Source organism: Rhinolophus hipposideros (assembly GCF_964194185.1).
Source record: "Rhinolophus hipposideros genome assembly, chromosome: 8".
In the NCBI taxonomy this organism is placed as follows: domain Eukaryota; kingdom Metazoa; phylum Chordata; class Mammalia; order Chiroptera; family Rhinolophidae; genus Rhinolophus; species Rhinolophus hipposideros.
The window spans coordinates 53480631-53624809 of NC_138054.1; the positions used below are offsets into that span (position 1 = coordinate 53480631).

The window sequence follows — 144179 nt, forward strand, 5'->3', positions numbered from 1 at the left end:
ACCTTGGAGTGCCGTGCTCCTAACACTGATGAGGTCACTGGTTTGATTCCCACATGGGCTGGTGAGCTGCTCCCTCTGCAGCTAAGATTGTTCAAGCTACCTATATGACATATCCTTGGAGGTAATGGAAAGTGTTATTAAGAGAAGAAAAGTTGGGTGAAGGAATAGAGAGTGACACGGGGGCAGAGCTCTATTTTGTTTAGGAGAGTCAAGCAAGCACTCTGAGGAGGAAGCATTTTAGTAGGAACCTGATGAAGTGAGGAAGTGGGCCATGTAAAGATCAGGCAGAATACCATTCTTAGCAGAGGGGGCGGAATATGTGCAAATGCCCTGAGGTATAGGCAAGCTTGATGTGTTCTAGAAATAGAAAAAGAAGACCAATGTGCCTGGAATGAGGTGAATAAGGGGAGGAATCAGGAGATGGTTTTAAGGGGGAGGCATAGGCCAAGATCGTGTGAGAAAAAGAGAGATATTAAGAATGGCTGCATGACTTTTGGTCTCAGCAACAGAGAAAATGGTGTGCCACCTGCTGGGTGGGAAGACTTGGGAAGAATGTGGATGGATGAAACTTTTAAGGCTTCTTTTTCCATCTGTTTTGATAGGTTTATTAGAAAGCCAAGTGCACATATCAAGTAAGATGTTGGATAAATATGCCTGAAGCTCAAGGGAGAAGTGTGGGCTGGAGACGTGACTCTGGAGTTATCGGCTGTTACTTAAAGTCAGGGGGCTAGAAATGGTGTACTTGAGATGGAGGAGATGGGAGGATTGACCACGGGGAAACTAAAATAATCCAAGAACTGGAGGAGGACAGGCACCCAGAGAAGGAGCAGCTAGTGAGGTGGGAGGAATACCAGGAGAGGGTGGGTGTGGGAGCTAAGACAAGAAAGAATTTTAAGAAAGTGAAAATGGCCACTGTGTCAAGTGCTGCTTCTTTTAATAGAGGATGTAAATCCATTTACATTTCTTTGAATACTGAGGTATTTAGACATCTTTCTTACATCTTTTTTTTTTTTTGGCATTCCTATTTACAGTGCTTTTTCTTCTTTGCTTTATGTCTCTTCTGTTAGAAATTTAATTTGTAACTAGTTTATAGAGAGTCTCAAATTTTGGGGTCTAAACATGAAATGGTTTTACTTTTTCCAAGTGTTGCTTCCACCCTATGCCATGTTGATTCCCTTCTCCCTTTGGGTCATGGCTTCCCTTCATGGGATGTTGGCCAGATTACTTAATTTTCTATAACTTTGGACTAATAACACAATTGAATTCTGTGTTTAAAAACTCAATTCTGTTTATTTCAAAACAAAATTTGTTCAAAAGGCATACCTTTTATTGTTAAAAACTTTAATGGGAATTTTCAAGCATGTACAAAAGCAGAGAAATTCTATTCACGATTACCTCCATGTTCTGTTACGTTCCTCCTCTGGAGGCTGGATGAGGAAGTGCGGGACCTCTGGTGCCCTGCTGTTGAGTTATCCTTTCAGGACAATTGTGCTCCCTTTGGAGATTTAATCATGCCTTCCGGGGGGGCCCCTCTTCACGTTGGTGATATCATGCATTCGTCTGATGCCTGGGACTCCCTCTTCATCCTTCACTCTTAGCCCGTCCCAATACTACTATCCTCAGTTATCTCCAGTTCTCTCCCCCTGCTCCCCTTACCCAGCCCCCTCTGATTTCTAATCTCACTTTATCTTGTTCATTTATTGATTTATTGATTTATTTATTCAGTGGATATGTACTATAGTACTGACCACTATAGCACACTGACCACTATCAGTAGGCACTTGGCTCAAAGTGATGAACAGGCAGCCATGCTTCTGCTTTTATGGAGCTCAGAGTCCAGCAGGGAAAACAGACATTAGGTTCATAAGATACTAAATGAGGATGCTATATTATATGTTTTGCACACATGAATACTCATCTTTTGAACTCAGTTTAGGAGACGTCACTTCCTCCAAGTAGTCTCTCCAGATATTTCAGGCTGAGCTAGACGCTCTCCTATGTGCTCTGCTGGCATTCTATAAATGTCTCTCCCATAACACTTCACACAGTGCTGTCACTGTGGACATGCCAGCCTTCCCCATGATAAATGGTGGGCTTCTGAAGGGCAGGTATTGTCTCGTTTATATCTTAATCTCTAGTTCCGTTCCCGGTACATAGTAGATTTATTCCAATAAATGCTAAGTAAAAGTTTGACTGAATAAACATTTTTTTTATTGGGTCCTTCCCAAGAGAGGCCCAATAAATAACACTTCTGAACAATTTGAGAAATAAGTTGTAAAACAAAAATTTTAACTTCCAGAGCTGAACGTCTTTTTAAAAGAAAGGATTTATTGGGCCATTGCTAGCAAAGGGAAAAGACCAGCTCCTGGGGCGTGAAGTCTGAACCATCAGCAGCAGTGCCAGGTGTAAAAGGCAACATGTCTGTCATCCTAGAGTTGGCAAGCATTTTTATACATCAAATAGGGGGAGAAAGATATAAATTGTTTTGAAAGAATTTGCACTGGCTACAGATAAGGGGGTGGGAGAAGGCGAGGTGAGGTTAGTTCTGGAATAGGCCCAGAGTCGATAAGGAAGAAGTGTTTATTTCCTTGGATTGGCTGTGGGCCACTGTCCAGAAAGTTCATGTGTAAACAAGAAGTGGAGGTTCCTGGGGTTCGATGGCAACTGGCTATTCTTACTTTTACGTAATAGTGGAAATAATCACCTAGAAGTGAATTCAGAATTTCAACATACACTCAGGAACATGAGCAGTCTTGTTAGCTGGCCCCCAGCGTTTAACAGGCTAACTGTTCTGCCTCTTTCACTCTCTTGCACTCTGTGATGTAATTTTTTCTTTCACGTCAAAGTCAAGAGTAAAGACACAGGCCAAATATCACCTCTAGTACTGCTAGATGCTTTGTTGGAGGATGTAGCTTAGCGTGAGGGCCAACTGGGTCTGATAGACCCAGCATTCGGCACATGCCTACCCAGGTGAGGGGAATTATGGGCCAGGTAGGGGTGGGAGCGGAGAATCACAGCAGAGTGTGTGCTCCCTGTGGGCAGGCTTGTTCCCAGGAGGAAGATGGCAGAGGTGAACTGAGCATGCCCAGTTATTCTCCCAAACTTACCAAGAGAGAAATCACCCACCTTCCCATAGGCTGAGAGAGTGAAATGAGGGAGAGAGGTCTGGAGTATAAAGACTACACTAATTTGGTTCCTTCACAGGAAGGAAAGACCAGATGTCCACAAGTAATGTTCCACATGATCAACTACCTTGTCTCAAGCACTGTGCTAGAGACTTTGGCCTATGTTAGATCGTTCAATCCTTACAAAAGCAGAGAGGTAGGTATCACTCCTATTTTATAGAAGAGGAATAAGACTGCTTAGACTTATCCAAGACTTATCCAAGACTGCTAGTTAAGGAAGTGGTAGAGCCCAGGTTCAATGGCATTACTGATCGTGATGGTTGAGATGTGCTTAGGTAGGCTCTAGGATAAGTGCATTAGACATCTAATCCTCACAGCAGCCCTCTGAGGGAGGTATTGGTTTTTATTCCACTTTGTAGACGAGGTCATTTAGGTGATGGTCACCAGCTCAGGCTGAGAGGCAAACCAGGACCCGTCCTCCAAGGTCTTGGTTTACCTCCAGAGGCTCATATCATTCCTGCCTCAGGTAAAACACGTAAGCAAATCAACAAATTACCTGAACCACAGGACCCATTTTGCATCCTCTAAGACAGAAGGCTCATTTCTGCAGCTGACAGAAAATCTCCAGGGTCTGCGTTTACATCTTGCTACTTGTCAGTGGTGTGATTCTGGGCCATGGCCTCAGTTTACTCACCTGCCAGTAGGGGATGATGCCCCATCACAGAGCTGCAGACACCAGACAAACACGTGTGTTTCCCAATTGGTAAAACACCACACAGGTTAAGGATTTGGGGGACATGCAGGAAGCAGGCTGATGATTTGTTTCACTCTTTTTCAGGGTTGGCACTTCTCTGGGTGTTTTGGCACAGTAAGGCTACTCCTAGCATCTTGCCCCGTCTAAGAAGGGATGCCTATGGTCCCTCTTGGGCGGGTGGCACTGGGGCCCTGTGGAAAACAAACAACAAACCCTAGGCTAGGAGAGGGGCTGGAAAATGGAGCGTTGGGTGGTTTCAGTTGCTTCCAAGACCACCGGATATTTCCCTTAATCCTCTCAACAAACGGAAAGATGAGTATTATCTCTGTTTTCAGGGAAGTGAAGGGAAGATAACGAAAAAACCAGAACTGGCAGTGCGTAGGAGGAACTGAGTGGGTCTGGGGCTGATGGACCAGCAGCAGAGAGAAAGGGTGAGGGATCCCCTGTCCCACTTTGCAGGTGGCCCACTCTACACCAAATGTGTCTACAGGGGGAGCAGCGCGGTGAATTCTGGATGTTGGAAGTCTGGGTACAAAATTGGTAATATTGTGCCCACTTATAAGGTCAGAAGCCTGAAGCTTGCCTGAGGTCCAAGCTGAGGGGTGGTGGAGGAAAGGCTGGAATTCAGGCTAGTCTCACTTCTGCACCAGTTGGATCTCTTTTTCCTGGAACCGTGTTACCACGACCAGCAGCTTCATCATCACCTGGAAGTTTGTTAAAAATAAGTAATCTGAAGGTTCACTCCAGGCCTCCAAGCTGAATCGCCTTTTAGCAAGATCCCCAGTTGACTTGAGTGTCTATTTACATTTGAGAAGCCCTGTCCTACACCTGTCTAGGTTATCCCAAAGTCCCCTCTAACCTCTAGGTTCTCTTCCATCTCTTCTGTCATACGTCCCTGTCACCCCTGGCCTCTCTTCCTTGCCTGAGCTCTGAGATCTCCTGCAACACACACAACTTGCACTGCCCCTCTGGTTCTTTGCCAGGCACCTGGGATTCTTGGCTCTCTTTCTTGTCCTGTCTTGTCCCAGCCAGTGATCCCTCAGGGTACAAGAGTGTGGCATAGCATGCTGGCCATACAGCAAAAAGAGTCCTTACATCTCTCACCTGCTGCCGGCAGACCTTGTCTCCTGATCTTTACAGCAATTCTTCCAATGCTCCAGGGAGAGAGGCCAGTCCTGAGGGAGGCCCTCCTCTCTTGGTGGGCATCTCATCATTCCAGTGGTGGAGCTTGGAGCAGGAAGCCAGCAACTTTGGCCTTCAGCCTCAGCTGTCTGTCACTTGTAGTGAGACGTGGGGACAGTTTTCTCATGTGTGTGAAGCACTTACCTCAGTCCCATACACAAAGGAGAAACTCAGGAAGTGGCAATACCTGTGTCCCCTGGGCCTCACTTTCCCCATCTGGAAAATTAAGATGTTCTACTGGAACTAGTTGTTTTTAAACTGTGGTTCAAGGGCTTCAGGCTGTCAGTCTGAATCTGTACCAGGTTTGGGTGGACACAGGGAAGAGAAAGCAGACAGATCCCAGTGCAGCCAAGTTTTTATCCATTTTACATACAAGCTTCTTCATGAGGTTTTCTGTACATATATATATTTATTTTTTTTTATCTAAAATACTTTTGAAAATATTCTCTGAGGTCCCATTCAGCTAGATGGACAGACTATGATTCCAGGTCTGATTTTCGTAGCTTGGGATTTATTAACAAGGGCACCAAACAAATATTTACTGAGTGTCATCATGTCACTTACTGAATGACATGCCCTGATCACTGTTTCACAATGTTCACTTCGGCTGCTGTAGGGGAAACAGACCATAGGGGTATGTGTGTGACAGGAACCCCAATATCCACTCAATCTTTTCTCTGTAGCAACAAAGCCTGGATTTTGGGGGGACACCTGGTTGCGTAGAACAAAGCCTGCATGCCCCAGTCTCCCAGGTAATGTAGGTGTGGCTGTTTGACGGATGTGTATAAGTGGAATGGTGGGTACAATTTGTGGACCATGCAGTGAAAGAAAAAGGACAAGCCATCCCCTTCTCCATTTTTTCCCTCCCAAATAGACAGAATGCAGACGTGGTAGTGAGCAATGTTGGGTCACATGAACCCCAGGAAGGGTGGGGCCACAAAAACAAGAAGCCCGACACTATAGGGCTGCCACACAAGTCCTGAACTGCTTCCACCCAGGTTGCTACATGAGTGAAAAGCAACCGCTGTCTTATTTAAGCTACTGTTTAGGTCTCTGTTAGAATAACTGAATATACACATATATATACACACACACATACATACACACACTAACTACTACAGTGGGCAAGAGTGGGAGCAGAGAGACCAGTGAGAAGCTTTTGAAACAGTCTAGGTAAAGATGATGGTGGTTTAGGAAAAGGTAGTAACTTTGGGGGTGATGAGATATTGCAAAGATCCAGGTGATAAGATTTTCTGATGGAGTGAATGTGAGGTATGAAAATAGGAGTAGAGTCACGGATGATTCCAAGATGTGGAAGAATGTGTTGCTAGATGGAAGTTAGGAAAGGAGCATGGATGGGACTGGAAATCAGAAGTTCCTGTCTGACATGTTAAGTTTGAAATGCCAAGTAGACATCTAATGTTAATTAAGCATTTGGATTTGGGCATCAAGATTTCAGAGGAAAAGGGAATTGGCTTAAGTATAAAAACAGACCTTTTGGGTAAAAATATAGGGAACAAAATAGAATTCAACAGTGAAAATCTGATCAAGCTGTTGCCTTGTCATTTTCCATAATTGCAATATGGCTTTTAATGAAGTTGCTTTGCAGGCTCCTTGGTACTGGGAAACCCACAGGACAAATTACCACTCTGTGCACCTTGGAAAATGGACCCTCACATCTGAACAACTCAGAATTCCCAAGGCACGCAATTACCCTCTGAGAAAGCTTTCCAGGGTGAATAGCATTTGGGAAAGTTGGGAAGTTGAAGAACTGAATTTTCAATCCAAAAGACACAATGGAAGGAGTGGTCAGAAGATCTGGCTTGGAATTTGGGACTCTCTACATAGGGACCTGATGATATGGGACAAGTCATCTAGTATCTATCCGTCCATTTATCCATCCATTATCTGAATAGACTATCTCTAGTGTCATTTCCTTTCTCTTGAATCTCCCACATCTTTACACGAGATATGATTGGGCTTTGCTGCTTGTTGCCCAAGTAAGAGAAGAGAACATAAAAGGCTATAGAGCACAAAACAAAGAAGATAAGAAATAAAGGGAATCTGTCTAGACAAAAATGGATAGTAGAAAGCTATTCTGGCATCAGAGTTTGGGGCCGTGGACACAGAGGTCTGAAGTCTGCAGCAAGAGCTGCTCTCTATGAGAGGTTTGGGGGCAACAATGCAGAATAGCTTGTTCCTTGCTTCTCAGGGTCTAGCTCTGGGAAATTCCAAGTCCCCGGTTCCGCATGGCGTCCTGTCCAACACAGCATGAATATATTAGTAATAACAGCTAAGACGATATCTAAGGGCAAGGCCACAGAGGCTGTACACCAGCTTGGGGTAGAGAGAGAAACAGAGCATCACTTGAAGCCCCAGGGCTGGGGTCACAAGCTAGAAGCCACAGAAAGCAGGGATCTTACAACTAGAGGGTAAAAGAGGGGTGAAGCCTTCAGCATCAGGGGCCGTGGATGAATGGATGACACACAGAAGACCACCTCAGTAGACATCCACTTAGAGTGCCCAGGAATCAAGCTAAGCCTACCAGCTCTCTGGAGTACCCTGAGAGCTACAGGAGTTCTTGGACCGGGGTCCCTCCCATCTGTACTCCTGATCAGGAGGATGGATAAACTCACACATGCAGCCAGACACCATCTTGGGGAAGAGAGAAAGAGGGAGTTTTTTGAATGAGAAAAGAAAGAGTATGGAGAGCTTGAGTTTAAATTATCACCCCAACATGACTGGCTTTGGCAGAGAGAGACTGCATGAATCCCAAACAAACAAAGTTACTTTAATTGGCAAGGTTAAGGATTATTTTCCACCCTCAGTAGAAATGGGGATGCAAGAGTAAAGTAAAATTGGTCTTTGCCAAAGAAAATGATGTTATTTTGCATACTAGAGTTGTGTGCAAATTTTAACTTTTCTGCTATAATTCTTTTATGTACTCTTTTACTCATCTCACAAACATTTACTAAGCACTTATTTTCTGTCAGGCACTAGAGAGAAAAATAAATAAGATTTTCTGCCCTGAAGAAGTTTAGAGATTAGTGGGAGGCACTACCCACAGTTCCAGTGTGAGGTAGGAAGTGCTGCAACAGAGGCAAAGCAAAGGGCGCTCAGCCCGGCCTGGCAGGCAGTCAGGGAAGACTTGCTGGAGCAGTTGGTGCCTGACCCGAGTCTTTAGGATGAGTGGCAGTTGACCGGGTAGAAAAGGACAGACAGGAATGTTCGCCTTCATTTCTGTGTTTATTTATTTATTCATTAAGTAATATCTCTTGGGTGCCTACTAAATTCAAAACCTGATCTAAGCAATGGGGATATAATAGTGAATGAAACAGATGCAATCCCTACCCTTGTAGAACTTTTGTTCTAGTGGGAGGAAAGAGAGAGTACAAAAGCCACTGAATAAATATGTCATACGATACCAGGTAGTGATAAGAGTAATGAAGAAGATATAAAGTTTGTGTAGAAGGAAGACAGAAGGAGACAATAGGGGATGGTGAAAGAGGGGCCAGTGGTTATTGTAAACAGGGTGAGAGAGAAGACTCTAATGAGGTGAGATTTGAGTGGGGATCCCTTTGAAATGAGAGCCTTAAACATGTGACCATCTAGAGGAACAGCATTTGAAGCAGAGGAAACAGCAAGTGCAAAAGCTCTAAGTCTATAGTTTTCTTGACAAGTGCAAGGAACAGCCAGGACGTCAAAGTGGTGCAGAGGGGAAGAGAGATGGGAAATTCCGTTGTAAAAATATCCAGAGCTGGTTCAGATAGAGCTTTAGAAGCCATGATTAGGAATCTAAATTTTGTTTGAATATAAGGAAAAGCCATTGAGGTTTCAAGGCATGAGATAATAGAGCATACTGGGAGACTCACAGATAAATCAAGATGACTGGACAGTAAAGTACACGTTAGAGATCATAAAGGAATGAGCTGGAGAGGTAAGCTTTAGGCCCAACACAAAAGGCCTAAGCAAAAAAAAAAAAGCTTCACTCAACCAAGAAAGTTGGGGTTTATATTGAGTGCAGGGGAAACACTGAATTAACATGATCAGATTAAAGTTTTAGAAAAACGATTTGTGAGTATTTTGGAGGATGGATTAGAAGAACAGAGAAGTAGTATAAGAGAGAAGGAGCAAAATAAAAACATGGAAAATCAATCCAAGAGGTGATAATCATCTAGGTGAGAGTTGATGACCGAGAGGGTGCAGTAAATCTGGATGAAGAAGAGAAGTGGGGGTCAAAAGACAATGAGGCAGAACCAAAGCTAGATCGAATTTGAAAAGTGAGGGAGAGGGAGGAGACGGGTTCTCTTCTCCCTCCAAGTGATCCTATCCATTTTCCCATGGACTTAAACACCATCCTCATGATAATAACTCCCAAACGTGTATCTCCAGTCCAAATCTCACCTCTGAGCTCTCATCCCCAGCTGCCTCTTGGGCGTCTCTGTTGACCCATGGACATCTCATGTGTTCAAACAAAAGTCTTGGTTGGTGCCCAACTCCCCCTCCCATCAGTCTTTCTCACCTTAGTGACAGTACCATCTGATACCTAGGAGTCAGCCTTGACTGCTCCTTCTGCAGTCACGACCACTCCAACTGCACGTCCTGACATTTAAAAATGCATTTTCTTTCTCTTATTTTAACTGCTAGTATTTCAGCATGTATCTGAGTATTGACGTATGAGGTGTACTTTAAATCCAGGACTAACATATTAGATGCCAATTGGAGCATCCACTCCTGTCTCTCAATCTGTTCTCCACTTCTAGGCAGTGTCTTTAAAAACTAAAAATCTGGTCTTGGGTTAAACTACTTGAAACCCTTCAGTTGCCCTTCAGTAAAGATTTTCAGCCTAATTCATAAGGTACTCCATGATGGAGCTCTTTCTTGCCCCTCCAGTCCTTCTTCCCCTCAATGGTTCTACCCAAGCCACATTGGACATCCTTGGGATGGATGCCACCAGCTTTCTTCCTACTCGTCATTCACGTATGTGGTTCTTATGGCCTGTAAGTTGTTTAGGGCTCATTTGCAGGAATCAGCATCCACTCTAATTAGATTAAGCAGAAGGGGATGTATTACAGCATATTAAATGGATTCAGAAGCAATGGCACGCCTAGAAAATAAGAATCTCAGAACCACCTCGAGTGCTGTGGCAGCTCTGGCCACCAGAGGAACTTCTGCCCCTTTTGCCATCGGGGAGCTGGCAGGCAGACTGGGAAGCTGCCCCTGCAGCTGCTGTCTGCCAGCATCAGAAAACCACCCAAAAAGGCAAAAGGCCGCAGGCTAGAAGCTAAGAGGACCAGGAAGCCACCATAATCAAGAGATGCTTCAGGAAAGCCAGACCTCCTGTTTACTTGCCAGCAGAAGCCACAGTAGCAGGGAAGTGAGGCCCCTTTGTCATGTCCCTCTTTCAAATTCTACATGAATGCATCTGACTGATGGAACCAATTCATGTCTAGAACTTGTACTACCAAGGAAACTGGGAAATCTGGTTTTTAGCGCTCTAGTCTATACGCACTACGGTGTTGGAACAGCTATTGCACGCTAATGGACCACACCTGTCATAGCCTCCGATGCTCTGTCCTCCTCCTTCCTCTGGTCCAGTATTGCCCATCCTTCAAGTCTTGAGTTAGACTTCACTTGCTGAAGAAGGCATTTGCTGACCTCCGGTCTATTCAGATGCCCATCTCATCCCTACTCCTTGCTGGCAATACTCATATCCCTCTGTAATTTTCCACTACAAATTATACCGTACTCCTACTGCAAGAATTTGTCTGTCTTTCCTGCTAATCTCCACGATGGCAGAGACTGTATATGTCTTGTTCATCCTTATACCCTCAATAATAGCTTGCCCAGTGCATTTCATATAATCTCTATATGAAATGAATGACTGTACTGAATGAATAAATAAATAAATGCACAGAGGAGAGAATGGGGGTAAGTATTGTGGAACACTTGTAATAAGGCAAGTACAGATGTCAATTGGAAAACAGTTCCTCTGACCTGAGAGGATATTTCAGTCTCTGTGATTTGTTTTCCAGAAATGGATACACTGGTAAATATAAAGTATGGTAGGGCCTGGATATCACCTGGAAAAATCCATCGCACTCTAAATAATTTTCTTCAGCAGCCTTGAATAGAACCAAATTCTCCTAAGAGAACAGCCTCTCCCATTCACTCGTATCTGTTTCCAATAAAAAAACATTGTTGCCAGAGTACTTGACTACGAGGAGACTGAAGGTGATGGAGGTGCTCAGGAGCCTCAAAGATGCGGGCGTGGTCTGTTCAGAGAATGCCCATTGCCCAGGCCTCAGAACAGACTGAAACTCGGAGAAGAAACGTTTCCCATACTGCTCTCCGACAGGTCTGTTTTGAGCCCAGACTTCCTTCAGGGGTTTGATACGACCCCTTGTTTGAATGTGAGGACTGGATCTGTGCAGAAGCCTCGCCATGACACTGGAAAGTTTTACTTCTGTGAAGGAAACCTAAGGGCAGCTACATGTTTGCCACAGCAATGCTGAAGACCTGGCACAGCAGCAGTCTGTCAGCAGCTCCTTTCGTCTAAGTAGGGGGACAAGTGACAGCCTACAGACCAAAGTCTTGTCTCACAGGAATGCAGAGCCCACCCCGGGATTTCTAGTCTCTCTGACCCTTGCTCCAGACAGCTGACTTCACCCCTGAAATGACTAGCACAGTGAGTTCAGTGACAGCCCAGAGGGAGCAAAGCCCAAGGGAGAAACTGGAGCTGGTCAAGGGGGAGCCAGCTGCTACAGAGCTTAGTTTTGACCCCTGGGGGTCACACTCCCCCCCCCAAAGATACACTATCATGGTTAGGAAAACAAAAGCTTACAAGATGAAGGTCACATGGAAAAGAGGTATTAACAAGAAATTCATAACATGTGTGTATGTATATGGATGTGTGTGTATGTATATGTAAATACGTAATGCAGCTGTTTATAAAACATCAACAAACAGTGATTGTGGGCGTATAAGATTTTTGAGGGTCTGTTGGGACTCATTCTTCCTTGATCTTGTCATTGCTCCATTCACACCAAAATCCACCCCACCCACAAGTCTTCCTTCCTTACTAAAACATCTATAAAATCTTTTATTTACTTATTTTTTCAATGCTATTACTTTCTTTGTTACTACTTCCTTGGTTTAGAATAGTCATTAAGAGCTAGAACTCTTGAGTCAGACTTTCTCAGTTTAAATTCCAAGCCCACCACTTGTTGCTTGTGACTGAGGGAAATTAACCCAATTTTTCCCTGTCTCAGTTTGTCCTCTGTAAAGTGGAGATTAAAATATCTCTAAACACATGGAACTGCTGTGGGAATTAAATGAGGTAATCCATACAGCATTTAAAACAATGCTTGACAGATTGTAACTCCTCGATGATATTCGTTATCCTTCGTATAATTATTGTTATTAATATTCATTTGTGGCACTCTTTTACTGTTTAGAGGCATTACTTCGATGGATTGTATGTAGTTAGTCAAATTTATGGTTTAAATGACAACTGGATCAAAATGATTTCTCTCCCACCTCCATTGTAGAGCTTTAAATACAGCAAGCGAGCATAGGTTGATTTCAGGATGAACTGGAACTGAAGAAATTCAATTTACTGACCAAATCTCCATACTTCAGAGCCAAGAACTATAGCATTAATTACCTTGCCTTGGGCAGCAAGCAAAAAATCATGCACAAACTGGCTTGAGCTAGAAGCAAATGAATTAGTTCACACAGCAGATGTCCAACAGTAGGGTGGGCTTCAGGGTCGGTTGATTCAGAGATTTGATGATCCCATTTTGTTCCGAGATTCTTTCCATCTCTCCCCTCTGGCCTCCAATGTATCATCCTCATCCTAAGTCTGGTTGTCCTTTGTTCATATGGTAGCTGCCGATTGCAGTCAGGACACATGTGTCTTCTTTCCCATCCAGTGAGAGAGAGAAAGAGGCTAGGTGCTCACGAAAGATTCTTTACTGGTGTCTGCAGAAATCTCTCCTCATGACACAGGAGCCTCCCCACATCTACCTGGAGAGGAGGATAATGTTACCATGGTTTGCTTAGACCCATCATTTGGGGGTGGAATGGATGTTGGAGATCAGTCACTATGGCCTTTGTAGGGATCATATTGAAGAAGCTTTCAGGTGAGGCCAGGGCTTACTACTTTTATGTTCCTAGAGTGTCAACAAATGGGGCTGTTCTGTTTATCTATTGCCATATAATAAATGACCCCAAACTTAATGGCTTGAAGATATGATCATTTTATTATAGCTCACAATTTGTGGATCATGAATTCAAGCAGGGTTCAGCTGGGAGATACTTCATGTGGCTTTGACTGCTGTCACTCAATGGTTTTCAGCTGGCAGCGAGGCTGGTCTGAGGGTCCAAGGATGTCATCTTTCACATCATTGGCACTATGGGCTCAGCGGGGTGCCTCTCCCTCTTGGTGTAGTCTCAGGGCCTCTCCATGTGGTCTCTCCAGCAGAGAAGCTGGACCTCTCACACGGTGGCTCAGTTTGCTGCTTAGCTGTAAGTGATAGAGAAATTGTGAAATAAAAGACGAGTCTAAATGATTTAAAATGCTATTTTCAGTACATGTAATAAACATAAAGAGACGAGCATGCAATTTTTAATAATATTCTTTGTTTCTCTCCATGTCCACTGAATAGATGTGTCCATTTTAAAACTATCAGTTTGAAGAGGTGCTGCTTTGTCAGTGGCCAGGGTGCCCGTGTCACTGGCTAGCCCTGTATGACGTGAGCTGTGGGGTTTTCTTTCCTTCTCCTCACCCCTGTGTGATCTAGGGCACCATCGTGGATCTGAGGCACCGTCACAGCTCCCCCATGCTAGGCCAGTAACCTCCATTTTCACTTTCTTGCTGCTGTTCTCACGCCATTCCACTCATCCTCTATATCATTTTCCAGTGTGATTTTTCTGAAACAGAAATCTGATCAGACCATTTCCTTGCCTAAAGTCAATATTAGGTTTTCTTTCAACAACCAGAGAAAATTCAAACTCTTGAGTATAGCTTACAAGTTTTTCCTATTCTGGGTCAAATCCCCCAATTATCACTGGAATGTAAGCACTAAGAGGGCAGGAATCTTCTCTCTCTTGATCATTGCTTTCTTCCTAGCACTGAGACCAAGACTGGCACAGAGTAGGTGCTTCATAAGTATTTGTGGAAGGAAGGGGAAAAGGAAGGGACAGAAGAGAGAAGGAAAGAAGGAAGTTGGTTCCTACAGTACCCTGTACTTCACCCATCATAACATTCGTTTCTATTAAGCTGGGGCAAAAGCAATTGCGGATTAAAAGGTTAAACATAATCGCCCAAAACCGCCAATACTTTTGCACCAACCTAATAGTTCAATGTCTGTCTTCCTCGCTAGATTATAAGGCCCCAGGGGGTATTCCTACCACAGTGGGTGGAGCAAAATTTTTTCTAAAATAAATGAATTAATTAATAATATGATAAGTGCTTGAAATATACACACAGAGAGGTGAAAGCCTGAAGGAAAGGCCCATTGATTCTCTGGAACTTAAGGGAATAGGAAAAGGGCAGGATATGGGTGAGTCCTTAAAAGCTTCTGCCTGGGGTCCCACCCTTACAAGAGTCTGGGGATCTGGTCCCCTTTCAGCCTATGGCTCTGGACGTTGAGTCCTTTGTTTGGTCTTGATATCCCCTTGGTGTAACCAGTTTTCTTATTTGGCACAGGTCTCCAAACCTGCTAGTTTTTTCCAAGAGAGCGAGTCTGTGGACGTCATGCATGGACTACCTTGCCTCAGCCGCCTGGAATGTGACCTCATTCTTTCCCCAGGTCAGTCCCCTCGTTAAAGAGCCTCCCTAGTCCTGCTCCATCAGGCAGCCTGCCAGGTGTGCACTTGGCATAGGCATCCCAGCTCAGGGGCCAAGGCAGACTTTACTGTTTAAGAGCATGGGCTTCAGCGTCACATGGACCAGGGTTTGGATTCTGAACCCATCCCTTACCTGCTGTGTGATCTTGGTCAAGTCACTTTTCTGTCTGAGCCTTAACTTCATCATCTGTAAAGTGGAGCTAATAACAGTGCTTAATTCATAGCATAGAAGGGAGTAAATTAGATAATCCATGAGCCTGCACCACAGCGAGCTTAGTAAATGCTGAGTATTATTTTTCTATTCAAGGACTTCTCTTGCCCTTTGACAAGTCATGAATTTCTCTGGGATGGAGCAGGGGTGGAATGAGAGAAGAGGAAGGGAAATTAGCATGTATTGAGCACGTGTGATGTACCAAGCACTGTGCTGGCATGTCTGGAAGGGTTTTCTCCCCCAAAACACACGACCACCCCATGTCGTCATGTGGAACATTAGCCCCACTTTCCAGTGCAAGGAACACAGATGGTAGAGTAGACAAACCTTGGTTGGAATCTAGGCTCCAAAATTCACTTGCCCTGTGAGTCTGGGTCCCTCTCTGAGCCTGGGTTCCCACTGGCAGTTCCCATCTGATAGGCTTGCTATGCAGATTGTCTGAGCTAACGCTATGTAAAAATAGTCAGCCAAATGACGCTCAGTAAATGTGAGTTCTTCATTCCCAAGGGGACCCCTGGTTTAGAGCAGGGCTTGAATGGAGAAAGGGAGAACATGGAGACATGCTAGGAAGAGGCACCCCAGGGCATCAGGATTCTGGAGGGGACGTACTTCTCTTACTCCCTAGAGAATAGGGCTGCTATAAACATCACGAGTGGACCTCCCCATTGAGCTGGCAAAAAGACTCAGATGGCTGGCCACCTTCATCCCTGACCTTTTTGGCCCCAGGGCATGGAAAGGGATGGTAATACAGCAGGAAAGAATTGAAACAGCAGTTCTAAAGGTCAGCACAGCTGGGTTTGGCTCTGGCTCTGCCACTTATCAGCCATGTGACTTTGACAAGTCCTCCTAATCTCTCTGAGCTTCAATTCTCCATCCCAAATGGGATAATAGCACGTGTTCTCATTATTTATTGTTGTATGACAAACCATCCCAAAACATAATGGCTTGCAGCAACGATTACCTCTCAGGATTCTGAGCTGACTGCATTCAGTTAGGAGACTCCAGATGGGGAGTCATGAAGTTGCAGTCAGATGTTGGCTGGGATTGGACTCATCTGGAGGCTTGACTAGGCTGGATGTCCAAAGTGGCTTTTTCACTCCCATCTCTGGCAGCTGGGCTGGGAGGGCTGGAACAGCTGGGAACTGGTTGGGTTTCTGTCACCATGTGGTCTCTCTACATGGCTAGCTGGGACCTCTTCACAGCATGGTGGTCTTAGGGTAGTCAGGCTTCTCACATGACAGTGGCTTCTCCCAGAGGAAGCATGCTAAGAGACCAATGCAGAAACAGGTTGCTTCTGACCTAGCCTTGGAAGTCCCTCTGTGTCCCTTACGTTGCATTCTGTTAGTTCTAAATGAGACATGTGGCCAGCCTAGATTCAAGGGAAAGACATTGGAGGAGTGTCAAAGATTTACAGCCATTTTTAACCCACCGCACCAAGTAGCCCACGTACCTCAGAGGACTGCTGTGAAGATGAGGAAAGATGGAATGTGTGAAAGCCCTTAGTGTGACTCATTAAAGAGAAAGAAGGTTGTTGTTCCAAATCCATCCCTTCCTCTCGGCCCTAAATCTGGTCCTCATCCTTTCTATCCTGCACTCAGAGCTCTAGTGTCATCTCTCTGACTCCTGTGTCTCCCCATCAAATGCATCTTTCACAAATGCCTGCTTCAGTGACCTTTCTAAGTCAAAAATATATCTATGTCTGTCCCTAGTGGAAAACGGTGACTAGGCCCAAGGCATTTCATGAGGTGGCTTACCTATGTAGCCTGGATTGGCCACATGCTCCCGACACCACAGCCATATGGCTCTGTTTCACCCTGTCGTCCTTCAGTGTCTTTGCCCATACCATTCTTTCTCCCCATGACTCCCCTCTCTTTCCATTTCGGCCCCTAAACTCCCACCTTCCTTGTAACCCTTACTCATATTTCAAGATTCCCTTCTTCTCCAGGAAGTCTGTCTCAACTCTTTCCTTCACGACTGCTCCACATACCTGTTGAATTCAAATACCCCTTCTGTATGCTTCCATAAACCCTGTGCTCATTGAAGACTGGCCTGCTTGCCATTCCCCAAGCAGGGCAAGCTGACTGAAGGCCTTTGCACGTGCTGTTCTCTCTGCCTGGGATGCTCATTTTCTAAACATTCACTAAACAACTGCCTTCCTTAGTTCATTCAGGTCTTTGTTCAAATCTCACCTCCTCAGGAAAGCCTGTCCTGACCAGTCTATCTAAGATAGCACTCTTCTACACTCTCTATCTCCTCAACCTGCTTCTTTCCTCTCAAAGCACTTATCATCAAAGCACTTATCATCTGTCACGGTATCTTTTTTCTTTTTTTTTTGAAGGGGAACAGGACTTTATTGGGGAACAGTGTGTATTTCCAGGACTTTTTTCTTTTTTTCCCAAGTCAAGTTGTTGTCCTTTCAATCTTAGTTGTGGAGGGCACTTGCCGTTGTTAGTTGCAGGGGGCACAGCCCAACATCCCTTGCAGGAGTCGAACCGGCAACTTTGTGATTGAGAGGATGCGCTCCAACCAACTGAGCCAGAGCTCAGCGGCAGCTCAGCTCAAGGTGCCGTGTTCAATTTTGGTTGCAGGGGGCGCAGCCCACCATCCCTTGTGGGACTCGAGGTGTTGAACCGGCAGCCTTGTGGTTGAGAGCCCACTGGCCCATGTGGGAATCGAACCGGCAGCCTTCGGAGTTAGGGAGTTAGGAGCATGGAGCTCTAACCGCCTGAGCCACCGGGCCGGCCCCCTGTCACAGTATCTTTGCAGTGCTGTGCTGAAGTCAGTTCACCCCAGCTTGCGAGAGCTGATCATGTGCATCGCTCCCAAATTGATGTTCAGTGATGCCATGTTGGTAGCCGAAAATTAGCCATGGGGAGAGTATTTACCCCAATAAAATACTAACTTATGGTGTTCCCCTTCCTCTCTCTCTCCCTCCCTCCCTCTGGAGAACCTGTTGTTAGACATCTACCTGTACTCTGCACCTGTATTTGTTTACTGTTTATCTCCCCCACTACATTACAATTTCCACAAAAGCAAAGACTTTAATAATGCTGGATTCCCGGCATCCAATGCAGTTCCTGACACCAAGTGGATGCTCAGGAATGTTTGTTGAATGAATGAACAAATGTGCAAACCCGCCCACGAGTAACAATAATCATACGGAATTGTAAGGTGAGATTCTTGAATTCAGAAATTGAATCTTCTTTTTCTTTCCTCAACTTTTTCATTCAGCACACAGCCTAGCTCATCAAAGCTAAGGAAATGTTGATAAACCAATTTAATGCGCTCTGTCTGCAAAGGCTTGTATCCAGGTCAAATCCAGTTGCATCATGATGAGCGTCAAAAAAATCAGACTGGATGACTCCTCCGGTTTCCATTATGTGCCCAAAACGAAAACCTTCATGAGCGCAGGCAGGAGCCCAGGTTGCCAATCCCAGTGAAGCTATGCTTGTTAGTTGATCTCAGGGAAGTCACTTCGCCAACCTGGACCTTAGTTTTCCTATCTGTACAAAGAAGCAATCGGGAGTAGGTGATGGAGTCCCTTCTAACTCACTGAGGGAGAGTTTGTGTCTGGAGCTGCCCCGGGCAGGGCTGCTCTAAAGTAGGGTAGGTGTGGGCAGAAGGTAGCTCACCTGGCAGAACCGGCCTCCTAGAGGTGCAGGAGTCAGGGTGTTCCCAACACCCCACAGCTGGAAGACAGCTGAGAGCTCCAGGGCCCAGAACACTGGTAGCTGTGGGAAAGGCCCTTTCTCCTTCCTGTGTCTCTGTCTCTGCCCAGAAACCAAGGCCTGTGGGCCCCATTCCAGCTCTTCCCGTCTGTCTCTGCCCCATGATGCTGGCACCTGACTTGAGGCCTCCTGAAAATAATTAGAGCTTTGGCCACTTTGCCTGCTTGAGCTGGATGTGGATGGGAAGGCGTCTCCCATAGAGCAGAGCAGGGATTCTGTACCTTAGTAACCTCAGCTTATTTGTAACAAACAGGTTGGCTGAGTTGGTCAGCCAACACCTTGTTTCCTGTTGTTATTTTGCTACATGGAGGTGTTCTTCGAGGTTGAAAGAGCCTAAGTTTGGCAGCACTTTCTGGGTGCCAGGTACTGCTCTAAGATAAGGGCCCGCAAACTACAAACCCATGGATCAAACCCTGTTTTTGGACGGTTCATAAGCTAAGAATGCCTTTTACATTTTTAGATAATTCTACAAATACTTCCACAGTGGCCTTGAATTTTGTGCTTTGGCCCACAAAGTCTAAAATATTTACTATCTAGCCTTTTACAAAAACAGTTTGCACAAAGGTTTTAACGTGGAGGACTCCCAATCCTCACAATAATCTTATGAAGTAGGTTACTGTTATCTCCATTTTACAGATGAGAAAACAAAGGCACAGAGAACGTAAGTGGTTTAGTGAAAGTCGAGTAGCTGGTACATGATGAAGTCAGGATTTGAACTCAGGCAGCTGGTTTCTGAGTTTCTTCTTAAAACCAAACTGCCTAATGTTTTCACTAACTAGCTGTGTGACCTTGAAAAAGTCATTTTACTGTCTCTGTTAAATAAGGTGAAGGCACTGAACTCTATCAGAGATTCTAAACTGGGGGTAGAATGAATAAACTTCAGGGATATTGTCACTGGAACTGCACAAACTTTAGTGAATGTGTATAGCTGCATTTATCTGAGGAGAAAAATCCATCACTCAGAAATGGATTCCATGACTCAAAACCGATTAGAACTACTGGACTAGCACTCATGGAACTGTCATCTCCAACTATAACTTTCTTTGATGTTATTGATTTGGATTGTCATTTTTATCACTAAAATATTCTCTCTTTAGGTTGTCTTTTATGCCAAATGTTATTTCAGTTTCAGTTGCCTTTTTTTATGCAAATGTTATTCATGGGGTTGGGTTGTTCCCCCACCCCCATCTCCCACCTACCCCTACACCAAGCTCTAGAGACTCATCATTGAGAAAAAAAAGCCAAGATAAAGAGCAAGTTAGGTTTTTCTACTGATGTATTCTGCAACTCTAGGTAAATTATCCGTGTGAGTAGAGAGGATGGGAAGTGTGATTTAGAACTCTTTATTGTAATCATTCATATGTGTATGTTATTTATTCAACAAATATCTATTGAGCCCCCACTAGGTAGTTGTTGCTGCATGGACGGGGAGCTACTCAGAGTCAGGGGTTTGGTGTGATTAGCCTTTTACGCACTCAGCATAGTATAGGGCTGGCACATGAGTGGCAGTCAGAAAGGGTTTGAAATGAATCAACGATGCCCGGCTGGCTGAATAGATGGTGAATGGGTGTATGAGAAATCAGTTGTGTGGGTGGGGAAAGGACGTGAGGGGTCTGAGAGGGTTAGTTCTGTTGATTCCTAGTTGTTTTCTGGTTGGCAGGTTTCCAGGTTCCTGAAGCTTTTGAGGGTAGTCCCGATTTGCCCATTGTTCATGGTTTGAAAGGTGATAGCTGAAGTTTAGCTGACAGAGCCAGGACTTGGCACATGAATCCAAAGAAATGAGTCCAATTTCTTGCATCCCACTGAGGCCAGAGGAACAATGAGGTCTTTCTGGCCTTTCATCTTGGACCCCTACATCCCCGCATTGGAGAACAAGGAAGTCTCTTCTCTTGCGCCTGTTCGTTCTCCCTAGACTTTTGAACTTTTCCTCTCTCCCACTCCTTCTCGCCTCTACTTCCATCCCCAGTGGAGACCAGTGAGTCACGACTGCTGAGAGTAGGAGTGGAGTCCAAGCCCCTTAGCACACTGGGCTCCTGGTCCGATGGGCCTGGAGGCATCTCAAGATGGACAGCCACAGAGGCAGGGAGGAGCAGAAGGGCAAATCAGGGCAGAGGAGATGGCTGGGGTGCTTGTACACACGGGAAGGGCAGCACCAGCGCTCAGGAAAGTGTCTACTGCCGGGAAGACTGAAAACCCCTGCCCTGCCCTCCAGCTTTGGCCACACCACTAAGCTGCACTAGTAGGGACTTTCTTTACCTGTACAATGCTGGTAATACCCCCTCTGCTTCCCTAAAAGGGTGCGTTCAACTAAGACATCTCATCGTAACACTGTAAGCTGTCAGATAAAATCGAAGCCCTGTGGTTACTTGGATTCAGTGAGAGACTATTTTGATGCTCTGATTTGACACATGAAGAAGAAAAAGAGGTTGGGATGTAGTTTGAAGTTGTACATTAGTGAACTTGTACAAAAGTGTGGTGCAGTTTAAAACATTTGGGTTCAGGAAATTCACATAGTCTCTAGTAGCGTGGTGTAAGAGAAAGAGCATAATCTCAGAATCAGACCAAAAAAAATATGAATTCTCGCCCTTCCATTTACTGTCTATGTATTCTTGGGCAAGTACTGTTTTGCCTGAGTTTCCTTATTTATAAAGTGAGAATAACAGGACCTACCTCGTTTAGATGTTGCAAGGGTAAAGATAACCCATGATAGGCTCTCAATAACTTGTAGATATTATAAGTAGATATTAACCAGAAACCATCTGTTGTTAGACAAAAGGAAATTAGTAGCAGGTAAAGGACAGTTTGGGTTCCACCTACCTTCCTAGGCAAAGGAGAAGAGGGAGGTAGGAGAACAGGAGCAGACCCTTCTTTCGCAGCTTCGGGGGGAATCCTCTGCTGGCATCTCCCGAGAGGGCCAGGTTACATAAGGTGACTTGTGAAACTGGGCCACTGGTGGAAACAACGCCACAACCCAGGATGTGAGTTAGGCACAGGAGGATGTGGGAATAGGGATGTTTCACAAACAGAAAAGGCAAAGGAAGAGGCAGGAAGGAGAAAGGAGGAAAACGGGGTGGACAAGAGAGCTGGCTTCAGATAAATACCTGAGGAATCAGTGTGGAAGGTGAAAATCACTTACTCTTTATCATTCCAAGAATGCAAATTTGGATTTGTTTGTGAAAATTACAGAGGCACAGAATTTTCCTAAATACTATGATACACTTTCTGGTAAAGTATTTGGGTCTAGCATGGGCAGTCTTGCAGAGAAGGATGGATGTTTCATTATCCCAGGTGGTGCATAAGCACTTGTTTAGAATTTGGAGAAGGGATTCTTCTCTTTGGGTGGGAGACTAGAATAAATGACCTCTAAGATCCTTTTCAATAATTCTAAGGAGCGGCATTTGACCAGGACTGCCCAGAAAGACTGGTTAATTTGGGGGTGGCAGCAGCGCATTTGAGACCTCTGACCACCTGCCTCACCACCAGAACACTTGGAAGTGCTTGGAAACAGCAAACACCTCCACGCCCCTGTATGGGTGTCACACATCACCTGGCCAGCTCTGGGAAAGGAAGCACCATGACTCATAAACTTGAAGTTTGAGCCTGGCTGCCTGGGAAACGTTGTGACAAGATTTCCCAATCTCTCCTCTTTTGTTGCCAGATCTCTCTGGAAACTGAAGGGCCCAAGAGCCAGAGAGATGAACTACAAAGTAACTATTAATACAAAGTTACTGGGTGTTTTATTGGCTTTTCCCTGAGTGTAAAGCCCTTGGAAAAGAAGCCAACTACCCCCTGGAAGAAGAGACCCGAGTGAGAGGGGAGCCATTTAAAGTTTGTAATTCATGACAGGAAGATCACAAAGAGAAAACTACGGACAGGGGATACTGAAACGAAACCATGACACCCGCTTCTCAGGTGAAATTGGAGTCACCTTTCAAATCCCGATAAACTACAAAAACCAAGCAGAAACACAGATGTCACAACCAAGATCTCCTAAAACACTGAGTCAGGCCCCACCTAAATGAGCAAGCGCAAACAGGGAAACTATTGTCTCCAAAAAAGTGAAAAGATTGTCTGACTCTGTTGCCTAGGCAGCCTGGACCCAAACCACCAAATCATGCCCAGTTTCCATCCCTAAGTCTTTGACCTATTCTCACTCACTTAAAAAAAAAAAAAAAAAAGACTCTTCAGTAAGAGATTGTACTGTCACGGAAAAGTGTAAATGTTCATGTCACCAGACCTGGTTCAAATCCCTCCTCTACTGATTCTTAGCTGTGTGATCCTATGCCTTAGTTCCTCATCAGGGGAAAGGGGACCAGAGGAATTATTCTGTAAAGTTATTGGAAGGATTATGGGGAATTTATTAATTAAGTGTCTGGCACAATGTTGGTGATCAATAAATAGCAGTTTCATATTAATTATAGAAACTATGGAAATGGAAAAAAGACAAGTAGAAGCAAAACCAGAAACTTTACCCAAATACTTCTTCCAAAACTTAATTTGAGGGATTGACTTGATTTAACATTTTTAAAATCTTAAACATTGTAATAATAGTAAACAACAAAATAGTATACCCATCCCCTGGCTCTTTTGAATTCTAATATTTTATAATTCTTGACTCACATTTTTAAAGTAATTAAACACGGAAGATAGAGTTGTATCTTCCCTTATGTATTCCATTCTCTGCACCCCCACTCCCCTAGCCTGGGCTGACGTCCTGTTCTTTCGTGGGGCCTCCTTCCTCCATCGCCACAGCCCACTTCTCTCTCTGCCTTTGCTGCATTCTGGCTGAAGGATCACCTGCTTCCTCTAGGGCTCCCAGCTCACGCTGAGGAGGAAGGGAAACGCTGACTAGTCTCTGGGCACCGCCCATGGTCTCAGTGGCTGCTCCTGATGGAGGCTGAAGCTGACTGTGGTCAGGCCAGACAGAAGAGTGAGGGCTCTCCTCCACCCACGTGGCCCAGGCAGCTTCACAAACATCTCACCACTGAATTCCCGCAATATCTGTAAGAGGTAACCATTGTTCCTGTTCTACCAAAGAGGAAACCAAGGAGAAGGACCTGCCCATAGCCCGGCAGCAGAATTTCAACTGTTTCCCCACAGCAAAGCAGAGACAATGGGCCACTTCCACAAGGCAGGGGATCTGGTGGTTAACGGTTTAAACCCTAAAGTTTTCAGGCGTGGGCTCACTGATGTGCCCTACACAATTAGCTATTTTTTGCTCTTCATAAAACCAAAACTTTCTAAAAAAGATATTTGTGCAATTAAGGAAAAGAAAGAAAAAGTAAAGAAAACACAAGGAACATAAGATGAGACTCTAGCCTCTTCATCCCTTCAATCCTCTTCCATTGTTGTTTATTTAGATGTACACTCGCAGTGGATTCTAGGCCTGGCCCCACCACGTATAAGCATATGACCATGAGCAAGTCCTTCCCTTCTCCTCCCAAGCAAGGCCTGTTTCCACATCTGTAAAATAGGCATAATAGTATCTTCCATCTCTACTCCCCGGGGGTATAGTAGGGATTTCAACAGATAATGAAATGCTAAGGCACTATCTAGATATTCTCCATATTCTTACATCCCGGGGGTCGGATGATGAGGGCTCTCAGGCAGCTCCCCTCCCTAGCTCCTTGGACCTGATCTTCAGTCAATCCCCACAATCACCATCTTTGTGCAGAAACCTTTAATCTCAAAGCACCCTCACATTCCCGAGACAGCTAATAATAATAGCTAAGATTAATTCTACTTAGTATATGCCAAACACTGCGTTAGCTGTTTTCTATTCTTTATCTTGAATCATTAAAGTAATTATGGATGGTAGGTCTTTTTGTTGTTGTTAATCAAACACAGTTTTAGTTTTGTTTTTTGTTTTTGTAAATCACACCCTTAAATATAAAACTGATGTGCTGGTATTGGTCTCATACCAAGGAAAACCAGATAATCGACACCAGTTTAGAAAACAGCACAAGAATAGATGAAGAGTGAAGTCCCTAATCACAAGATGGGAAGTAATCCTGTTCACAGATATTGGGGAAATGTAGGCATTATAACCCCCATTTTACAATAGAGGCTCAGATGCTCAAAACCAGTCCGTGAAGGATGTAAAACCAGAACTTGAGGCAAAGTGTCACGAGATCCAAAGTCCATTTTCTTTCAACCACACTACACTGCTCTCCTGCAGAATGCATGCGTGCTCTTAGCCTCATCAGACCATTTTCTTCCTCCCTACAGCCACAAGGCTGATACAGTTGGGGATCGTGCATAAAAGCAAATATAACATGCAGAGTAATTACCCAGTCTTTCTGGAAGTCGGGTATTTGGAGAGTAGGTTAGCGTGGGCATAGAGGTTTGTGGCTGAGGTAGGAGATGAGAATTGGAGTAGGAGTATAGAAATGACCAACAAGAACATTCCTAGGAAGCATATTGATAGGCAACATTCTGGGTACAAGTTAATGTGAATTAGCCTGATAAACATTACTGAGTGCCTCACATAAGCTGGTGCTGGGCTGTAGTGCGCAGATGTGGTTCCTGCCTGCCCTTGATATATCCTTGACAAGTCTGAGTTCATGGAATGCTTTTGTTAAATATTAGAAAATAAAATTAAAAACATAAAAACACATAAAGCTAACAGTGATGTTTTGCACACCTAGGCAGGAACCAGGCAAAGGGAGAGGGAGAATCAAGAGTGGGGTCTGTCCTTATTAAATAAACTCACCCTTGTGTTTGGGTGCCTATTTGGGGAAAGCCTGGGACAACCACAGAATTGTAAAAGCTTGTAGGATGGGCTGGTGATCTTGGTTCACTTCATCTTCCATTGAGGATATTGAGAACAGGCTCCTTTTATCCTTTTCCTCCCAAAACTTGACAAGGATGGAAAAGGCGGAGGTTTGTAGTCCTCTGAGCTCTAGCCTGAGTAGGACCCAGCCATTCGGGGTTGTCTTAGCTAAGTAGTCAAACACACCACTGTGTACATTCCTCAGCCCTGAGAACCATTGCTCATCAGATTTCCTCTTGCCAGCCTGGGACCCGTTGAAATATCAAGCAGGTGACTTTGCCATTATAGAGGATTGTGACTACCTAGTCATAGCTGGAAAAGTGATAAAATAGGATAAATATCTTTAAAATAAAACTGCAACCTAACATTTTTACAGTGTCTTACAGTTTACCAAGCTTTGCCATCTGCTATCTTATCTATTTAGATTTAATTCTCTGAATGACCTATGAAACAGAGATGCTATTATCTTCATTTTAAATGGGAGGACAGAAGGCCAGAAAAGTTCGTGTTGCCATTATCATATGTTACAGGAATTAGGAAAGTATAGAGAAGGGGCACACCCCTGCATGCAATAGGGAGGACATATCAGGAAAGGCTTCCGGGAGGTGACCCAAGGGCTGAGTAGAATAACACAATTATGTACTAAATAGACGAAAAAGAGGAGACTCCAGGTAGATGACTTTACAAAGGCTTGAAAACATGAGGAAGACGAGAGGCTGGCAGGGAAAAGATGAAGATGATGATGATTATCATGGTAACCATGACAGCAGTTGACACTTTTATTTATGCTTACTAAATACAGATACTGTTAGAACAGGTACTGTTCTAAGCAGGTTATCTACATTAATTCTCACACCTCCCTTGTTAGGTAGGTACTTTCATTATCCCCATTTTACAGATGAGTCAACTAAGACACAGAGAAGTTAAGTAGCTTGCCCAAGGTCATATATGATCGTGTGTGTGTGCGGTAATTTAAGAATAAATTTTATACTAGGAGCCAAGAACACCTTCTATTTTGTGGTTGAAGGGTTCTTTACAGGAAAGAAATGGGCACAGATTTCAGATTTAGGAAAAACTGACACATGTTGGACTGGGGGTTGGAGAGTGGATAAGAAACTGGAACCTGCGTAGGCTAAGAACCTGAACAGAAACAGTGTACGTAGGGAGCCCAAGAGTATTCCCACAATGCCTGGTGCTTGTTTACAAGAAATTTTCCCCCACATGTCTCTGCTTTCTCTACCTGCAGAGGGAGAATAATATATTTCCACCTACCTGCCTCAGGTATTGCTTGAAAAATAATGGGGTAGAGGCCTAGCTGGCTTTCATGTGTTAAACAACACCCTTGTACTACGGCTGGTGTTCTTTAAATTCTGAACATATAAATTGTAGAGGAGCTGGGAATAATTATAGCTTGTTAATCATTGTTAATCTTACCAAAGCTTTGAAACTCTGGACTTTCTCAATGATTTAAAAAGAAGATTGCAACCCCCCCCCCGCCATTACAGCAGCCACACAGTGTCAGACAAGCAATTTCCCACAAGTTCCATTCTTTATTTGCAGTGGTTCAGCTACCTAGTATACGGGACGCAGAAAAAGAAAAACAATGGTTTGTTCTTTTAGAATCAAATTGTACAAAGAACTCCCTATAATCTTGCTGGTTCTCTGAAAAAGAAAAAAAAAGAATTTGTTCCTTTTTTTCTCCCTACACAGAGTACATTCATAAATATTATGTTTGTGTGTGTAGGAGGAAAAAAAGTGGTTAATAGAATTTCTAATACATTGGACAGCAGGACACCTGGTTTTCTCTCATGATACCATAACTGCTCCCTAACCTTTCTTCAGATCTGCACCACTCCGTTTCCATAAACATTTATTTGTGGTCTCCTAACAGCCAGGCAGAGAACCAAAGACCCCTCCCACACATCTGAGGGAAAAGGTAGCTGGCCGACTTTAAGTCTCCAAGCCTCAAGTGCACCAGCTATAAAATGGGTCTGATAGACACCCGCCAGGACGGAGGGGAGGGGAGGCGACAAAAGCGTGACAGTCCCGTGATACTTTTCCATGAAATTCCCGCGAATGCCAGCCCAGGAGAGCGGCCAGGACGCCCCAAGTGCGCAGCTAGAAGCCGCTGCGAAGGCAGGTCCCTCCCGGGTGGGGCCGGCGGGCCGGGGGCGTGTCGCGGGCTGCTCGCAGGTGAGTATCGGTTCTCCCCTCCCGGCTTTCGGCCCAGAGGAGGCGGGAGCAGCCTCCGCTCCCCTGATCCTATCGCGGGGCGGCGTAGGGCGCGCGGTGCCTTCAGTAGGACGCGGGTGCCGGGGTGCCTGGGGGAGGGGGTGCAGGATGTGTCACCCAAATACCAGAGGCTGAGTTGGCGGCGGAACCCGCTGGGCAGGTCCGGCAGAGTATAAGTGCGGCAGGGAGCGGCGGGCGGCAGACGCCTGGAGCCCGCCCCGGACCGCGGAGCCGCAGCCCCGCAGCGCCCCGCGCCCCCCGCCCGCGTCCTGTCTGCGCTCCGGCCCCACCATGGCCGGCGGCCCGGGTCTCCAGCTGCCGTCGCCCTCGCTGCCGCTCCTTCTGCTGCTGCTGCTGGCGGCCGTGACCGGCCCCACGGCCGCGCAGGACAACTGCACGTGCCCCACCAATAAGATGACCACGTGCGGCCAGGACGGCCCGGGGGGCCGCTGCCAGTGCCGTGCCCTCGGCTCGGACTTCCAGGTGGACTGCTCCACGCTGACCTCCAAGTGCCTGCTGCTCAAGGCGCGCGTGAGAGCCCACGGGGCCGGCCGCAAGCTGGTGCGGCCGGGCGAGCGCGCGCTGGTGGACAACGACGGCCTGTACGACCCCGAGTGCGACGGCCAGGGCCGCTTCAAGGCGCGCCAGTGCAACGGGACGGCGGTGTGCTGGTGCGTGAACTCCGTGGGCGTGCGCCGCACCGACCGGGGGGGCCGGAGCCTGCGCTGCGACGAGCTGGTGCGCACCCACCACATCCTCATCGACCTGCGGCACCGCCCGGCCTCCGGCCCCTTCAACCACTCGGACCTGGACGCCGAGCTGCGGCGCCTCTTCCGCGAGCGGTACCGCCTGCAGCCCAGGTGCCTGGCCGCCGTGCACTACGAGCAGCCCACCATCCAGATCGAGCTGCGGCAGAACGCGTCGCAGAAGGCCCCCGGCGACGTGGACATCGCCGACGCCGCCTACTACTTCGAGAGGGACGTCAAGGGCGAGTCGTTGTTCCAGGGCCGCCAGGGCCTGGACGTGACCGTGCGCGGGAAGCCCCTCCTGGTGGAGCGGACGCTCATCTACTACCTGGACGAGAAACCCCCCCAGTTCTCCATGAAGCGCCTCACCGGCGGCCTGGTCGCCGTCATCGTGGTGGTCGTGGCGGCCCTCGTCGCCGGCCTGGTCGTCTTGGTGATCAGCAACCTCAGAAAGACAGGGAAGTACAAGAAGGTGGAAATCAAGGAACTTGGGGAGTTGAGAAAGCAACCGAGCTTGTAGGCACGGGCGGGGTGGAGAACCGGGGTTCAGTCCTGGGTTCCAGACGACAGGGACGACTCTCGTCGTCGCTTCTTGATTCTTGGCCCAAAGGAGACATTTCTCCTCCCAGTTGCCTGCCTCTCCCCACCCCTCCAAGTTTAATAGCGCCTTGTCCCAGGGTCACCCCTTTTTCTGACTTCTGTCTTGAAGGAAGCATTTCTAAAATTCCTTCCCTTTAGGTCCAACAAGAAACCTGACTCAAAGAGTTAAGGAAAGTTTGGCATAGGGTTGATGTAGAAGAATCGAGTACCACAGCCCAGCATTTTTGCAAGTGATGCAATCGTTGTTGAAGGCTTAAATGTGTTTCAATGGGGAACCGCGCTTTTCCTCGCTTGGTTGTAAGTTATTTGATGAGCTCCACTTGTAACGTGGCCTTCCTGATGAGGAGTCGCTAATTGGGCCGGTGTAATATCCTCATTTACCATCGTTTGTGTTACCGACCCCGCAGATGCTTGTCACGGGGGAAGAAGTCTGTTTCAGCTGCCTGAACACATTTTAGATGTCTTTGTTTAAGGGCGGACTCTGCCCCAGAAACTCAGCGTCTAGTCTTCAGCTCGCCCCATGACAACTGATATTAGTAATGATTCTTTTGTAAAATGTTTGTACATATGTTGTCTTTGATAACGCTGCTGTCGTTTTATTTTTTAAAAAAACACGGATTTAATAAAATATGGAAAAGGCACAAACGGAAAGGTGGAGTTGGTGAACATTTGCTCCAGATTTATATCCCTTTGGTCTCCTCTAATTTCCCACGACTCACATTTCTTATTTCAAATTCTAACACTTTTTTGCAGGAGCAGGACTTTCTTACTGCCACTCTGGTAAACACCAGAGATGCTTTAACAGGCTGGTATAAATACTGGTGTTTCAAAATAAGATTATTTGGAAACCTCTCTCAAACTGTAGGAGGATGGGTCTGAGGGAGGAGGCTAGAACTAACTGCTATGGTTGGAAGGGGGGACCAGCCTTAGGTTTCTCTAAACCAGAATTCTCCAGTGGAGAAGGAAAAAATGTTAGTTTCAGAAGCTGTCTCTCTTTTGAATCCTTGCCTTATTTGGAAGTAGGTGGTACTGTTCCCATTGAGCCCTTGGCAATTTACTTAATCTCAAAGTGTGGGGCTGAGAGAGTTTAAAAGATTTTTGCCCTGTAGTTACAGCCAGTCTGTAGTGAACCTATGGCTCTGGCGCTCTCTCAATCTCTCTCTCTCTCTCCCTCCACGCACCCTGAGCTGAGGTTTTCCTAAGATTTTACTGGTAATTTGCTTTAAAAACGTTTACTTCCTATTAGCTGTAAAAACTAGCAGCTTGTCTCTACGCTATCTCCTCATTTTCACTCATTCAAATTCATTTAGGTGAAGTTGAGTGTGCTAGATGTTCTCTGTGGGGTAGCCTACAGGTAAACAAGTTCCTGCAGTTCCTGGGAAATTGCTGAAACAATGGGCATGTAACAAAGGAGGGAGTGGTTGGTATATCCTAGAGCAAATAGCTAGGTCCTGGACTTCAGTTTCTCTCCCTGGCATCCACCCTATGTTTTTTCTCCCACCTCTTCTCTATGGTCTGTGCCTACCCTCTAAGACTGAAACAACAGTAAGAACTGAGAGGAGGTAGCTCTCAGGTGCTGCCTTCACAGCTTGGGGCTGTGGCAGGTGTGCACTGGTCGAGTGGATACTTTATCACCAGAGATCTCTAAGTCTGTAACTATTCCTGCTTGTAGGCTCCAAGGGTTTTCAAAGGCTCAACTGGGGCTGAACAGAGGAGAGTGTGGAGGTGGGCTGGCTTCCCCGCAGTGGGAAGGACTGCGGATGTACTGCAGGTTAGAATGGGAACCAGGACAGTGAGAGTGAGGGGCCACTCTCGGTTCCCTCCATGCTTTCCACTTCCCTGAGTCACTGAAGTGCCTTAGCTAAAGGAAACTTGGCAATATCTCTAACCTAAACCTTTATTTTGCCAAGGAAAGGGTGAGTGCCTTCTCGAGATTAACATTTCTGTGGCATAGCTAGAACGGGAAAGTCTCTTGATTCCTTATCCAGTATTTTCACTCTCAGGCTGCCATTATTTCAAGAGTCCTTTCAAAAAACTTATCACCTGACTGCCTGCAAAATGAGCAGGTTAAGGATGGAGTGGGAGGCTGAACAAAGGAAAAAGCCCTGAAGAAGCCTACTCCTTCATTAGAGTGTTCCTTCTGGATAATTTCTAAATTTCTGCGTCGATTCAGGACTATGAGGCCTTACACTTCAGCTGTTGGTTAATAATTCTCAAAGCGCTTTCACCAGTCTCAAAGCACTTTGAGACATTGGCTTACTGGAAATAACCCAAGTGTTGACAAACCTGAGTTCAAATCCTGCTCCGCTGGGCAAATGCTGCTCCATTTAACTCTCCTCAGTTTCCTTGTCTGTTGAAGGAAACTACAAATTTCTCTATCACTATTGCAAAGATTAAATGAGGTAAATGATAAGAGTGCTTAGAATAATCTGGGCACTTAGAGTTCAGTATATCTTAAATTTTATTCTCTCCTATAGATTATATTCATTTCACATGTCAGAAAACTGAGGTCCAAAGAGGTTGAGTAACTCATAATCACACACCCTCCATGTGCCAAAGCCAGGGTTCCGAACCTTTCTCTTTGGCTTCCTAGCCCAGGTAGCTATCCATGTAGCAGGCAGGTTGAGAGAACTTGCTTATTTCCTTCTTCCGAGGAGGAGCCCCTCATACTTCTGTTTTGAAACTCAGCTTGCTTCTGCTGGGGACAAGACTATCCAGAACTAGCTATCCCGGGGGTGGGGGGTGGGTAAGGGCGTCTCCATGTCCAGGGTTTCCCCTCAAAACTTCCATTCACTGCTTTGTGTGTAGGCCTGTGGCTGCCCTCCAAAGGAATGTGAAGAGCAGGTGTGACAACTGACCCAGCAGGTTGCAGCTTGTCTTCTGAGTTGCAAGGCTTGTCTGATTTCCTTGTTTTGGTCACCGGGACTTTCTCCACTCTTGTTATTTCCTTAATTGGGGAAATTTTTAAAAAATCACGTCGTTTCTTTCTGCTTACATATTTTTGGCTTCACTGTTTTCCAAGTAGAATCGCAGAATGTCAGAGCTGGAAAGAGGATCATTTAATCCACCTACAGAGGAAGAAACAGGCCCAGAGAGGAGAATGGATTTACTCAAATCAGGCAGTGACAGAGCTACCCTAGAGTTCCAATGCCCTGACTTCTAGCTTGTCTAATGTTTGTTCCACTTGTCTCTGTAGTTAGTCTCTCATTTATTTTAATTTTTTCCTTGATCATTTCTGTTTTTAAATTGTAGTGGTTCTTTAGCTTTTTAATACCACTTAAATGGGAGACATACTTTGGTTAAATTTAAATATATGGGCTTTGAAGTCACCTGGCCTTTCAGACTCCCGTTTTCTTATTTGTAATATAGTAGAGGCTTAGCTAATATGCTTAATTTTAAAGATTAGATATAAGATATGAAAAGATCGAGTATATATTTCTTCAATGATCACTCGTCTCAGAATGATAGCAAGGCCCCCCAGAACCTGTAACTAGTAATGTGATGCACTTCCACTCCACTTTCTTTCGCTAGTTCCCCTAGACTTCTGCTATTAGGGGGACAAGAGCAACCTTGGAAGCTACCTGTTTACAAAGGTGGAGCCACAACCCTCCTCCTTTGTATAAAACAACTGCCAAAGCCAAGTAGGACACTTACCTTCAACTGTGATGTGAGAAAGAAATGTCTTTGTTTTCAAATTACATTATTATGGTGTCTCTGTAATAGTCTTTTATTTTAGCATCCTCTTTCACCCTAACGAGTATGAGCAGCTAAATTATTATTCCTGTAACAGATGAAAACATTAAGATGCGGAAAGTTAAATGACTTGCCTGTGGTCAGGCATCTAATAAGTAACACATTTGGGATTAGAACCCAAACAAACTGGCCCTCAAATCCATGTTCTCAACCAGTGTGCTGTACTGCCTCTAATAATTTGTACGTTTGCAAGCCAGAGCATATTAGTTTTTACTAATTGATTATATTAATGCACGTTTATTATCTTACAGTTCCCTAGGTCAGAATTCCCACAGAAGTCTCACTGGGCTAAACTCAAGGCGCCTGCAGGGCTGCATTCCTTTCTGGGAGTGCTAGAGGAAATTGGCTCATTCCGTTGTTGGCAGAATTCAGTTCCTTTTCAGCTGTGGATCCAAGATCTCCACTTCCTTACGGGCTGTGAACTGAGGGCTTCCCCCAGTTTGTAGGGGTGGCTCACCTCCCTCAAGCTCATAGCTCCTTTCCTTCACCTTCGAAGCCAGTTTTGGCACGTTGAGTCTTCACCTTGCATCTCTCTGACTGTTTTTCCATTGTCCCATCTCTTTCTGGCAACAGCTAGGAAAGGTTCCCCACTTGTAAGGACTCATATAATTAAATGAGACCCACATAATTGAGGATAAGATTATCCTGTCTCAAAGTCTCTAACCTTAATCACATCTGTAAAATCCCACTTGCCGTGTAATGTAACATATTCACAAATTAGGGGGATTAGGATGTGGGCACCTTTGGTGGGGAAGGGCATTATGGTGTCTGCCTCACAGAGAATGGCCCCTCAATCCACGCTCCTAACCAATATACTATCCTGCACCTGCAGACTTGTATGCCAGCATGAATTTTGTATTTAGTTTCCAAAGAGCTCTTTCTCCCATGGCTCTCTCCTTTATCCCCCTCCCACCCCATTTTTTATTTTTTATTTTATTTTTTAATTTAGTTTTTAATTTATTTTATTCATTTATTTTTTATTATTTTTTAAGGAGGGCGCGGCTCACAGTGGCCCATGCAGAGGTTGATCCGTCATCCTTCATGTTATTAGCACCACACTCTAACCAACTGAGCTAACCGGTCACTCCCTCCTTTATCTCTTTTTGAACAAAGCCTTTCCAAGGAGGAAAATAGACTCTTGGGAGAATTATTCTTGTATCCCATACAGGGTTATACAGGGTGTCTGGCACCTAATAAGCTCTCAGAAAAATGTGTTGAATTGAACTGATGATACCAATGGCTGCCATTTATTCAGCATGCAGGATGTGGCAAAACAAACACAGTCTTACAAGCTTTATCCTGATTACCTCATTCATTTCACATCGGCATGAACATGAAGTATGTTCTGCTATTCCAGCTTTACTGATGAGGAAACCAAGGCCTAAATAAATAACTTGCCAGAAATCACATAGCTGGTCTGGAGTACAGTTAAAATTCAAATCTAGGACTACCCTCCTCAGAGTCAGAGGTTTTTCCACTCCACGACCCTGCAGGGCAAGGAGCCAGATTCCATGCCAAATACTGATGGGGCCAGTGGGAAGGCTTCTTCTCAGGGACCTACATGGAATCCCTCAAAGGACCATTTGAGAACTTAGCAGATGTCTTTTACAATCAATAGTGAATCCTGGAGCACATCTTCTAGTTGTCATGTCCCTCCTGGAGCCATTCTCTGTCATTTCTAATCCAGAGGTTTCCTTGTTGCTTTTTGTGACGAACTCTGGGAAGGAATTATTGGGAGTTTAGGGGTGAGTACTGAAAGGGGAAGGAATGAACACCATGGCTCAAACTACTCCAGCCCTTCACTCCACCCAGCAAGAGGAGAATGAGCTGGCCAAGGAAACCAAGAAGGGTCAAAACCAGGGATGGAGATGAAAGGACAAGACTGGAACCAGGAGATAAGGCTAAGGCAGAGTCAGGGGCACTGATCAGATTAGGAAGGAGGGCATCGGTGGGAGCAAATTCCCAGACCAAAGGCGATCTGAGTCTCTACCATTTAAGGTTATTGTCTACCTGCTGTCTGCTGTTTGGGGTCTGGGCAAAACGAGAAGGTTGGAGCCGACAGTTCAAATCCATGAGAGTGCTGTGGGAACGTAAATGCCTGAGACTGTCTAGATGCAAATTCTAGCAAAGCTGCTTGTCAGTGTGTGATCTTGGATCAAGTTACTTAACCTCCCTGTGCCTCAGTTTCCTCATTTGTAAAATGGGGACAATATACCTACCTCTTCATAGGGTCGTTGAGAGAAATAAACACACTGGTCAATGCAAAGCATTTAGATGAGTACCGGGCACACAATGAGCCAGGCACTAAAGTTAGCTGATTGTAATAATAGTTATATTAAACTTGAGGATACAATGTCCAATGTAAGCTCCATGAAGGGAAGGGCTGTTTCTTTTTATTTGCTTCTGCATTCCCAAAGTCTAGCACAGTGCATGGAACATAGCAGGTACTCAATAATTAATGCTGATTAAATGGTTAGATAGATGAGATGGGTGTAGATGTCCCCCAGAAGGGCTAGCTCTGGCCTGTAGTTTAAATAGGGCTTAATATGTATCTTCGTCATCCGGGAGTAATTGTTCCAGGAGGTAGATTTCATACATTTCCACCCATATCTCAATGGCCTTAGTTTTTCTTAAAAGGAAGAAAAACTAAGCTACTTATAACTCCAGAATAGTTTCTTAAGAAATAGCAATATGGAACACATGGAAAGGTGTGTTCATACATAAAAACACTTAATGAGTAGCACTAATATAAAACAATAAGCAAAGAAAAACAGTCAGTGCAATATAATATGCAAAAAGTTAATAGCTTTACTATATAAAGACCTGCGACAAATTGATTAAAAAAACAATTATCTAATCAAGGCCTAAGCTAGGTACCTTTGGGCAAAATAGAAAGGGTACCCACTCTGGGCAGATAAATTACAAAAAGACACCCCATCCAGTTGGACCCAGCCTTAAAAGTCAATGCTTGGCAAGTACACAGGTAGGTAAGCAGCTATGTAAGAAGAAAACTATGCACAGGTAAATGATTGGAGGCAGGCTTGATTTTGGCCAGCGTCCCCCCGGGCGTTGGTGTATCACATGTACCTAACAACCTTTTGAGACAGCTCTGACTTCAGTATAAAATGGACAAAGCTCATGAATGGGCAACTCCAGAAGAGGAACTGGAAATGATAACAAATATCTTTAAAATATATATCTAACAATGGCAGTCATCAAGTCAGTTCAAAGCAAAATGGGATAAAATTTTCCTCTGTGAAATCAATAAAACTGGTATTACTCAGGGCTGGTGAGGGAGGTGTTAATTGGTATTACATCTGTAAAGCCACTATTTCCAAATAAGTTCACATTTACTGGAAAACAAGTTGACAATATCTTCCAAGAACCTTACAAGTGTTTATTTTCTTTGACTTCTGAATTCCACGTTAAGAAATTTTTTTTTTTTTTTATGTTAAGGAAATCGACAGTGATGCAGACAGAAGGTCAAATATAAGATCAATTTTATAAGAGCAAAAAGCTGAAAATAATCTAAATATCCAACAACAGGAGGATGGTTATATAGGTTCACAACCACTTGAGAACTGGTACGTTTCAGAATTCAGAATGTTCAGGTTTTAGAAAGATAATTTGGTACATTGTTCTTTTAGCCCTCTCAGTAGGGTCTGTCTGTGGCAAGGTCAACCCATCCAGATTTCTGTCATGAAACTTATTGTCACACTAATTGGTGTGAATAGGCCATAAATAGCCCTAGGCCACATTAGGTTAGCCTTGCAGTCAAATGCATTGGCAAAACAGTTTTCCAAACATTTTATATTTGTGGATAAGGGATTGTGGATCTGTAAAAATTATGGTATAATACTTGAGGACTTTTTAATAGGGAAAAATGCTCACAATATGCTGTTAAGTGAAGTGAGAGAAGTAACAAAATTACATAACGACCCACTCCATTATAAAAATGGGAACAAATTTGTTATTTTAGAAGTAAACTGCTGTTTTAAATCCAAACTGACTATAACCGCTTGTTTTCTCCTTTTTTCGCTTCTTTCTTTTTTTAAATCTTCAGGTAGAATGGAATAATTTTTATCAGTGTAGGAACCAGTCCTTACTGCACTCAGTTTCTTATGCACAGCCTGCTAGGGCAGAAGAAAGGGAACCCCTTCAGAGTCACCCCCTGTTTGGTGCAGCAGAGAATGAGCCATGGATGTGCAAAGTGAGACCTCTCTGGTGAGGAGCTAAGGAACCCAAATTGCTTTGCATAAAGAAGTGGGAGGAAAAATATGCCACTTTGGCATAAGGATTATTTTGAGTTGAAGGCAATTTTGAAAAAGCAGGAAGAACTCTTTGCCCTCTCCCTATCTACCTAAAAGCAGGGCATAAATTCTTCCTGTGAATGTACACCCCTCCAAATAGCCCCCACCCACCGCTGCCCATATAAGAAAGAGGAGAACAACTGGAAATGGAAATGGTACCTAGATGGGTCTATATAAATAAACCTTACTAAAATAACCCTTATCTTCCATTAGTTTCCCCATACGTTTACAGTCCCACAATTTACTCCCCCTAGAAGCCCAACCCCCCTTTCCTTTGCTCACTTCTCCACAATGTATCCCCCTTTGTTAAAATGGTATATAAGCTTCCAAGTCTAAGCACTTCTTTGTGTTTTCACTTCTTTTTGTATATACCCTGTACACATAAAATTAAAAACATCATTCTGTTTAGAAAAAAAAGAAAAGAAGAAGTGGGAGGAAATTTTTTTAAGTTAGGTGAAAGCTGGTGGGGGAGGTGGGGAAGGGGTCGCCGGAAGGAAGGATCACTAGCCAGGGCGTTGGACCCTGTGTTAGTTTCCCAGGGCTACCATAGCAAAGTACCCCATGACTAGTGGCTTAAAATAACAAAAACTAATTTCTCACAGTTCTGGAGGCTGGAAGTCCAAAATCAAGGTGTCTGCAAGGCCATGTTCCCTTTGAAAGCTCTAGGGAAGAATCCTTCCTTGTATCTTACTCCTGGTAGTTGAAGGCAATCCTTGGCATTTCTTGGCTTCTGGCAGCATCGCTCCAATCCATGCCTCCTTCACGTGGCTGTCTTCCCTCTGTGTATATCTAAGTCCAAATTCCCATCTTATAAAGACACCATTCATTGTATTAGGACCCATTCTTAACTCGATTACACCTGCAAAGCCACTATTTCCAGTAAGGTCACATTTACAGGTTCCAAGTGGACATGAGATTTTTTGGGGAATACTTATTATTCAATGGTAAAGACCCCTAGTGTGTGACTTCACTAAGAAAAGGGATTTTTAGTATTCCTTTTATTTTAAAGGTTGTATCTGCTGAATGAATGAATGAATGAATGAATGAAGATTATGGAAATGTGAAATAAATTTCCTTCTTGACTTAACCTTCAAATTTTCAGGATAAGTTGGCTATGCAAGTGTGTTGTATGGGTAGTGTTGTTTGTGTGCAAATCTAAAGGAACACCCATGAGAAGTGAAGTCGAGAAGCCCATTGGAGAAACCCTGAGAAGGTAAGGGCACTAAATGCTGGGGTGCCCCTGGGGACAAGAAACCGGATCAGAGCTGACATTTACTTATATATACACACAGAAATAAAAGACAAAGATCCACTCAAGGGGTTGCTGGGGCTTTCAATAGTCTCCAACTATGCTTTTATGCGTTTTCCAAATTTCCCAAAATGGCTATAATTTGTTTTCACAACAGGAAAAAAACAAAAGTTATTTAAAAGACGGACAGTTCAAGGTGATGTATTATTTATATTTTAAGATCTTCAGGAAATGCTTGAAGAACTAGCAAATTGGGTTCTCCCTTTCTTTAATCTAATCAGACCCTAAACACCATCAAAGCAATAATGTTCTTCCTCCATGAGTATAATTATCCTCTTCAAATTATTTCATTTGATCAGCCTGGGAGTTTAAAAAGTATATTATAATTTCACTAAGAAATTCCTAAGTTAAAGCAATTTCTAGTTTTTATACTAAAAACTAATCAGGGCGTATTACAGTTGTCTAGTAGTTACACAAAAACACTTAAACTTGGTCGTAATTTATTTTACTATGCTTTTGATAAACAAAGATACAGAGCTGTGAAGGAATAGACATTAGCCACCTCCTATGTTTTACCACTATGAGAGAAAAGGGACGGTAGCAATAAGCAGAATTTGTTTCTGCCTTCAAAGATCTCATATTTCAGCCAAGTGGTGATAGTGGGACAGGGGAATAAATTAAACAGCTACTTATAATAATGTGGGGTAAGTGTCACGATAAGGGAACGCAGGGCTACGAGAACATTCAACACAGAGAACTGATGTGATCTGGGGTGGAAGTGGGGATCAGTTCAGGGAAGATTTGCTTGAGCAAGTTATGTTTGAACGGAGACCTTAGGATCTTCAAACAGGGAAGTGTCAGGTGTAAGAGGAGGAAGAGGAAATGGATCGAGGAGGAAAGCAGATGTGCAATATTTGAGCTTATCAGTAAGGACTATTTCAGCAGCGACTCAACTCTACCTAGTTGAAGCAAGAGACATTTGTTGACTGATGTAACTGGAAAATGAAAGGGAGGTGTTAGCTTCAGGCATGGCTGGAGCCAAGGATTTCAAATAATGTACAGTTTCTGTTTTTCTCTTTATATGTTTATCGTGCTCTTCCCTTGGCCTCATTTTCTAGGCTTTCTCCTCATGAGCAAGATAGCCGCCAGCAGCTCCAGTCTCATCTTCTCCAAATTTAAGAGCCACACAGAGGAATTTTATCTCCTTCAAATCCCCAAATATGGGATTGGTCTGTTGATTCCCTAGTTGAAGTGTGTCTCCCCACCCCAAATTCTTACCCACCTGAGATGGAACCTCAGAATGTGACTTTTAGGAACAGTCTTTGTATGTGTTGATTAAGCTAAGGATTTTGAGAGGAGATCATCCTGGACTTAGGGTGGTGCCTTAAATCCAATGACTGATGTCTTTATAAGAAGAGAGGACGCACAGAAATACGGAGAAGATGGCCCTATGAAGACAGTGGCAGAGATGGGAAGATGCATCTGTCAGCCAAGGGGCCCCCTTGGACGGGAGTGTGTTAGTGATCTGGTCCTGGGATGTGGAGCCAGGCCAGCCTGGGTCTCAGGGTCAACACCCACAATCTCAGTGAGAATGACCTAAGCACAAAGTGCCTCAGGTGCACAGAGGCGGGCAACTTACCAGGCCGGGTGCAGATGTATGCGAGACTTGCCAGAGTAGGTGATTTCTGTCTTGTGTTTTATTTTTTGTTTACTTTTTTGTTTTTTTATAATGTATGCTCCCATGGACTTTTCTTTCTTTCTTTCTTTTTTTTTAGATTTTATTGGGGAAGGGGAACAGGACTTTATTGGGGAACAGTGTGTACTTCCAGGATTTTTTTCCAAGTCAAGTTGTCCTTTCAGTCTTAGTTGTGGAGGGTGCCGTTCAGCTTCAAGTTGTTGTCCTTTCAATCTTAGTTGTGGAGGGCGCAGCTCAGCTCCAGGTCCAGTTGCTGTTGCTAGTTGCAGGGGGCACAGCCCACCATCCCTTGCGGGAGTCGAACCGGCAACCTTGTGGTTGAGAAGATGCACTCCAACCAACTGAGCCATCCGGGAGGCAGCTCAGCCTGTCTTGTGTTTTAAAGAATGAATTAGGTGACAGTAGGCAAGGCATTTGTAGCAGATGCTCCTGATGCTCACTCAGCTCCCTGCATGCTGATGTCTGGCCCACATTTCTGCACATGCTGGTCAAACTCGCGACTGCCAGCATTTGAAACCCTTTGCTTTTTCTGGGCCCGCAGAAGCACATGCAGGAGGCTGGAAGTGCCAGAGAATTAATCACCCCCAGGACAATCTTCAACCAATGACTAGCTGGAGCTGGTGGGTAAATGGCCCAGCAACTTCATCCTTCAGGTGGGAAAACTCTGAGGTGTGTGTTTCATAATCTCCCCACATTTATCAAAGGGACTCCATTCCATTTGCCCCCATTTGTAACTTGTTTGTTAACGCATCATTTATTGGCTTCCTTCCCTTCCCTGACTCCCTTGTCTACTCCCCAACCAGTGCTTCTTGGGATCACTTCCCAAATAAATTACTTGCATTTGAATCCTTCCTTAGGGGATCCTTCTGAGCAAACCCCAAATTAGATAACATTCCACACAGAAAGAACAGCATGTGCAAGAGCATGAGAATAAATATAAGCACAAAACTCTCAAAACAATTTGAGGGAGTGTCCAAATGATTTGAGTACCTGATGCCTGATCTATTGGTCTAATGGGTGAAGAATTATCTGGGGCTTAGAAATAAACAGCTACTATCTTGTAATGACCTTTGTTTTATTTTGAGAATTGTTGGAGTTCAGGCAGTAGCAGGGGATTATTAAATTTCCCTGGAGCCCTCGAACGTACCCAGTGCCTGGCACAGAGTGTATGCTCCACAAGTATTTTTGAATTAATGAACTTATTGATTGTATTGAAATTGTGTATTAAAAATGTCCAGTGTTTACTACATAACGCCTGTTCAATAAATGTTTATTGAACAGAACTGAAGGGCACTGTGGAAAGCCAAAGAAAAGCCTTTGTGTGAACAGGCATTCTGCCACCTGGTGGGGATATTGTGGAGGGGGACTTTGCAAGTGGTGGTTTTGTACTCTTGAATTTGGGGGACTTTGATTTCAGTTAGGGTTCAAGGTTGTAAGGTGAGTTATTTATAATAGCAAAACAATAGAAATAGCTAAACTGTCTATGAATAGGGGAATGATAAATTAAATGATGCAATATCCTTTCCATAGAGCACCATGGAGTGATTAAAATGAATTAAGTTGATCTACGAGTATATCCACTGATAAAGAAATTTCTCCGAGACCTGTTGTTCAAGTGATAAACGTGAAGTCACAGAAAATACATCTAGTATGATGTTGTCATGTACCGCATATCTTTGGTTGTTTGAGAGGCAGACTCAGCAACATATTGGGGTAGGATGAGATGATTTTTAAGTTCCTTCCAGTTCTTAGATTCTATAATCCTAAGAAATCAAAGTTTATATGTCCTTTAAAAAATATACTGTTATGAACCATATAAGAAAACTAAAACTTTATGGAGAGATATACAAGAAGACCTGGATAAATGGAGACACATGGTCAGTGTCCTGAATTGATAGATTCAACATAGCAAAGATATAAAATTCCTCAGAATTAATCTGTTTAAAAACAACAGCAATAAAACAAATCAAAACCCCAGTGTATTTTTAGTGGGGAGGACTTAAAAAATAGTTCTAAAGTTCATCTTGAAGGTCAAATGTGTAAGAAGAGCCAGAAAATATTTGAAAATAAAATCTATATTGTAAAGTTAGAGTAATTCGAATCATGTACTAGTGCCAGAATAGACAGACAAATGAACAAAAGAGAGTCCAGAAACAGATGTGGGCATTTATGAGAATTTAGAATTTAGTATATAACAAAAGTGACACTTCAAGTCGGTCAGGAAACAGTATTTCCATCTTATATATTTCCATGCTGTTTAAATTTCTGCAGAATGTATTACTACTTTTGTAAGCTCTAAACCCAGTAGAGGCAACTATTTTGTAATTTCTATCGGTTTCCATTGGTTCCAACGAACTCCTTCATATGGTAGACCAGACCTCCAATTATTTCCCCAGGTACCTTCTCCTTCATCCATCCCTAAGCTCCAGATCCACTGATTTACTTACACTCCTCAGAAAAGAAAAGCTCTCATCTCCGTAACTATGCACATCTCTTTACACTGCTTAGCTCTGCTCATATGCCAGGCAAACTCCTGCTCATCGCTCATGACTTATGTGAAAATTTTAAAAAGTACCCCAGCCCCAGGTCCTGAAGTTGGGAGCCAAGACGATTCAATATGGTGCAGCAAGCCCCAGGCTGGCCCCACAGGGATGGCCACAGCTTGGATGCATTCTAGCTCACTCCTCAGAAATGATTTCTCCAGAGATTCCAGTTGGGGCTTCTCAGTCAATCCCATGAAGACCTCTGGAGCTAGGATGGCCCTGTAGCATGTTCTTCAACTGAAGTACAGGGTCCAGGTCTTTGTACACCCAGATCTTTGTACGCCCAGATTAACTAGTCACTGGTGCATGATGTCACATGTCAAGGCACATGTCTGGGTGAGGCAGGTGTCTCCACGGAGGAAGGCTGCTGAATTGCCCTGGCCAACCGAAGAGAAAGGAAAGAAGGTCCTGAACGAAGTGAGCTTGCTGAAAGAATTTATTGTGTGGAGCCAGAAGACCAGACAGAGGGTTATGTTCCATGGGAGCATCAAAGGACAGACCATAAACACAGGTAACGGGGACGCACTGGTGAGAGGAGAGCCAGCATCACTAAGAAGTACAGAAGGGGCTCAGGCCATGGAGGATGATAAGAGAAGCAATCACAGGACTGGGCTTGATAATATCCAGGGAGTAATAGAAGTAACAGAAGCCAGGTAGCTGTAACTATCAGAAGTCTGGCGACTGGAAACTACGTAATTACTACAACTGCTGGCAAGGTCAGAGGGGCAGCCTCAGGGGCCTGATCTGCAGGGGGCTGTGAAGGTATTTAATAGTACAAGGTGTCCCTAGGGGGTAAATTGATGGGTAGCCTACAATGTGTTGCTTAACATCTACACCAGAAGAAGGGAAAAATGGAGAAGTAGGAGTCTGAGGGTTGTTGTCCCCCACAAAAGGCATGCTCCTTGCTGAATTCTCAGATGGGAGTCAATTTTCAGAACCAGACCAGAGAACCCATTGAGTAAAAGGGTGGCTGGGTCCCTAAGAAGAAGGACCCAATAACACCGAAACAAGTATTTGCTGTAATGATTATTCTATGGTCTATGCCCGTTTTCTCAGCTAACTATATGTTGGGGAGAGAGCAATACCCAGACATTACATAGGATCTGAAAGGATCTTATTACCCAGAAACCCAAAGTGTTATTGTGGCCCCTCTGTAAGAGTGGGGGCTTATGAAGGCCAAGTAACAAGCAGAGTGCTAGACAATACCCAGCTTACAATGTGTCCATAGACCCATCCAGTGGTCATTTCCCCAATCCCTAGGTGCACAATAGGGAATATATATTGGGTAGCTGGAGCAACTCCACATGAGGTCCTTGGCTCTCAGTTCTCCTGGTGAAGATCCAGTGGAAGCCTCTGAAACTTTCCCTTCCTTACCAACGTGGGATCATAAAACAATTCATCCAAATATTTCATCCAAGAGAATGAGGGTGGAGTGATGGTGAAGATTAACGTCACCACTAAACACCGGAAGGATGCAGGAATGGTCGTCCAGTCCTATCTCCATTTAATTTGCTGGTCTGGCCCCTTCCGACACCAGGAGAACGGTCTATAGACTACTGCCGACCTAAGCATTGTAGTAGCCCTGACCACAGCCAGCGTGCCAGCTCTGTGATCTGTCCTCATGTCGTCCAAAAGGATCTGGCTCACCTGGACACCCTGCAGAAAGTCACACCCATCCGTTACATTGATGACATCACGCTAAGCAGACAGGCCTAGCACAAGGTGGCTGGGACACGGGAGGCCTTGGCAAGACGCACGCGCTTCAGAGGGCGGCAGACAAAGTGACGAAGATTCAGGGACCTGCTACTTCAGTGTTTAGGGAACCCGGGGTCAAGGATCAGCGAGGACAGTTCCTTCCAAGTAAAAGGCAAACTATGAAACACAGAGACGCAAGATAAAAGAACAACATCACTTATAAATCCTTTCACAGTGATACCTAAAGTGGTTCGATGGCATATCCTTTAAAATGTTTTTCGCCGTGCACAGAACCTAAGTACAAAGACAACAAGCCCATGTGGAGTCACACCACTATCCCACAGCTTATTTACTTGTTTACTTGCTTAGGGTCCGTCTGTGCTCACTGTGAGGTGAGCTCCTTGCTACTCAGGTCTTTGTCTTGCTCACCGCTGTCGCTGGCGCCAGGAATGCACTCGGAGCTCAATAAATAGGTTTTGGTGGCAGGAATGGAAGCGTAGCGCACACATCGTTTTGCAAGCAGCTGTTTTCAACTGCCTTCCCGATGCTTCAGGTCGTCCTTCGGCTTTCTGAACACGTGCCTGTACAGAAGGGACGTGAAGGCAGAGCTGTCGTTATCCGAGCGACCTCAGCGCCAAGCCACCCCAGGCTGTTGGCAGCCCGCGAGCATCCTCCCTTTCGGCCAGCACTGCCTTAGACTCTGCGGCGGGGACACCCTTGCGGAGAGCATTCTCGAGATCACCAAGATCGGCCAGCAAGTTCCCCGCACACCCTCGCTGAAGCTCTGTTCCCAGGCGAGCCGCCCCGCCCACAGCCACGTCCCTCTCCCGGCCACGCGTGGGCGCCGGAGCGCCGCAGCGCACGCCGGGCCGGGACTCGCCCGGGAGGGCGCCAGGACGGCCCGGAGTGGGCGGAGCACAAGGCGCCCCGGCCCGAGCGGAGGGCAGGAAGTGAGGAGGCGGGGCTTCTGCGGTGGGGCGTGCGCGTGCGCGGGGGCCGGCCGGCGGAGGCTTCCCGTGTGCCCCTGCGGTGTGTGTCCCGGTGGAGACGCCTTTGACCTACTTTTCTGAGTTGGGTCGGGCCGAGGGGTGGGGCAGCGTGCGGTAGTCGGGTTGGGGAGAAGTTAGGAGGGCGCTGGGGTGAGGCGTGGGGGCCCGAGAGGCCCCGGCGGTGCTGGGCGGCGAGGACTGGGTGGGGTGGGGGCAGGGCGGCACGGAGGGGCGCCGGCGCGGGCAGGGGGGAGGCGGGCGGGGACTGGAGGAGGAACGCGGGGAGGCAGCGCCGGTCTTCCGCTCCTTCCGGGGGTGACGCGAAGGGGCGCCAGGCGGCCGCCCTGACGGCCCGCGAGGTGCACCCTGGCAGGTGACTGCCCTTCCCGGGGAGGCAGCCTCCGCCCCTCCGCCTGGCGTCCCCGTGAGCAGCCGCGGTGTAAAAGCGGCGCTTCTCCCCCGCGCAGCGTGACCCTTCCCTGCGGACTCCGCGTCCGGCAGCTGGGGGCCGCCTCAGGGCCGGGCCCCCGCTGACCCCCCACGCGTGAAGGGGGCAGCCTCGCGTTTCCTGCCGGAGGCTGCCCGTGCGAAGGAGAAGCTCGCCCGCCTAAGCGGTTCCGGGGTTCTAATGACTTCGAAAGCAACCCGCCCGCCACAGTCCCGTTATGCCCTCCCTCCCGCGCACGTGGCCGGCGTGCGGTCGGGCACCGGTGTGGAGGGGGCGGTGCGACCCTCCGCGGGCCGTCGGCCAGCGAGATGCACGTGCTCACTTGGGATAAAGGAGTCGAGCGGCCCTCGCGCCTCTGGCCAGTGCCGCGCCCCGTTCACCCCAGGGACTCAGGTCCCCGTCCCTTATTTGCAGCCACGGCGAAGGCGCGCAGCCCGACGACATTGGGGAGCGCAGGAGCCACGTCGGTTGCCATGCAATCTGTTTTTTTTTTTTTTAAAGCCTTCCGTCCTGTGTGGACTTGGCTGGAATGATTATTTGAAAGCACATGTCCTGTTTTTGCCAATCGGACAGCTGTTTCCATAGAAACCAGGGAAGAAACCGTCCTTTTCCGCCGAGTGGTGAAAACTGCCTTCCGGGCTTGGGCTGTGAGAGCCGGCGCGTTGTGCTTGCTCTTTCTGCGACGGTGCTTCGGGCGTTAAGCGGCTGAAATGTCCTTGGAGGCTGACACTCCGCGTGGTTTAATTTTCTCACGTCGTCAGTTTAGGGCTCCGCGACGCCTGCCAGCTCCGTTTTGTTGACCTTAAATTCTTTGAAGTGCTTGTGTCAGCCCTGGTTCTTCTTAGGCTGCGTGTAGTCTAGTGAGGGACTCTCTGAAAATGTATGAGTAGTTTTCTTCTCCCATTCTTTACCCTTTCCTAAGGATACACCAAGGATCACAGGCTATCAGGCGCTATTTCTGTGACACTTGATAGTCAGTGATGTAAATGATAATGTTTTTACTTCTATCCATATGAGTAAAACATAGACCTCTGTGTCAGTGGGGTACTTCTTAAAAATTTCACATAAGCCACGAGCGATGAGCAGGAGTTTGCCTGGCATATGAGCAGAGCTAAGCAGTGTAAAGAGATGTGCATGGTTACGGAGATGAGAGCTTTTCTTTTCTGAGGAGTGTAAGTAAATCAGTGGATCTGGAGCTCAGGGATGGATGAAGGAGAAGGTACCTGGGAAATAATTGGACGTCTGGTCTACCATATATAAGGAGTTTGTTGGAGCCAATGGAAACCAATGGAAATTACAAAATAGTTGCCTCTACTGGGTTTGGAGCTTACAAAAGTAGTAATACATTCTGCAGAAATTTAAACAGCACGGAAATACATAAGATGAAAATACTGTTTCTTATAGCCACCATCCTGCTACCCAGAATAACCACTATGAATAGTTTGAGACACACACACACACACGCACAGTGCCAAACAAAAAAATGTATACACATTTTAAGAAAGGAAAACTATTAAAATTGTAATATACCCATAACAAAAACTCGCGGTACATGCTACATATTCTAGCATTACTATTTTTACATATTGAGTGTGTGTTTACATATTTTTGTGTGTGTTTTGTTTTCTGTGGTATCCATAGCATCCAGTAAGGTACCTGCTATGGCCTATAGTAGGTGCCCATTAAATAGTTAGTGAATGAATGAATAACATAATTCAGAGATCAAAAACTCAATGGAGTTTGGATATGTTTGTTTGGTCAAGGTGGTTAAATTTGTTTAAGTTGGTTGCCAACATCTTTACATTGATAACTTTCACATGAAGTCTGACTTGCTGACTTTCCTTGAAAATATTGAAACATTTGGCAACACTGTGCCCACATTCCATTACTATACTTGTTACATCTCCTTTAGATGGGTATGAATCTGCATTTATGTCAGTGTGGCTTTGCTGATCAGTGTGGCTTTGCTGATACTCACCTGCCGGCACCCTACAAATCTGCACTCATATAGTAGCTGCTAGTCACATATAGCCACTTAGTTTTAAATTAATTAATTAAAAATTCAGTTGTTTAGTTACACCAGCCACATTTCAAGTGCTCCATAGCCACGTGTAGCAGCTACTATAATCGACAGTACACTTACGGAACATTTCCATCACTGCTGAAAGTTCTGTTGTGCGATGCTGCTTTACACTTTTGTTTGCCATCCCTGATATACAGAATTTTTGCAAGTAGCATTTGTTGTTATTTTTAAAATTGTGTACCTCTTAGTCATTACACAAATCTCCTGGTTTTAAATGGCTGCATTGTATTTAGGAATGTAGGACTTTGTCAGTTGTGGGAGTAGGATTTTGTTGTCTGATTTGCACTTTATATTGCTTTAGCTCTCCTGATTTAATGTTGAAAATTGGGAATTTGGCTTTGCAAAGTATAGAAGGAACTCAGTTCCAATAAACAACATATATAATACTAAAGTGTTATCAGCTTGTGTATGAAACAATGTGTCATTGTATGATGCCCTGTAACCTCTAATGTCAGAGATCATTTATTTGCAAGATACAGAAACTCCTTGAAGTGATAGAATTTTGGAAGAAATTAAAAGCTCATGAAGCTCAATTAAATGTAGGAAGTACAAGGTCTCTTGGGAACCAGGAAGGTGTGATTCAATCTCCTTTTCTCCTTCTTCCCCTTCTCTGGCCCCTATCCCCTCTGAAGTCTGAGACTTCATGGTTTTTCTCTTTCCGCACATTAACTCCATTATGCTTTCTGTAGATCCACTTCTTTTGCATTTGCAGTTCTTTGTGTTGCCATAGCACCAACTGTATCCCCAGTTTATACATGGCCTTACATTCCTGTGCCTGATAATGTCTTACCAAAAATCTTTTCAGTGTCAGATATCCACTCCTAGCTCTGGTCAGTGGCAGGGGTCACTTGGGACAAACATGGTAGTTTAGAGCTATCCCCTAAATTGAGGCTGTAGGATGCACTTATAAAATGAAGCTTACCTAGTAGAGTAAAGGAAAGAAATTGGATCTGTGTTGTTTTTGCAGTTTAATTTCTAGTAGAAGACATTTTACATTTAAACCTTAAGTACATCTTCCTATTTGAAACAATTCTTTTTATTTTTTTATTTTTTATTTTTTTTGCATGTGCCTAAATGGCATAGTTGCCTTTCTGAACTATTCTGCCACTCGTGGGTATCCTTATTTATTTTTAAAATTCATACAATATATACCACTTATTGAGGAACTGTATTATTATTATTTTTTTTCTCCTCAACTAGGTTATAACTTCCAAGAGGGCAGGGGCTGAATTTTATGCTGCGTCTGTAACTCACATGCCACCTAGCCAATGAAGAACCTTACTAGCTATTCAGATACTAATTTTGAAATGATTTCCAGGCTTAAATTATTTTACCACTTTTTAGTGTAGTTCCAAAAAGAAAAGAAAAGATCCCTGGAAAGTATGTTATTAATAATGTCAAACTTAAATATCAGCCTGGACTCTACTGATTTAAAATTGGTAGCAATTCAAAAAAGGTTAAGTTGGAGTTAATGTTTGCTTAGCTGACTCTTTATTCACATTAGATATTAATGATGCAAGGGTGGTACGTATAAACTACATACAAAAGTTGAGCAATTTTTAAAAAGTTTGATATGTAGATAACACTATTTATCATAACTAGTGTTCTGAAGCATTTTTCTAGGTAATTTATTAGCTTAGGTTGAGCTGGATATATGTATTTTCCCTAACTTTTATTATGAAGATTTTGAAATATTTAGAAATATTGAAAAAAATTAATGAACATCCATCTCCACTACTTAGATACAATGATTGTTCATATTTTACCATGTCAGCTTTATGTCCTCTGTGTGTGTGTGTGTGTGTGTGTGTGTATGTGTACATTTGCTGTACAATTTAAGTTTTACTCATCATGAAAAGACTTCAGCAAGTACTTCAGGTATAAGATAATCACCTACATAATCACAGTATCATTGTCTCCTAAGAAAATAAGCAATATTTACCTAAAATAACCTAAAAGCAAATCCACAAATTCCCCCAGTAGTCCCAGTTGTCTTCTAAAGCTTATTTTTTTTCTTTCAAACTAGGATCTAATCAAAGTCCACACAATATGTTTTCTTGCTGTCTCTTTAGTGTCTAAAAAAAAACAGCTTCATTGGTGTATAATTGATATACAATAAACGGTGCATATTTATATTGTATAGTGTAAGTTTTGATTTAAGGTGCACACCTGTGAAATCAACACCACAGTCAGTTCCTGAACATACTCATTACTCCCCAGACTTTGTATTCCCTTCCCTTGGCCCTCTACCTCCCTGTCCTCAGGTAATTGCTTATCTCTCTGTAACTATAGTTTGCATTTTCTGCAGTTTACATTATGGAGTTGGGATCACAGAGTATGTACTTTTTGGGGGGAGTAGGGTCTGACTTGTATCACTTGACAATATATTGAAATAAAATTGTTTTTGTATAATGCTCTTGTATCCTGCCATCCTATTAAGCTCATTTTAAAATAGTTGTTTTGTTTGTTTGTTTTTTTTTTTGTAGATTTCTTTGGATTTTCAATATAGATGATCATGTCATTATGTAGGCTTAAGAAAGACGATTTTACTTCTTTATTTCTCGTCCGGATGGCATTTGTTTATTTAGTTAGGTATGTATTTACTTATTTAGTTCTATTGCACTGAACTAGGATCTCCAGTACAATGTTGAATAGATGTGGTGAGAGAAGACATCTTGCGTTGGTCCTGCCTGCTCTTAGGAGGAGAAAGTACAGTCTTTCACTAATCAAGATCGTGTTGGCTAAAGGTTTTCTGTAGGTGTCTTAGTTTACTGAGAGTTTTTATTAGGGATGCATGTTGGATTTTATCAAATGCTTCTGTGTCAATGGACAGGATCATGTCGTGTTTGTTTTTAGTCTTTGAATAGGGTGATTGATTTATTACACATTGATTTATGTGTAATCAGCTTTACATTCCTGGGACAAACCTCAGTTGGTCATGATGTGTTGTCCTTTTTATATGTTATTGAATTAGATTTTTCTAAAATATTGTTAAGAATTTTATATTTTTTCATGAAGGATATTACTCTGTAGTCTTCTAGTAATTTTTTTTCTGGCTTTCGTATGGTAGTACTGGTCTTACGGAGTGCGTTGTGAACTATTCCTTTCTTTTCAATTTCCTGGAAGTGTTTGTATATAATTATTATTAAATCTTTACATATTTTGTAGAATTTCCCAGTGAAGCTATTGGGGCCTGGAACTTTCTTTGTGGGAATGTTTTTAATTACAAATTCAATTTAAAAAATAGATATAGGTTTCTTCAGGTTATCTAATTCTTCTTGAGTGAGCTTTGGTAATTTATATTTTACAAGAACTGTACCCGTTTCATCTAAGATGTCAAAGTAAAGGTTTTCTCTTTCACTGGTTTCAATAAATTTGATTATGATAAACCTTAGAGTTGTTTCCTTTGTGTTTCTTGTGTGTGTGGGTTATTACATTTCTTGGATTTTGTGAGTTTATAGTTGTCATCAACTTTGGAAAATTTTGGCCGTATTTTTTCAAGTATTTTTTTCTGTCTACTGGCCCTCTCTTTTTCTGGGATTCCAGTTACACGTATATTAGGCCCCTTACAGTTATTCCACACCTCATTGATGTTCTATGCAGTTTTTTTGTAGGCTATTTTTTTCTCTGCATTTCATTTGGGGTGGTTTCTATAGATATGTCAAGTTCATAAGTCTTCGTTTCTACAGTGTGTGATCTGCTGTTAGTGTTGTCCGTTGTATTTTTTATCTAACACAGTTTTCTTGTCTAGAAGTTCAGTGTAGTTCTTTCAAAAAAAATATTCCATGTCTCTATATAACATGCTAAAAATTTACTTTAACTTCTTAAACACATGGAATATACTCATAGTTATAATAACTGCTTTAATATCTTTGTCTAAATGTTCTCATTTGTGTTATTCAGGAGTTAGTTTCTATTGGTTGATGTTTCTGCTTATGGATCACATTTCCTGCTTCTCGCATGCTGCCTGGTAATTTTTAATTGTAAATTATACCTTGTTAAGTGCTGGGTATTTTTGTATTCTTATAACTGTTCCTGAGCTTTTTTCTGGTATGTTCTTAAGTGACTTAGAAACAGTTTGATCTTTTGGGGTGGTGCTTTTAATCTTCCTTAGGTAGGGCCAGGGCAGCCTTTTAGTCCAGGACCAATTTTTCGTAACATTGAGGCAAAACCCTTCTGAGTACTCCACCCAGTGCCCCATGATTATAAGGTTTTCCACTTTGAAGGATGGAGACAGGAACTATGTATACTCTACCCATTGTGAGTCCTGATTGTTACATTGTTCCCCTCATTCTTTCTGGTGGTGCTACTCAGCTCTAGGGAATTTTCTCATATGTACACGGAGATCAGGACCTAGTTTGGTACATGAGGGGTTCTCTGCAGACCTCTGGATTTGTTTTCTGTGCACCTGTCTTCTCTTGTACTCTGCTCTGTGAGCTCTAGCTACTGTGGCCTACTTCAACTGCCAGCCTCATCTCTTCAGTTTAGGGGGACCGTTGGAATGTGCCTAGGTTTGTCCTTTCTGCGTATTTCCCTCTCTGCCTAACATCTAGTGTGTTGGAACCCCACACCAACACATTGTTTTATTTATTCTGTTTGTTTCTTTAGTTGTTTTAGGTGGGAGTTTAAGTCTGGTCCCACTTAACTCCATCTTGACCCCAATCAAAAGTGCCACGGTTGTATCTGAAAGGAATAAATTCATATTTTAAAAAAGTACATCTTATATGTTAGGTTTTATATTACATGTTTCTTTCCCCTGTTATGGACAATTGATAAAATTTTACTGCTGTTTTTGTGTAATCCATTTCTTATTCCCCACAAATTTAGCTATTAAAATAAAGGTAGACTTCCCCCAACTAAAAATAAAAAATGAAAAGAAGAAAGACAGGTTTTTAAAGTACATGTTGAAGAGAAAAGTAAAACCTCTTTGATTTGTATTGCTCAAACGCATTGCTGCAGGGATGGCGAATAGAGAAACTCAAGGGAATTTAGTGTGAGATGTGTTAAAGGAAGAACAACTAGCATACCCATGTTGTAAGTGTTATATTCCCAGGATGGTAAAATTTCCAGAGACATTTATAGTTTAATTTTTGTGTTCCAGATAATCAAGCAAAAGAAAGATGAGCTTCATCTATGGATTACAGTCTGCTACTAGAAACTGTATTTTCTTCCGATTTAATTTACTGAACAACTGGAGAAAATGTAACACACTAGCTGTAACCTCACTGGACTGTCATCAAGTACAAATTACCCGTATAGTAACTAAGTATCAGGGTCTGGGAGTAAATCAGTGTGATAAGTTGACTTCTCTGCCTGGAATCTTTCATTTCTATAGGACTTTTAATAACAAAAGTACAGAATGCCTTTCAAATATCAAAAATAAGGAAATTTGGATGATTGCCCAAAAATGTACTGCATGGAATGACTCTTTTTCAAGACAGCAGCTGACAAAAGAAATTGGAGTAGTTCCTGCTCTTTCAGTATTGCGTCCTCTAAACTATTTTCCCATAAGAGACACCAGGAATTTCCATACTTCTCCACGGTTTCAAGCTGCTCCCGTTCCTCTCTTGTTGGTAATTCTTAAACCAGTGCAGAAACTACTTGCAATCATTATAGGCAGGTAAAATGCTTTTTTTAAAAAACAAACTTTGTACTAAAAAATATTAGTAAAACTGCACTTTGAAAGAAAATTTGTTAGATTTCCTTCCCATATTTAGCTCAAAATTAAGTTTCTAAACAGTTGGTTTACCTAGTTTTATGTGTGACTTAATAATCTTGAAATAATTTACTGCATATTAACTTACAGAAATATGATCTTTAAAAATATTCTTATATATTGTATAGAAACTTTAAAAGGTAAACCTTGTATTTATTATACATATGATTACAAAAATAATCGGAACTGTGGGTTATAATCCATGTATACGAACAATACAAGCATTCCTTTTTAGTTTATGGAATTTGAGGCAACAGATAATAAAAGTGAAGAACTTTGCTTATTTAAGAATGGACTCATTCCTAACCAAGTTAACTCTTAAACCATTAATATTTATTTTTCTATTCTGTTTTCAACAAATCTTCATTATTTGCTCCTGGTAGTCCTTTATTATAATTAATATTTTTACAGATAAATGGTACTTTATGTTTGATTTAACTCCCTCTCCCCCCCCTCCATAATTAATCCTGTTTTCTCTTATATGCTCCATGAAGATTGAAGAAAGGGAAAGTTAAGCATTGTCTACTCGTAAAGCTTTCTTAAGTTTGATAATGGGGAAGTCCCTTCTAGCCTTCTAACTTCCATACGAACCAACCTAATTTTCTTTTTATCAAAATTGAGAAGTTGTACTCTGTAATTCATTGTGTTCTTTATGATTTTGCATTGGCATGCAGAAGACATACAGCTATATTAGCTCTCAATTTAAGTAACAACTGTCATAGAAAACCAGAGCTAGGCAATAGTTAAAGCAGTAAAACCATTTTATTCAGGAGTATTGTAGTAGGGGAAAAGAGACCCCGGTGTAGAGCCAGAGTCAATTCTGAATACAGCGTGGGCAAGTAGGAATTTATAGCCAAGGAGTAGGGTAGGGATCGGGGTGGAAAATTAGAGGGAATATTGGGAGTAAGGGGGGGATTCTGCCTAAACAGACCTGACAGGATTCTTGCTGAATTCAGGCAGGTGAGAGCGATCAGCTATCACCTGTGGCTGGTGAAGGATGAGGAACCTGGTTAGATATCAAGGGTGATCAGATATGAAGGATGGGGGATTCTGGCTAAAGAGACTTAGCAAGATTCTTGCTAAAATTAGACAATGCAGAGATGAACACGGAAGTCCAAAAGTCAGGGCCTATTTACAAAATTGTTCAGGAGACCCTGGGTACAGTTTGGTGGAGGAGAGAATCTTTGTCACAAATCAGCCCATGTTCTCGGGCCAATAGCTCTTTTCATACTTTTAAATTATTTATTTTTAAGTTTTTTATTGTTGTTGCTATTGTCAGTTACCTAAAATTTTCTTTTAGAATATGGTTTTATGCATTTTTAAGTGACTTATAATGAGTCATATAAAGTTTTAAATAAGAAATAAGTATACTTCACAGGTTGGTTTGATCTTTTTGGGTTGAAACACTTTAGAAGCAGTTTAGTTTCTTAAGAAAAAAGTTATTTTATAAAATAAATTTTGTCAAGAGAATTATGTATGTGTTTTAAATTTTTGTTGTGATTTCGCAGAAAAATTCACAAGGAACATTTTTTTTATCCCAGTCTTGGAAACCTTGCTTGTTGTTACACTGTCTCTGGACCTTGATAAGCAGCAGAGAGTCTTATTGCCTGGTAGAAATTGAAACTGCTCAGATGTTATCTATAAAATCTCTCATTTTAAAATTTTGTTTGCTTATGCTCTTCTTATTACCTCTCCTTTGTTATGTTTTGGAGGGGATAGAGGTTCTGCTACTGAACAATATTTATTTCTAAAATCAGTGGTGAGGTAGTTTCCCTTGTACCTTGCTAGAAGCACTGGCAGGTTGTGCAGGAAGTCTGATGAGCAGTGGGGACAAAGGTGGTTAAAGGTATAGATTTATTGGATCGTAACCCCTCAGATGTTTATTTGGGCAGTTCATCCCCTATTGAGTGGTTAAATGCTCAGATGCTAGAATCACATTGCCCTCATTGCCTGGTTTTCCTTATTACCTTGGACACATGGCTTCACTTCCCTATGTCTCGTTCTCTTCTGTAACAGGGTTATTATGACGATTCAATGAGATGACATATGTATAATGATTAGAAGAATACCTTCCATGTGGTAAACAGTCAATAAATGTTAACTAGTAATAGTTGTTGTAAAATAGCTCCTCGCTTAATGTTTACCTTTGAAATAACTGAAGAAAATTCAAATGAGATTAGACTTTTTAACTGTACCTCTATAGAGTTGATTCCTTTTTCATCATTTAGCTGAGAATTTTATAAATTGAAAAGCCCATCTCTGTTGAGAAATATGTCATAAAAAATTCAAGTATTTGATGACATAAAATTCTAGCATAAGTGTTGAGTTTTGGTGATATGTACTGATACTGTTAGCAGAACTTTGAATTTTTCTTTTTGTTCTAGGGGCATAAGGAAATGGTGGTATGCACTTCCTCCTAACAAGAAGGAATTATTTAAAGAAAGTGTAAGGAAGAATAAATGGAAGTTATTCCTTGGTTTGAGTAGTTTTGGATGTCTCTTCATAGTGTTTTATTTTACTCACCTGGAAGTGAGTCCAATCACAGGACGGAGGAAGCTACTATTACTGGGGAAAGAACATTTCAGTCTTTTATCAGAACTGGAATATGAAGCAGTAAGTAGTAAGAATTGTTTTGAATTAGATTACTTCATATAATTCCTAAAGATTTTTAAATATGAAAGATGTACCTCTTTTATTTTAATCTTTGATAGGAAATTAGTATTTTCCCCCCAAAGTACCTCAGACTTCTCATACTTAGTATTCCTACTGCCTACATTGCTTTCCTCCCATTCTCCCAGCTAGCTCCTGCTCATTGCATGTCAGCTTCAATGTCACTTTTTTCATGAAAGCATTTCTTGATTATCTAAACATGGGTTAGGCAGGGCGGTTACATTAGGCTCAAGGGGTATCCTTCAGAATGACTGAATTATGAATCAAATCAGCTCCTTTGCCGTTGTGCCCAGTGCTTGGCGATGTTGGGGTTCCACTTTAGTTTCTCTTTGCATATTGTACTTTTCCTTCCAAACATTTATCACAGGGGTAACATCATAGTTATTCACATAAGTATTTACTTGCTGATCTATTGTTTTTGTTAGACTAAGCTCTGTGGGGGCAGTCACCCTGTTAATCATTTTATCTGTAGTGCACAAAGTTATGCCTACTATATATTTTTTGAATTAATAAATCTGTAGTCTGAATTTTTGTACCTTGAAAAGAGAATAGAATAAGATAGTTTTTTTCTTTTTTGTAGCATCAATTTTGTCAATTTATTGTATTTTTTGAATGCAGAGTAAAGTCGAAATTCAGAAGCCTTAACTCCTGGGAGAGTGTAACTCAGGTAGTTAAACATTTGTACCACCAGTGAGCTCCTTGAGGACAGATGGTCCTTCTATCTCCAGTGCCTAGCACATACATAGTATGTGCTCGCTTGATACTTGTTGAAGTCTCCTAGCCTCACCTGACAACTTTGGCATGGTTACATCTTTGTATCTTTTTATTCCAGTTGAGCATCAGTCCGAGTTTCTCAGTGGAAAGTTACCATTAAAAAAGAAATAACAATGTTTTTTTACTAAAAAGCTTGTTCTTAAGATAAGACCAATCTTTTCTAGTAGAGTTTATACCTAGATTTGGGATTTTTCTTAGAATATAGTCTAGTCAGAGGCAAGTTTGAGAAAAGTGTTCTGGAAAGATTGAGACGATCCTAGTGTTAAATTAATACATCTTCTATCATTCACATCACTAAGAAGCCTTAAAAAATTATATATTATTACATACATATATTCTCTTCATTTTGTCTTTTTTTTTTTTTTTAACCTGCAAATGTAATACCTGCTTGATTTGAAAATTCAAACACATGTTCTTGTAGGGCTATTTTAAAGTACTATAACTACAGTAATTTCCCCTCATGTATGGTTTCACTTTCCATGGTTTTACCTGCGGTAAAACTGTGGTCCAGATATATTAAGTGGAAAATGACAAAAATAAACAATTCGTAAGTTTTAAATTGCATGCCATTCTGAGGACCTCACTTCATCTCATCACATAGGAATTTTATCATCTCACATCATCATCATAAGAAGGGTATGTAAAGTAAGATATTTTGAAAGGCTACATTCATATAACTTTTATTACTATCACAGTATGTTGTTACACTTGTTTTATTATTAGTTATTATTAATCTCTTACTGTGCCTGATTTCACACAGATTTATAAATTAAACTTTATTATAGGTATGTCTGTATAGGAGAAAACAGTATAACTAGGGTTTACAGCAGTATACAAATATTTATTTGTTCATACTAGCAGTGGTTTTAGGCATCCATTGGGGGTCTTGAAACGTATCCCCCCATGGATAAGGGGGGACTACTGTACATATAATCCTGTTTGTTTTTATTTATTTCAGAATGGCTACTAATATAGTAGCCAGGGTTTTATGTTTTTTTTTTCTTTTCGGTTTGTTTCAGATAGTTTACATTGGTGACTGTACCTATTAAAAATATTAATTGATATAAATATTAGTTGATATAAAGACTCAGAAATATTAATTGATATAAAGACTTAGAAATTCCTATTCTACCAAATCACCTAATTTTAATGCGTCTTAAGGAAGAAGGTTACAAACTTGTTGATTTATATGTGAAAGAAATTATACATTTTATGGAAATTAAAGTAATATTTTCAGTACATGTTCTCAGTATACTTGAAAGGGTCTTGTCATGAATATAACTTCAGAAAATATCTCTTTATGTGGTGGCTAGTCTTAATCAGTATATTATAGAGAAAATGATATGACTAGTGGTTCTAAAATGTCAGTAATTTCCTTTGAATCTGTGTGAATAAAACAATGAAAAATTTTTTTTTTTTTTTGGTGAAAGTTTAACTTTCTTAAGTATGAAGTATTTTTCTATTCAGGGGTTATGAAAGTAATTTTATTTTGTATTTCAGTTTCTTATATGAAATCTTTATGTTTTCTAGACAGTGTTTTTTTTCCTAAAATATTTAGGAAAGTAGAAATGATGTTTAGGCAATTTATTTGTTTATAGGCTAATAGAGATGAATGAAATTTTTATTTGAACCAGTATACATGAAAAAAATCTTAGTTATTAGAATTTATTACATTTGTAAGAAACCACGTTGCCTTTGCATGAATAATTCAAATTTGAGTGTTTAATAATATGCAAATTTTAATTAAAAATGAAAATGTTCAGTAATAAGTAGCCATTTACCTTTCTATGAAGCAATATAAACATTTTGTAGAGCCAAAGCGCTTAAAGACTAATTTTCTTTCTAATCTTGCAGTGGATGGAAGAATTTAAAAATGATATGTTAACTGAGGAAGACGCTCGCTACCTTACTGCTAAAGAAGTGTTTCATCATTTAACTGAATGCAATAAAGATATTCCAGAGCTCTCTGAGATCAGTTGGGTTATTCATGTGGTTGATTCCCCAGACATAAATGCCTTTGTGCTTCCAGTAAGGAAACGTTCTTAAACCTAATTTTTAATTGTTAAATTTAATGTCCTTGTTTGGACGTGTTGTTGTTGTGGAGTTCTAATTGCTTACATTATTTTCTTTATGGTGCAGAATGGACAAGTGTTTATCTTCACTGGACTTTTAAATAGTGTGACTGATATTCATCAACTTTCCTTCCTTCTGGGCCATGAAATCGCACATGCGGTACTTGGGCATGCTGTAAGTACCTACAATGAATATTCAATTGTTGAAATACTGCTTTGCAGTTAGAAACTTAAATCTTTTAAAGAGCTGAATCTTTTTCAGTAATTTTTTAATGAATTTTAGTTTTTAGTAATTGTCTTATTCTGTTACTGAAAAAATATGATTGGCTAATTTTGGGGTTTTTTATGGTCTTTAGTATTTGATACTGAATAATTAGTGTTTCTCTTAAATACTGTTTTTATCACCTGTCTGTTTTGCTAAAAAGTAATTATTCTCAACCTCTAATTATTTCAAATTAGATTTTAAACTTTCCGTAATTATTAACATGCTTGTAATCTAGTCATTAAATTAACTATGGGAAAGTGATATTACTATTTAAGTGGCTAAATCCGTTTTTTCGCTTTTTTATTCATTCTCCAAGGATAGCTTAGAGCATCTTTGAAAATGTCCAGAATGGTATGCCATAAATAATTAATGCAGAGTAATAATAATGATACTTTGCCATTTTACAGTTTATTGAGCTTTTAATACATACCTTCTCACTCATAATTTTAATACCATCCTCATGAGGTATGTGTGAGTATTTAATATCCCTATATGATATATGAGGAAACTGATGTTTAAAAATTTTAAAAAGGCTCTAAGTAACATCACTAATGTGACAAAGTGGCAGAATTGGGACTTTAACCCAAGCCTTCTGTTTACAAGTTTGCTTTCTTTTACCACAGTTTCCTGGTTGTTGGCAGCACTTTCTTATAGATCATATAAATCAGATTGACTTATGCTCCCGTGAATATACATCTTTTTGACTTGGTATGAGCCCATAAAAGTAATATATTTGTTTACTCATTTTTATTCATTAAAAATATAAGTGGTCTTTTTTTATCCATTCGTCTACCGATGTGCAGCACAGGGAATATAGTCAATAATATCATAATAATTGCACAGTGACAGGTGGTTATTACAAGACTTATTGTGATCACATTGTAAGGTACGTAAATGTTGAATCACTGTGTTGTACACTTGAAACTGATATAATACTGTATGCTAACTTCCCATTAATAAAATTAAAAAATATGCATGGTTCTTTTATACACATAATTAGGGAGAGGTATATTTTTCTTCTGAGTTACAGGAAAATTTTTAAAATGTTTTCTTTAAACAAATATATACTAGAATAAATCTGAGCAGTTGAAGTAGATTCTATCTTTCAAGAAATAGCTTCATATCTGCAAAATCAAGCAATTTTGGCCATTTTTAGCATTTAAAAGGTGTTAATATTTAGTACATTTGTTTTTCTGGCATATCATTCAGTGCCTCGGCATCTTCTTGTCATCTCTTTCAGTGCAAGAACAACAATTAGATGAGATATAAAAAACAAACAGCTGTCTTAAAAATAGAAATCGTTATTAATATTTCTTTGGCAGAGTTCTTATAATTATCAACACTATGTTTTTTCTTTTAGGAGTATCCATTTTGATTTGATGTAACCTTTTATGTTGTTTTCTTTATTCCACACATACAGATTTTGCTGTTTAATAGTAATTATATTCTTCAATAATTAATAACAAGGATGTTTCCTTCCATAATGACTTCATCTTTTGGAGTTTTTCTCTTTCATGCTTAAATCATTTTGTAATTGTTTTTCATAACCCATAGTTCTTACAGTGAAGCAAAGAATACTTTGTGAGGGCAGATTATATTGTAAAAAGTAGTAGTCTAGGTCGTTATTTTTAGTTGTCAGCCATGTTTCATACATTGAAATAATGATTCCTACATTATCAGTATTAGCATTACATTAACATTTATAATTAACCTTAATGAACAATGAACAATCCAATGCATTAAACTTATATTTAGCTATTACTACTCAAAATGTAAACTTATATTTAGCTATTTTAAGCAAAACCTTTTTTGATTATTGCTCTAAGTAAATACAAAAATTCATAGAATTCAATTTCCTGGTTAGAAATACTAGGCTTAATAAAATTGCAGACTCACATAAATAAATCATACTTCATCTATTAAGGTCATGAAGACCAAATTTTTATTTAAAAGCAACTTCTGATCTTTTTCTGAATTGTTCCTTGTTTTAACTGTTTGATGTGTTAAGTAGTATTTTGTTTTTGTCCAAAAGTGTAAATATAATAAACACATTTATTTGATTTTTAAAGAGATTTAGCAACTGTAGCAAAAACTTCCTAGGTTGAGCTCCTTGTCCTGTTAATAATAGCTGTGTGAATTTGGTCAACACTTTTAACCTGTCTGCATCTTAGTTTCTTTATAAAATAGGGATAATTGTACCTCTTTCACAAGATTATTATGCTTCTTACTATAAGAAACTGGAGATTAATGAATTTGTCATTGTGTCTGAGTGATGGTAAGTGGCTGACTGAGTGTAAATTGAATGGATGAATGAAAATATATAAATATGTAAGCGTGGGATGGTACAAACAGACTGGGAAAGGATAAAGCACACAGAAGAAAAGAAACTTACAGTCTGAATTGGTGGAGTTCAGTGAAACACAAGTAATTATTTAATGTGATTACACATGATGAACTAGAAAATGTAAGCATATACAGTCTCAATGTATTAAATGTAATTTTCATTATTTTGATTATTCTCAGGCAGAAAAGGCCAGCTTTGTTCATTTATTGGATTTCCTAGGTCTGATTTTTCTCACAATGATTTGGGCTGTTTGTCCTCGAGATAGTTTGGCACTTTTGGGCCAGTGGATACAATCTAAATTGCAGGAGGTAAGTCTGAGACAATAGCTTGAGTTTGTAATGCCCTGTGGTAAGAATATTTTAATATTATTGTAAAGCAACAAATATCAGAGGTGTTTTTACATATTATTCTGAAATATGGGTACTAATTTTTAGTGTCTTATGTTTTCTCATTTTTAGGGGATATTCTTAATAATGAATATTCAAATTAGAAAATACTACATCTCTCAAATGATGGAGGTAGATGGGTTAGAAGGGCTTAGCAACTTTTGGCTAACATAATTTCTTTTTGACATAATTATAGGTCCTAAAGAGATAACCCAGTCACAAAACCTTCCTTTCCTTCTGTTGCTTTACCTTTTTATTAATAACTCTTCACTTTCGTCTCCTATAGTGACTGTGGTGTACTCACTAGATGACTCTCTCTTCCCCTAAATATTTGCGTTTTGATGGGGAACTCTTAATACCTATAAACTTACGAGCATAGGGTTGGCTGAAGCTGCTTTACCACCTTCGCCTCTTCATTCCTAGTTAAACTAACATTGTCTAGAAAATACTGAAAGGGCAGTCTTACTAGGTGTTTGTTAATCTTTTAGTACTTGTGTATAATGATAATGATCTCACAAAATTTATTGAGTCTCATTTTGTTCAAAACACTGCACTACTGAAAGTAGGTCTTGCAATCCTGATAATTGCTTTGTTAACTATGATTAATTATTTTTACTTTTTTTTTTCAAATATTTTCTCTTGTCCTGGGAGGTTTGGTTATTTAGGAACAATCTGTTATTTGTTTATTTAATGATTTGTGGAGCACCCATCAGAGTGCCATCTGGGTGCTGTTTAAATCTAATGCCTAAAATTATTTTAGACAAATTGTTTTTGAAATTGGGTAACTAAGGCTTTTGTTCAGTGTTTCCATATCATTTGGCTTCATTTATATTGAAATAAAGGTTCTTTAAAGGGAAAAGAAGGAATGATTATTGCTTAGGTTATAGGATCTCATATTTTGTATTTTATTTCTGTCATGTGCTGGGAAGTCAAGGGTGTTAACGTAGAAAAATCTCTTGCTTTTTCTGCAATGGAATCAGAAGATTTGGTCCTAAGAAAGATAACTTGTGGTTTCTTTCTTGAAATACATACTTGATGAATCCTTCTACTTCAGAATAATATTTAATTTAATAATTAAACTGAAAATAAATAGGGATTACTTCTGTTTGAACCCTTTTCCTAAACCAAGCTCTCTCCTCTCCCCCCAGTTTCAGTGATAGGGAAATATTTCTTTCTCTAGAAAGCCTTGCTTATTTTGATTAGAGTCCAGAGGGGAATGCGGATAGTGAAGTCATGAAGGGAATTGTTGACATTTGTTTGCCAGAGAAAGGAAGAGAACAAGGAAGAAGTAGGGGCCTTCACTTAACTATTGGGGAACACTATTTATGTAATCTTAAAGGTTTGGGTATAATGTAGCAGCCTTCATAGAGTGCTATCAGGCAGGGTTTTGAGAGCTATTAGTAATAATTATAGTAGCTAACATTTATCGAGTGCTTACCATGTGTTAGGCAGTAGGATAAACACTGCAGATTAATAGGCTTTGATCAGAGGGACCTGTGTTTGAATTTAGGCTGTTTTAAACCTAAATTCTATAGAACTTGGACAGGTTACTTCACCTGTATAGGTCTCAGCTTCTTCATTTGTAAATACTGGCTAACTCAAAGCATTGTGAAATGAATGATACGTTTAAAGCAGGATTTTTCTCAATATAAGCAGTATTGACATTTTGTACTAGATAATTATGATGGGAAGTTTTCCTGTGCATTACAGGTTGGTTAGTAATCTCTAAACATCTAACTGCATCTCAACATCTAGCCTCTCCCCACTAGATGGCAGTAGTACTCTGCCTTCCGGCACCCCCACCTGCTCCTCCAGGCAATCGAGAGTGTCTCCAAATATTTCCAAATGTCCCGGGGCAACACAGTGACATCCCCTCGAGAACCACTGGTTTATAGCATTTAGCACAGTACCTGGCACAAAGAAAGGGCTCAATAAATAGGAGCTGTTATTGATATCGTTTGCTCATTTCATCCTCTCTGTAACTCGAGGAGATTGGTACTGTTATTGCTCCATTTTTCATGTGGTGCTACTACTAGGCTTAGATGGGTTAAACAGTTAGCCCAGCTTCACAGTTAAAAAGTGTCAGTATTTGGACTTGAATATAAGTTTGTCTCCTTTTCAAGACAATGTTTTTAAGCAGTTAAACTATTAGAAAACTTCATGGAACACCTGTAGATGAGTCGTGGCGCGTGAAGACACTGATATAGTTCAGCAACCTAAAACAGACATGATCGAGGAGGAAGAAAGTCCTATCTAATGGTCACATACTGTGGATCAGATTGATACTATTTCTAGCCATCACTGACATGTAGCTCCCTCTGAAAAATTGCTTCCCCAATTAATAGCTCTTTTCTCAAAAGTCCTGCCTTTTGATCCATCTCCTACAAAGTTTTAGTACTTACTGAAAATTAGAATTTAACTGGAAAGTATTCACATAAATACAAGTAATTAGGAAAATTAAAGTTACAATATCTATTTGCATTTTTTATTGAAGTTGGAAGAAAATTTCATTTTCCTAACTAATCAATACTTAGAAAAAAAAGGAAATTAAGGTAATTTAGCAATGAAAGAACATTCTGCAGTATAGTTAATTTTCTAACTGAAATAAATCCTCTAGTAGTGTCACTGACTATTATATAGCTGTGTTTTTTTAATTTTCTTTTAAAGCTGCAAGATCAAAGTGTTCCTTGGCCATAATAAAAGATTGCCTCAATAAGCTTTCTTAGGGAATCTTCTACATAGTAGGTGGAGATTATAAGTGGAAAAATAAAAGTACTGTGTATGATACTATAGACTCTCTAGAAGATTGTAGGCATGATTTTATTTTTTTTCTATTCTATTCTTAAAAAACATTAATCTCTGGTGGAGGAAATAAAGGTTGCACTTTATGTTTTATACCATGGTGTTCTTTAAATGTAATAATGGAGAGTATAAAAACTTTATCCTAGATACTCCATGAATTTAATTTTAAAAATCTCATTTTGTTATGAAAACCTTAATGGAACTTTTCTTTCTTATTTCTTCTTAGTATATGTTTGATAGACCATACAGTAGAACATTGGAAGCTGAAGCTGACAAAGTTGGACTACAGCTTGCTGCAAAGGTAAAATGTTTAGTTGCGAATACAGTGTCCACACAGTAAAAGATAAATGTGCATTGTTTTAATGAAGTTTGGCATGGGCAGAGAATGACAGTCGACTGTGTATAACTTTTCATTAATACCATTTTAGATCTGTGCCCTTTGGAAGTTCATGCTCTATTTTGTTCCTCTCCCTTGTTTCGCTGATCTAAGGAGACTTTGAGGGAATAAGATATGTAGCTGTTTTTCCCGATTTGAAGAAAGGTTTATCGTATTGAAGCTATGAACCTGGCTGAGCAAACTGAATTTTTGCCATTAAAATAAACGGTAGAAGAGTGGGCTTATTACTCTGTATCTTTCAGATTATTTTTGTTGCAGCAGCTGGCTTCTTTTTGCTAGCCACAGAGAACAGCTCTGGGTGTTTACCCTGATTTAAGTTAGCTTTGTTCTTGTCTGTTTAACAGGGCACTTTATGCCTGGCTGCTGTTTTTAATCACCGGTGATAACTGAGTATTATTAATAGTAGGATTTAACATTAGAAGTAAAACTGGATTTTTTTTTAATACATTTTGTTGGGCAATATTGGGGAACAGTGTGTCTCTCCAGGGCCCATCAGCTCCAAGTCCTTGTCCTTCAGTCTAGTCGTGGAGGGCGCAGCTCAGCTCCAAGTCCAGTTGCCGTTTTCAATCTTTAGTTGCAGGGGGCGCAGCCCACCATTCCATGCAGGAATTGAACCGGCAACCTTGTTGTTTAGAACTTGTGCTCTAACTAGCTGAGCCTTCTGGCCGCCCTGGATTTTTTAAAATGAGTGAAAACAGTGCCGCTTCATATATTAAATTCAAATTGTATTTGTTTCTTTGTTGTGTTTTCAGTAGTTATTAAAATGCTAACTATTAAAAATCACTATTATTTGAACTTCTCATTATGAGTTTTATGGATTTAATTTTACAAATCAAGATATTACTCATTCACAAAAGCAAAAACAGCCTTGAATGTTACATAAGTAGAATTAAGTGAATTATCAGACTGCGTAGATTGAGAGGGTCCCAAATAATGGTCCACAGATTGGCTATATCAAGATTTTCCGAATTTTAATTACTATGGTTTATAAAATCTTCTTTTTAGGTAAGTGTATTCTGGTTAAGAAATGTTTGCCTATCTCAATAAATTGTTCCTATTCTATTTCCAAGAAGCTTTATTGTTTTGATATATTTTTTATATATAATACCATGTTTTCCTGAAAATAAGACCTAGCCGGACAATCAGCTCTAATAATGTCTTTTTGAGCAAAAATTAATATAAGAACCAGTTTATATTATATTAATTATATTGTATTTATATTATATTATATCACGACCCAGTCTTATATTATAGTAAAATAAGACCAGGTCTTATATTAATTTTTGCTCCAAAAGACGCATTAGAGCTAATTGTCTGGCTAGGTCGTATTTTCAGGGAAACATGGTATGAGGAAGAGGTCAAGATAGTTTTTTTCCAGATGGATATCTAATGAACTCAGCACTGTTTATTAAAGAGTCATTTTTTTCTCCACTGTGCTTCATTGTCTTTATCTCAAATGTGGGAAGCTTATATGGAAGTCTGTTTCTGGACTCTCTGTTCTATTCTATTGGCCTGCTACTTATTTTTGAGTTAACACCACATTATCACTGTACTTTTGTAGTAAATCTTGGTATCTTAGAGCTTCTGTCCTCCAGTGTGCATGACTGACTTGCTATTTTTGCTTCTTTGCTTTTTCAGATAAATTTCATAGTCTATAAAATTACACACCTGTACAGAAATATGCCTGGGATTTGAAGTTGGGTGCATTAAATATAGATCAATTTTGGGGTAGTTGACTTGTTTCTCTTCCTTGGTAACTCATCCTTGATGGACCAGCTCAGTGTTTTTTCAATTGAATTTGTTAGGGTGACATTGGTTAGTAAAATTACATAGGCTTCAAATGCACATTTCTACAATACATCACCATATATTTGATCCCCTTTTCCCTCTTCTGCCACCCTCCGTCTCCCCTTACCCTCTGGTAAACTGTTGTCTAAACTGTTGTCTGTGTCTATGAGTTTTTGTTTGTTTGTCTTATTCGTTTGTTGCTTTCAGTTTTATAGCCCACATATAAGTGAAATCATATTGTTCTTGGCTTTTTCCATCTGACTTGTCTCCGTTAGCAAGATAATCTCAAGATCCATCCGTGTTGCGGCAATACTGTTATTCAACATAGTATTGGAAGTCCTAGCCAGAGCAATCAGGCAAGAGAAAGAAATAAAAGGCATCCAAATTGGGAATGAAGAAGTCAAATTGTCACTTTTTGCAGATGCCATGATTCTTAAATAGAAAATCTTAAATCTTAAATAGAAAATCCTAAAGACTCCACCAAAACACTATTAGAAACAATAAACAAATGCAATGAAGTTGCAGGATACAAAAATCAATGTATATAAATCCATTGGGTTCCTATATACTAACAAAGAAATTTCAGAAAGAAATGAAACAAAACAATTCCTTTTGCAATTGCAGCAAAGAGAATAAAATACCTAGGAATAAACTTAAAAGGATGGGAAATACGTATATACTGAAAAGTATAAGACATTATTAAAAGAAATTGAAGAAGTCACAAAGAAATGGAAAGATATTCTGTGTTCATAAATTGGAAGAATCAGCATAGTTAAAATGGCCATATTACTCAAAGGAATATGCAGACTTAATGCAATCTCCATCAAAATACCAATGGTATTTTTTTTAAAAAAGAAATAGAACAAAAATCATCAGATTTGTATGGAATCACAAAAGACCCCAAAGAGCCAAAGCAATCCTGAGAAAAAAGAGCAAAGATGGAGGTATCACGCCCCTTGACTTTAATTAATACTACAAAGCAACAATAATCAAAACAGCATGGGATTGGCAGAAAAACAGACACAAAGACCAATGGAATAGAATTGAGAACCCAGGAATAAACCCACATATGTATACATGGGCAGATAATTTTCCACAAAGGAGCCAAAAATGTACAATGGAGAAAAGAAAGCCTTTTCAATAAATGGTGCTGGGAAAATTGGAAAGCCATATGCAAAAGAATGAAACTAGACTACGGTCTGTCACCATATATCAAAATTCACTTGAAATGGATCAAAGACATAAATACAAGACCTGAAACAATAAATCGCATAGAAGAAAGCAGAGGTACTAAACGTATGGACCTTGGGTTCAGAGAGGATTTTATGAATTTGACCTCAAATGCAAGGGAACTAAAAGCTGAAATAAATGAATTGGACTATATCAAAGTAAAGCTATATCGCGCATCTGCACAGCAAAAAAAACTATCAGCAAAACAAAGAGGCAACCAACTGAACGGAAGAAGATATTTGCAAACAACACTTCCGGTAAGGGATTTATATCCAAAATATATAAAGAACTCATACAACTCAACAACAAAAAAACAAACAATCCAATTAAAAAATGGGCAGAGGACCTGAACAGACACTTCTCTCAAAGAAACATGTAAATGGCCCACAGATGTATGAAAAAATGCTCCACTTCACTAGCTATTAGGGAATGCAAATCAAAACCACAATGAGATACCACCTCACACCTAATAGAATGACTGTTATCAACAAGACAAATAATAACAAGTGTTGGAGAGGCTGTGGAGAAAAAGGAACCCTCATACGCTGCTGGTGGGAATGTAAACTGGTACAACCACTATGAAAAACAGTGTGCAGTTTCCTTAAAAAATTAAGAATAGAATTACTGTACACCCAGCAATCCCTCTTCTGGGTATCTCCCCCAAAACTCTGAAAACATTTATTAATAAAGATATATGTACCCCTATGTTCACTGCAGCATTATTCACAGTGGCCAAGACATGGAAACAACCACAATGTTTTTTGATCAGTTGTGATACTTATATACAATTGAATATTACTTGGCCATAAGAAAAAATGAAATACCGCCATTTGTGATAACATGGATGGATCTTGAGATTATTATGCTATGTGAAATAAGTCAGATGGAAAAAGCTGAGAACCATATGATTTCACTCATATGTACTGTTTTCTGTCATTTTCTACAGTTTTGTCAGTAGAAACTGGGCAAAACCCTCAGGCTAGAAAGCCAGGAACTCTTTTTTTCAAAAATTTATTTTTCAATTACAGTTGACATACAATATTATATTAGTTGCAGATGTACAAAATAGTGATTAGACATTTGCATATCTTTTGAAGTTATCACCTTGATAAGTCTAGTACCCATCTGATACCATATAGTTATTACAATATTATTGACTATATTCCCATGACTGTTTCTACTCATAGATACAGAGAACACAAAGATGGTTGCCAGAAGGGGTGGGGGTAGAGAGATGGGTGGAAAAGATGAAGGGGATTAAGAAATACAAATTATTTGTCTTTGCTTTTCTGCAGTTTGACTATGATGTGTCTGAGTGTGCTTTTCTTTGTATTTATTGTGCTTACTGTGGCTTGATATTTTTCATCAGTTTGGAAATACTCAGCTTTTATTTTTTGACATATTGCTTTTACAACATTTTTTCCCTTCTCCCCTCTGGCACTGGGGTTACATATATGTTAGACTTTCGTATGTCTCTTCTGTTTTTGTTTGTTTGTTTTTGGTATTTTCTATCTTTGTGTCTTCATTTTTCAGCATGTGTATTTCCCACTACTGTCTTGTAGTTTACTAATCTTATTTTAGCTGTGTCCATTTTGCTGGTAAACTCATCTTTGAATTTTAAATTCCAGTTATTGTATTTTTCCATTCTATGATTTCCATTTTCTGGTGAAATTTTCTTGAATATGTTAATCAAATTTTAATCAAAAAATTTTATCAAAATGTTAATCAACAAAATGTTAATCAAATTAAAAAAAATGTTCATATTTGTTAACCACAATATTTTTATTATCTCTGGGTCTGTTTCTGTTGTCTCTTTTTGCCTTTGGTCTTTTTTCTTGGTATGCTTGCTTATTTTAGATTGAATGTTGTACATTTCATATAAACAGAACAATAGGCTCTGAGTGATAATTTCTTCCATAACAAGGGGTTCTCCCTGTAGTTTGGTGGACAGCTAGAATGTAGAGGATCCCTTCAGTGTGTCACAGCCTGAGCTGAGTCTTCATAAGTTTCAATTTACCTCTCGTTCATCTTCATTTCATAAGGGTATTGCTGTCTAGGGAAGGCTTGTAGTGTCTACTGGGTGTGCCCAAAAAGGGGTGCCAAAAAATATGTACACATTTAAGAAAGGTGTCACTTTGGTCAACGTTACTCAAGCAGTAGTTTGCTATAATCAGAAGTGTCTGGACGCCGATGGTAACCACTTTGAGGGAAAAGGGGATCTCTTGTAATTGCAGAAGTCAAACGTGGCTTGTATTCATCTTTTATTATCAGCATATATTGAGTATTACAATTTTAATACAGTTTTTCCCTTTCTTAAAATGTGTATACTTTTTTCGGCACCCTCTGTATTTATTCAGTTCCTCTTCTGTAGTGATTCCTGAAGTTCATTTTTTGTTCTCATCGCACCATGAGACTATAGAAATCTTCACAGTTTTTTCAGCCACTTTTTGTTTTAAAAAGTGCTCTGTGCAGCTTAAGAATTGATAGATGCCATGGTGAACTGGCATCAAGAGTTGTCTCTGTCTCCCTTGTCTTTCAGATCTTGACTTCTTAACTTTGGCTGCCTTTCATGACTTCTAAGTTTGGCTCTCTAGCCCTGATAAATATCCAGAAATCTCCGTAGTCATCTCTTTCTGTTTGGATTTCTTTTAAGTTCTGCTCGCATTCTCAGTCTCTTGCTCTTCGCTGCTTAAAATTGAACAGATTCGCTGAGGGGAAGTGTTACACATAGAAGATCAGACTCACCTCTGTGAGCTTTCCTTCTTTCTGAAATTTTGGCTTCTCTAGTCTTGGCTAATTTGGTAACTCTAATACCTTTGAACAAACATTATTTATATTTTATCCAGATTTTCTATTTTTTTTTTATGGGAACATTGTTCTGTTACAAGTTATGCCATCACTGCTAGAAGAGGAAGTTCTAATTTAATCTTTTTAATAGCTACCTAATCTTCTAAAATATGGATAATTCATTTAATTATGTACCTATTGATGAACAATTTGGGTTGTTTCCAGTTTTTTAAATTATAAATAATTTTGAAATGGGGATCCTGATACCCATATTCTCATATTTCTTGGGCTTTCATAGCTCTAGGGTAGGATTGCTGACATTTACTTATATATTTTTACAAGATAACTCTCAACTATTCCAAAATGTTGACAGCAAATATTTCTAGTGGCATATCAGAATGTCCCTTTTTTATACCCACATCAACACTGTTTGTAATCTCTTTAATTTTTGTTAATTTGGACAAAAAATGGAATCTCATTGCTTTTAAACATTTGCATTTTCTTGCCTAGTAGTAAAGTTGAGCAATATTGTTTCATTTTTAGTGGCGATTTTATTTCTTCTTTTGCAGATTGCCTTTCATTATGTTTTTGCTGGGCAGATTTTAAAAAATGCATATTCTAGGCTCCACGCTTTGAAATTCTAAATCAGTAGCTAGATGATGGAGCTCTGAATCTGAATATGTTTAGGAGCTTCCAAGTGATTCTGATACCGAGGCAAATTTGGGAATTACTACTTTGAGTAATTACTTCATGAGTAATCAAATGTCAGTTTTGTGTTTTTGGGTGACTTGCTAAGTTAAATTTTCTGTTTAAAAAAGAAGAATGAAATTAGAGAAGTTAGTAAAAACAAGTATTGATATTTGATTATTTATAACATGCAAGCCATATTTTTTCAAAATTATATCTGGATAGATAAAACTATGATTTCATTTCTAAAGCAAACTATTGTGTTGTGAACTAGCCGACCTTATTTATTTATTTATTTATTTATTTATATTCTGCCAGTTGTGATATTATCATTTATTTAGTTCAAAGGAGAAAACAATATTGCCATCAGTGTTAAGTCATGAACACATAGTGACACAGGTCACTATGTTACAATGTCTTTGTAATGGAGCACTTGGGATATAAAAATGCCATCTCTGAATACAAGTATTTATTTCCTGACAAAACGGAAAAACAGTATAAAAACCTCAAACATTTTATTTATACTACCATTTATTTTAGGTAATAGTATCATTATCTGCCATTTAATATTTATTTTGTGCCAGTAGTATGCTTATTATTTTATATACATTGCTTAATCTGATTCTTATAACTCCATGAAGTAGTTACTATTTTGAGCATTATTTCCATTTTATAGATAAAGGACCTGAAGCCCAGATAGGTTCAGTTATTTTCCTGTTCACAGGTACAAAATGGTAAAGCCATGATTCACACCCCGGTGTGTATGATTTCAAGGCCCATGCTGCAGTTTGGTTTCTGCCCCCATCTCTCTACAATAATTTCATTTCAAGTTCAACTTGTCTACCTTCATGTTGTCATTTTCCACACTGACTTTTCTATCTTTACCTTATTCTTTCTATTAGCAGCATTTCATACTACTAACCATACTCCCCTTTTAAAAATGTGTATATATTTGTGTGTGTAGCCACACATTTTATTATAGTATAGAAGGTCATTTAGTATTTTAATGGGAAACAAAGCCTTCACTGACCCCTCCCTTACATCCAGAGTTGGAAATCAGTTAAATTCTTTTAACTATTTACCTCTATATTTCTATGTAATATGTTTATTCTGTAATTTCTTGACTCATTAGGTTTTGACATTATTGGTTTCTTGTTATGGAAGATTAAATCTTTTATAACCTGACTGATGATTTTATGTGCTTATTTGCACTGTATTCCTCCTTGGTTAAGTATCTGTTCAAGTCTTTTGCCATATTATAGTTGAATTGTTTTGTTTTCTTACTATTGACTTTAGAATGCTATTTACACATTCTGGATACAGACATTTGTTGGATATGTGATGTGAAAGTAGTTGTTTCTCATCTGTGGGTTGTCTTCTCTTTAACAGGGTTTTTTTTTTTTGCAGAGCAAACCTTTTTAATTTTACTGAAATCCAGTTTTAGGAACCTCCAAGGAACCTCTACACCAATGTCTGGGGCGAGCTTCTTTCTGGTATCTTACCTCACAAATTCCAGCCCCTTCTGCCACCCTAAATTCCTGTCTCCTAACTCTTTAGCTCACCTAGGCTCACCGTACTCTGCTTGGGTTCTGCCATCCTTCGTTATGGTCAGGAACCCGTCCTAGGTAGGAGAAGGAACAAATCTGGGGATCACCTTAGGTGTTTCTCTTGAGGATTATATTCTTGACCTTCCTGTTGTCCAGTATCTGAAAATGTTTGCCTTGTCTAGTTTTATAGTTATTTATGGTGGGAGGACAAGTCCAGTACCAGTTATTCTCCTGGATGGAACTGAAAATCCCCAAATTTGCCATTCGTGATTGTCCATATTTTACAAGAAGGCACTAAGAAACTTTTCACAAGCTCTATATGCATAGGTTGAGATAGTGAACTTAACTATACGATTATAGGGCAGTGAGGTAGCTCTTTCTGTGGGGGAACCTCCACATGGAATATGTCTAGGCCTTTCCTTTATGGCTGTTCAAGTGCCTCTGTAGAAGAATCTTGTAAAACTGGCTGTCACTGTTTAGGGGTGGAGGGGTGGGGGAGGTGAGGGTTTTCCCATTCATTGTAGAGACATTTATTTAATTCTCTGTCCCAACCATATACCTAACCGTTTTTTCCCTAGGTACCAAATACTGAACCTTTCTGGAGTTCCCACAGTGCAGGGTATCAGTCGGATGCCAAAGAAACAATATAGTGGATTGATAATGGATGAGCTCTGGAACTAGTTTGAGAGTCTGCTTTGCCAGAGAGTACTAGCCGTGTGATCTTGGGCAAGTTATTTATTCTTTTCATACCTTGATTTATCTCATCTGTAACATAGGAACAATGATAGGACCTGTATCACAGAGTTGACACAATTAAAGTTCAAAGATCACTAATCTATTTATATGTTCCAAAGTCAGTCTGTTATTTCCTCTATGTTTCACAAGTATCTCAAACCTAATATATTCAATGTTAAATCCTTCATTTCTTTTCACACCTGTTTCTCTTCTAGTTTTCCTTTTCCCAATAAGTATACCACCTTATGTTCAGTTTCTTTTGGAAAAAACCTGGAGTCTAACTTAGTACTTCTGTCTTCTTTATCATTTACATGTAATCATTTATCAAGTCCCAGTAGTTCTATCTATAAAACATATCTCAATATATTTTTATCTCCACTATTAGCATCTTTTACCTGGACTTCTACACAAGCCTCATTATCGCTTTCTTTGACTCCATTATATTCCCTTCCATTCCATTCTCCACCCTGCCACATAAGAATCGAGTCTCATAAGCTAGTATATTCATTTTCTCAAGGCAAGACATTGGCCAGCATTTGCCACCAGAGTTTTCAGTTTCTAGGCTGATAATCCTCTAATTCTCATTGACACATTCTTTTTAATATTTGTTAATATAATCAGTTAGAAGACAGATCTTTTAGGCCCAGGTGCCACTCTCTTTAAATTTACATAGCTCTTCTCTGATCTATTACATTGATTTTCATTTATTAATTCACCATTCATTTATTTAAATAGAAAGTATACCAGTTTCACTTTATTATTACCTAATTGAGGAGAATGGGGTTGAGGTCAGGTATAAAGGAAGAGGTTAGAACTTGTGATGGTAAACATCCCTTCAAAATTCTGGTGCAGTCCTCCTCCATCACTGCAGCCTAAATGTCAGTCAATAGAGTTGAAATCGAAAATACAGAAAACAGACTCTTGCTCTCCATTTCTGTCAGTACCAGTGTGATTCTTCAGTTCCAGTGTGATGATGTCTACCAGATGCCTTGAGGAGGAGTCGTGCTGTCAGGATCACCATATACTTATTGTGTGGCTATCATTTTCCAGAACGTAGGGATACACATTACCTTTATGGAGGTCAGAATTTGAGTAAGAAGCAGAGACATTCAATAAATAGTTTTTATAGTTTGAAGTATTAGAATAGAGATATACAGGATCCTAATTGAAGAATATAGCAGGGAGATGTAACTGTATCTAGGGATCAGGAAATTTTAGTCTAGAGGTTATACTGAGAAAGAAATTATTTGAAGTGGCGATATGGAAGCTAAGTAGTAATTATTCTGGTGAAGATGTAGATTGGGTGTTTTGGCATGGCTCATAGCATGTTCAAAGGTAAGAGAAGTGACGGATGGCCTAGTCTAGGAGTTGAAAATTCAGTATGACTAAAATGTAGATAGAGTTCAAGAGCACCAATGTCAAGAGGTAAATCTGAAAGGTAGGTGGAGACTTCTTTGTTAGTCAGTTTAAGGATTCTATACTGTATCTAGCATAGTGGTTAGGACCTTGGACTTGAGAGTCAGATTGATCTATGTCTGAACTCCTCTCCTCCACATGACTGTAGTCAAATTACTTAACTTCTTCAAGTCTGTTTTCTAGTCTGAAAAATGGGAGTGATAGTACCTACCTCAAAGGATTTTTTTTAATATTCTAGACTTGATTCTTATTTGTGGCTGTATCTTGTTTTTGGACTTGGATGCATCAAATTCCCTTGACTTCTTGCCATTTAATATTCAAATCACATAACATAATTCTCTTATTCCTGATTCTATCCTTATTAGACAATCTTCTGATTGTAGCTTGGCTTCCTTTATACCATGCCTCAAAAGGCAAGAACATGCTTACTTGAGGGCACAAATGCTGTGTGCCATTGGGTAGTTTTGGTAGTTATAGCCATAAATTAATAAGTTGGCCTTCTGATTTTTATGTCAGTCTTGTGAGCTTGGTTAATAGGAATTGTTCTTAAGAGATGAATCTATTGGTCATGTACTGTCCCATTAGATTTATGCGCTTTTAAGGCCAAGGGCTAAACAGAATATGAAAAATTCATTAAAATTAAGTTACTCATGAGGTCTTTCTCAAAACAGGCAGCTTGCCTGCCCTAGCATGCTCTCTACTCAACTTTAGTATTGGTTGTGAGTTTATTTTGTGTGTTTACATTTTTGTAGTTTTAATTTTTCATTTATAAGATATTTATCATTATATAAATTATCAGAATGACTCATACACAGAGTTAGTAAAAAATGGTAGGACTGAAGTGTGACTTAAGCACAGAATAATTAGCTGTCCAGTTATCAGCTGACCAAAAAAGATGTCCTGTGAAGTATTTGATTTATTGTGTTTTTGTATTCATTGGTCACTGTAGAGAATTTGACAGTTTAGTCATTTACAGAAATGACTTGCTTATTTGATTTCACAAACAACTAAATCCTCCATTTTTATTTTTGAGTATGTTTCTTAACTATGAAAAAGAAAACTTACTTTCTTTTAGTGGTTCTGAACTGGGGTGGGGCGGCAGCCTCTTAGGATTATTTCATAGGATTAGTTTTGATTGTCACAGTGATTGGGGAGGTGGGGATTACTGATGTTTAATGGGCCTGGGGGGTGGGGGGCAGGGTTGTCATATATCCTATAGTCACCTGGAGAGCCCTCCAGAGGGAGGAATTGTCCAGCCCCAAAAGTTTGTTAAGTGGCCCTGGTGAGAGAGACACTGCCTGTTGGTTTCTTTAAGTGGCCTGAATAACTGTGCAGTTAGCACCATCTAGTGAGGGAAATAGGTAATAAGCAAAATTTACTTTCATCACAGAAGAGAAAATTCAAAATTCTAAACTTTTTAAAAATAATAGGTTATAGAATCATAGACTTTTGGATCATGATGGAAAATTGGAAATAATCTAATCCACCTTCTTCTCTTACATATAAGGAAATTAGGGTCCAGAGAAGTGAAGTGATTTGTCTAATACCATATACCTAGTTAGTAGTAGCAAGAGATGAGCTAGAATTCAGGTCTCAAAGAGTTTTCAAGATTGGTGATACGGGCCTTTCTCATAGCAAATGGACTATCTTTGTGTTCTATTAGAGTTAATATCTTAGGTTCTTTGTTTAGTGATTCATTTAAGAAAGAAAAAAACCGGAAATGAGAACGTGTCATTAATAGGTTTGTTATAAGGTAAACTTTCATAATGCATACATTATGTGTTATATCTTGTTATGAACCTAGTATATTACCTAGAGAAATGAGACAGGCTTTTGTGTATTTATTTAAGTTTTTAGTTGCTATGATTTCAACTCTTAAGTGTTAATTCTTATGATAAAACCTCATTGAGGATAGAGAAAAATATATACATGAAAATTTATTACAAATTAATTTATTAGGTTGATTGATGAACTGACATGCTAGCAATAAAAAGATGCAAAACACTTTAAAATGAAATGAAGTACAAAATAATGGAAGTCTTCCCATTTCTCTTCTTTGTTAGGGCATATGAAGTAGTTTTGATAAGTCAGTTTTTTTTCTTTTTTCTTTTTCTTTAATGAGAGAGATTAGCGAATATTAAGAATGTTTTAACTGAAACTGTCTCGAGACTATGTCACGTTCGGTTGGAAAAGAGAAAATTTTAATTATTGACTGGGAAATGAGTTACAAAGTAAAGTGAGCTTTAGCAAGTGATGCCATCAGCTTACTGGCAAAGTCCCTATCAAAATCCTAAGGTGTTTTTCTTGCAGAGATAGAAAAACCTATCCTAAAAGTCATATGGAATCTTTAGGAACCTGAATAGCCAAAACAGTCTTGGAAAATGAGGAATGAAACTGGAGGACTCACACTTACAATTTCAAAACTTACTACAAAGCTACAGTAATCAAAACATTGTAGTATTGGCATAAAAGACATTTAGATCCATGGAATAAAATACGGATCCCAGAAATAAATCCTCGTGTATGGTCAAATGATTTTTGACAAGGGTGGTCATTTCTATAACCAGTACTGGGAAAACTGGTTATCCACATGCAAAAGAATGACGCTGGACCCTTACCTAACACCATATTAAAAATTAACTCAATGGATCAAGGACCTAAGTGTAAGACCTAAAACAATAAGACTCTTAGAAAAATGCTGAGGATAAAAGCTTCATGACATTGGATTTGGTAATGATTTTTTGGATGTAACACCAAAGGCACAGGTAACAAAAGAAAAAATTGACAAATTGGACTTCATGAAAAGAAAAAAGAAAAATTGGATCAAAAGACATTATCCACAGAATAAATAGACAAACAACAGAATGGGTGAAAATATTTGCAAATTATATATCTAATAAAGGGATTAATATCCACAATAGAGAACTTTTAAAGCACAAGAACAGTAATGAAACCAATTTCAAAATGCACAACGGACTTGAATAGACACTTCTCCAAAGAAGATATATGAGTGGTCGATAAGCACATGAAAAGATGGTCAACATCACTAATCATTAGGGAAATGCAAATCAAAACTGCAATGAGATACCACCTCAGATCCATTAGGATGGCTACTAACAAAATAACAGAAAACAGCAAGGATATGAAGAAACTGGAACTCTTTCTTGTGCATTGTTGGTGAGAATGCAAAATGGTACAGCCACTATGGGAAACAGTATGATTCCTTAAAAAAGTTAGAATTATCATATGACCTAGCAATTCTTCTGGGTCCCAAAGGAATTAAAAACAGGGTCTCAAGATATGTTTTTATATCCATGTTCACAGCAGCATTATTTACAATAGCTAAAATGTGGAAGCAACCCAAGTGTCCATTGATCAATGAATGGATAAGCAAAATGTTGCATATACATACAATGGAATATCATTTACCTTAGAAAGGAAGGACATTCTGCAAAATGCTATAACATGGATGTATCTTGAGGACATTTTGCTAAGTGAAATAAACCAGTCTCAGAAAGACAAATGTTGTATAATTCCACTTACATGAAGTACTTAGAATAGTCAAAATTATAAGGACAGGAATTGCAATGTTGGTTGCCAGGGGTCGAGGGGAGGAGAGAATGGGTAGTTATTGTTTAATAGGTACAGAGTTTCAGTTTTATAAGATGAAAAGCTTACAGGGATGGGTGGTGGTAGTTATGGTTGTGTAACGATGTAAATATGTTTAGTATCACTGAACTGTACACTTAAAATTGGTTAAGATGGTAAATTTTTGTATTATGTGTATTTTGCCACTATAAAGAATTGTATTGCTTTAAGTATTGAATAAAATTTACTTGAATTTCAAATTATGTTTTATTTTTATTTTCCCCACATTCAAATATATTTTAATGGTATTTGTTAAAAATGGTGTGGCATGGATGCTGACAACTATATTAGCATGTGAGGTTATATTTGTCTTTTTGTGTATCATTGTTCCATTATTTTAAGGGTGATAGCACATTCAGGCTTTCTGACAGCACATTTTAGTCAATATAGTATAATTTTTTCTTAATAGTTTTTTTTTTTAATTCATTAGTTTCAGGTGTACAAGACAAGGTAATACTTAGACGTTCATCATTTATATCCCTCACACTGTGAACCCCCCTCCCCCCATCCACTATCCCTCCGACCTCACACTGAACCATCACATTATATATATAAAATTATAGTTGGCATTCATTAATGTTTAGCTTCTGGTGTACAATGCCATGATCAGGTGTCCACAGTATCCCTGAGGTGGTCTCCCAAATAGGACGCATGTCCATCGGATACCCAACAAAATCTTTACAACATTATTGAATACCTTCCCCAAATTAATTTTCAAAAAAACCCTGAGGCCATCTTGTGGTTACCAGCTCCTTCCAAATCCCTTCACCTTTCCCCTTATCCCCAACCTCCCCCCCCCCACACCCATCTAACAACTCTCGGTTTTTTCTTTGTGTCCCCAAAACTGTTTCTGATTAGTTCATTCACATAGTCTTTTCTTTAGATTCCATATATAAGTGAGATCATATGGTACTTGTCTTTCTCTTTCTGACTTATTTCACTTAACATAATGTTCTCTAGATCCATCCATGTTGCTGCAAATGATAAGATTTCTTTCTTCTTTATGGCTGCGTAATACTCCATTGTATAAATGTACCACAGCTTCTTAATCCAGTCATCTACCGATGGGCATTTCGGTTGTTTCCATATCTTGGCTATTGTGTAAAGTGCTGCAATAAACATAGGAGTGCATACAGATTTTTGAATTGGAGTTTTGGATTTCTCTGGATAGATGCCTAGGAGTGGAATTACTGGATCATAGGGTAGTTCCATTTTCAGATTCCTGAGATACCTCCATACTGTTTTCCATAGAGGCTGCACCAATCTGCAATCCCACCAACAGTGCACTAGCGTTCCGTTTTCTCCACATCCACGCCAGCATTTGTTGTTTGTTGATTTATTGATGATAGCCATTTTGACTGGAGTGAGGTGGTATTTCATTGTGGTTTTTATTTGCATTTCTCTGATGGTTAGTGAGGTTGAGCATTTCTTCATATGTCTTCTTGCCTTCTGTATGTCCTTTTTAGAAAAATGTCTCCTCAAGTCCTCTGCCCATTTTTTAATTGGGTTGTTTGTTTTTTTGGAGTTGAGTTGAGTAAGTTTTTTATAGATTTGTGATATTAATCCCTTATCAGATATATCATTGGCAAATATCTTTTCCCATACAGTAGGATCCCTTTTTGTTTTATTGATGGTTTCCTTTGCTGTGAAAAAACTTTTTAGTTTGATGTAATCCCACATGTTTATTTTTTCTCTTACTTCCCTCGCGCGAGGGGATATATCAGTGAAAATCTCATCCCTGGTATGCAGGGGTGGTTCAACATCCGCAAATCAATTAATGTGATACACCACATTAACAAAATGAAAAATAAAAATCACATGATCACATCAATAGATGCAGAAAAAGCATTTGATAAAATACAGCAACCTTTTATGATAAAAACCCTTAAGAAAGTGGGAATAGAGGGATCATATCTTAACATAATAAAGGCCATATATGACAAACCCACAGCTAACATCATACTCAATGGGGAAAAGCTAAAACCATTCCCCCTAAGATCAGGAACAAGACAAGGTTGTCCACTTTCTCCACTTCTATTCAACATAGTGCTGGAAGTTCTAGCCACAGCAATCAGACAAGAGAAAGAAATAAAAGGCATCCAAATTGGTAAGGAGGAAGTAAAATTATCACTATATGCAGATGATATGATACTATATATAGAGAACCCTAAAGACTCCACCAAGAAACTATTAGAACTGATAGATGAATTTAGTAAAGTAGCAGGATATAAAATTAATATTCGGAAATCAGTTGCATTTGTATATACCAATGATAAAATAGCAGAAAGAGAAATTAAAAAAACAATTCCATTTACAATTGCTCCAAAGACTATAAAATATCTGGGAATAAATCTAACCAAAGATGTAAAAGATCTGTACTCAGAAAATTATACAACACTGAAGAAAGAAATGAAAGAAGACATAAATAGATGGAAACACATTCCATGTTCATGGATAGGAAGAATTAATATAGTTAAAATGTCCATACTGCCTAAGGCAATATACATATTCAACGCAATTCCTATCAAACTACCAATGACGTTTTTCACAGAAATAGAACATATAATCCTAAAATTTATATGGGACCATAAAAGACCCCGGATAGCCTCAGCAATCTTGAGAAATAAGAACAAAGTGGGATGTATAACGATACCTGATTTCAAACTATACTACAAGGCTACAGTAATCAAAACAGCATGGTACTGGCATAAAAATAGACACATAGATCAATGGAAGAGAATAGAGAGTCCAGACGTAAATCCATGCCTATATGCCCATCTAATCTACGACAATGGAAGCAAGAATGTACGATGGGGTAAAGACAGTCTGTTCGATAAGTGGTGTTGGGAAACCTGGACAGACACATGCAAGAAAATGAAGCTGGACCACCTCCTTACACCATATACAAAAACAAATTCAAAATGGCTTAAAGACTTAAATGTAAGATCTGAAACCATAAAATATCTAGAAGAAAATATAGGAAGAAACTTCATGGACATTACCCGGAGTAAGATTTTCACTTAATAGTTTTAATCAAAAGTAAACTAGTTGAGAAACAAAATATAATCATTTTTTTCCAGTCACTCCTGATAGACAAAATAAGTTAAGAAATGTGAATAAATTGAATAGGCTTATAATAATATTTACTAAATCACTTTATGTAGGATTCAGAAATAATTTTTATTGTAAAAATATTTTAATATAGTTCAGAAGTAACAGTCCTGCTCTTTCTTTATGATCAAGCACCCCAGTTATATCCGTAGGGCAGCTACTAATAACATTTTTCTAAATAGCCTTCTAGAAATGTTCTGTGCCTGTAAAGTATATGTGCATGATGGAATTGTACACACATGTACTCAAGGTCTATATATCCTATTTTTTTAAAAAGACTAATACTTTTATAAGGTATTTTGAATGACTAAATATGTTTTTCAGCACATACATTGAGGAAAAGTAGGCAAATTGATCAACATATTTAAAATATAACTCTCTTCATATTTATTTGAAGTTTTCTAATCTAGTGGCATAGATTACGAATAAAATTTCTTTAGTACAGTTTACTAACAGATTTTAAAATCTTATTTTTATAAAAACAGTAAATTTTAATTTGGAAGATTTTTGCCCTTAATGCATGATTTTAATATTCATCATACTAAAAACAGTGGGTTATCTTCAGGAGTGGTATTAATATAAATATTGTATAGGGGTAGGTACAAGGGAGGAGGGTGTGCATTCTCTTTTTGAGTTTTATAATACCATATTATTTGAGTTTTTTTAAAGCAATGAGCATATTCTACTTTTATTAAAATGATGTTAGAAAGTATTTTTGAAGCATGTAACAACATAAAGATAAATTTTAAAAAAGTCTTCATAACTAAACTCATTTTGTGCTTTTATTAATTTTGATTTTAGGCTTGTGTGGACGTCAGAGCCAGTTCAGTGTTTTGGCAGCAGATGGAATTTACAGATGGCCTCTATGGTCATCCCAAGTTGCCAGAATGGTTATCCACACATCCTTCTCATGGAAACCGAGCGGAGCACTTGGATAGACTCATACCTCAGGTGAGCTGACACAGTATAAAGCAAGGCATTATTTGTACTGTATCATTTATTTTTAATGCTGTTATTTCCTGTGCTTAGAAAAAGAGAATTCTAGCTTGTGCACTATTTTGATTACTGTAATTGTGAATTATCAGTTTTCACAGAATTTGACTGATAAGTAAAATCCTGTCTACAAGTGTTGGGGAACAAATTGCTGTGAGTTGACTTTTTTTGAACCTTTTTAGTATCATACCTTTTAATTTTAACTGATAGGGTGGAAGGCTAAAACTCAAGGCATATTTCTTAACATATCGGACATAATTTAAAAAAAACAACAGTTAATGAGTTGTGCAAAATTTTGGGTGAAATGGGTATTAATTCCCATAGCGATGCTGGAATTTTTCTTAGAAAAAATCCCTTGGTGATAATTTGCTTTCTGGTCATTTATTTATATATAAAGATAGAGTAAAACATGTACTATATGGCTCTTTTTTTGTAGAACTCATTAATGAATTAAGCTAAAGCAGCTTTCTCCCAAGTAGTTTTCACTATCATTTTAAAATCTTTTTGTCTTTTACCATCATTTAAAATGTTTTCTGTGGTATCCACATCAGTACAAACTAGATGTCAGATATATCCAAGCCAGGGTACATGCTCTTTTCTGTTTGCATTAGATTTGCTGGTTGGTTACAAAAGCAAAACGTTCTTTAGTAAAGAATTGATGCTGGGCTATTTGCTAGAGGATAACAACAGGTCCAGGGTATTATAAAAGTTTTCAGTATGACTTCAAATTTAGCTTAATAAATATTGAGTACCTATTATAAGAAAGAAATAATGGTAGATAACGGGATACAAAGAGAAATAAGACATCGTTCTTTATATTTCCAGGATGCTAAGATAAGTACAAAATGATTCTAATACAAGGAGTATGATTTATCATAAGAAAAGTGGAAATGTAGTGATATGCAATTTTTTTTTAAATTTATTTATTGGGGTGACAATTGTTAATGAAATTACATAATTTCAGGTGTACAATTCTGTATTACATCGTCTATAAATCCCATTGTGTGTTCACCACCCAGAGTCAGTTCTCCTTCCATCACCATATATTTGATCCCCCTTACCCTCATCTCCCTCCCCCCACCCCCCTTACCCTTTGGTAACCACTAAACTATTGTCTGTGTCTATGAGTCTTTGTTTCTCATTTGTTTGTCTTGTTTTTGGTTTATAATGGTATGCAATTTGAAAGAACAACCTGCGTCTAGTTTGGGATAAGAAACTACCATGAGATTCATTCCTTCGTTCATGTGATTAGTATTGATATTCACTGATTGTCTACCATTTTGTAGTCTATTGCTGGAGAAAGAGCAAGGAAGGAACAAAGCAGTCTCTGCTTTCCTGGAGCTAACATTCTAGTTAGGTAATGCAAATAATAAACAAACAAACAAATAAACATACATAGAGTAGTATGTCAAGCAATGATAAACACAGTGGGGAAAACTAAAGCTGGTTAAAGGCAGTAGAGAGGGTTGGGCATCACAGAAGGCATACTCATGTATGTTCATTTGTTAAAGAAGGCCTCCCTGAACAGAATCTGGAAAGAAGCAGGGGAGCAAGTCCGGGGGATATCTGGAGGGAGGGTCTTTCAGGCTGAGGAGGCAGCAAGTGCATAGGACCGGAAGTGAGAGTGTTTGGTGTGTTCAAGGAATAGCAAGGAAGACATTGCGGCTGCATGAGTAAAGGAGGGCGAGATGGTTGAGCAGTAGAAGGACCAGACCATGAAGGGTCTTGTAAACCATCGTAAAGACTTGACATTTGTTTCAGCTGTTATGGGAAGCTGGCAGTCGATTTTGAACAGGGGAATGATTTGATCTAACTCTTGAGGACTCATGTTCTATAGTGATCGTGGGGTCTCCTTGTACAATGGACTACAGGGGGACAGAGTGGGATCAGGGAGACTATTTAGGAGGCTCTTGCAGTAATCCTGTTAAGAGATGATAGGTAATTTTACTAACGAGGATCACCCCAATAAATTTAAAACAAATTAAAAATGAGGTTATAGAGGCAGAATAGAGAGAAAGAGTCAGGTTTTGGATATATTTTTAATGGAATGATGATAGGATTTGTTAATAGTTTGGACATACTTTGTACCTTTCATGAGGATTGGGGACACCTAGACATGGGTTCTTAAGAACTGTCCTAAATAGATTTTACTTATACTCTTATTTTGAAGAAAAAATATTTGAGAAGAAAAACTAGTAGTGAAATTTACGTGATGCAATGTGTAGTAATCACCTTAAAAGCTGCAACACAGGACTGGGACAACATGTGTTTCATCGGTAACTGATTTGTACTGAAGATCACTGCCTCTAAGAGCCCTCTTAGTGCTACCCAAGACCCAGGGACCTTATTCCACCCCAGGAAGCTTACTCTATCTCTAAAGCCATAATAACCACATGGTTTTTGTCTTGGAATTCCCTTTTTATTTTTGCTTAGTGAAATTCTAAAAATACGTGGTTTGCTTAAATTGGATAATGAATTGTAGCCAACTTTTATCTGAAGCCTGTGCTAAATTCTGAGTTGTCATTTCATCATCGAAGATAACTAACGATCTTTAGAGAAATAAAAAATGTGCTTTAGGAAAGTCTTTAAAATAATAATGAATTGATTAGTGCGTATTAAGAAAAATGGAGAAACAAATATTTGGGAGCTAATGATGAAGAAAAACATTGGGAGATATTTTTCTTCTAAAAATAATCTATCCTAGTTCAGAAACTTAAATTGAAAACCTTATATAATTTCTTATATTTTCCCCCCAAGTGATTAAATTCAATTTGAAAGTAATAAAACTCTACTACAATATTGGGAATAATTCAGTGGTTGAAGTGAAACTGATAGTGTAAGAGTATATTGTTAATTAGAATACATACTCATAATTCAGAGCATGGAATTCCCAGCTGTTACAGTTCTAATTTCTATAATGAAAGAAAGCGAATCCTCAGGCAGTATATAAAATTATGTGAGTCTATATACTACTAAAGACTACATTTTTTGTTTGATTTTATTTAAGATTTTGTTCTACTTTAGTGAGTATAGTGTTATATTCTACCTAATGCTCCTATTGTTTGACATTTCTGACAATATGCCTGAAGTGATGTACACATCTCAAAGGTAGTAGTTGAGAATATAGGACCAGAGTGCAGAGAAATCTAGGCCTGAGATGAGGATTGCAGAGTCACCCCCAAAAAGATGATAGTTGAAGCAGTGAGAGTGGATGAGTTCACTTAGGAAGTAAGCAGAGAAAAAGATCCTGGGTAACGTTAACAGCATTAGGTGGTTTCCACATTTAATTAGTAGGAGGAAGACAGAGCCTGCAGTAGATCAGATCCATAGGGCGAGAAAAGATCAAGAAAATCAGGAAAGTAAAATTATTTGATTCTGTGAGAACACAATCTTGGTAATTTTGATTTTTTTAAAAATGTAACTTACTGAAGGTTGTATATTTTTATTTCTTATTGGATTCCTTGAAGATTATCACAGAAATGTATTATTTTTTACCATAGCACATCAACATTTACGATGTTATAAAACTATGTACATTTAACAAATATTTATTGATTACCAATTAATGTGCCAGGTTGTAGGTATTGTAGGTGCTGTGAACAAAATAGACAAAAAAGCCTGCCCTTACAAAACCTATTCTGCAGTAAAAAGAGACAGACAGTACATTAGTAATGTATAGAATAAGTCACCAATTTATTATACAGTATTAGTAATAAGTGTTAGGGAAGAAAATAAAGGAGGAAGAACAGTGTATTAGCTTGGGCTGCCATAACAAAATACCATAGACTGGGTGGCTTAAGCAACAATTAATTTCTTTAGAGTTTGGAAGGCTAGAAGTCTAAGATCAAGTTTTCAGTTTACGCAACAGAAATGAATTTGTTCACAGTTCTGAAGGCTAGAAAATCCAATTTTAAGGTTCTGGCCGATTTGATTTCTGGTGAGGTCTCTTTTCCTGGCTTGCAGATGACTGAGTGCCTTCTGGCTGTGTCCTCACATGATGGAGAGCGTGGGCACACTGGTGTCTCTTCCTCCTCTTATGAGGGCAGTGATCCCTTAATGAGGGCCCCACCCTCGTGACCTCATCTAAACCTAATAATCTCCCAAAGGCCCCAATTCCAAATACAGTGGGGGTTAGGCTTTAACATGAATCTGTGGGGGACACAGTTCAGTCCATCGCAAATATGTAATATGTGGGCAGAGATGGTAGAAGAGCTGGAATAGTTGGTTTGAAAAGGGTTTGATCAGAGAAAGTTTCACTGAGAAGATGGTATTTGAACAAAGACTTGAAATAAGTGAAAGAGCCATGGGGCTACCTGCAGGGGGAAGACCCTTCCAGGCAGAGGGAATACTAAGTACAAGGCTTTGAGGAAGGAGTGAGCCTCGTGTATTTGAGGAATAGCAAGGAAACCAGTATGGCTGGAATGGAGTGACCAAGGGCAAGTGGAGGCTGTGGGCCTTGTCACCCCTGTAAAGACTTTGACTCTTGCTTAGAAGGGGACACCAGTGGAGCATTTTCAGCAGAGTGCTAGAGGTGTAACAGGGTCTGAGTTACCAACGAGGTGATCTGCAGCTCCTATAAATTAGTACATTCATATAATTTTGGAGCATTTTAGTGTAGTACATTGTGTAGAAAATAGACTAATTCCTTTTTTGTTTTGTTTTTATATCAAGAAAATGCCCCAAAGTAGAAAAAAATATATCCATGCTGTATTTTTTTTAATGTGAATTCTAAGACAAAGCGTGTGTAAATGCCTAGTTAAATATAATCCTGTGTTCCACTAACATTTTAAAAGGATAAATATAGAGTTGTAGTAAAAATATTTATAGTTAATAGATGATACGTTATAATTTTATTTACTTGAAATAATCAGTTAAATTTAGGAAACACATATTCCTACATATTTTGGTTACCATAACAACTGGGGTGAAAAATTGAAAAACAGATGTTATATCAACCTGTTGACGTTTAGTATGGCAGTTTTACAATTATATTTATACTGTTTGGACTTTAATTTTGTGTATACTATAAGTTGTCCTTGAAAAGAGATAACCTTATTTAATCTTCTTTCTATAAAGATTGTTAAAAAATGTGAATAGACGTGAATAAGGGAAATTGTATGATAACCCACGTGAAAGATTTATTTTACAACTGAAGGCATTTAGATTGAATTTTTTATTTTCTATTTCTCTCATCAACTCTCTCTGTGCCATCTTTTCTTGGAGGGCGTGGGGAAGAGGAGTAGATAGAGAATGATAGAATATATAGGAAAAGCATTTAATTTGGATTTAGGTGTTTGGGGTTATGTTATTATAATCATAATTTTGAAAAGGATTTATTTTTTAATGTTCTTAGAACTTTCAGTGTCAGCTTTATTTGTAAACCGTTTTTTAAATCTTGATGTTCAAATTTATTACACGTAGCTTTTAAATATCAGAATCACTCAGTGGCAGGCTGTAAATGCCATTTTATTCTCACTTATTTTGAATTCTTTAAACTTTCAGGAAGCTGTGGGGTTTGAACTCATGTGTAAATCATTCTTATGCATTTATAATTGGGTAAAGTAGAGACATAAATCATTAATATTATACATTTCGTGAGCTTAACATTGAAATGTAATGTCGTTGTTGGCCAATGTACACAAACATACACTGTTCACCTTACAGAATTTCATTTTGTCTGACATGGAGAGGGTTGAGGAAAAAGCAAATATCATAGCAGCTACTGTAATTGAATTGGTCTCTGAATCATATAAAGCCAGGAAGCCTGACAGTAGTAACATTGTCTAAAACCTTAAAAAAATATTGTGGTACATGTGATGTATATCTACTTGAGACTCAAATGAATGGGCTATTAGAAAAAATTGCTTTTGGGGGAAAAGGGAAAAAAGCAATGATATTTTTGGGAAAAAGTTGTTTAAAAAATGGAAGTGATTTTTTTGTTTTTTTCCCCCTTGAAATGTCTTGGTTTCTATTTTCAAAGGAAGCTTTTAATCTAATCATGAAGCTTCTCTGGCAATTTTATTTTCCTTTATTTTTTCTTTTCTTTTTTAAACTCATTATAGTTTAATTTTTATGAGTAAATAATTGCAGATTTACTTGATATGTAATGCCTAGAAGAATTCTGATGTGTATCAGCAGTTGTTTCAGAAATACTTTAGTTGTTACTGGAAATAAGTATAGCCATTTCTTAATATATCATTCTCATATGTTAGGAGTGGTTGATTATACAATTTTATTTGAAAACTTTCCTTATTATCATTTTAGTGGACAATTGACCTGTGTCAAAGTGGCCTTTTTAATTTTTTATTCTTGTGTATTTAAAAATTTCAGTTATTTATACTTAATTATTTTAGAACACTTCAAAAACTAGTCAGACTTCAATTTCTATTGCAGTTTATGAAAGGAAATGAAATAAATTAGAGGGGAAAAAATTTAAAAGGTAAAAATCATGACACGTACAAATATAAAATGAACCATGTCTGAGATTTTATTTAACTTATTATTAACAAGGAAGCCAGTAATAGTTACAACTAGCCCAAAGAAAAATTTAAGAACCATAGGTATGTAGTAAATTAGGAGAGCTCAAATGAGTTTACAAATAGGTGCAAAACTGATCCATCCATGAGGCAATAATCAGTTGCATTCCACCAGACACATATCCATTTCCAAGGACAAGTATTGTTTACATTGTTGATCAATGCAAAGTTGTAAAATAGCTCTAAGGCCAAGAAAGGCGGAGATAATACCAAGGACGCACTTGACAGGACATCCAGTGATCTTTTTTGTCCATATCAAAGTCTTTCACCGTTTTCTCTGTTTTTATTTTCTATTGTCATCCATTTGCCTTTCAAGTAAGGATATCAAATCATCCTGTCAGACTAATAATATAAACAGAAGTTGTTGTTTTGTTATCTTTAAGCAGCCACAAAGACATTCTTCTTACTGTATTTCTCTTCTTTCTCTTCAAGTAGTAACCTACGATTCTTGTTAATTTCCTCCATTAAATCTGTTTCTAGTGAGTTTTAGGATTGAGGTTATTGCTCCTAAAGTCGTACGCTTTTGAAAAGTATATATTTGCCTTCAGAAATTAAAGGAAAGAGCTGAAAATAGATGGGAGTGTAAAGGGACTGGTTTTATTTTTCAGGCGAAACATTTAAGCCTCTCATGAGCCATTTAGAACTAAAGACATAGATGTAAAATTAAGGATGAAGTCACAGAAATGCAAAAATGACAGAGAAGGGAAGTAAGAAAGGAAAAAGGTGTGTTTTTTTTTAAAGAAAAAATGTAAGGATGAAGTCACAGAAATGCAAAAATGACAAGAGAAGGGAAGTCAGAGAGGAAAAATTGTTGTTTTTTTAAGAGAAAATGTTTTAGTTTTACTTTTTATTATAAAAATTTTAAAGTGCATCTAAAGGTAGAAAACAATTTGAATAATCTACTGAACCCCATTGTTTACTCACGTTCAGTAATGTCAGTGTTTCTGTACACTTGCTTCTTCTATCCCTTCTCTTATTTTTTCCCCAGAAGTATTTTAATGCAAATTAGGAGGGCTTTCCCTCCTAATTACTTAAACATGCATTTTATATGATTAGTTGTCACAGATGTTATATTTAGAATTAGAGTAAATAATACATGTAATCTTTCATTGTATTTAGCCTTTCTTAAACTTTTTTTTATTAAACTTTCTAATACATGCCTATCAATGGAAGTTAAATTTTGGCAAGAATGTTTTGTAAGTAGTGCATCTAAGTTTCCTATTGCTTCACATCAGGGTTCTCTTAATCTGGCTCCTTCACAGTTAGTGATTCCACATTTGATCTGTGGGTTTGGATGGTGGTGGCCTCACCTCCCTTTTGGAAGTGTGATTTTCGCTCTTCTGGCTGGCAAGTGATGATTGAGCACTCTGCAAATATCCAGTTCTTGAGCAGCCTGAGAAGTTCTTTTATTTGAGGAATGATCATCCTCTGTCTCAAAAGGCTAACCTGAATGTGTGTCTTGAGGAGTACATACATCTATGTATATATGTACATACATATATATATGTATGTGTGAAAAAGGAACTCAGACCAGCCAAATCAACTCTAATGTAATAAAAGACGGTGCAGTTACATTTGCCTCCTATTTAAGAGTAGATTTAAGAGGTAGGTAAGAGAGATTTTTAAAAAATCAGAATAATGATGAATGCATAAGAGTTGAAAAGAAAGGAAAGATGATCATCGGTAATTGTGTTTAAGACTTATTTAGTGTTTTGAGTGTCCTTAACTAATAATACCACAAGGGCCCTCATCTAAACTAAATACAACAATAACAACAAAAAAGCAAAGCCTCTGAAATGCCCATTTTCCCCCAGTATGATAAGCTTCAAAGACTAGAAAATTTAAAAAACAAAACCGAATCTCAAATCTCCTGTCTAATTTAAAAATTTTACTCCATTGGAGAGGACAGCCTAAGTGATGAGAAGTACAGAGGTATCGCCTCCTGAAGCTGGCATGATAAGACTGATTTAATTACGTTGAAAGTGACAGAAGAAGAAAGAATGACTTTGTATATATATAAAGTCATTTATATATATATAATATTTATATATATTTATATATTATACTTATATATATGTATATATATGATAAATTCATTTCAGAAAATTGCAAAACTTGTGAATACAGCAGAGAAGCTGTAAAACTTTCAGTGGAGGCCGTGAAAAGCAGAATTGGTGCCACAGAGCAAAGACTCATTGATACTGGAGGAACATAGAACAGCCAAATTAAAACACCCAAAGCTAAGAAACAGAAATGTCTAAAAAACGGAAGAATATTGAAAAGACACAAGGAAATCTAAGCTGCATATAACAGTGGTAAAGACCAGAACATACATTCATGTCTTCATTTCTTTGACTCTGGCTTCTATACCACATTTTTGATATAGGTAATATTTCTCAAGATGGGTTTTTACAAGAATCCCAAAGCATCATGCATGAGAAGCCCTGAAATAATGATACCTGGATATTTAAATTTATCAAATGTTTAACATTCATTGCAAAGATAGGCTCTTAGGAGATGCCATGGTATAAAGAGAGAATTTAAAGACCGGTAAGAGTGAGAATGACTTTGGATTTTACTTTTCAGTCTTTGGAGAAGTGTAAGAGTTTAGGGGGAAAGAAACTAAACAAACAAAAATCAGTGGAACGGATATATTTTGGTATGGTATGTAGGCAAACCAACTTTTCTTTCTTGTAAGATGGAAGATCCCTTAACAAGTGAAACATGTAAAATGGTATGTCAGCGAAGTACTCAGTAGCAGCAGTGCTCTTTCCACAATCCACTGGCAACTGAGAATTAGATAAAATACATAGTTTGTTGATGTATGATTGTGATTGTAGCTCACACCTTATTATTCTTAGAAAACCACAGTTCAAGTAAGGCATTAAAAAATTGAATAACTAGTACAAAAATATTTAACTGACATAACAAACTAACTGCTAGGAAAAAGATGTTTATTTTCTTTTCGAATGCACATACATCTTTCATAAAGATACTGGTCATATAACTTAGACAAAAACATGTATACTTAATATAAAGTGTTACAGTTCAAATTGTCAGGACACAGTACATTAAATCAGTAGAACAAAAATTAAAAGATGGGTAGCCTCATGAAAATTAAAATAAAACTGTGTGCGTAAGGCAAGAGAGAAATCCATAAACAGTAGAGCATGCCTTAAAATCAAGAAATTTCATAATGATGTAGCCATATATTCATGGGTTACTATCAAACCTATATGTAAAGAAAATTATTAGTAACAAAGAAAAAGAGAAGAGACGTGTAATGTGCACAGACAGGGAAAATACAATTAATAAAACCAAGCAGAAAAAAAGCAAAATTACAGTAGTTGATTCTTTGGGAAATTTAATCAAAGTGAAAATCATTGGATCAGTTAGAGAATAAAATGTAAATAGGACCAGGAGAAGAGCTACAACAATTAACATACAGGAAACCCAAAATATTTGGGTGAATGTTATTTTTAATTTGATGATGATGTTAGTAGCCCAGGTCAAAATCAGAAGTAATTAAAGTGTGTGCATGCATGATAGTGTGTGTGTGTGTGTGTGTGTGTGTGTGTGTGTGTGTGAGAGAGAGAGAGAGAGAGAGAGAGAGAGAGAGAGAAATTGCCTAAGTGGATTCAGCTAGAAGTAGAAATTATAACTAGAATGAACCTTCTCAGATTAACGTAAGGTGTTATTAAATCAAATAAATAAAAACACTGTATTTAGAAACACAAAGAATTATAACAAATTAGCAAAGAAAAGTGCACCTAGCACTGATGGGGATTTACTTTGGAGAATTTTTTTCAAAAGTTCAAAGAACAGTTATTTAGTGAATAATTTTAATTCTAGTTTCAAAATATAGAAAGGGACATTGTTAATTACCCGATTCATTTTATAAGCATAAATGATTTTATTTTGACAATTTGGTAAGAGCACCACCTTTAAAAGAATTTATGGATTGAGGTCATTAAGCAGCAAACAATACAATACTATAACAATAACCATTGACTATAAGCAAGTAAATTATCTTCAGATGCATGGGTAACAATAATAATTTTTTTAAAAAAGCCCCTTGTGTTTTAATAAACGCAGAGGAGGACATTTATGACTTATCTTTGATTCTTTTCTTTGCCTCTATACCCTACTCACAAGAAAGCCTTGCCAATGGCCTCCATCAGGCATTAGGCTCCTGCTCCCTTCTCCACACATCACATCAGCACTTCTGCTACCCTACTGAAAGTCACCATCATCCCTCCCCTGGATTCCTATAGTCATCTCCTGTTTTAATCTTCCTGTTCCATTTTTCACTTTTCAATACAGTAGTCAGACAACCTTTTTAATGTCATTTGCCGGTTTAAAACCTTTCACTGGCTTCTCATCTAATATAGAATAAAAACTCAAACTCTTATTCAATCTTTAAATCACATAATTTGGCCACTGCCTACTTCTCCAACTTTTTCACAGGTCATTCCCCCAGGTTTTTTCGATTCCAGCTATTTCACCTCAAGTTTATTTCTTCCTTACAACTGCTCTACTTTTCTGGTTTCTCAGCTGGGATCATTCTTTCCTCAGCTCTTTACACATATATCGCCTCCCTGGGGGAAGGCTGCCCCTGATCCCCCAATCTCAAATAGCGTCTCTTCCATGCAGTTATTATCTAACACAGTTCATTGTTTAATGTCTTCATTGTTTTATTAAAATTATTTTGTTTACTTATTGTCTATCTCCTTCCCTAGAATGTAAGGCCCATATTCGCTGTTGTATCTTTAGTGCATGTGACAGTTTCTGAAATGTGCAGTGAATATTTGTTAAGTGATTGTGTGATGTGTGACAATAGGAAAGATAAGTAATATAATTTTGAGTTAAAAATAGAAAAATTGGGTAATGCAATTGAATAGTAGTTCCACTCCATTATAGAAATTTAGCCTGTAGCAAATTAATAGTTGGTAATGGGAAAGGATATTGTTAGGAAGTAGTGTAAAACTAGTAGTGGTCTTAGGATTCTTGGGTTTTAATGCTGACCCAGCCCAGCCACTCAACTTTGAGAAAGTTACATAGCCTTCAGTTTTCTTCATTTGTAAGACTGAGATAGCAATTTCCCCCTGGGTGTTTTATGTACATACTTGTGTATTTGTGTTGGTAAGGTCCTGCCTCATTCTTTCCTTCCCTCTCTTCCTTATCAGAAAGACACTTTAATGATAAGTAGTATTCTACACCACAGACCAGCATTTCAAAAGTGGTTCATGTGATAACAATACAGTTTAGATAACATTTGTAAAATACCTGCCATAAGTGTAAGGCACATAGAAAGCAAACAGTAAATGTTAATTCCTTTCACTCTAGTTGGAATCTTTAGGCTGGCTAATTCCATATTTCACTTCCGTGGGATTCTTCCTTGGGATTCTTAGAACTGTGTATTCTTGTTATTGGAGTACATCCCTGCTTTCTCTTAGGGTATAAACTCTTAAGAGTGTTTTCCCTGTGATATTTGTCATAATGATTTATTCATAGCTTGTGTTCTATAAATGTTTGTTTAAAATGGAGCATGCATTTAAGTACCTATTATGTGTAGTGCATGAAGTTAAGCACAGAAAGCAAAGGAAATGGAAAGCATATTCTAGCTGTACACTGGGAAAATGTGGCTCACTTTGAAAGACATGAAAGTATATTTAATAAGGTAGATTTGAATTTATAAGAATAAAAGATGTTGGCAACCTGAAATGTAATAAAATAAAGATGGGAAGGAAAGTAAAGAAACAGAAAAAATATTTTACAACATATCTGATAAAATCTTACTATGCAAAAATAGATGAAGATTTGATAGAAATATATTTAATCTGTAATAGGATTCTGTTTAAAGATAGTTGGAGGTGAGAAACAGTTCACACGTGAAGAAATATTAATAGAAAACCTTTATGAAGAATACATAGTTTTTCTAGCAATTAATGTAGCTCAGACCTCTCCAAAGTACATTTATCCAGTAAAATATTTACTCAAGAAACATATAATGTGGTGCAAAAAAACAGTAAGTATGAAAGCATGTAGTACAAAAGCATTAAAAACAAAAACAATAACAAGCAGGTGCTAATCCCCTTTTTTCTAAGCCTTTTTATTTCCACGACAGCTTTATTTTTTTTAAAAAACAGACTTTATTTAAGAGCAATGTTAGTGTCAAAGCAAAATTGAATGAAAGCTACAGAGATTGGCCATAGATCCTTCCCCCGTACCCCCACCCCGCAGTCTCCCCCACTGTGAAAATACTGTACCAGGATGGTGCATCTGTTACAGGAGATGAACCTGCATTGACCCATCATTATCATCAAGGTACATAATTTATATTAGGGTTCACTCTTAGTGTTGTACATTCTGGGGGTTTTGACAAGTGTATAATATTCACCATTAAATTACCATGTAGAGTAGTTTCATTGCCCTAAAAATACTTGATGCTTTGCCTTTTTATCTTTCCCATAAATCCTGGCAGCCACTGATCTTTTTACCGTGTCCATAGTTTTGTTTTTTCCAGAATGCCTTGTAGTTGGAATCATACACTATATAACCTCTTGAGATGTGCTTTTTTTTTAACCACTTAAGTTTCCTCCCTGCCTTTTTGTGGCTTGATAGCTCATTTCTTATTAGCACTGAATGATATTCCATTGTTTGGATGTAACACAGATTATCCATCACCTACTGAAGGACATCGAGGTTGCTTCCAAGTTTTGGCAACTATGAATAAAGCTGCTGTAAACATTCGCTGAGCAGCTTTTGTTCCCTGCCAGTCACTTAATCTCTCTGGGGCCCAATTTCCTCATCTGTAAATTTTAGCTGATGAGTTCTAAGGATTCTGAGGTTTGTTATATAGATAAAAATCATGAAATACTATGTTTTACTAATTATGAATAACTCAGGTATTTCTGTATGCTGATGACATTGGAAGTTAGTAAAGCCTTTCTGACAGAAAGCAGTTTGGTCCTATATAACAGAAATTACAATTTCTTCTTACTCTTTGATCAGCTCATTCTATTTTGGGGGTGTACTTCAGGTACACCCAAATGAGGGTTAAAAATAACATATTTTGTTTAAATAAAGATATTCATAGGGTAATTTATAAAAGCCAATCAAAACTACAGAAACAATTCAGATACCCAATAATGGGGAAATACATAGTAATTTGCAGGAGGGCAGGGATCATGACTGTTTATTCTGCCTGATGTGTCCCCTGGCACCTTACTCAGTGTGGTGTTCTAAATATTTGTTGACTAAAAAGATCAAGTAAGAGAACTTAAGGGAAAGAGAAAGAGCTTTTACCGTATGTAAGCGATGATAGGAGATGGCATTCTGTTCTTCCCTTTGTTCTCTGCTTTGCATCTCTCATTGCTAATCCCAGCTGTGCCTGCTGTTACCTGCTGGACTGCACACTTGCCCTCTTTACTGATACCAGGGAAGGCCTTAGGCATGTGACCTAGGAGCCATGGCAGATCAGCTTCACACTTGGAAAAGAACGTCAGTGTGGTTGTAAAGGGCTTTGCCAGGACAGTCTCAGTCTGTGCCAGATTCCTCAGTGTAAATCTTAATAACATCTCCTTTTACTCTCAAAGGTATCTGGTTCAGACATTAGGTCACCATTTAGCTGAGGGTCTGATTTTCTTTTCACTTTAATAGTGTAGTTGGGAAACATTTTCTTGTTTTCTCAGTTCAGTTTACTTTAAGGAGTATTTATTGAACACGCTCAATAAATATAAAATGTGAAATACAAAGAAAATTCAGACAAGGCCCCTATTTAATACTCTTTTCTCTTTCATTTATTTTGGTAAGTCATAGCCTTATGCAGAATCAGTAGTGCTCCTAGACCCAAGCTCCTACTGGCTTCACCCATTTAGAAGACCCTTTTCTGACTTGCCTCTGGCTACATGCCCCCCTTGCCTATGGAACGCAAGGGAATATACTCATCTAAGAACCTGTGCCCCCACCGTGGTATTCTGGGTGTTTGGGACAATGGAACTCCTTGCCCAAACATTTTTGATCTTGCTTCCAGGGCTTGTGTGGACCTCTTCCCTTGGACACACACACAAGGCCCCTCACATGCCAGGTGAGCCAGGGATGGGTGGAGAAGGGAGTAGACAGCAGGCTCGCGACTGGAGCTGGGGTAGGCTTCTCCCATTCTTAGAAGTTCCAGATTTCAAGAATTCTAATTTTGTACCTGGCCTTCAGAGTCATTTTGAATGTATATTCCTCAAAGTGGGAGAATAGAACATATTTTATGTAGTAGTTCATTAGCTTGACTTACAGCGTTTAGATATTTAAACACATGGTATCTGAGTCTTCATTTGCATTCTTGCCAGGGACCCCACAATTATCTGGCGCAGGCCTACTCAGAGTAAAGCCTAAAATCCTTACATGTCCTAAGAAATCCTACATAATTTGCCCCTGCCCCCTATACCATGCTCTGCTCCGGCTGTCCTAGCTTCCTCACTGTTCCAGAACACTCTAGGCCTACCCCCATCTCAGGTCATCGCATTGCAGCTGCTTCGTATTGGAATGCTCTTCTGGGTACCCACGTGACCTCTTTCTTCATGTCCTGTGGTCTGCTCTCGCTATTCCCCAAAGTCATTCTTTTGTCAGTGAATGACTCGCCTGGTCAGTCTTTCTAAAATTTTACCACTCTCCCAAACACTGACTGTCCCTTCCCTGCTTTATTTACTTCCATTAACACACATCACTATCAAAAAGCTAGAGGTAGTAGTAAAAAACTAAACTACGGTGGTTTTTCCCCCCTAAGTATCTTTCTTTTAAAACCCTTTAGATACTAAGACATTTTTCCTAAAAAACAGTTATTTTAGTTTTTATGTCTTAAAGTCATCCATGTACCTATTTTAAAGAATCTCATGGTTCTCGAAAGCTAGTTACTTAAAACAGTAGTCCTCCTACCCTGCCCTCAACTTCAAGGGAACCATTTCTAACTTTCTTAAATTCTTTTTTTATTTCCCATCAGATCTACGTAACACGCTTACAGTGGTAGCTCCTAACTTTTCTGTTTTAGGCATTGTCTATTTTTACTTTTCCCCATAGAGGATGAGAATTAAACTCTCCCTTATCACTGTCACACCCTGTGCATGCGCACACAGGTATCCAGCTCTCCCCCTTAGCAGTATGGTGAAATTGTGATTTGCATTAGCTCAAGATTCTAAAACTGTAAACACGAGTCACCGCTGAGCCAGGTAGTGTACTGTGAAAGTGTGCTTTTCCTTTCTTCGCAATATTTTATTTTCCTTAGAGTTAAAAATTGGTCATGATTTTGATTTGCTTACTTTTCTAGATTATTAGCATCAATTCTACTACAGATGGCCCCATTTTTATATATCTTTCTTCAGTATGTTTAGACATCCATATTCTATTGTTTTCCTTGAGAAAAAACTCTGCCATAGTCTTCACATCTTTTGTAATCGGAATAGTTGTTCTCAGGGTCAGCTCGAGTTTGACTGAAACCAAAGAGATACCAAATAAGAGGGCTTATTTATCCCCCAAGGGACATTGGGCTATTGTTGCAGACACAGTTGTTTTTTTCAAATTATTATGTGAACAAATCATGAAAATGTAACTATTTACCATGAATTTGTCTATGATTCTCTTTCATGTGTTGTAATTAAAACTTTTATTAAAATAATACAGAATGTATTCTTATATTTTATTGTTTTACATAAAGCATATTAGGAATTACTGGAACAATCTTAATAAATTTATATATATATATATACATATATATGTATATATTCTATATTCTTTTTTATTTTATTTTATTGTACTCTTTTTTGTATTTTATTGTACTCTTTCTTTATAGGCTCTTAAAATTAGAGAGATCTGTAACTGCCCACCACTTTCTGGACCAGACCCCCGAGTACTGTTCAAACTCAGCATGAAGCATTTTCTTGAAGAATCAGAGAAAGAAGACCTAAATATCACTGTCAAGAAACAGAAAGTGGATACTCTTCCCACTCAAAACCAGAAGCAAATACCATTAACATATATAGTTGAGAAAAGAACTGACAGTTGAATTAAAATTTACGAGACACAGGATATATAAAGAATGCAGCAATACTTATCATTTTTGTTAATTTTTTAAAAAACGATATTCAAAATGAAAAAAGTAGATATTCAGGGTTAAATCATGTATATTACAGGTATCACTAAATTATTCTGGGTATTTCTTTTTCATGAAATATTGATGTATTTTAATCTATTTTAAAATATCCTCAAATGGAAATGTCATAGAATAAATTTATATTACACATTTTACTTTGTCTCTTACTTGCTTTTGATTTGGAAAGCAGACCTCTAGTGGGTGAGAAATCAGAATGGGTAGTAGTTGTTATTGAAGAAATGATTCCATCTGAGTCTAAACTGGGTTTCAGGGTCTGGGTGATTATGATAAACTGGGAGATCGATAGCCTTTCACCTTTCTGTTTACAGAAATTGGTCTGCATTGGATGGATCAGGTGGCATGAGGGACCTTGGGATAGAGAATTTCCTGGTCTTTCCTATGGTCAGTGAGGGGAAACGACTATATAGTCAAGCTGAAGAAGCTGTTTTCATAGAGAAGCACAAGTAATGGTGTTTGTGGTCCCAGGGACGAAATGAGAAACAAAATGGGAGAGAGGGTCATTTCCTTGTAGACACAGTATGTTTCTGGCCCTGCAGTCTTAACAGAAAGTCATATCATTTTGGCTCCTTGATGATACTACAATTTAGGAATCTTGGGTTCTCAGAGAAGGCAGCTACCCTGTAGATTGTTGCACCAGGAGAGGCAGGAGAAGATTCTGCCCCTAAGTTGCTCTCCCAGGTAGCAGACGTCAGCAAGGGGCTGGAAGACATAAGACACATCCCTACTGATACCCAGAGATTATTGTAATATATACATGTGGAAATAAATTTTAAAAATGTGTTGTTATTTATGTAATATTATTTCTACTCCCAAACTGGTAAAGTCTGGTGATGTTTAGGCTATATTCCTAAGAGGAATATTTTTCTTGAAACACATTATATTAAATAAACAGTTTCTTAGAGAATTAAAGGAGAAAGAAACTTACCTTTTATTGAGTATCTACTATGAGTTGAGCCCATTTATTCCACAACCCTATAAAATAGGCTTTATTAGTCTCATTTTACAATGAGAAACAGGCTTGGAGAGGTTAAACAATATACCCAATGTCTCTCAGCTAGAAAGAGCAAAGTTAGATCTCTGACTACAAATCCGTCCATTTCCACAATTCTCACATATCTAAAAACTAAGCTAAGAAGACAAGAAACAAACTCTATTGTCAGTTGTTTGTTAGTTTCCTCATGTATGGCTTCAGTACACGTAAAAATCTCATAAAATTCGAGGTCCCTTATACCTCTGATTTTATATATTTGCAGGATAATTTTCCATATCCTCTTTTCAGACTCTATCAAAATTTACATGAAAAGCCTGGGGATGAGGCAGGAAAGGAGAGTAGAACCTCTCCCCCTGCCTGTGAAAGCCAGTGACTTCTCATTTGGGATGTGCCCTGACAGTTTTACATTTTCTTAGACAAAATGTTTACCTAGGTGTTAAGCAGACAAGTTAAGAGCCAGTTTATGTTTTTCAGGGCTAACTATGGATTGATTGTAAGGAATTTCTTGATCTGCACACAGGACAACACTTGTAAGAAGTAGGTTCAGATTAACTGTTCTCCATATAGTTGTTCTTTACACTCCTAGTGATTGGAGTTCTGTCAGAGGCACTCCATAACATGTACACACATTTGGAGAATGTCACCTAGAGGTAAACAGTAAAACACACCATTAAATTTCCCTGTAGATTTCCTAAGAAAGAGTTCAGCAGAGACGCTAGTCTATTGTTCTTCCATTGTATTATCACATCTAATTGTATTGTTCAAACTCCTAGAAAACATACACGAGTTGACATCATGTCGGAAAGAGCAGAGAAAATAGAGTGATAATACCTTTATATGAAAAAGATTTTTTTCAAACCCATGAAATCAATAAATACAAAAGAAATGTAACATTTCAGCTCAGGGTTTTAGGAGAAATTAAATAGCAATTGGAATGTAATATCTATACATATGCTTTAAGCTGTGTATGAAAATGACCTCTATGTTCTACATTTAGTTGCATAACTTAGTGCTTTTTATGTGTCCATAGGATTTAGAAGACATTGGCAGGTTAACTTAATTGTTAGGAGCATGATGCCAGAAAATCCAAGGCACAGATTCAGTCTGATCTCTGGTAATACAGATAGTTGCAATACTGTATCCCTAAAACTAAACTAAAAAGAGAATATGTGTATTTACTGCTATGTCCTGGATACCTAACAGTTTTTGTCTATAATAGACATTCAGTTAATATTTTATTGATGCTGTCCATTCAACATCGGTCATCTGGTCAAAGGATTTAAAAAAACAAAAAGGAGAAACACTCGTACTCTTGTAATGTCTGCCTCTTGGTAGCCATGGGCCCCTGGGTTAATCACTTAAACTCTCTAACCCTCATTTCTTCATTTGTGAAACGGGGATAATAAATCCTACCTCATAGGATTGTCCATATGTGATGATAAAGGGGAATGATGTACTTAAAGCATTTAGCGCAACGTCAAGAGCGCCAAACAATAAAAAGAGTCACAATTCGTTGAATGCTTACTTTGTGCCGAGCACTGTGCTAGGCATTTTTCAATCCCTATTGAACCTCTCTGCAACCCTGTATATGGTAGGTGTTTTATTGTCCCCCATTAATTGAAAGTTTAGACGGTTAATGAGAAACTGAAGTTTAGACGGTTAATGAGACTTGCTCAAGGTTACCTGGTCTATTTCTTAAGATTATTTTACTTGCAAGAACAAAAAAAAACCCTGAAACCCAATCAAGAAAATTTATTGGCTCATCTAACAGAAAAGGCTGAAAGTACACTAGCTTCGGACACAGTTTAGTCTAGAGGATCATGCTATCATCAGAGCAATGGCTCTTCTCTATGATTTTTCACAGCTCTGGCTTCACTCTTCCCAGATGATGTAAAGATGGCTGCCGGCAGCTCCCAGGGTTATGTGGTTCATTCGCGTCCAGAAAAAAGAGTGACTCATCTCACAACTATTGAAACAAAGCCTTCAACACTAACAACACCCTCTAAAGAGCATTGCAGAAGCAATCATCGTGGCAGGAGATGGGATTATCCTGACTGGTTGGAGCTGAGAAATGGGTACAGTCAACACCACCCAAACAGAGCTGCTATGGCAGGTGGGAGACATGCAAACACAGAGTCTACTAACTGGAATAAAAACCCATTACCATTTATCCTCTTTCATCAGGCAAACACCACAATTCCTTGAAGATTTGGTCTGAAATGGTACTTAATCTGAGCAAATGCAATTGATATGATGGTAAATTTGCATTAGCATATTTGCTTTACCAGTTCCAACATATTTTTTTCTGACCTGAATTTATCTTGTTCCTCAAAATTAACCCATGAGATTGGAAGTGGCGTTATTTCCTCATAGGGAAGAAAACTAAAGCTTGGAGAAATTAGGCAAGTTGTCCTAGTATGCACTTCAAGTCAATGTCGGAAGTGGGATTGGGAGGAAAGGATTCATTGATTTGTAATCCAGTGCTCGTTCAGCGATACCATAGTCTTTCGGGAGGAAGGTATTGCCTTCACTTTTTTAGCTGGAAACCAAAGTCAAAGATATTAAGCAACTGTGTCCAGCACTGCTCAGCACATAATGGCAGATCTGAGATTGAAGCCCTCATCTTCTAACTCGGAAGTCTGCTCTCCTCAGCAATTTACTGCCACTTCAGTTGGCAAATCTTATCAAGGAAGTGGGAATGAGAAGTGTGCATTTTCCTTTACCCCTCACTTGTAAAGAGCAGGGCCAGCACCTTCTGTTCCCTTATTTAAAAGCACTCATTTTAATACTCTCCCAGGTAATAAAGATACCCAATTTAAGTATATTCATTCACGTGAAGGACAAAATTCCTGTTTAGTGTCTCCTAATGTGTTTTGATTAGGGGCTAGAGAGTTCTTTAATCATTCATAAGAAATATCTCTTCGTTACTGGTAAGAAAACCCTATCAATGTTCTACCTTTATACCCAGCTTCCTAATTTCCATCAGAAAACCAATAGCCCTCACAGGTAGGCCAATGGCTCCTAGCCTTTTCACCGCTAAGGACTCTACATTACCTGGCTCTGTGTGTGTGGGCTTTTACCCTGTAAAGTTTTCTCTGTCTTAAGGTTTGGACTGTCTAGACTCGTGACAGGTACTCATATTGTGGTCTCTTGCTGCTGTGCTGGGGTTAGGAGGTGAGATAGCTGGGCATGGGCATAAATCACAGTATGATCCTGCTTTCAGGTCTCAGAATTTCTGTGATATCATCAAAGACCAATCAGGACTTTTGATCATCGCGTGATCTCGAGTGTTACCAAAATTCCAGCCAAAAGGAAAATTTGTGATTTTAATTAGTCTGGGTAGCCTAATTATGTGAGAGAAAATATAAAATTTTTAGTTAGGCTCTTTGAAGTATTAAGCACATGTAGCAGATTCCCAATACCATCTTTACAGACCAGAAGGGGCCTGGAACCTCATCCTGGGCAGCATCGATCTAAAATCAGAATGGCTTTTTCCCCTTTTTTTATATTCTTCTTCAGAATATAAAAGAAAATAAAATTAATGTATTCATTTTGACCAATATGTCCAGATATAACCATATTTTTGTAGGTCAGGGATGATGGATGGTCTACTTAAGCGTTCTGTTATTCTATATTTAAGGATATATTTTTTAAAATAACTACTGTTTTGGCACAGAAACAAATAAATTGAATGTAATTTTTCTCACAGCTCTTCCCCTGATGTTCACGTAGCCTTGGGAGAATCAAGGGCAGCCTGACGAGTGTTATTCTTTTCTTTGGGAACATGGGACAGTAACATTTGCCCTGCTTACTTCCAAGGGTTATTACAGGTTTTGAATAATGTGTATATGTTTTGTACAACATCCATCATGCTGAATCCATGGTATTTCTTCTACTCTAGCATTGTCTTAGTCTGCGCTGCAAGAGTATTAGTTAGGAGAGGTCCTTTCCACAAGGATGACCATTTGTCTGATCTGATACACCCCAGAATTGGTGATGGTCTGCTCTTACTCAAGTGTGAGAAAAAGGGAAGCTTGTTTGTAGCACGTTTTATTTTAGTCTGATTTATGAGTGTGTGTGTGTGTGTAACCTAGTTATTCTATTAATGCTATTATGGCCCTGGTCTAGAGAGTGTTCCTGATTTCCATCAATTTCTACATTCTGATGCTTAAATCTAGAGAGAGGTCAAACCTTTCCTGGAGTGGACAGCCCATTCTCCAGATGATGGACTGGGAGAATGGGAATGTTTGTTGAACCCTACTACTTAAGGACAAGATACCAAACCTTCCTCTCCATTTAATCCTCACAGCAGCCCCTCGAGGCATGGATTATTCTCCTAATTTATAGATAAGGAAATGGGGGTTTATAGGACTGTGTAACTTAGCTAAGGTTCATACAGGAAGTCCAGAAATTCATGTAGGTTTGTGAGACTCAGAATCTGTCACTGACTTTCACATGCTTTCTCTCACACAAAATGAGAGCAATTGTCAGGGCAACATGAGAAACACTTATAAGGGGTCCTTTCTTTGTTCTAGCTCCCAAGGCTTTTCTCGTGCTCCACAATCCCCGGAATTGACCATAATGTCATCTCTAAACAACACCTCTCAACATTCATCTCTTGCAATGAGCCAATCAGTTAACAGAAAGGTGTTCATGATAAAGGCCCAGCAGCCCTCAGGAACACAAATTGGCACATAGTAAGTGCTCAGTGAACTCAAGTCCAATGAGTGAGTGAATGCATGTATGAGTGGGTACAAACAAGCAATAGGAGTTATTTGAATGCTTGAGACAGTTTTGGGGTGAACTTTATAATATAGTGAGGGGAAGAACATCTTACCCTTGCACCCTGGGGTATTTCTATATCACCTCCTCCCAATACCCAGGGATCTTTAAGCCCCAGCTCTACCCACAAACATTTCATGGTAAGGTATAGAACAATCCCACCAGTTCTGCACCCTCTAATCACTCACTAAGCATATTCTCTGCTTTATTTTTCTTCATAGTATTTATCTCTATCGGAAATCATAGAATTATTTAACTCTATGGCCACCCTGAGTCATGTGGGTCACCAGCTTTGATCTGAGCTAAGCACAATGAGCTAACTCCTCTCAATGGAACGAGTTTAAGAAACCATTGAGGACTCACGGTCTAAAGATCCAGGTTCAGGCCATGCCTTCTTCACCAGGCATGTGATAGAACATGCCATTGTGCCTCTCAGAACCGCCTCTTACTCGCACCTGTATGTTGTGGAGATGCAGACTCCTGCTGCCTTGCATTGCAAACCCGCCATTGACCTGGGAGCTCTTGGAGGGCAGGAGTACTGTCACCGTTACCTTTTTGATCCTTGAGCTAAAGTGCTACTCAATACATGTTTCTTACATCAACATAGCTAAGTAATGAGCATTGCTTTTGAATGTTGGCAGGCGAATTCCTCGCTGTATCAGTCTCCACTGTTTTATCAAACAGGCTGATTTTCTTCGAGGTCTGCCCTCAAGAGCTCAGCCTCTGCGGTCAGACCTTGATTTGAGTGAGTCTGGCTTATTCTGGGTAAGTTGCTTTACTCTGTAAGGCTCACGTGTCTTCCTTTGGAAAATGGAGATGTTGTGTTTCCCCGAAAATAAGATCAGGTCTTATATTAATTTTTGCTCCAAAAGACGCATGAGGGTTTATGTTCAGGGGATGTCATCCTGAAAAATCACGCTAGGGCTTGTTTTCCGGTTAGGTCTTATTTTCGGGGAAACACGGTAGTAGCAGTTGATGCTTCATGGGTTGGGTGTGAGGACCAAATGGTTGCCCAGTGCTCACATTTCCTGGCATATAAGAAGTACACATCAAGAGTGTCAGGATACCTGGGGAGGCCACACCCGTGTCCCCTCTACCCACCCGAGCTCACCTGCAGCAGCGATGGCGAGTTTCAGTGCTCTCTCACTCTGCTTTCTTCTCTCCTGAGGGACTTCTCTGGCACCACAGGACTTCACTCAGCCACAAGCAGGGACACCCCAGAAATGCAGGGGGGCTAACTCCACCAGGTGTCCCCCAGCTCGTGGGGGACCAGAGTTAGTGGGTGACTATCTCATCTCCTGAGACGATTCTAGGGTATGTTCCACAGTTAGTCAGAGGGTCCCCTGTGGGACTGAGCCTCGCTTGCTCATCCTTTTCACCCACTCACTAACGCATACTACATTGGCTTTTCTCCTCTCTCTCTTTGTCCGCTTCCTCAGGTATGCCTCCTGAGATCACCACCAAATAAACGACCTCATGCCTCCCTCCCTTACCCTAGTGCTTGTCTCAGGGCCTGCTTCTGCGGGAACTCAAACTGTGAAGCTACCAAACATTATTATTATTATTATTGTTCAATAATAAGGAATCCTTATAACAACCCCACTTAATGGATGAAGAAACAGTGGTTCAAAGGGGTGAAATCACTGGCTTGTGGTTATACAGCAAATAGTTCTAACACTCCTTAACTCTCCAGGTTGTCTTGAGGAAGTAGTAAGTCAGCTGTCAGATGTAAATGGACTCTGTAAACTGTAGTATTGGGCACGAGTTGCGTGTTATCCCTGCATGGTACCACCTCTTCTCATGATGGTGACACAGAAAGTGATCCTCGGATGCCCAGAGTAGCCATAAATATGCCCCAGTACAATAGCTAATCATTCCTTTTCCAGGCCACGCAATCAGTCCCCAGAGCAGCCTCACAGTTGGAACCTATTAGCTGTGATTCATAAGCTCTGGATCCGGAGTGACCCCAATAGCCACCTATGCAGTGGGAGTTTTGACTTGGAAATCATAGTCCAGGCATAAAGTGGAATTTACACACATGTGACAGCTCGTTCGGGAGCAGGAGTTTATTTAACAGCCAGAACAGATTGCAGAGGAACACTCAGTGGCGTCGTCCAGAACACTGAAATCTGTCAGCAGTTGAAATGTGGAGGAAATGCAGGCTGGGGAGATAAACCAGTCTTGGGGAAGCCTACTCCGCAGCACTCAAATGTACGCGGCAGAGGACATTTGGGTCGGATTGTTCTGGAAACGCGGTCACTAATACGATCAGTAACCAGAACAATAAGAAGGGCCATTGTTGCTACTGAGACCTCTTCTGAGCCAGGCCCCAAAGCACTTCACATGCACGAGCTGGTTTGATGCCTGCGATGGTTCTGTGAGGTGGATATGATCGTCCCATTTATATAAGAATGAAGAAATGGGAGCCCAGAGAGCCTGAGCAACTTGACCCAGGCCTTATGGTTTGGACTACTTTGCCCTTCTCAGCCTGTGGACCCCAAATTAATGACTTTTGGGGGTATTAGGTGTTGATAGATTGGCTCTTTGGCGGGTTGGTTGGTTGGTTTATAATGCATGAAAATACAGTGTGATGTGGAGTAATGTCTTTCAGATCAGAAATCCCTTTTCCAGGATTACGTTCACTTCTACCAAATATTCGGTAATATCTGCCCCACAGAGCACCTGTGAGAAGGTAGCAGGCTTATTTTGTTTATTATTGTTTCTGTTTGCTTGTTTTTGTTGTTGTTTTATTTTGTTTTAGTTCAGGTCCCAATTTTTATTTTATTAGTTTTAGGTATACAAAACAATGTAATAGTTAGACATTTATCACTTATCATTTATCACAAAGTGATAATGTGCTTCCTCCAATCTACTACCCCTCTGACATCGCATACAGCCATTGCTAGATTTGGGGGTGGGTGGGGATGAGGGGGAGGGTAAGGGGATTAGACATAACAATTGGTAACCACAAGATTGCCACGGGGATACGAAAGTCAGTTTGGGGAATATTATCAATAATGTAAAGATTTTGTAGGCTAGTGGGCTTATGTGTGTGGGTGCCTGGCAAATGGTAACTGATCACTGCTTGCTATTTCTCTTTCCCTTTCAACCTTGTGGCTCATTGTCCACTTACTTCCAAACAATGATTTACAGAGGAAAGTTGGGGCCAAAATCTGAGAGGAGATTCTCTTCTTGCCAGGTCTAAAATTATTTAGCAGATTCTTTCGTAAGGCAGAGAATGCCAGGAGACAAATATAACATGGGTTTTCCAACAAAGTCTTTTGTTTTCTACTCAAAATGACATTAAGAAATAATCGGGCATTACTGCCCTGGTTTCTCTGCCCTCTGCTCGTGAGGTCTCTCTCTTTGAACTATTTTTTCTTTTTTTAAATTTATTTTTTAATTAGTTTCAGGTGCACAAAACAATATAATAGTTAGACATTTATCATTTATATCCCTCACACAGAGACAAGCCCCCTCCCCCAATCTACTACCCCTCTGACATCGCACACAGCCATTACATTTCCACTGTCTCTATTCCTAATGCTGTACTCCGCTTCTTGTAAATATACATATACATACATAAATACATATACATATATATATATATATATATATATATATATATATATATATACATATAAAATTGTAGCTGACATTCATTATTGTTCAGCTTCAGCTTCAGGTGTACAGTGCAGTGATCAGGCATCTGTATCATCCCTGAGGTGGTCTCCCTAATGGGACAAGTGTCCATTGGATACCCTACAAAATCTTTACAACATTATTGGTTACATTCCCCAAATTGACTTTCGTATCCCTGTGGCCATCTTGTGGTTACCGATTGTTTCAAATGTCCCCTCAGAGCCGGAGAGCCCTCCTCACCCTCAGCCCCACTGACATATGAAGGGCAGACAGAGCTTCTCTGGTTGAGCTCAGTGACCACGACTGGACATTGACTCCACCCCATGGAAGGGAACTGCCTCTTCCTCTTTTTACTCAAGATGCTGATTCAAGCTAAGTTTCGAAGTGAGACTTATGAAAAGTAGTAATAGCAAAAATAAAACAAAGAAAAAACTGAAAGTAATGTTAGAGCCAAATATACCAAGGATAGGAGGGGACCGCCTCTGGAAGATGATGGTGTGGCGAAAACAGATAACACAGAAAGAACTATTTTACTCCTATTCAACATTGGGGCTAATGTTCACACTAGTTGTGCATTGCACACCTCTGGACGGCGCCATCCACCTAGCCTATGATGTGAATTACACCGGGTGGAGCTATGTAAGGCGGCCCTCTCCCCCCTCCACCCCCGTGTCTTACCTTTATCCTTTCTGTCAAAGAGAATGATCAAGGTAGAGCATCATTAAGGGCAAACTGAAGTTCTGGGTCGGGGGAAGAGATGGTCAGAGAAGTTGGATACTTTCATTAGTGTTTATAACGATATTAGGCAATGGTAATAGTTAACACTTAAGGAATAAAATATGTCAGAGACTCTACTAAGCATTTTATGTATATTATCCACGTTTTACCCTTAACTACAATTCTGTTGATGTCCAGCCAACAGCCATTCTTCCTCTTCCTTTCCATCATTTTATTTAGGTGGGCAGTGTGCCCTGCCCGAGGGGATAAATGCTAATCCTCTAAGTCAGTCATGCCAATGTTATCCCTTACTAGGCCGATGATTGGTCTAGCAGTAGGCATGTGATCAAATCTGGCCAATGAGAAATAAAGGAAAATCTAATATTTTTCAAGGATGCAGATATTTTCCTTCCTGATAAAAAAGAGGCCCCAGAAAAGGCTTTTTTCTCCCCTTTTCTCATGTCTTCTATTCCTGCTTTGCAAGTGTGGATTGTGTTAAGATAGGATGCTATTGCTGCTCTGGTCTTTTAATGAACCCGAGAGAAAGCCAAGTGAATCATGGAGATACCAACCCAGAACCCAAACATCACCTCATTGCTGAGCCAATACAGGCATTGCCTCCCTTGAAACCCTTTGGGAAGTGAGATAATGCAATGTCTTTATTGTTTATGCCCTATTAACTTATATTCCCTTACTTGCACCCAATATTATTCCTACTGATAAAATATTATTGGTTCCATTTCACAAATGAGTTAAATAACTACTAAGTTTAAACAACTTTCCCAGTGTCAGACAGCCAGTACGTTGGAAGGCCACCCTACAAGCTAGGTCTGCCTGAACCTAAGCTTTTCGCTGCTGCTCTTCTGCCTGAGGCTAAGTCTGAGGTCCAGGGAGTTACATTACGGAGCAATATGCTGTCCCAATCCAATAAGAAGAGCTCTCGACAGTGGTCAGCTCCACTGCATACGGAGCGCTCGGTCACTGGAACTGTTCAAGCAAAGACAAAACGACCATCCATAAGGTTTGTTGGAGAGGAGAGTCAGGCTGTGAGTGGGCAGAAATGAAGATGAACTACAAGGGAAAGGCAAATGTTCCATAAATGTGCTCTGTAACCGAACTGAAGGGACCCAGAGACGCAGTGAAAGAGAATTTACAGCCTTGGCTAACCGGGCTTTCACTCTGAGATATCTCAGGTATCTGTGCTCAAGCAGGGGGTATGGTGCTCCTGGGCCACGGAGGGCGACAATGTGGTGACTGGTACAAGTCAGAGTTGTGGCTCTGCCGTTTCTTACCTGTGAACTTCAGTTTCCCCCTTTCTCAAATGGGAAGAATGGACTCGGTGTACTTTCCTGGGTCACAGGGAGGATTAAGTGAGATGGTTATATACTTCCACAAGCGTGTATTGCGGACCTGCGATATGCCTGGCTTTCTGCTGAATCCTGACGTCTGTGAAAGCTGTAAAGAGCTTCCCAAATTTAAAACATTACGTATTATTCTTTACTTTAAAAATTGCCCAACTCTACTCTCCTTCCTACCCCATCAACAGAACAACAACAAAAGACCCCATTCTTCTATTTTACAATAAATTGAGCTCTTATCTAGGAAAATAGAAGAAATGGCTCCAACGGACAGTTTCTAGCAAGACAAATCCCCCAATGGCCTCTTTCTGCCACCGCTCAATAATGGTGTTTGCTATAAATCAGAGAGCTTCTTTATCAAGTACCTTGGAAACACTTGGGACCGATTTAGCCCTAGAGTGAGATTAATCACAAATGCCGCTTTAGAAAGAGTGATGGGTGTGAATAAGAAGGTTCAGTGGAGATCATTTCGATTCACCCTGATTGTTGTAGATAGCTGAACTTTGCCGAGCTAGGGCTCTAAGTTTTTAAATATTTCTCAGTTTGAGAAAAAGTGTTGTATCCAAGAATGGGTTCTATACCTCTCACAATGGCTTAGAGGGACAGGGGAAGGAACTAACATTTCCTAAAATGCCAACTATGTGTGCCAGACACTATGCTTACACCATCGCTTTTAATCCCCACGACAACTCCATGGGATGGTCTGGATATCCTCATTTACGGATGGGAAGAGTGAGAACTACAGCAGCAAAATGACTTGTACAAATGCCCAACGGATAGAGGTGAGAATGAAATGCAAGTCTGCAGGCCTCCAGAACCTTATTAAGAAGCCTCGTGAGACTTTGACGGGAGATCCCTGGCCACAGAGCTCAATGTAGTCACCGAGAAACAAATGGGAGTGGCTCACGGAGATTGCAGGCCTGGCAACGATGCCTGAAACAGCCCTTCTGGACCAGCTTTAATGACCCTGTTCTGGGATGACCTTCTCAAATCTCTTTCTTTTTTTCCCTGTAGAGGATGAACGAATGAACGAATGAATGAATGCCCCCCAGGCAGGGTAAGAATGTGCCCATTTTCTGTTCATGCACGATATGGCAGCTGTGGAGGATGTGGGGTTCGGCCCACTCTTCAAGAGACCCCATTATGGGGGGCATGGTTGGCTAAAGCTCCAGCTGCCTCACCTTCAGATCCCCTGTGACGCTTTGCTTGGACTGCACCCTCCAGTGGCTGAGCACGGCAGTGGTACCAGAGATGGGCTGGGCCATTCCTGTGTCCCATGAGGCACCTCTAATGGACACCCTTTGCTTAGAGAATCCCTACTGGCCTAGCTGGGACTTGCTAGAACTGTGCTATTCTTTAGCAAGTTAGTCCTCCTTCCTTCCCCCTCTCCTTTCATATATGTCAGACCCGCATGGTTTGAAGTCTCCCTGCCTACTCCTCCGCCATCTCCCCCACCATTTACGTGAGTTTCTCCAATAAATCTCTCGCGTATCTAATCCCATCTTGGTGTCTGCTTCTTGGAAGACTAATAGACAGGCAGAGTGATTCTACGAATATGTCCCCAAACCAAATGTCTACCACCTGGAAAACAGATCAGTACTGTGATATCGTCATTCAATGGAATAATAACTATAGAGAAGCGGAAATGAGTGAAGGAGAGACACAGACACTAACATGGATTAATCTCAAAAATAAAATACTGACCAAAAACAAAATGTAGAGTGATACATATAGGATGTAATATTAATATAAAGTTTGAAAACACGTAAAACAAAGCAGTACATCATTTGTAGATACGTAGATATGTAATAAAAGTATAAAAACACACCAGGGAGTGATAAGCACCAAATTCAGGAGTGAGGTTAGCACTGGGATTAGAGAGAAAGGAGAAAGCAATCAGGTTTTCCATTTTAAGCTGGGTGGTTGGTACAAGGTTGTTCATTGTACCTATGCTTTTTATATGCCTGCAGTATTTCATAATAAAACAATACACATTAAATCATGCCCAACAGATTGCCCCTTTTGAAAAAAAAATACTTAAATGATTTGCAGTTGGCTTTGTTGTGGAAAATCTTTGACCTGTGTTGTCACGTGCCAGTAGTTCAGTCTTACTTAGTCTACTGTGGCTTTTCCTACACTGAGTAGCAATTCCTTATTTTTATGCTTGTTTCTTTCTACTCTCTCTCTCTCCCCGGCCCTCCCTGGACCACAAGCCCTCAGAAAGAAGACTCTCAACTCCTTATTCCCACGTTCCCAGTGGCTATGACAGTAGCAGAGCAATATGTGTTTATGTTTTTAATAATCAGGAGATGAGAAGACTGGGAAGAGGGAAGGTGGGTAGACCAGACAGCAGAGCATAAGTAACGAGTTTTTCATTTAGTCAGGAAGGCAGAGCTTCTGCCTTTGTCTGAGCGCCACTGCCTGTGCGTGATAGGTCTGCAGGGAGGTGTCTGAGGGGACGAGGTCAGCCGGTGTGATGTCGTATTTGTGTTCCTACTACTGTGCCAGCCACTTCGTTAAATACTTCACATGTTCTGCTTTCAATCTTTACAACCTCGTGGAGAGCTGGGCATTATTGCCCCTTTTTACAGATAAGGAAACTGAGGCTTAGCAAAGTTGAGAATTGCGGGAGCCACCCAGCTGCGAATTCGCAGAGCCAGGTTCACAGAAAAGACTTCGTGGTGCCAATTGTTCACTATGGGCCTCTTCCTCCCGGCACGGTGTCTGCTTTACACGAGGCAAGTGATGGGTTTGTCTGCTGAGGCTGCTCATCCATTTATCATCTGTTCATGTATTCAGCCCTGCTATATCCCGGGCACCGCTGCACTAGGCACCGGGACACCGTATAAACAGCATAGACTCAGACCCTCCCTCAGGGAGCTCCCCCTCGAGCAGCAGGTACAGAGGCAGACGGGGTGCCGGGTGCCGGTGCAGTGGGATGAGTTCCATGGCAGGCAAAGGTCGGGGGCGGGGGCAGCACAAAGAAATGGCATGTTACCCAGGGTCCAGGTGTCAAGGCTTTCTGGAATGTGAGACCTAGGTGGAGCCAGGTGAAGGTCGCAGAGGAGGGTGTGTGGCAGGGGAAGGAGATTGTTCCTTCAAGGCAGAACAGTGTCTCTGAGGCCTGAAGATAAGAGTCAAGTGACATGGCTTCGAGTGACAACCGCTTGCACATCTTCCCCGAATAGCCCTTCCAGGCTTAGACGTAGGTGCTGCCGGGACTTCCTCTGGGCACCCACCCTGCTTTCGTGCAGCGTTATCCACCCCATCTGTGCTCGTCCAGTTCTTCAGAGAAAGCAGAAAGCAGAAACCAAGACAGGGCTAAACATGAAGGCATGTGGAAGGGTAAATACCTGTGAGGGAAAATCACGCGAAGGCAGGAGGGGCCAGAGGAGCTGTGGTCTGATCCTGATGGGTCCCCGAGTGAAGGAGAGAGGGAAGGGAGGGGGTGGAAATGTCTTAGACAAGTCTCAGCTTGGAAAGGCTGTCTGGGAGTCCTTGAGCCCGTTACCTGTGAGACAGTCCCCGAAACGGCCCTGCCTGAGTGTCCCCGCTCGGCTCTGGCACTGGCTGGAGCAGCCAGGGCCGAGTGGCACAAAGGCAGAGCTGGGTTCAGGGAGCTGCTGGTGGGACTGGCTTCACCTTGGACGCCTATTCCTGCCTTCCAACAGGAAAAACCCATCTGGCCAGAGGTGGTGTAGGGCGGGGGGAGGAGCACAGCTTGGAGCCAGCCCCAGTTCTGTCACTTACAGCTGGGTATTTTCAGGAGGCTACTTAACCCCCCAGTTTCCTTGTCAGAGGATGTGGACACTACCCTACCACTGCCTCTCTCAGGGTTGTTACAGGATTAAGTGAATTAACACACCCTAAGTGTTATCCGCTGTTACTATAATGGAGCCATTCTGATTCCGAGGCTATTTCAATGTCTCAGTTCAGTGTATCAATGTCTCAGTTGACAGAACTGCTTCAAAACTGTGAGAACACTGTGCCCCTAGCAGTGCTGTGTGTCACGTGCCTCCTGGCATCACTCTGTCTCTGACCCTTCCCTCATCTTTCTGCAAAGCTTCTCCTGCTCCCGGGGCTCGGTTTCCCATCCCCCTCTGATCCTGCAGTCTCCCTCTCCCATGGAACTTTTCACAACGATTGGTTGCAGTTTTGTCATTGTTGTCATTTCCTCCACTAAATGGAGATCCTGTGGGGAGGGGACAATGTCCTGTTTGCTGCTACATCTTCAGAGCCTGGCATGCTGGCTGGTCCCTACCCTGGCAAGGCTTAGACCCAGGGCCACTTGGCATGGCCGTGCAGGGTATCTGTCTGGGAGGGGCATGAGGCTGCCATTCTCCCTCGTGCTCTGGACACAGAGCTGTGTGCTTGGGGGGCACTGTGTCTGCCGGAACTCGGTACAGGGTGTTCTAATTTGCATTCCCACAAAGTTGTTGACAGCTCACCGAGCTGGTTACTGCTGGGCTGCACCTCCCCAGAGAACGGTCCTTTTCGTATTTGAAAAAGGTGCTGGTCAGTTCACAGCAGCCCGACCCATGGGCAAGACTTAGAATGTGTGCAAAAGGCCAGCCCAGTGCCTCATACCATGTTAGCTCCTCCATCCAGAAATGTCTGGAAAGTCCTGGGTGAACCCTTCCTCATGTGTCTCTGCCTCTGGAACAGGAGACATTGGGTTCATGTTCCTCTAAGGTTCTCCACTGCCCGACACCGAAGGATTCAAGGATTCAAAGCAGTATTTGGATCCTGCGAAGGTGTGAGGACAGGGTCACCTACATCCTCTCCTGGGCTAGAGTGAGCCTTGCCCATCACCTGGCTGGTTCTCCCCTCGTCCTCCACGGAGCCGGCCTGACCCAGCCCACGTTTACCACACGTGCTTCACACTTCACAGTTCACTGGGTGACTTCATATGTACCACTTCTCTAATTCTCACAACAACCTTGTGATATTGGTGTTAGTACCTCATCTTATAGGTGTGGGAAATGGAACTCGGAGAGGTTAAATAACTTGCCCAACACCACATAGCTCCAAAAGGCAGAGTTCACACTTGAACACAAATCTAGAAAGTGGAACTCTTACCTACTTTCTTTACATTGCTTGTAATTTTTCTCTGCATTGCATGTTTTATTCTTCCATTTGGAATATAAGAACCTCCAGAATGATTCTGCTTCATTCGAGTCCCTCCCAATACCTCATGTACACAGTAGGTGCTGTCTAAATGCTGTCTGAGTAAAAACCAACCTGCGTGACGTGCACTCGCCTCACGTGTCAACCCCCAGAGAAGTCCTGTGCAAATGCAGACTCCATGTTTACACCATAGCACTCAAACTGATACTTTCTGTGCAAACACACGGGGCAGCAGACGTGACACCTTAAAGGAGACATCTCTGGTTTAAAACAAAACAAAACGCTGCCGTGCCTGTGCCTGCCCCAGCTGTAGATTTATTCGCCAGACACTCAGCTCCCCCATTTTTGCACTGTGTTCTTTCTCCCCACAGCTCAGGCTCTACATCTCCTCTATTTAGAACTCAGCTTCTCCCACCTAAGCCTTCTGCCTCTTCCTAGCTTTGGGGCACTCACCCAGTGTGGGGACAGAGCCCCAGAGAGCAGTTTCCAGGCTCTCGGCCTCACATGGAAAGGTGCTGGCTCGGGTAGTAGATGGCCATCGGCTGTGGCTAATTAACCATCAGCTGTAGCCAGTTAGCCATTGGCCACTGATATAACTGCCGGGCTGCGCTGGTTGGGGAGTCGGTCGGCAGACGGAGAAGCAGATGGAAGGTTGCACATCGTGTGAATCCAGCCTCCAGTGAGACTATAGTGGTATGACTCCCCTATCTATGGCTCCGTGGGTGTTCCTTTTTGGCCTCACTGTATCCTGCGTTCTTACATGGGGAGTGGGAGCAGAGGCCCCGCAGGCCGCCCCTCACGACAAATGGCGTAGCAAGCAGGTCGCCCAGATTCTCCCAAATGTTGCTCCACAGATGCCCCGTGGGAAGCCCCACAGTCTGGCCTGTCTCAGATTCCTGGGCGCGGCTGGGACACATGGCAAGTGTGTGTACAGATTCATACGTGCCTGTGGACTTACACAGGTGGGTCCACCTGGGGGTCCAACAGATCCGTGTCCACTGGGCCAAGAGCAGAGAACAGGGTCCAGCTGCAGACGCGCTCAGGTTTTGCATGCTAGGTGTGCCCAGATGCACAGGTCCATGAACACAGAGTCTTACGTGTGCACATGACCTTCCACATTGGAGACTGAGCCTGTGGTACACATACCCCTTGGTACGTGGAGACCAGTGCGTGCAAACATAGTACCATATGCCCCTCACACACACGCACGCAAAGGCAAGAGAGGCAGCCTCAGCCTCCTCCTCCCCAGGCAGGATGTCATCGCATCTCATGGCCTTTTCAAAGACACAGCCTCACACCTTCTCCTAGGGCCCAGCTCTGCCTTTGGCAAGTTGACTGACCCTAGGAAAAGAGCTGGAGGTTGTGGTCTGGGATTCCCCAGGTACCCACGCATGCCCTGTTACCATCACACTCAGCCCTTCTTCTCACCAGGAGCTCTCTGCTCTCAGCTGGGAAGATGCTCAGGCTCAAGGTAATGAAATATCTCTTTTTACTTCAGCAACGTTGATCTGTACAATACTCTGACTTCGAAAGAACAGAGCTTTGAATTTTCCTGCTGGAATACGCTCTTCTTACACTTGTTCAACAGGTGAGTCATAAGAGTAAAAATTACAGCATACTCTCTCATCTTCAGAGCATGCTATAGCTTATAAGGCAATTTTGTACCATTTCTTCTGAGTTTCACAGTAAGTCTTCTGGGATAGGTAGTGTATGAATTAGCCCATTTTACAGATGAGGAAACTGAGGCCAATGCAACATTAATAGCTGTCACTGACTTCCTGCTACTTGTCAGGCAGTATTCTAAGTAATTTGCATGCTTCAATTTTTAGAATTCCTTAGAATAACGCTAAGAGGTAGATCTGTCTTCATTCCTAATTTACAGATGAGGAAACTGAAGCACAATGAAGTCATATTAACAGCCTGAGGTCACATAGTAAGTTGTCTAGCTTCACTGAATGCTGTATGAAGTTAAAGGAACTCAACACAGAGTATTTGTCTTTTGGGTAAAAATCTGAAGCGATGAGTCCTCATATTCTGACCACATGTATGATTTTCATACATCCCGTACTCCACCCTTGAAAGATTTTATCTAATACAAACACTGTATTCATTAAGAAATAGCCTATCTTGTGCCATTTTTATGAGGATTTTTGAAGTTTTGAGAACAGCGGGGGGGTACCGTGAACCTCCAAAATATTGTTACTGCCTGAGATATCTTGGAATCAAGGGCATCCAGGCTGGAAACACCTGAGATGTGGGAGAGAATTTAGTTCAGGTGCTTCCTCAGATTGACCTGAGTCCAAAGCCTGGCTCTGCCGTTTACCCCTTATCCATCCTTGGGCAAGAAACATACCTGTCGGAGCCTCAGTTTGCTTCCCTGCTGTGTCAGATGGAAACAGCAGCACCACAGCTGTAGCATCAAGAGCATGGCAGGGTGTTCATGGACGCCCCACAATACCTCTGAGCGAGAAAAAGCACATTTGTAATTGTCAGAAACACGATACCGCCAGCAGAAGTACTCTATGGAATCAGTTACATAAATTGTGAACTATATTTCAAAGTTCTATTTGTCCTGAGACAGGGTGGAAATCAGCACATTTCTCATCAAGATAGAAAATAAAAACAGAAAAACTAGGAGCACTTTGGAATAACTCATCCACAGGGAGAGCTCATTCTCTGCATGGGTGCTGTGTTGGAACATGCACAGGACCACCATTGTTTTATCTTGATGCTCGTCGCCTAGTCTCTGTATCCCTTTACTCGTGGTTTTTTTTTTTTTTTTTTTTTTTTTTAGCAGTGTAGAAGGTTAGCTGGGGTGAGTTGTGGTTTTGTTCTTGGTTATTATGTAAAAACAACTTGAAACAACTCTTGCTTTCTCCTTGGCAATTCCTGAGTAGCTCTGGCTCTCCAAAGCCTCCCTCTTTTCTGTGTCTTCATCTTTGCTGCCTATCCTGCCTTTTTATTACTTAGAATTGTTTCAAGAGAGTGAGCACCAGTGTCAAGCCTGTTACGAGAAACAACGGGGCTCTAGATTAATCCTTTTTGATCACCAGGCTCTATTGGCTTTGGACATTTTGAGCATCTAGTGCCAATGTATGCACATTTATTTGTTTACAAATCATACAGTTACTTCTGTGTTAATATTTTACGTATAAGATATACACAAATGGAGTTTTTCAGATGAGGGTTTTAAAAAAGCACGAGATAAAAGTAAACAACAATTGTAAAATCATTTATTAATGAGACAAAAATGTTTGCTCGCACTAAAAGATTACGTTTTTGAAAATCTTGGCTTAACACTTTCTGAAATAGTTATTTGAAGGTCTAGTCCAAAATTCAATTTATGTTAGAGGTTGAATTGAATCCTGTCTTAGCTGGAAGGGACTATCAACAGCTGGTTTCATCAGAGAAAATGTCAGTACATTGCAAATCCTTATCTTTCTCAAAAACAATTGCATATCTCATCTTTATTTTAGACAACTATTTTAAGTAGTCAGCTCTGGGATAACTAGTGAACCTCTATTTCGTACAGAAAATTTTCATCATCTATACCCAATTCTGGTATTTCAGATACCATAAGCTGTAAGTCCAATTAACTGTGCCCATGTCAACTGCCATAAACCATGAAAGGTTGAAAACCAAAAGCTGAATGAAGACTCCCCGGGTAGCCTTTCTGCATTGTGGGACACTTACACTTTCCCCAGGGTTCCTCACAGAAAGTAGATGACAAATAGGCCTAGTCAGAGCGCATCAGTGTCCATCTGTATATGGCATCTTAGTAAATCTTAATATGTTACTTATTTTAAATTAAAATACATAAATAGAGGGCTATTATATACCCTCCCACTTCCCAATTCCTATGAATCATCATGCATGCTGTCTGGGTAGGTCAGCCTCGTTTTGGAGACCACTCAGCTAGAGAACAATGCAATTCAGCACTGTGGAAAGCTACGTACACAAATGGGAAGGCATCATGTTTTTAATAATCTGCCTTTGACACCTCTCTGGTAGGTAATTGTGAGAAATAAATGACCTAGTAAGTGTTCAGTAAATATTGATTTCTCTCTTCTACTTCTCTGATATTTAACCTGAAGCAAGTGAAGAAAGGAGATGGATTCAGGAAAGATGTTTTGGCTAGAAATAAAACAATGCAAATTTTGGAAATGTTTCTGAGTAGGTGTTTCTGGTGCCCCCCTCCCCAAACATAATGCCCCAATTAGGAGAAAGGCTTTATGTGCAATAAATTCATATCCTATCATAGTGAAGATGATGTACCCTTCCTTCTCTGGCCCACATGTATGCATATACAAGGTCGGACAATTAAGTTTGTGAACATGTTGCCATGATGTTGCTAACCTTTTTTTTGATATCAGAGGGATTGTTCATTATGAATTTGTAGCAAGTGGACAAACAGTTAACCAAGTTTACTGTTTGGAAGTGCTGAAAAGGCGTCATGAAAAAGTTAGATGACCTGAACTTCTTGCCAACAATTCATGTTTCTTGCATCACGACAACGCACCAGCTCACATAGCACTGTCTGCGAGGGAGTTTTTACCCAGTAAACAAATAACTGTATTGGAACACCATCCCTGCTCACCTGATCTGGCCCCCAACGACTTCTTTCTTTACGTGAAGATAAAGGAAATGTTGAAAGGAAGACATTTGGATGGCATTCAGGACATCAAGGGTAATAACGACGATAGCTCTGATGGCCATTCCAGAAAAAGAGTTCCAAAATTGCCTTGAAAGATGGACTAGGCGCTTGCATCGGTACATAGCTTCCCAAGGGGAGGACTTCAAAGGTCACTATAGTGATATTCAGCAATGAGGTATGTAGTACTTTTTCTAGGGTAAGTTCTTGAACTTAATTGTCTGACCTCGTACACTCCTGATATGCACTGCTGGTGCCAGTTCCTTCCATCTGGTAAGATCAGGCCTTCTACTACCCTCCTAGATCTGACTCAAGTTCCTAGGTGGTCAGGTGGTGTCTATGGGCCTAGACTCTGTGCCCCTAAGTTCGATTGAGCCATCCATGTACTCTGCTGAAATGGAGCTCTGGACGCTCAGCCCAGTTCATGCCTGTGGTAGTTTTAACACATCTCCACAAATGCTTTGATGCTTTTCCTTTCAAGATGTGGAGCTCAGTTCCTCCCTTGGTCCAGTGTGGGCTGGATTTAATGACTTGCTCCTAACAAATAGGATGTGAAGTGATGGTATATCATTTGTGAGATTAGATTATTAAGAGACTATGGATTCTCTCCCTCGCCCTTAAGTCAATTGCCCTGGGGAAAGGCAGCTTCCATGTCTTAAAAATACTCAGGGAGCCTTGTATATATAGAGACCCATGTGGTGAAGATCCAAATCGACCAGCCAACAGTCAGAGAGGAACCAAGGCCTCCTGTCAATAGCCAGGGACTAAATTCTCTTGCAAATTGATTCTCCTGCCCCCTTCAGGCCTTCAGATATTGCAGCCCCAGCCAACAACTTGACTGCACCCTCATAAGAAACCCTCAGCCTGAGCCACCCAGCTAAACTGCTTCCAGATCCATGATCTTCAGAAACTATCATGTTGTTTTAAGGCACTAAGTTTTTTTTTGTTTTTTGTTTTTGTAATTTGTAACACAGCAATAGATAAGTAATACAGTGCTCAAAATCCTGGGCCCACTTGCCTTGTTCCTCACTGATTTTAATTTTTCCCTTCTCAGGTTTTCCAAAGCAAATGATTTCTGAGTTTATCTCCTATTTCTGGTCCTAAACCACTGTTGTTACTTGTCTTCGTTAGAGATCAGCTTCCTCATTCAATACAACAACTACTCCCATTTATCGAGTATTTATCCCGTTCGAGGGCTGCACACATGCATTATCTTGGCACTCATCCCTACCAGAATAGGAAGCAACCATATGCTTATCCTCACATGATGTATAAACTGAGGCTCAGAGAGGGTCAAACAACTGGCCCACGTCCACGCTGAAACTTTGACAGGTCATGCTGCCGGCCACATGCTCCAAACCACTTGGCCATTCTGCTTGTAGCTTTGCTTCTGGTTTCCGTCACTTACTTATAATAGGTTTTGGAACAGGAGAAACCTGGGTTCCAGTTCTGGCTTCACAGCACTCAAGGTGATTACTGTGTCCTCCTCTCTAAAATGAGGGAAACAACACCCTCTCCCAAAGGTTAAACCCCCTCTCCAAAAGGTTTGATGCAAGAATACAAAGTATCTGCCCGTCCCACTAGTCCAGTGCTGTCCAATAGAACTTTCTGTAAAGAGGGATGTGTTTTCTGTCTATCCAGTGTGGTAGCCACTGGCAACATGTGGTTACTGAGCCCTTGCAATGTGGCTAGCACAAATGAGGAACCGCATTTTTTACTGTTTTTAATTTAGATCAATTTAAATGTAAGTAGACACCTGTGGCTCGTGGCCACCATGGTGGACAGCAGAGTGCCAAACTGTGAGCTCCAGGAGGGCAGGGGCCATGCCTGTTTGGCTCAGCATGTTTGTGTCAGACCGAGCACCATGTCTGACACAGAAGAGCCACCTGTAATTCATTGTTGAATGAATGAATGAATGTACGATGGAATGAGTGATTCATAGTTAGCCTTCAGTGAGTAGCGTCTGTCAGCTGGGCAGAGCACTGCTGTTTAGCAGACACCCCCTGCCCGTGTACTTCTTGCCTTTTCTCCTGTTGTCACCAGCAGCCAATTATGCTCTCCTGCAGAAATGTCACTTGAACCAGGAATTGGACAGAGACTAGATTTCCTGTGACTGTGGGGACCGAGGGAGAGAAGCCCCTTCCATCTCTAATGGGCCACGGAGGATAGGAAGCCCCGTCTTCATCCCTCCAAGGCTGACTAGAAAGTTTGTCTGTAACAGAGACGGTTAAATTAATGATGAGGCTCAGTGACAGGGAGGCCAGAGCAGTCCCCTAAATGTCACCTTCGTTATTTTTCAAGCCAACACGATGAACTGTCTTCCCAGGCAGCTTCCATGTTGTTATTGTTCCGCCTCGGGGTGGAGGGATTTTTTCCCCCTAATCCCTACAACACGAGTGGTGTAAGTTCAGCGAGGGCAGGAGATGAGATGGCACAGGCCTCTTAATAAGGGATTTGGCTGTCACCGAGCAGGAGCTATTGTGCAGACAGGAGGACGGTGTGGGGAGAGGGTGGCCTGGTGGGGCTTCCTTCCTGGCTATCTCTCTGTAAGGCGGCCTCTGTTTTTCCAGCTTGGGGAGTGAGGGAGTGCCCTCTGAGGCTCTGCCCCAGCACTCGGTGGTTTTCCTGACAATGCCTCGAGATCAATATTCTAGTCTAAAACAGAATGAGGCATGGCTAGGAGCAGTGAGGTCTGGGTGTGTGGTTAGGAGATGCAGGTAGGAGTCTGGACTCGGACACCACTGGTGAGGGGGCCTGCAGTGATTCACTCCTCATCCCGGGACCTCAGGTTTTTACTCTGCGAAACCAGAGAGGACTGTCGTTGGCCTCTTTAAGCTCCAGGCTTGCATAGTGGCTAAAAGTATGGACTTTGCAGTTACATAAGCTGAAGTTTGAACCCTGGCTCTGCTTCTTCTTAGCTGTTACTTAGCCTCTCTGAGACAATAATAGAACCTCATAGGGACAATGTGAGGATTAAACGAGATAACAAATTCCAGTGGTTTCATCCCTGGCTGCATATTAGAATCACGTGGGATGTTTTTAAAATGGCAGTGCCCACAGCTTCACCCCCAGAGATGTTTACTTAATTGTTTGTGGTGAGGTCTAAGTGCTGAGATTTAAAACAATAAGCTTCTTAGTTACTTCTGAATCATACTTAAGGCCTAATAGGGCAGGGAAAGGGGTGTGGAGGGGAGTTCACATATAGCAGAAACTTAATACGTATTTGGTGATTAAATGGGTATTTTTAAGATCATTTGTGTTACTATCTTTCCCCAAACCTGGATCTCTGTTAAGTTACACATTTCAAAAAAGAGCCCCAGGCTCGTAAAATACAAATCCCCTGTGATTCCTCTTCCCATCTTTCCTCCCCTTTCCCAGTCCTGAGACTCTCCCATTGCCAGGGCTTTCCTGTCCGTGCCTCCGTCCCACTGCGACCCACGCCCACTCTGTTCTGGACCTTCATTATTGCACTTCTGGATTTTTTTCAGTAGCCTATTAGATTATCTTCCTACTTCAACTATTCATTCGCAGATGAATCAGTCAAGCACCATGATTATGAGTATAGACTCTGGTGCCACATTTTCTGAGTTGGAATCCCAGCTGAGCCATTTACTAGCTGTGCAGCCTTGGATGACTTTGCTAACCTCTCTGGGCTCAATGCCCTCATCTGCTTACTGGGTACCCAAAGATCCCAATCTTTGTTTGAAATAAATTGTTCTCTCTTATTTCACCCTTTTACAGTGTTACCCTGCATTAGGGGAAGGAAAGAAAGTTGAGAAATGAAAGTATTGAGCACCATGCTAAATGCTTTCTATATCTTACATCATTTCATCCCCACAAAATTAAGTGAAGTAGATATGCCTATTTTGTACATGATAAAAACAAGACACAGAAAAGTTATGTAACCTGCCCAAAGTCATGCAGTGAGTAAAGGTAGGGCCAAGGTCCTATCCAAGCCTGTCTGACTCCAGAGTCCATGCTGCGTGCCTCTGATGGAAGAAGGGCCATCCTTTTGGGAACATTTCTCTGCTTTGATTGACCTCCCAGCTCTGGGAGCTACACTGGTGGCATGGAGAGGGGTGGGAAGGAGGCACCCACCCGCTTGCTCAGCCAGAGCTTCTGAATCAACTGTCCATTGGGTGATAGATACCAAACAGGGGATATATATATCTTTTTTTTTTTTTTGAGGAAGGACAGTTAGGAGGGAATAGAACACTTGAATAACCAGCCTGAGATTTCCCAGCAAACTTATGAAGAATTACATATATAGTATTCATTCCTTCTTTTGTAGTGATACAAAGATAAACAGCCAATTCCCAAAGAACTCGGAGTGAACTTGAGTGAGCATATTCAGTATATGTTTGTTAAGCAGTGCTGCTTCATTCAAGGAGGGGGGGATATGAAAACTTCATTTTCAGTTGTACCAAGTTCCATGGACCGCTGCCCGCATGTGTCTGCTGGGGGCTGTCTCTGGCTGCAGAGCCTGCTTTGCCTGTATAGTGGCGGGCTGTATTCCCTGGCAGCAGCCCTGGACCCATGACTGATAGGTGTTGCTGTATCATGACTGCAGTCCCTCACCCCTCCAATGGGCTAACTGAGATGCATATTTTACCCTCCCAGAGTTTCCTGGGGGGTTAAGGACATTGTACACAGTGGTAGCTGAGCTTTAATGCACCTTTTTATTAGCTGCCTTCCCTTTCCTCGCTCACAATTCCCTGCAGGTGTTTTCTGGAATCAAATCTACGCGTGTATCTCAGAGTTGCTTCTGTAGGAACCCAAATGCAGGTCCTACGCAGAATTGTGCTAGGTGGTGGGGAGACATGAACAAGTTGCATTATCTTCAGGGAGCTCCCGATCTAGTGAGGGAGAAGCATACAATGCCATTCAGGACGGCAGGAGTAAGTCCCTGCTGAGGTGTGGCCCAGGCACCCAGGGCAGGCTGGGGCCGCTCTGCATTTGAGGTGGCGGGGCCTTAAGGGCAGGAGTTTGAGTTTTGCAGAATACATATTTGAAGGTAGGAAGAGTGTGTGACAATATCTTTCCTTTCCTCAGAAATGAGGACAGCACTTTACTGTGTCACACTGGGTAGGGAGGCTTTGCTGTGTCTGGGAGCAGGCAGAACTGAGGACATCTCAGAAAGGTCTGTCTGCAACAGAGGTGACACTGCAGTAGCCTGTCCGTGAGGGCTCCGGTGAGGAGGGAGGTATCACATAACCGGGGAGCAGGAGGTGGATGCTTCCAAAGCTAGGAGACATGTGGCTCAGACGCTGGTTTCCTGACCTGTCGCACACCCCCCCCTCCCCGTGCGTGCAGGTGCCCTGGGCATCTGCTTGCCCTTCACAGATACGCCCCCCACACCCTCCCCTAGCCAGCCCCTTCATCTGGCGGCAGAGCTGCTCTGCTTGGCTGTGGCTGCCTCTGCTCAAGGTGAACTGAGTCTGGCTCAGCTACTCCCCCAGGTCTCTTCTGGCCCCAGGAGGCCTCCTGGCTTCACCTTCTTGGAGTCGTCCTCTTGCTGGGGCTGAACTGAAAGGAATTGGCCACCAGTCAGGTGGCTGGGCAACGTGTCTGAACACAGAGGCTTCCTTGGCTGCCCTCAAACTGCGGCCACCCCTGGACTGGACGCATCGTCTTGACTTTGTGCCCTAGGGACTGTTGGGTATGATACAGCTTGATGTCTCTATGGATTAATTCAAGAGACACTTTTCAAAGTGCCTGCCCTTGCCACAGCCCCTTGCTCACTGGGCCCAAGACGGACTCACGACCCAAACCCAGAATAGCGTAACCCAGAATATCGTGGCAGACTTAAAAAGTTGGGCTGAGCCAATTGACTTCTTTGGCCAAAGTTTGGAATTGGAATGTTAAAGAGACTGCTGTCTCTTCAGTATGTGGTAGGTCCTGAAGCAGGAAGCTCATGTGGACCTGGGGAGCGGGTGGGGACGGGGCTTGGGGGCCCAGACTGCTGAGGTCAAGTGGAAGGACGCAGGAGAACTGCGGGCCCACTGAGAGGAGCAGAGACCGCAGCCGCTGTGAGAGGGGTGAGGCCTCAGTCTCCTAGGCCTGGCTCCTCCTGGTTTCTATCGTTCCCTGACGCCTCTGAGAAGCCCTGCTTTGCATCTTCCTTGGTGTTGAAAACTACCTCTCTGATCCAATCTTTTGTTCACTTTGAATCGTTTGTTCCCCTTGAGATTTGAGATCTCTTTATAAAGGCTAAATAGAAATACAAGTTCTTTTGTGGATAGGTGAGTAGCAACTATTTTCTTCCAGCCTTTAGTTTGTCTTTTGGGTTTTTGTTGCCCCTTTTATCGTGAACTGTCTCTGTCTCTGGTAATTTTTCTTACCCCTATGTCTACTTTGATATCATTCTGGCTCCTCTAGCTTTCTTATGATTAGTATTTGTATGGTATGTCTCTTTCCATCTTTTTTACTTTCTAAAAAAAAATGATTTTTATGGTGGAGTAATTTTAGATATTCAGAGATTTCTTGTATATCCTTTGCTCAGTTCCCACCAACGTTAACGTCGTACATTACCATGGTACATTAGTCAAAACTAAGAGATTAACATTGATACACATTGTCCCTAAATTACAGACTTTATGTGGATTCACCAGTTTCTCCACTAATGCCTTTTTCCTGCTCTGGCCTCCAATTCCACATTGCCTGCAGTTATCATGTCTTCTGGGTCTCCTCTGATTTGTAACAGTTTCTTAGGTGCTCCTCGTTCTTCATGACCTTGACCATTTTGATGAGTACTGGTTATATATTTTGTCAAAAGTCTCTCAGTTTGGGGGTTGCTTGATGTTTTGTTGTGATCAACTGAGAGTGTACCGGTGAAGTGTACTTCTCATTGTATCATTGGGGGTACATGATTTCTACGAGAATTACTACTCTTGATGACTTGGTGAGAGTATTGTCTGCCAAATTCCTCCACTGTTAAGTTACTTCCCACCCCCCCCTTGCCATACTCTGTTCTTTGGAAATAAATCGCTAATTCCTCAGGAGTAGAGGAATTAAGCTTCACCTCCTGATGTGGAAACCACTCCTTGAACCAGAATTAGAAGGAGCTTCTTCAGTGTTCATCCAGTGCCTTGTTCTAGGTTTCAGGCTGCCTTTGAGTCCAGGTGGGGAAATACTGGAGGGAAAATATCACAGGAAATTCACCACCAGGTCGGTGTTGCTTGAAGTGATATTTCCTTTGCAGATTTGCCTGCTACCACTTGCTCTTCAGAATCATCAGAGAGCTGAGCCACGCTTTCTTTCTAGAATTTTTAGTTGCTTTTAGCGGGAGTGAGGCATAGCAGAGTATGTATGTTGGCTGGAACCAGAAACCACTCATGTACTTTTTATTCACTAATTCTTTCACTCTCTCCCATTCACTCATTCACGTATCCCTCATTTGTTAATTCTTTTGTTCAGTATGACTTATTTGTTCATAAATCATATATATTTCAATCAATATACCTGCTTTGAGCACTTACTATTAATCAGGTGCTATGCTAGTCCCTGCAGTTACAGACATGAAGTAGATATAGTTCCTGTCTTAAGATAATCGTGGGCAGGAAGGAAGGCATATTCATTAGCAGGTAAATATAAATATAGTGGAATGAGTGCTGTGATGCTGTGGGAACAATCAGCTGCCTTAATGGAGGAGACCTATAAAAAGGCAGCCTAGCTTCAGGAAGGTGTCTGTTTTGGAGACATGTCACTTTGGGGAAAGCAGGCATTGCACTTTGAAAGGATAGCACGGACTAAGGCATGGGGTCAAGGGCATGGAGGTCAAGGGCGCATGTTTGAAGAAGTGATGTTTTTGTCTTTGACCTTGGCATCCCAAGGACTTCAGGGCTGTGACTGAAAATAGTTCTGGTGTGAAACACAAGGACTCCTCCAAAATAATCCCTTAGTTTAGAAAATTGGTATTTGGTGGTCTCTTACATCTGATTCTTAACCCATCCTGGTGGGTTCCAGCTGCTGGGTATATATTATCATTTGGAAAAGTGTAGGCTTTGCTTTAAGGAGTCTGGCCAATGTGTCAGAGAGCTCCCATGTCACATGTCTACGAAGGGCAGGAAGGCAGCGCAGCCTGGCTTTGCAGCTGTATGTGGACAGAGGCGGGTGGGGGCGGGTATGCTGACTCCACTGACACTCAGATGCAAGAGGAGCCAAGGCCTGAGGTGTCCCACTCCTCTTCAGACCTCCTCCTTCATTCCTGGATCCTACGCCCTGGGGACGGAAGCCCATTCCTCCCCGATATGTACAGGTCTTGTATCCATTCTGGCCTCGTCCCAAGATTTGATCAGTCGTTCAATCAGTCATTTATTCATTCACGCACACATGAGTGCGTCCAAGTCTATTCCACTCAGACTTTGTGCCAGACCTTGGTTTGACTATTCCTTTCCTAGAAAAATCTTGTTCTGCCCTCTACACTATTTCCGTTCTTTATCTATCTCTCTGACCATCCCTTCCGGTTTTCTTGTTTTTTTACTGATGGATTCTCTTTCTTTCTGTACTGTATAAGTGTGTATAAGTGTGGATGGCTCACCTTCGAACTGTTTTCGTGATCTGCCTTGCTCTCTCCTCCTCTAGCCCTCCTGTTGTCACAGCCGGAGCAGCTGTGAAATCCAGGACTGGGATGGGGGCAGTGCACAGGGTTTTGCTCGGTCACTTAGCTTGGCTGCTAGTGCGTCAGTTCTAACAGGTGTGACTTTGCCTCACTTCTGAAACCCTCAGGAATATAGTATTAGGTTGGTGCAAAAGGAATTGCAGTTTTTGCAATTATTTTTAACCTTATAAACCGCAATTACTTTTGCACCAATCCTTTCTTCTGTCCATGTTCCCTGTCCCTAAGTTTCTGCCATGAAAATGTGTTGGGCTGTCCCTGCTTCTAGCCTGTTGTCTCCTCCCATGACTGGGGCTCCTTCACTTGCAGACTCAGTACCAGGACCTGCACCACATTTTGGAGCACAGCATCAATACCCCCTGGATCTGGTCCAGTCCTCACTGAACGCTTTAGAAAGGAGAAAAGAGAAAAGCGCAAGTTGGAATTATATCCATCTGTGCTCCACTTGCATGAGGCAAGTTGTTTAATTCTCTGATAAATTGATTGTGGGCAAAGTTCCCATCTTCTATCTTGCTAATAGGACCCTATTTTTATTTAGATATTAGAGCATCACAAATGTCTGGGGAGGGAGTGGAAGCCTCCAGTGGGTTAATCTGGGTCCAAGCTTATAGGGTAAATCTTTTCCTCTTGCCAACGACTGGTTTAGGAAACGGTATGGGATGGAATTCTGGCCAGGGAGGCATGATGGGGATGTCTGCTGGGGGCTTCAGGGAAGGATTTCTTCAATGGCAAAAGGGTCCCAAAGGGAAGAAGCACGTTTCTGCCCCAGAATGTTGTCTGTCATGTGAGACCTGGAGCTGTGGCAGCCATTGCATGAGGCTGCCCGGTGCAGGCCAAAAGGACAAGCCCACATCCTAAGGAGGACAGCAGGGCAGGGTAGGAAAGCCTCGTTCTGGATAACATTGTTAAGTCACTTAATGAGCAACCCAGCTGTTATGTTTCCTCAAGTCTTCTTGTTGTGCAAGATAAATTTCCTTTTGCTTAAGCCGTTTTTAGTTGAGTGTGTTGCGATTGCAGCCAACAACGTCATGATATGTGGTATATAATGTGTATCTTCCAAGGTTCACGTGAGAGACTTTTTGTTCATCCTTTAGATCTCAGCCCAAATGTCACCTCCTCAAGGAAGCCTTCCCTGATTGCTCATATTAGGTCCTATCATCCTGTAGTACATTAGTCACTAGTACCATGTATCTTTCCTTTGCTCTCCTAGCACTTGTCCCAGCTTATTTACCTAATTATTTACACTCTCCCTCACTGATCTCTACGCTCTGTAAAGGCAGAAGTGGTGTTTCTTTTGCTGACCATTGTCTCCTGTGGCTCTTAGCACAGTGCCCAACATATAATTGACCCTCAATAGATATTGAGTGAAAGAATGAATTAATACGTGAACATATAGAAAAGAACAGGCATGGAGCAGGAAAGTCTACTTTCATGCCTTTTCTGAGATGGAAAGTTGACCAACTCTCTCATTTTTCTTTTTGACAAATGACTTTGTGCCTGATCATTAGTTGATATATTTCAAAACAGGTTTAACTTTAATTTGAAACGCGCCATTATTTCATCCCCTCAGGAGCAGGTGCTATTCTTTCCTTCTTGCTACTATTCTTTTAGTATTCATAACAGCTCAGCAAACCCATTTGACTTTCTTCTGCAGGCTCTGGGAGAATTGATCAGTCTTGACTTGTGAATCATGATCAGGGAGGTTGCTAAACTCCGTAGGAATCTGTCTACTTCACCACTGTGCACTGAGCTCTTAGCTAATGGGATGAAGACATTTTGTCACCAACACCACCCTGATGAGATGTCCAAAGAGTTGCTGTTGACTCTCCAATAGTAATCGTGGGGGCTCATGATTGGAGGGTGATATGGGGGTGTTGGGAAGAATGAGCTGGAACAGCCTTATCATCCCTCAGGATCATTTCAGGGCAACAAGCCAGCATCACACGGTGATTTATGTTTATGAACCATGAGTTTGCCTCAGAGGGTGAAGGGTATGGGAGTGTGGAGAGTCAGGGCTTGTAGTGAGAGAGGCAGAACTTCTCAGCTTTCTCTTAGCTGCTGACGAGGAACAACAACGATGGCATCAATAACAGCAATAATAACTGCAGCCTCAGAGGAGACTGGAAATGGAGTTGGTAGTAATTTTACATGTTTAGTTATCTAGTTTAACATTTCTCAAAAGATGTTTTGCAGAGCTAAGCCCCTCAGATGCGCTTTGCTAATGGGGTTCATGGTTATATTGCTTGGAAGACATAGGATGTGCGTTACTCAGTCAATACAAAGGTCCCTGCAAAATCAAGAAACCTGATTGACTTTGTTTAACCCAGAATCCTGGTGCTTATTTCACCAAGGAAACCCTTATTCTTTGTAACTAATCTTAATATTTCCTGGAAGGAAGATATTTTCGGAAATGTGGATCTGTGCAAGGGTGGTTACTAGGTATTCTTATATAACAAATAATAACTGAACAATTCATTTATAAACTCGTTCATCATTCATTCATTCATTCATGTAGTCATTCATTTATGTGAGAAAGACCTATTGAGAGACTACTCTGCCATAACGTCACGTGCTAGAAGCAAGGGACACACATTTGATCAATGCCTGCCTAAAGCTATCGTCTAGTGGACAGGACAAAATTAAATAACAGATTTTCCAATCAATTGTTTAATTATAGCTGTGATGAGGGCTGCAGAAGAGAAGCACAGGATGTACATACATTTAAATACCAGGATAAGGGAAGTAGTTTGGGGAGCAATCAGGGAAGCCGTGGACTAACCAACCTGGTTTGCCCAGAACTCGGGGTGTCCTGTGATGGCTGACTTTAACTGCTAAAATGTGGATGGTAAACCAGATGCTTTGCCCCGCTAGCTGAATGTGACTTCTGAGGTGCCCTCTGAGGATCTTGCTATGGCAGAGAGAATTCTGGGAGGCTGGAGACCTGAAGTCACTCTGCCTCCCTGGGCTCAACTCCGTGTTTGAGGAATGAAGTGGATGATGGCTGTTCTGCCTTCTCATAGATTGTTGGGAATCGCAGGAAGGCCTTTGCCAGGCATCACAGGCTTCCTAAGTGCCAGGGATTACTGTTCCTTCAGGGGAATTGTAATTTATCACTCCCTGAAGGAAAGCCCCCATTCTTCCAGGAGAGACTTTTCTGAGGGCCTCACTAGGTACACATTCAGATGTCTAAATCCAACAGCAACAGGCATTTTTCCAAAGATGAAAGAACAGGAGTTCATAAAAGGACAGGGCAACCTCACCCTGGGCGGTATAGATAGTACAATGGGGGAACCATCAGGATGCTGCAGAAAAACACTTTCCCTGGGCCTGAGAAGGGTCTGAGCCTAATAGCATCTTTCTCCTGGGCAGGGCGGTGCCCAAGCAAGCTCCATGACTGGTCTCTGCACCCCAAAGAACAGGCTTACAAATGGGCATGCACACCTTGAGTAACTCTCATCACCTGCTGAGATTTCAATGTCTTCATTTGTAAAGCTGGAATAATGATATTTAATTCAACCAGTTATTCAGAGTTAATAATAATGACGGTATTACCAGATTGTAATGAATTTACTATGCACAAGGAATTGGGCTATGTGCTTACACATACATTTAATGCCCTCAAAAATGTAGATTTGAATATTGATTAAGAGATTTGTCAAAGGTAGTGTGACCAACTGTCCTGGATTGCCTGGGGCCGCTCCCATTTTAGCGCTGCCACTCGCATGTCTCTGGAAAATCTCAGACCCGGAAAATCTCAGACCCGGAAAATCTCAACCGGAAAGGTTGGCCATGCTAGAGGACCACACAACTAGTAAGGGGTGGAGCTTGGATATATTTGAGGGTTATTTGTTTAAACTGGTAATAAAAATTATAAGAATAATTACAGACAGGATAATTATATTTTGTCATATAATAATATAGTGATCATTATTATATCAACTTCCATTTCAACATAAACCAAGTGCTTCTAGCCTTTTGTGAGATCCCCTGTGTATTAATAATGCACACCAGCATTTGTAGTTTTCTTCCTTCTGGGCCCCAAACCTTTCATGTTAGGCATGACTAAATGACTCGTTTTGACCAATGAAATAAGGGTGGAAGTGACACACCTCACTTCAGGGCAGAAACGTGTAAAAACCAGTATGTAATTCTCCATCTACCTTACAGTGGATGCTGGTGTTTGCCTCTCCCCATCCCTCTTTCTGGCTGGTACACTTGCCGCCCCAGGTGCTGTGAGAGTTGGGATGCTGACAGCTCACAGCTCACAGTGGTCCCTGCTTAGCAGGGCTAAGAATACAAAATCTGAAGCCCGACCACCTGGTTCCAGCCCAGCTCTGCCGTGACTGGCTGTGACCGGGTGAGCATTAGTTTCCGCATCTTTAAAAGGGAGAACCCCTACCTCACAGTACTGATGTGAGCATTAAATGAGGAATGCATGTGAGGCTCTTATGACAGCTTGGCACATGGCAGGAGCTCCAGTTGGCTATTTTTATTCATCTTGCTTTACTCTGCCCTTAGTGTAGTATGACGACCCATACTACGAGTGCCAAAGCTATTGCAAAAGATGGTTTTGAGCAACAAATGAGGAACCAAAGTCCAGAGATACTGAACAGTTTTTTTCAGTGTCACACAAGGCTTTAACGCTGGAGGTGGATAAAGAACCAATACAGGGGGTTGATAACAACACTGTCGGCACTAACTACCTTTCATCTCTACAGTAACATCTGGAAATTATGATAATCCCAGTTTTACAGGTGTGGAAGTAGAGTCAGGGGAGGGCGAATACAGTTTTACAACTAGTAAGTGGTGGAAGAGTTGGGAGGAAAGAGAAATTAGCTATTTTAGAATGAATTATTTAGCAATGAAAATGATAACTGTGATTATTACGTTTAAACAATGAAAAGTGTTGGTTATTAGTTTCTTTTTAGAAGAGCAAGCATGTTTGTTCATTTCTTTATACAAGTGTTATATATAATATGTATTCTGCACCTTGTCTTTTAAAACATGAACTGTTTATCTTAGAATAACTTTAGACTTCTAGAAGGTTTACAAAGATAGTACAGAGAGTTGCCATATACTCTTCACGTAACTTTCCCTAATATTAACATCTTACATTACCATGGTACATTTGTCAGATTTATTGGTACAATACTATTAACTAAACTCGAGACTTTTTTTCAGATTTCACCAGTTTTCCCATGAATGTCCTTTGTCTATTCCAGGATCCAATTAGGATCCTGAATTTGAAGGGAAGAAAAGCCTTGCCATGATGGAAAAGCTTGTTTGCTAATGGAATAAGGAGTTGACATTAGGGCAGTAGAATTATAGGCGATTTTTTTTCTATGTTCGAAACTTGAATACTTGTTACGTACTTGGGAAATATTACTGCAGGAAAGCTCCTCTGCTGTGGGCGTTTAGCAATCCAACTCAAACCACGTTGTGAATTGGAAAAGTTGTTCAGTTGTCTATTGGCCCATGAAGTGAGGGAGAAGCATGTGTGTATGTACTGGGGGAAGAGAGGTAATGGGGAAGCTGAGCCACCACCCCCATTGTCATTTGGAGGGGACAGGAAGAAGGAGGGGCTTGGATGCATTTAAATTCTGCCTGCAGGACCATACTCCAGTGGCTGACAAATCTAGGAGAGTGACTTCAAAGGATTTTTTAATATTCAAGCTTCTGTGATTTTAGAACAAGGATTTATGAAGTATCTGTAGGGCGCCAGGCCCTCTGTTGGCTGCTTTACCTATGCTGTGTCCTGTCATCCTCAAAATAAGATGATTGCATTCCCATTTTGAAGGTCAAAAGAGTAAGGTCAGAGAGGCTCAGTGACTTTCCCAAGGACATACAGCTTTTCAGTGGCAGAGTAAGGATTAGAACCCTGGTCTAGGTGACACTATGATTCTTATATGTCCCCAGTGACATTACTTTGACATCCCTAAAAAAAAAAAAAAAAGCCTCTTTGGAGTTGGTGTCAAAGGAGGTCCTTCAAATTCTGCTGAGCATTTGACTAAGGGGCCTGAAGAGATTCTCCAGGGAAGGGAGAGAGAACCTTCAAGAGGTACAGTGGGGTTTTGTGTGAAATGTTTGTCAGCAGGTTTGCTGGGTGTAAACCATTTGCCTGAAGTAGAGATTTCAACATCTTCCTCTTTTCCTCAGTTGAGCAATCATAAGAAATCTTATGTCCTCCCTTGGTTAAAACTAGCATTTTGGAGGTTTTGGAGGGAAGAGGCATCATCCGCATGCCTGAGCAGGGCCCAGTCAGACTCCAGATCTGTCCAGGGATTCCCTGGGAACTGGCCACGTTGAATTTCCTGGGCCAGACACTTGGGCAACCTCTAACCTGGCTTTGAGGTCATGTGTGTGTGTGCACGTGTACACACACATACACACACTAAATAAAGTAGAATAAAAAAAGCTGGAGGCACCCCAGCATGCCCTGTTTACAAACTGCTTTGGTTCCTTCTGGGTTGTATTTGATTTTCTCCTTCACTGAGAAATGGGGAGACATCAGAATGACTTACGTGCCAAAGAGAGGACTCCCGACCATTCTCCAGCCTCCCTTACTCCTCAGTCCCTTTCATGTGACAGGATGCCCTCAATTATTCTCTCTGGGGTGGTCCCGCTTAGGAGAAGGTGTAGCCAACCATCTGTTACCGACTCCAGTGAGCAATTTAATTTTCTCTTGTTCCCAACGAGAAGGATTTTGCAAGTGCATAAATTACCGTCAGTCCTGGTCAATCAGGAGCGTGTGTCTGAAGGGGGGGAGACCATCACGCCAGACACACCCACTGACCTGGGCTTATCAGGAGGGCGCCCTGCACTTGGGTGGAAACACCATGTGAGAGGAAAGAAGAATGTCAGAGAGGGAAACTTTCCTATAGCACATTCAATTTGTCACCTCTTTTTATAAATGAGGAAATTGGGGCCAGGGAGGGCAAATGGTCTGTCTAGCGAGGCAGGGCAGAGTTGCGGCTAAGGAGCCCCAATTCCCAAATTCGATCTTTCCAACACAGTATAAGGTAAAACGAATGACTTGACTACCTGCCCTGATTCAATCTCTCTAGGTGGGACCAAAGGAAAATCATGATGACAGTGATCACCATAGCAAGAGCTGCACTTTGTATGACCTGCCCTGTAGGGGAGACAGTTGAGTGTGGAGTTAAGAGAATGGGCTCTGGAACCAGGTTGCCTCGGTTTAAGTCCCAGTTCTGTCACAATAGTTGTGCGACCTTGGGCAAATTTCTTAACCTCTGGGACCTTCAGCAGACATTGTTAATTCTTGGTGCCTATCTCCTCAGATGTCCTTATGATTCCCAGCTATTCTAGCTCAGCTTTCCATGGCTATCCACCTGCATACTTGTTGGAGGGCTATTCTCCGGCCTCCAGAACCTACTTTGTCAACGTGCAGAGTTTCCTGCGGGCAGCCTTTGAGCAATGACTGGCAGATGTGGGGTGTGTATGCCCCAGCTCCCTAGCCTCTTGTCCTGGATAATTCCAAGGCATGTGCTTTGCACCGTTTTGCAGACGTCCCCGCAGGATTACGCTCTATTTACTCATCATAGTAGCTGCCTTACTAACACATCTGTCACTGGCTGCCTTCCTTTTCCCTGATGTTGCTCTTGTTCATTGCATCTCTCCATACACTCTTCGCATTCAAATCCTTTTCAGGACCCGCCTCTGGCTCCTGAATCCAATCTAAGGCAGTGCCTCAGCTTTCTCATCGATTGAATGGTGTTAATGGTAGTTTCTATGTCACAGAGTTGCTGTTAGGGTTCATGGGCTGAAAATGCAAAGAACAGTACCTGACCCTCAGTGAGAATTCAGCCACCGTTAGCTGTGTGGCTGATAAATTCTTATATAATTTATCGTCTCATTAATTCTATGCTGTACACATGATTACACTCCCATTACACAAACAAAATAATCTAAGCTCACAGAGTTTAAATAATTTCACCAAACTCATGCAGCTTAATAAGGAATAATGTCAAGAGCCAAACACAAATCCATCTTCAAAGTTCCTTCCATTTCTGCCTCTGTCTGGAGGTTTTCCCTGATGCTCCCAATCTGGGTCAAGGTCAAGGGTCCTTCCTCTTGTGCTCCTACCACTGTCGTGGCAGCACTTGCTCCGGTGTATTAAAATGCCCCACTCGCTTGTTAGACTTCTCCCCAGGCTTTAAGCTCCTGGAAGCTCTTGACCGTCCCTGAAGCCCCTGTGTGAGCTCAGCATCCAGCCTGGCGCCCGGCACATGGTAGGCTTCCTTAGAGTAAGTGCTAAATAAATAAGCATGGAAACAGAGGCAGCAGCAAGCGAGGCAGGGCCTAGAGCCACCCCAGGGTATCAGTCTGTCTACGGCTGTCATGGTGTTCCGATTGCAACTGGAAGCAGCCCAGGACTTAAGTCTTCTCCCCTTCCTGCTGCAGAGAGGATTGTACATGTGTTTGACGGGCCTCTCGGGGGTTCCAAAATTTCATCAAGTTGTCTGGTCCTCCCTCAAATCTTGTCAGGAAGACAAGGATCTCACTTGTTACCACAGAGAGATAAGCGAGACTCTAATCCCAGTAATTGTTCCATTGCAAGGTCACGCTGCAGTGCCAGAGCTTTCAAGGATTGTTAGGGAGTGTGAGAAAAAGCAGGCAGGAGACGAGAATGGATCAGCATGACTGCAATGATGTCCACCAGGGAAGGAGGACGCCGACCTGAGGCTAGAAATGCAGGGATTGCCTACTGACAGTGACAGTGAGAATCACATTTACCATCCTGAGTGCCTGAGGTGCATGCCGGCCTCAACGCATTAGGCATCGAGGCTCTGCAGTCAGCATTGCCAGAGTTTGAATCCCGCTCGGTCACTCACTCACTGTGAGACCTTGGGTGAATTATGTAGTCTCTCTGTGCCTCAGTTGTTTGATTTGTAAAATGGGGACAACACATACCTTCCTCACAGGACTGTCATACATAAAATAGCACGTGAAGTGCTCGGGAGAGTGGCCTACCACGTAGTAAGCAAGGAGGCAATTGCCAGTTGTTACTAGGCACTGAGTAAAACTTGAAGGAATAAAGCGTGGACCGTTTTTTTTCTCTCAAGAAGCTCAGAATCTAGGGTTGAGGTCGCTAAGCTTTTTCGATCGCTTGCCCCATCTGTAATAAAATGTTGGAGCAGATTCCCCCAATGGATGTTCATTTGCTAAAAGTAATAAGAAGATGCTGAGAGAACTCAGAGAAGCAGAATCTAGTCCAGCCCTGGATGGGGGTGGGGACTGGCAGTCAGGGAAGGCTTCCTAGAGGAGGCAGTACTTGAAGTGAGTCTTGTGGGACACATCAGAGTTAACTGAGTAAAGAAGGTAAGAGAGGGCTTCCCAGGCAGAAGGAACACCCTGGGCCAATACTGACAAATGGTCTAGGAAAGGGCTGTTTGAGAAATGTTGAAAAGTTTGGGTCTACAGCATTGCGTGGCTTCAGTAAGGGAAGGTTGCTCTGCTAAAACCCCTCAGTGGTATGCCATTGCTCTTGGGATATAGATCAGGATCCTATACAGAACCCATGAAAGCCCCAGGCCCTGGCTCCTACCCCCTCCTAATCCCATCTCCTGCCACCCTGCCCCACCTCACTCTGCTTTAGCCACACTGGCTGGTTTGGTTGGGTTCTCTCCAGAGCAGACACTCAGCCAAAGATTCAGATTCGGGTGGTTTCTTCTCCAGGTGATTCCAGGAGGGACCCGTAAGGAAGTGGGAGAAGCAGGGTAGCAAACAGAAATGAGCTAAGGTTTCACATGCAGTTCTAGATTGTTCCTGATCCTTCGGGAAGCTCTGGAGTGCATTATACCTCAGAGTTTGTCCAGCTTTGATTCTTCCATGCAGTCACTTATTAGTGCTGGGCACCTGAGGAGGACATAACCTCCCAGGCACTCCTGGCTCTGCATCCAGGTGAGCTGTCTCTAGCCTCTCCAGGTCTCAGGTGTAAGGTGAGCTGCTGGCAGCAGACCATACAGAAGCAGCATGAGGGTAGGGGTGGGGACCAACAGTGTCCATTACACTGGCTTCCGTTTGGTATCCTGAATGCTCCCAGCCTTCTCCTTCATTCCTGCTGCTCCACCGCCCAGAACCCTCTCTCCCCTACTTCATCTGGCTAACTCATATTTCATCCTTTAGACCACAACTAAATGCCATTCCTCGGAGAAGCAACCTGACCCCTCCACACTGGGTTAGGCCTTCCAATTGTTTTTTTCTTACCACACCTTACACTTTCCTTCCTAGCACTTCATAACAGATTGTAATTAATTATGTATGTAATTAGTCCCTACATGTTAGGCAGAACCTTGTCATTTGCTAATGATGGAAAAACAATGCAAACTAGCTGAAGCAAGGAAAGGGGGATGGCTTCTGCAGCTGGAAAGCGTGTGGGGTGTGACTCAATGGAAAGATGAAGGGACTGCAGCCACGAGCACTTGGGCCCTAAAGCATCCATACAGCTAGGCTCTTTCCTCGTTTCTAAATTCTGCCTGATTCTGCCTGGCCTCCTTTTCTGCCACTGCTGATGTGGAAGAAACGTTACCACTGATATCTCCAGGTTCACATCCTCATAACTATGGGAAAAAACACCAGTTGACCAGTGTGAGTCACGTGCCCACCTCTAGAAGTGTCACCAGGGTGGACTTGGAAAAGGGCTGCTGTGATTGGCTAGGCTTTGGTCATCCAGCTCAGTAGAAATCAGGGCACTGCCACTGGAAGGTCTCCCAGAATCACATGATTGAAGGGGGTGATACTCCTCAAAGGTAGTGTGGGATCCAACATTTCTATCTTGTTTTATGGTGTATCTCCCACAAATATTTATAGATATTACCTAGTATGTGCCAGCCATTGTTCTAGGTAGTAAGTGATACGAAAGTAAACAAATATATCAAGTCCCGATTTACACCAGCGCTTCTGTTGCAATGGGGAAGACAGACATTAAGTATTTTAATAATCATGAATGTGTCAGGTAATGAACTGTGCTCTGGAGAAAAACAGAGGAGGGTACAGAAGACAGAACATGCTGAAGTGACACTATATTCTACAGGGTGGTCAGAGACAGCAACTTGGAAAACAGCCCTGGCAGATGCCAGATGGTGACAAATCTCCTCCACCATTCTGAGGGATGTGAACTAAATCCTCATGCCAGGCTTATTTTCCTTCCTTCCTTCCTTCCTTCCTTCCTTCCTTCCTTCCTTCCTTCCTTCCTTCCTTCCTTCCTTCCTTCCTTCCCAGTTTTGCTTAAAATGTGTTCTTTAGACTATCAGAATTCCAAGTGGGGCAGGGTGTTAGTTAAAAATGCAGGTCCCCAGGCCTCTTTCAAGACCCACAGATTTGGAATCTGTGGGGTGAGGCCAAAACTGTATCTTTAACAAGCTCTCCAGGTGATTCTTATGCACGTTCAAATTTGAAAAGGACACTGTGAGGCAATAGAAGGAGAGGAGAGACTCTGAACAGGGAAGAAAGTTGATCTCATTTGTGTTTTAGAAAAATAGCTCTAGAGATTACATGGGGGAAGGGCTGGAGGCCTAGAGACTGGCTAGTTGTGGAGGTCTCAGAGACAGAGAGAGAACATAGAGCTGGAGGTGGTGGAACAGTAGAGAAAGTTTAGGTGGTCGATCAGTAGAAACTGGTGCCTGGTAGGGATGGTGGAGAAGGAGCTGTTGAAAGGCTGTCTGTGCTCAAGGTAGTGGGACCAGGAACAATGGACTGTGGACATCACTGACATTGTATTTCTTTCTTTAAATAGTCTATATCCAAGGAGTGATTTTAGCGTCATATATTACAATGGTGTCATTTGATTATACAGCAGGTAAATAAAAAGTCCTTCATTGTTTCTTTTCCTCCTTTTCTTCCTGGCATTTCTTCTTGTTTGAGTCTCCAGACCTTTTATGTATTTATTTTCTATTTTTCAGACTTTTAATGACTGAAACAAAAAAAAAAATCTAAAACTGCAGCGTCTGGAAGAACCAATTTTTCTTGCCGGTCTTGTACCTCTCTTTAAACTTGACCTTGGCTTCCCAGGCCTTGCAGAGCAGGGTCTCTGAAGACATCCTGTTGACAGCGTTTTCTTAAAATAGGTTTTCAATCCCTTGCTCTCTCCCTTCATCTTCTGGTGCCCCTAGGATGTGAATGTTGGTATGCTGGATGTTGTCTGAAACTAGCTCCTTCATCATCGCCCCTTGGCAAATGAATCATACCAGAAACAGAATTTAGGAAGACACGCTGTTAATATCAACCCCTTTCAGTAAATGGTCCAGCTTTTCCTTTCTGCTGTAGGCCCGAGTGGCTGCTGTTGAACCCGGAAAGGTAATATTGGTCCTGGCCACATGCTACTCTGGGTGCAAAGCAGTTATCGTGAAGAACAGTGGTGATGGCACCTCAGACCAGCCCCAAGGCCATGCTCTCCTGGCTGGAACTGACCACTGTGGCTGCAAAGTGACAGCTGCCATGGGCAAGAAGATAATTACCAAAAGGTCCAAGATCGAGTCTTTTGTGAAAATTTATAACTATAATTACCTCGTGTCCATGAGATAGATACTCTATGGATATCCTCTAGAACAAAACTGTTACAGAAGATAGGGTGACTGAATGGATATGAAAACAAGATCCTTCCATACAATGCCTACAAGAAACTCACTTCAGATCAACTGATACACACAGACTGAAAGTAAAGGGATGGAAAAACATATTTCATGAAAATGGAAAAAAAAAGCAATACTTATACCAGACAAAATAGACTTTAAAACAAAGGCTATACCAAGAGACAAAAAAGACCCAGTAATCCCACTTCTGTGTATTTATCCGAAGAAACCCAAAATGCTACTTCGAGGGGATGTGTACCTGCATATGTTCATTGCAGCACTATTTACAACAGCCAAGATACAGAGGCAGCCTGGGTATCTGTTGATGGAAGAGTGGATAAAGAGGAGGTGGTACATATATACAATGGAATATTGCTCGGCCATGGAAGGAAATGGGTTCTCGTCATCTGTGGCAGCATGGATGGACCTGGAGGGTATTGTCCTGAGTGGAGTGTGTCAGACAGAGAAAGATGGGTGCAATGTGATATCGCTTATATGTGGAACCTAAAGAACAAAATAAACAAACAAAACAGAAACAAACTCGTAGATACAGAAAACATTTTGATGGTAGCCAGATGGGAGGAAGGTTGGGGGGAGTGGGTGAAAAAGGGGAAGGGATCAAGAAATACAAATTAGTAGTTACAAAATAGTCATGGGGATGTAAGGTACAGCGTAGGGAATATAGTCAATAATATGGTAATAACTATGTATAGTGCCAGGTGTGTACTAGACTAGTCAGGGGGATTGCTGCTTAAATTATGTAAAGGTCTAACCACTCTGCTGTACATCTGAAATTACATAAAATAATACTGAATATCAACTGTAATTGAAAAATTTTTAAAAGGGGAAAAAAGTTTAAGGGGAATAATATGCTCAAATTTCCAGGTATAAAACAAATAAGTCATGGCAATGTAATGTACAGCATAGGGAATATAGCCAATAATATTGTGATAGCGTGGTGTGGTGTCAGATGGTTGCTGGACTTATCATGGTGGTGGTCGCTTCTTTAGGTATAGAAATGTTGAATGACTATGGTGTATACCTGAAACTGGTATAATATTATATGTTAGCTATACTTTAATAGAAAAAAAAATATATATATATGGAAAAACATATTTCATGAAAATGGAAAAAAAAAGCAATACTTATACCAGACAAAATAGACTTTAAAACAAAGGCTATACCAAGAGACAAAAAAGACCCAGTAATCCCACTTCTGTATAATATATATATATATATATATATATATATATATTTTTTTTTTTTTTTTTTAAGAAGGCACCAGCTTCTCCCTTGTGACATGGGAGAGAGAGATGGTGAATGACACTGAGAACTAAGACACTTGACAGATTAAGAATATGATGGCCTGAACTTTTTGTTGTTCTAACTGGGAATCTTGGGTGAAGCTGCTGGGGGGATGGTTCTTATTCCCTTACATCTGTACAGAATTCTGTAGGATAAAGGATATCATTTTCTTCCTTCACTTCCCCATCCTCAACAGCAGTGGGTGTGCCCTAAGTATGACTAGCTGATGATTGGGTGTGAGGATTACATGACACAATCAGACTAAAATTCTTGGCACTCAGTATAATCCATGCATTTTCTTTTTTTCAATGAAGCAGGCTGGGCAGGTATTATTAGCCTCATTTTACATACTCAGAGAAGTGGAGTGA

The 144179-nt window shown here is 41.0% G+C and overlaps 2 protein-coding genes across 17 annotated transcripts; both read left to right on the plus strand.

Moving 5' to 3' along the window:
- Positions 1 to 27854: 27854 nt before the first annotated feature.
- TACSTD2 (tumor associated calcium signal transducer 2) lies at positions 27855 to 29844 on the plus strand. Its single transcript, XM_081056694.1, has one exon. The coding sequence runs from the start codon at positions 28148 to 28150 to the stop codon at positions 29120 to 29122; it is 975 nt and encodes a 324-aa protein (XP_080912820.1). The 5' UTR covers positions 27855 to 28147; the 3' UTR covers positions 29123 to 29844.
- Positions 29845 to 45391: 15547 nt separating this feature from the next.
- Positions 45392 to 100937, plus strand: OMA1 (OMA1 zinc metallopeptidase). Of its 16 annotated transcripts, XR_013993727.1 has the most exons (12): positions 45423 to 45477; positions 50455 to 50560; positions 53070 to 53588; positions 56069 to 56297; positions 58983 to 59156; positions 59268 to 59375; positions 61989 to 62117; positions 65224 to 65298; positions 73294 to 73379; positions 74012 to 74159; positions 83145 to 83294; positions 99711 to 100815. XR_013993727.1 is itself a non-coding variant. In XM_081055265.1 (10 exons), exons 3-10 carry the CDS (start codon positions 53089 to 53091, stop codon positions 99921 to 99923), a joined length of 1578 nt encoding a protein of 525 aa, XP_080911391.1. In that variant the 5' UTR covers positions 45418 to 45477; positions 50455 to 50560; positions 53070 to 53088; the 3' UTR covers positions 99924 to 100937. The 16 variants fall into 16 exon arrangements, 12 of the variants coding, with proteins under 12 accessions (XP_080911390.1, XP_080911387.1, XP_080911389.1 ...); XR_013993726.1 differs by lacking the exon at positions 50455 to 50560 and having other exon boundaries at positions 45409 to 45477; XR_013993728.1 differs by lacking the exon at positions 50455 to 50560 and having other exon boundaries at positions 45447 to 45518.
- Positions 100938 to 144179: the final 43242 nt, after the last annotated feature.

Bases quoted from the DNA above. Each gene is read 5' to 3' on its own strand.
- TACSTD2 (XM_081056694.1), top strand. From the start codon at position 28,148: ATGGCCGGCGGCCCGGGTCTCCAGCTGCCGTCGCCCTCGCTGCCGCTC.
- OMA1 (XM_081055261.1), top strand. From the start codon at position 53,089: ATGAGCTTCATCTATGGATTACAGTCTGCTACTAGAAACTGTATTTTC. The intron at 56,298-58,982 runs GTAAGTAGTAAG...CTAATCTTGCAG, and splicing joins CAGAACTGGAATATGAAGCA to TGGATGGAAGAATTTAAAAA. The intron at 83,295-99,710 runs GTGAGCTGACAC...CTTTCTTTATAG, and splicing joins TGGATAGACTCATACCTCAG to GCTCTTAAAATTAGAGAGAT.